The sequence below is a fragment of the Rattus norvegicus genome, chromosome 10 (genome assembly GCF_036323735.1).
Source record: "Rattus norvegicus strain BN/NHsdMcwi chromosome 10, GRCr8, whole genome shotgun sequence".
NCBI classification, from domain to species: domain Eukaryota; kingdom Metazoa; phylum Chordata; class Mammalia; order Rodentia; family Muridae; genus Rattus; species Rattus norvegicus.
In genome coordinates, this window is record NC_086028.1 from 89,083,165 (window position 1) to 89,187,500 (window position 104,336).

Consider the following 104,336-nt stretch of genomic DNA (forward strand, 5'->3'; position numbering starts at 1 on the left):
GTGCTAGTCAGTTTCCTGAATTCTCTCCAGCCTGCTTGACACATTTTTTTTTCCATCTTGCGGCCCATGCCTTTCCCCCTCTACTTTTCCCACTGCTGCTCTTGAGGTCCCTTGAGCATGTGGGCCATAGCATAAGTAGCCATGAACTTTCATGGCTTCTAGGTATGAGCACAGCAGCTTTGCTGAGCATTGAGCTCTAAACCTGAATGGACTGGGCTGGGGCGCCTCCTGCAGGCTACTGACATGATAGCGTGCGACCGCATGTCTGCCTACTATGTGCTGATGACCTCTCTGAAGTAAGGAACAATTATCATTCCCCATCCAGCAGACACAGTGTGCCCCGATGCCCAGTAGGCAGGGAACATGGAGCCCTGAGTCAGGTGGGCGTGGGAGAAGGGCTGGCCTCTCACCCTACAGTACTTCACACCCAGGAGACAGAGTGCCATCCGCCAGTGATAACCACCACTGGCCAAGGAGCATTTTTAGGACCTTCCTACTGGTCCGATATAGTAGAACCAATGGGTAAAAAAGAGTTAAGTCCATGGGGGGCAGCTAGTCTTGGACTGGTATTCCTGTCCACAGCTGAGGTCATACCTGCACATGATATCGTCTGGGCAATGCACAATCACAATGCCCCCTTTGCAACTGCACTGATAGACTAGTGTCAAAGTAAAATGCCTTTGCGTGGGGGGCTGTGGTGTAAACCCAGCAGCTACATCATGTGGATGAGATGGGGAGGTTTGCTGCAATGTGCGCTCTGCTGCATTGGAGGGGGCAAGGCACTGACCCCTCAGACCTCTTCCCATCCTGTTTCCTCCTCCTCTTGTGGGCCATGTGAGGTGAAAGAGCACAGAAGGAGTGCCTCTGAGAAATGTTCTCCATGTCTGTTTGTAGCATGCAGAAGTGCTGAAGGGAGGGCTGGAGTCCTGAAAACGGCTGGGGTTTCCTTGGTCATTGTTTACCACACTTCTAGAATTCTAAAGTAGCCCAGAGCCACTGCACTGCCAAGAAACTTACGCCTAAAGGGAACCAGCATCAAGCAAGGGCCTCTGAGGACCAGCAGTGAGTGGAGATATGTTGCCCCCTAGTGGCAAGGTGTGGGCATGGTACCATCTAGCACCTGGAGCCATCTGTGCAGCCTGGTATGACATTCAGGGGCTCCCTGTTGCCTGCTCCTGGCAGAGCATCTTCAGGGATGGAAAAGGCAGGTTGGTAGGGCTGGGTCTCCAGCCACAGAAGGAGCCAGCTTCTCTGGAAAGCCACTGTGACCCAGCTTACTGTCTGCACTGCAGGCACGTCACCCATCTAACTCAAAGGGCTGGGGGACTCTCAGGAAGCTGGCAGTACAACGGGTCTGGTCTTGACCTGAGGACAAGTTGACACCCCATCCTATTCAGCCAGCAACATGTTGCTCTGCCGTTGTGGGGGACTCCCAGAATTACATCCACAAGGCTTTAAGACCTGTGCTCAAGTCTCCCTGATATGACACGCCTCTCTGCCTTCGTGTTTACAGTCCTGACTTTGTGTTTATCTATTTCCTTTTATGTGTATGGTGTTCTGCCTGTGTGTATTTCTGTGCACATCCTGTGTCCTTTGGTCCTTATGTCAGAAGAGGCTGTTTAATTAATATGGCTGTGAGCCAGCATGTGGTGCTGGGGATCAAACCCAGGCTCCTTGGGAGAGCAGCCAGTGCTCTAACTACTGAGCCCTCACCCCAGGCCCTACTTCCTTGTTTCTATTATGGGACCCGCACTGCTGATGGAACACAGTGCAATGTGAATGCCAGGCTAGTACTCTGACACCAAGTGACAGACCCAGCCCCTAGTTGTTTCTAAGTCCTCAACCCTCCTGGAATGAGGCAGGCTACACTAAAACTTCATTTCAAACTTGCCAGGTATTGCTCTTTGCACGCCTGTGCAGAGCTGGTTCCGGGCTCTTTGTCTAGGAGGTAGCAGCTGCAACAAACACACAGCAGATTACCTGGGAACCTCAAGAACTGTTCTGAATCAGGCCTGGGATGACCCAAGAGCCTACACTTTCATTCTCCAGCTGCTTCTGAGACAGTTAGCTACCTAGCCTGTAGCTCTCAAACAGTGTACGTGAATGCTTCTAGCCTAGAAGCAAAGGGGCAGTCATAACAAAGAATGCCAAGTTCTTCTTTAAGGTTTTCTAAATAAACCTCAACTTTATTCAGCTGACATGTTCTGAAAGCAAGGGGTGAAAATATTGCCAATCAAAGCTATTTAAACTCAACAGGGCAAGCTGGCTTTTGAGAAAAAGCCTGAAACGAAACCTGTAACACCTACTGTTTACTTGGTCCTTAGATTTAGCATTCCTTCAAGTGGCCGTACATGAAATATACATCTATCTACTTGGAGTCCTTCTGGCACCCTACCTGCTTCAAACCCTTTCACTTATCTACCTGCTAGGCTGCAGTTTCTGACAAGCTCCAAGTAAGTACACAGCCCTCTCCACTAGAGGGCACTCCAATCAGGCTAGGTGCCCTTCCCTCTGGAGATGTAAGGACAGTTGTACCCAATCAGATCAGAGTGATCTCACAAGGCACTGAATGGAAATTCGAGGGAGAGCAACCTAGGCAACCAGCTCAATGCCCCTTGGAGTCCAGATCCTCCACTTCCGCTCCCTGCCCCCAGGCTGGAATGCTGACCACCTCACCACAACTTCATTCCAAAGGGAGACCTGGCTGTGAGGGTGGGACATCAAGTTCACTGAAGCCAAGGATTGCTACAAAGGCAATACACCATTATGTACTACAAAACACTGCCCCACAGTCAATGAAGGGCAGGGGCTGGGGCCTTTGCTGCCCACATTTCGAGTTCCAATGGCTCCGTTACGGCTTGTACATCGTCCAAAGCATGCTGCCTGGTGGGGTCACCAGGTGCCAGGGGGCACAGCAGTCAGGTCTGTGCAGTATGAACTCCATGGCCAGCAAGGAGCCTATGCCCATCTGCACCCCCAAAGTGATCTGGTGGAGATGCTGTAGGCTCCTGTCTCTTCTAGGGCCACTGTTTCCACTCTGCATGACTATCAGTTCTTACTAAAGGGGTCACATTCCGCCTTTCTGGCCAGCTATGGCCCATTTAGCCAAAAGGGAAGGAGCGACACATTGTGTCTGACCAGAAATGAAGCTAGTACCCAGGAAACTCAGGTTTAAAATGTGTTCAATTGAGACAGTTCCCAAAAGGATGCCACAGATGTGGACAGGATGCCACAGACGTATGGGAGAGAGGAGTACTGCAACTCAGTAGGAGGGTGAGACATAGTGCACTGTGAGGAGGGAAAAGCACAGGACTTAAGCAAACACAGGAAGTAGGTGGGGCAATCAGAGGAAGGATTAATACTGACCAGTTTCCAGTTCTTAGGAATCCTGGCATCTGTTTTTCCCACCAGGAGGCTACTAAATTTAGAACTGTTTGGGTGGGCAGGGCTCGTTACTGATGAACAAATAAACTCACTGGACCGTTCTAGTACTTGCGAAGATTAATCACAATAGGTGTGCTTGAGATACATTAACTTTCAAACAAATTCTGCAATACACCAGGTACTGACATAGCCTTAATCACGTCTGGGACAAGTGAGAATGACCTGGTCCCTGAAACAGTCTCACAAAAACATTCTTACCAGGGACACCTCCAGGGTGGCCTACGAGGGCTGGGGAAAATGGAGGCTTAGCTGATTGATATATTGCTAATGTATTTCAAGGGAGAGATAGTCAAAGGATCTGAGATGGCAGAATTAGATGAATCTGTAACTGACAAGTCACCCTTTGCTCATGGCTCCTTTTAAAGGCCCAAGATCAGAGCCTGGGTGGAGGTGCTGAGCCACTGTCTCCGAACTGCAAGAGCCAATTGCTGTATCAAGTCCTGGTGACTCAGGACTTCAGGGTCCAGACTAAACACTCCCTGGGAACACTGCTAGCCTCACTTCAGGAAGGACAAACACCCAGCAACCGTGGCACGGAAACGCTTACATTATCAGCAGCAGCACTGATGTCTCTGCTTCCCTGGAGTAGCTGCTTCCAGGAAAGGGTGCTGGTGTTCGTGGTTAGTCACCTACATGTCCTGTTTTCTTAGGGGCTGGGGCCGAGTAGTGGCTAGAAGCAAGGATGTGAGAACTGATCCATCCCAGATGGTGTAAGGAAAGACCTCTTTCCTCATCTCACTGTGCTCCAGCCCACCTCTCAGGAGCCACAAAAGCTGGTGATGACCAGAAGTGAACAGAGTGGACAGTCCTGTGTGCAGGCCTCATAATGCACACTTTCCTCTGCATCAGCTGTGTGGACAAACCACAAAACCTAGCCATCCCTCCCCACCCCACCCCACCCCCGTGAAAGCCAGAGAACAGGGTCTTGAACCACCTCCTAAGTACCACACATCTTGGTGACCCTAGGTCCTACTCCCCAGATGTCACAGAAAACAAAGCAGGTTTGATACTAAGCCACGATTAGTCCTGGAGGGAGAGGTGTCTTCACAGTTAAGGCATACATTTCAAAAGGGCCTCCCAGCCCACTTCTTGCTTGCACATGCGCACACAATGGGAAGGCTGTCCAGTGCTGGGTACAGCTGGCTCATGTCAGGTACTGCACCACGAGAAACATAACTGCACAAGTGAGCAGCATCCCACCGATCATGAAGTACTTGTCCTGGAAGGCCCGCTTCTCAATCAGCCTCATCACGGTGTTGGACAAGCCGAGCATGTTGGCAATGTCGAGGATCTTTTTCTGAGTCCCCTGGAGAGATGAGAAAAGGAAGAAAAACAGAGATTAGCCTCATTGCCAAGGGTGGTTAAAGTCACCACAAACCAGGGTTTTACTAAGAGACACTGTTTCTTGGTCATGCTCAGAGAAGACGAAAGCAACATTCACCAGAAATATTCATTCTGCCATGGCCAACTAGTGTATGATCAAAGGGTAAGACACCTGTTATACAAACGGTGCTGGAACTGGCTACATGGCATACACATGCATCCTACATGTACATAAGTACAGTTTATGTATCAGTAAAAAAGTGAACCTTGATTCACAGTGCATATAAAGATTGGGGCTGGGAGACAGATGGCTCAGTGGTAAGTATTCTTGCTGTACAGTTAGAAAGCCCTGAGTCTGCATCCCCAGAATCCATGTAAAACACCAGGAGCCTCACTGCTGTACGGTACTGAGACAGAAAGACTGCTGGGCCTTGCTGGCCACCAGTCTAGTTCCAGATTCAGTGATGGGCAGTGTCAGAGAGTGATGGAGGATACCTGTGCATACACTCATAGATTATGGTATAGATGCATGTCTCGACAATAAAAAGGACCTAATTAGCATACGTAACCAAACATGTCGTAACAGGAATGAACCTTTAAAACACAGGAAGAAGCCACACACAATGGTATATATACGAATGTGAAGTTCAGTAGCTGGTACAGCAACAGAATTTTCTCCAAGCTTTTAAACTACTTTCCTATACCTAAGGCAATTGTGGACAAGTGTATGCATGTGTGTACCAGCAGACAAATCCCTCTGCTGGTCACACAGATTACACACGAGTGTCTTTTCTGGAGCTCATTAAATTTTTAGAGCAAAGTGGCTCAAATGGGAACAAGTGTTCCCACACAGTCTGCCACATCTGTCTTTTAATATTAATTTTGCTTGTTTTCAAGATAGGGTCTCCCTAAATACTCCAGGCTGGTCTGGAACTCATGGTTCTCCTCCCTTACCCTCCCCAGTGCTAGGATTCTAGGCATGTGCTACATACCCAACCTTTCCCGGCCTTCAAATATACAAGTGTATACCATGTGCATCCAAATTAAAACTCCTACAACGTGGGTTGGGGATTTAGCTCAGTGGTAGAGCGCTTACCTAGCAAGCGCAAGGCCCTGGGTTCGGTCCCCAGCTCCGGAAAAAAAAAAAAAAAAAAAAAAGAACTTAAAAAAAAAAAAACTCCTACAACGTTAAATGGAGAGCTACCGTGCACTGGAGCTACCGTGAGTAGAAGGGCCTCTGGCAGAGGTGTAAGGTGAGCAGAGGGCAGACCCCCGGCAGACCAGACGATTCAAGTCTTGCTAGGGTTGGGTCATTCATGCTTCATGTTCTGTTCTGTTCCGTATCTGCTTGCTCCACTGTTGAGTAAGTCAGTCAAAGGCTCGACTAGTCGAAGCATGCTGAACTACACTTCATTGTGTCTTACTCATTTCTGAAAGTAAATACAACTAATTTCTCCATACAATTTAAATGTATATTTATTTATATGTATGTGTGTGCACCACATGCATACAAGAGCCTGCAGAGGTCAGAAGAGGCATTGGAAACCTTGGAACTGAAGTTGTAGATGGTTAGCCACGATGTGGGCAGTGAGATCACACCTGGGTCCCCAGAGCAGCAGCTCTAATCTGCTGAGGTCTGCCCTATGTTCTATTACTGCCAAGATGAACCAACCGTAAAGCAGCTGATCCTGGGGCCAAGGATGGCTACTGCTGTGGGCACAGGACTGACAGATGAGATGCTGGACAGTGGTGATAAGGACCAGCTAATACTCATAGGTCTTCTCCAGAAAGGCTTTCACACAGCCCGAGGCTCCACTGGCACACCAGCGCGAAGCAGGAACTGACACTCTAGAGCCCTTCAGTGGCGAGCAGCAGCTCTGTGGACCGCAGCTCCCGGGCAGCTCCGCTGCAGTCTGCGGTCAGGGTTCGGCTGCTCTCACTCACACAGTATAATCACGTGGGGCAGAGTCGTTTTGGGCAGCGCCCTTGCCTTGTGAGCTGTGCTGGTATCCAGCCATGAGCCAGCTGGAGCAGTGCTGCTGTCAAGGGCCCAAGTACCTGAAATGCTCCTCACTACCACTTTCCTGAAAATCTCGGCAACGGCTGACACACTAACAGCACCAACTGGGTTCATGTTCAACCATCTTCCTGTGAACACTCGGAAAATATTTTATATATTCTTAAGAGCTATGTGAAAACCTTTCTCAGCTCCCTAGCCCTAGCAATCTTTGATAATGACCTGTCACTTTGTAGAGTGACTCTTTAGGGCTTCTACTGAGTGAGTGAAAGTCAGTATTCACAAGGGAGCTTGAAGTGGGAAAGGAAGCAAAGACAGAAATATGGCAAAGGCTAGGCATGGTGGTATAAATACTTAACCCTAGCAATTGGGAGGCAGAAGCAGGCAGATCTCTCTATGAGTTCCAAGGCTATTCAGAGATAGAGAGATCCTGTCTCAAAAAAAGAAAAGAAAAAAAAAAAGAAAAAGGAAGGAAGGAAGGAAGGAAGGAAGGAAGAAAAAACAGCAAAAGAACAGAAAAAGCTTCTTCTATAAACACATAAACACTGCCACGCATCATAATCAAGGGTCTAAACCACATGGCCTGCTCTCTCTCATTGCTTTTTAATTTTTAAGTGTATATTCAGTTTCTTATGAAGTAAGAAAACTAAGTACAGAGTCAACACACATGGTACCCACTATGCTTAGAGAGATGGTCTAGCCTTCAGCCCCACATTCATTTCTAAAAGGCACAGCCATTAATAAGCTACTGAGAGTAGACGCCAGGTTAAGACACAAACTAACATGGACAGGAATTCAGAGCCCATGGTCTACCCAGACAAGGCTCAGCATATCAACAAGCCTCATCAGGAAGAATTCTGAGCAGGAATAGTAGTGCACACCTTTAATCTCAATGTCTAGGATGCAGAAGCAGGCAGATCCCTGTGAGTTTAAGGCCAGTCTGGTCTATATAGCAAGTTCCAGGCCAGCCAATGCTATGTAATGAGACACTGTCTCAAAACCCAAAGAAAGGAATATTGGGCCGGGGATGTGGTCCACTGGTAGAGTAACTGGTTAGCAAGTGTAAGGCCTTACATTTGATTCTCTATACTGCAAATAAAATTAAAGTGGAGGTCTCAAGTCAAATCTGTCTGCTGTCAGAGGAAACTAGCTAAAGATCCCGCCTTAGGATGAAAGTACAGACTGCCCTGTGGTTATGCCTTCCAAATCACCTGAAAGTGACCATTCATTTCAAAAAGTGCCTATTTCCAACCATAAAATCAAAGTGACTATACCAGTTCTCTCATATTCCCCTATTCCTCTCAAACAGTTTAGGAAGAAAATTCCCTGGCCCAGGTAGGAAGAGATCAGGAGGCAAAACAGGCAGGAGAGATACAGAGAAAAGAAAATCAGAAATCACAAGGTTCAAGATCCACCGTGTGAACAGGCTTCCTGGCAAGCCACCCGTGCTAGCAGCACATGGATTCCTCAGTGACAACAGCAGCTTCAGGAGGAACCTCGCACTCCACCGATAACCTCAAGCGTGCTCGTCTGCATCCACGCCGTACGGATGCCGTTTACTTGTCCTGACCTTCCCTGAGCTGCAGTTCTCACCAAAATCAAAAAAGGCGGGTGGCCAACTGTAGAGATCTGTACAGACTTTCGCTGGCTATTCTGAGGGGGGGCCATTGGGAAACTGTGAGTGCCAGCAGGAGGTGAGCATCGACCAGCCTATCTGTCCTCTCCCCGGTAAAGATGGTGGGAACTGCTCAGAAACACAGTAGAGTCCCACAGTAGACAACTCTACATGCTCCAATAAAAACCAAGATAATGGTCACACTTACAAGTGACTATTTCTCACAGCCCAGTGGCTGGCAGCGCTTTATTCCAGGGATCACACCCTGATAACAAAGAAAGCCCACACCCCCAGAGCCATCAGGGCTGACAGGGGAAGGCAGGCTGAAGTGCCATGACTGACAGCGATCTATGTAATGTTTCTGTAAACCCCGCCCAGGGGCCATGCTCAGCAGTACAAACAAGGCAGGCTTCTTGGAATACCTGTGGCTAAAGAAGAGATGCATGGGGGCCTCCCTGTGCACTCCACAGCTGAAATCCCGAAGAAAACCACCTTACAAGACTGCCTGCCTTCGTTCACAAAAGAGCAAATCTAAAGATGCATTTTTCAGCCTGTCATTGGTCCCCTTTATGACAACCTCTATTTCATGCAGAGTCAGTAGAAGGGCAAAGCCCTAGCTATCAAAAACTGCCACTGTGTTCATTACAAGCACTGGCAAACTTGCAAGTTCAAGGGCTTGGGCTTTACTGTCACATAGAAGCTAGGGACACAGAAACAATACAAGCACAGAGCTAAACTACAGGACAAGGATAAAATAAGACTCCTTCTCTCTATTCTCTAGCAGGGTCCCCACCTTCAAGGTCAGTCTCTGGGCCCTCAGTCCCTCCAGAATACTGTGCCCGCCTCCAATGAGGTCATCCATGCCGTGGTGAATGTTCTGGAGGGAGGAGTTAAACTGCAGTGATTCATCCATGGGAATGGTGGTGTCAGAGTCCTGTGGAAGAAATGCAGGCACTTGATTACCTTTGCTTCCAGTCAGCTCCTGGGGTCTGGCCAAATCGTACTACTCTGCCTTTTTGGCCAAGGTCAAGCCAGAAGAGTTAGAGGGAAGAATGCAATAATCAGAGTCCAACAGGGAAGAAAAAGCAAAACAAAGGTGTGTGTAAGGGCAGGGTCTGCTCACACAGCAGCAGCAGACGTGGCAGACTCAGCACTGTCCAGGTGAGTCCTGCTGTAGTGTTGGTTTGTCCATCTGTCACATCCCCAGAGGAAACCTGGCTATTCCTTCCAGACTTCACTCGTTTCTCCTAAAGGTTTCTCTGGCTCCTCCCAAGACAGCTTCTCAGACGTCCCTTTACAGGGTCCTCGCTCGTGTGCTACTCCATGTTTGCTTTTGTTCTTTGGCTATTTTATCTCCAGCTTATCCCTCCGATTACACTGAGACTACAGATGAGAGGGGCGGTGCTCTCTCCTGAAGGCTGAAGGGTGCTCAGGATAGGAACACCGTTCTGAGGAGGCAGGAGAAGGTGCTAAAGAAAGAAAGAGCAGTGGAAAAGAAAGAGGACTACAGACTGAGCCCAGGTTATCTGAACAGCTTGGAAAGAAGTGCCTCAGATCTCAGGACTTTGCAGACTTTGCAGGAATGGATTTACCCACTGAGCGGCCCTTTGGATTCTGGACTTTCTGACTGCAGATGCCCCATCAGTACAGACCAAGTCCTTTCACTTCACAGGTGCACTTCTCTAAACTCGCTCAGCTTGCTGGGAGTTATTCCTGCTCTCCCCATTTTTAGATGAAGAAGGTGAAGCCCAGAGAGATGGAATAACTTGTCCAAATGGGAAGGATCTCAGGGCTAGGTGCACAGCAACTCTCAATTTCAACTACACTGAGACAGAAGCACTTGAGAGCGAGTCTGGTGGCTCTAACGGCACACAGACTGGGCTGGGGAGAGCACCAAGTCATCACAAGCAGTAAGTGCTCTCCTTCCTGCTATCTGTTCAGCACAACCTCCTGCCAGGCAGCGCCCCTCCACCATGAAAATCCCAATTCCCACTGGCAGGTGATTAACCATTGTTTCTGCTGCTCAAGTTCAGAAGCAGCCTCAGGTGGACATTTTGAATCTCTCAGCTAACATGGAAGCTCCCCAGAGGAAGGAGCCATGCTTAATAATCTCCTCAAATGTTTTCCGTGGTACCTTGGTGGTAACTCTAGTGTCTAGGAGAACCAATGACTCCTCCTCTCCGACAAGCACTTACTGAATGACTTTAGACAGAAGCCTAGCTTGCCTTCCCATCTGAAAAGTGCTTAGTCTGCTCTTTTTCAGGACGGATAAAGTGACTTGAAGGTTTCCTTTGGTGAGTCACTGTTGATGAACAGCCTGGTGAGTGTGGTGCCACATGTCAACAAAATCATCCAGAGAGGTCATGTCCAGCCTAAAACTGCCTGAGTGTGATCTACCACGTCGTATTTGACCTCATTCAGTCGCTTACAGCATCTGTGAGTTGCTAATCACCAGTCTGCCTGCCCGCCTGCTCAAGAAAAAAAAAAAACCTGTAAAGCCGTGACCTGAAGCACTGGGAGAAACACACTGTGGTAGAGCACAGGGCAATGGTTTAATCACCTGCCAGTGGGAACTGGGGCTTCCATGGTGGAGGGGCGCTGCCTGGCAGGAGGTTGTGCCAACACTCACTGCTGGTGATAACTTGGTCCTCTCCCCAGCCCAATCTGTGTACAGCTAGAGCCACCAGGTTCACTTGCAGTATTGTTGTCTACAGTATGGCTTTACACACATGTTAAGCCAGGAATTCTACTGGCAGATTTAGAAAGTGACAAAATATGAAGCCCAAACCCACCTCATTTGGTAGAACACACTACTTAAGTCCCTGAAAAGGGTCAGTAGGTTGCACTTGTAGAGAATGAGCCTACTGAGGCTAGAGGACAGGGCAGGGCTTCTAAGAGATCAAACATGCAAACCAACAGGCTAGTCCAAAAGACTGAAGCCAAGCAATTCATCTAACACTAAATATCTGTTAACAAAGTCCTCCAAACTACCATTTAAACCAGAGGCTGAAACGTTTTACTGCACCAGAGGCTGGGACGGATGGACACACACACACACACACACACACACACACACACACACACACACACACACACACAGCACCATGGCAAGTGCCTGAGGCAGCTAGCTCTCTGGTGCTATTGTCTCCCCAGATGGGTTAAGTTCCAATCATCTGTCTCTATCTGATCACAAAACATCTCGACCATGTTAACTTCCAACTCTGTCGTGAACTAGTCACACCAGGTAATTTTCGTTTCTGCTCACTGCTTCCGTTTACTGCTTCCTCCTCAGCTTTCTGTGTTTGGAGAAATCCCCCACCCAGGCACAGTCTTAGTGGCAATGCACAAAGTCCTAGCATTTCCACCTGGTCTCCTCCTGAGTCTGCTTCAGGCACCCGTAAGAGGTGATGCCTGTTACCTGCACTCAGTCCTGACCTGTCAGGCACTTGCCAACCCCCAGTGTCTGGCTTACGTTAGTGGTGAAGGTGCGAGACAGAAGCTCATCTCGCTGTCTCTCCTGCTGCTCCTTGGCTTGGCGCCGGTGCTGAAAGTTCCTGAGGGCAGTCTGCAAGTGCTGGACGTCGTACTTTAGCTGGTCGACACGACTGGAGTAAATGGAGACAGAGATTAAAATCCTAGAGGCTGAGGCTGGCACACTTGAGGCAGCCTGGCTTTACCCTCGCTTCTCCCCACGGGGCCCACCGCGCCTAACGAAGATGCAGAGTCAAACAGCGGCCTGGGGCTGTGGTGGGTGTAACTGACACGATTCCAGAAGCTGCTCTTAAATGTCTGCTGGACTCTGACTTTTCGGGGAACAGGTGACAGGAAGCAGGCTCAATGACCCCTTCCTGACCTTCCGAGGGCTGTACTGTACTCCTGGAAGAAGCCCAAAGGGCAGCTCTAAGGTAGAACAGCCATGAAGTTTCGTGAAGGTTTTGGGAGTAGGAGTTGGAGTGGTGGTGAGGGTAGTTTTCCTTTGAATTTCACGGTGGAGTATCAAAGATTCGATCAGTACTTCATTATAAGCAGACTGATTGAAGCGATTAGGGGTACAAATGCATTTCAGCCCAACAGACGCCAGTGGGAACCAAACAGCAGAGCCAAACTCCTCAGCAGCACTAAGCTTCCAGTGACCAGGGATCTGGTCAGAAAACGCACATTTTCAAAATTACCTCAAAGGACAGTGGGTTATAATCACCTCAATGAAACAAGGGGCCACGATCACAGGTTAACTTGGGGGTCTATTGTTTACACAGAACTGTGTATTTTAGGGAGACTTTCTCTTCGCACAGACTTCATTTCTTTAGCATGTACCCAGATTTTTCAGAATATTCTAAAACTTCCAATGGGAGAAAGGCCTGCCTTAGGGGCCCGTGGTAGCCAAGCCTGTCAGGGACCAACACTCACAGTTTGGCGTTCTGCCTTCTATTGGGGGGCTCCTTGCTTGACAGAATCTCCAGACGCTCCAGGTGGCTGAATATCTGGTCTATGCTTGCTTGGATTTCATTTTCCACTACTGCACAAAAGAGAGGGGAGAGAAAGAATAACTGCTAGAAAAAAGATAATAACGTAAATTAAGAGTGATGGATCGTGCCAGGCCATGTTGGCATACACCTTTAACCCAGCACTTGGGAGGCAGAGGCAGGTAGATCTCTGAGTTCTAGGCCAGCCTGGTCTACAGAGCAAGTTCCAGGACAGCCAGGGCCACAGTCACAAACAAAACAAAAACAAACAAAAAACCCCAAAACAACAAAGTAAAAATGATAAGCTATAACACAAACTAAAGCATATGTATTCCCAAAGGAGCACAATGTACACAAATATTATTATATTCATTAGAAAATAAAATGAATATTTAATGGTTGCCCATAAAACTCTGTTAAGTTAAATTTTCTGATGTAGGTCTATTTGAGACTGGTCTCAGATATGGACTATAAACCGCTAGGAGAAGTGTTGCCAACTGAATTCCTTATAGTAATAAGGCTAAAAGAGCAATAAAAGGTATAAAGGAAAGGGAAGACCAGTATAGAAATACCCAGAGGCTTTCTGAAAGAATGGTAGGCTGAGATGTGTTAGGGCCCTCAAAATAGACCACATATCAATCGGAAAGACCCAGGAAAGCACAGGCAGAGGTAGAAAATATGATAGTCATTTTCCTTATCCCCTTTGATAAAGCTGTCAAAATGACCTCTTTCCACTTCTAATCAGGCGACAGTGAGATTGCTGGAAAGGCAAACAAAGGCCAGTAGGCAGAAACTAAAGTGCACAGAGCACGCACCCAGGCGGCTGCCGCACCCAGGAGAAATGACAACCCCAGTACCACCCTCTTGCTAGGTCTTCGCACCTGCAGCAAACACAGACAATTTAGATTAGGGCACTATAGGGTGCAGAGTCAAGGGAAGGACCACCCTGGGGAGCCAGGGAAAAAGAGGAAACAGGAAACAGAAGAGGCCTGGCCAGAGCTGGGCTGTAGGGTGACAAGAGCTTCCAAGGGAGGTCTATAGGGCTGGCTCAGTAAGGGGCCTTTGCTTGGAACAAAACCAAAAAACTCCAAACCACAACCCACATGCTACACACACACACACACACACACACACACACACACACAAACCTGTGGTATGGGAACTAAACTAATTAATATTGCTAGCTGTCTGAATAATCCTACTAAGAAGCCAGAGTCTCAGCTTGGAAGAGATGGCCAGTTCCAGGTCAACATGTCTGAATTTTCAGACTAGGTAATTAGATTAAGACAGATGGAAGGAGAACTTCCATTCCCATAGGGCCGTCAGGTTGAGTGGAAGGGTAATGGGGGATAAAACTGGTGGGACTCCAAGGGGCACAATCGGGGAAATCTATTGGCCATAGGGTTTTTCTGTCCATTCTAACAACAACTCATTCCATGCTGAGTCATTAAGCCCCTAAGGCAGAATGCAGTCAGGAAACCCAGCCCATTAGCCCCATGCCATCAGGGAAAGGACTCTGCTCTCCCTGGTTAATTACTCACAGTGCACAGACTGCTTGTCTGCCGTCTCCAGGCGTCCCATGTGAGACTGGATCTCGTGGACCTGCCTATCAAAGGAAGAGGAAATGAGTGAGACAGGGGTGGTCACCAGCACCTCGGTCAGGAAAGACAACTTCTCTTAATGCTGCCTTACAGCTGATTTAAGGTGACGGTGCTACTCAACTGTAAAATCTGTATGTGGCACTTCAGGCTTCATTTCAAACCTCATGCTAAGAACAACGCTGATAGCATTTAGAGAGAGCTTACTGTATCTGAGACACTGCTAAGTCAGTAACCCCAGAGGAAAGCATCATCACTGCTCTCAGTTTATAAATAAAAACTGAAACCAGAAAGGTCAAGTAAGTTGCTCAAGGCCACACAGCAGGCGATAAACCTCAACCAGTATCCAGCCAATCCCACTCTCTGTTCTGCGACCTAATGTGCTGAGCACTGGTCTGCCTACCAAGAGCCAAAGGGCAAGGAAGATATAATCCTCGCCCCTGAGAAACAACATAATTAGGAACTGACAGGCTGAACAGACATGAGAAACCCCTGAGAAGATTTAAGAAACCCCAACACACACAGGCGGAAACAAAGTTGAGGGAGTTGTGTACAGTGCAGCCAAGGAGGCGGGAAGGCTGGGTTAACAAAGTGTAAACTGGGGTTTCGTAGCTGGAAGGAGTTGTGGTTGCTGAGTTTTCTCATTTACACAGCCCAGGCTTGCCTTGAACTTGTGATCCTCCTGCCTTCGCCTACACAGTGCTAGGATTACAGGCGTGCACACAAGCACGTAGGCTTGAATGCAGATCTGAGCATCACTTTTAAGAAGGTAAAATGAGGTTTAGTGAAGACAGGTTGCAAGATGATGATCTGCAGAAGGGCATGCAAGGCATTTCACATGGGGCAAAAGCAAAATGGAGTGCTTGAAAAACAGTCAGAGAGAGAAAGAACAGAGGGGACCAGGCAGTGGAAGGAACACTTAAGGGAATGGCCCTGAGAGATAGGTATCTCCTGTTTTGTAAACATCTTTCCCTGACAACAGGAGGAGGACTGCCATCTCATCTAGAAATGCAACATGTCCCAGACATTAGGCCTGGAGAAGTTCCAGGCCAAAGTCACCACCTTCCAAACCCTTCCTAGTGGTTCCCCATCACTTGACAGTCCTTGGAATGTTGTCTATGTTAGCCCCAATGGCCTCCTGTGCTTATAAAAGAAAGGCTTTCTACATAGGACCTGTCTGAAGAAGGCCTATCTCCAGCCCTTAAGGGAAAGCTCAACAATCTTTCTCTACTGTGCACACTATATATAGCGCTCAGTACCAACTACAAAGCCATAATAAATAACCATATGACAGCAGTACAAGGATATAGACAATCTTACCCTGGACCCAAGAGCAAAGACCAGGGCCCAGAAGCAGTCACATACTTGGAGACTGGAGACATAAGTCAATGGGGAAAAAATTAATTTAAATAAATTCTGACAGTTCAATTTATCATCTGAATAGAGAACACACTTCATGGAATCCTCCCAACCAAAAAAAAAAAAAAAAAAAAAAAAGGCTCTTTGTGTTCGAGCTATCTTTCCTGGATAAGAGTAGCTACCACACCCCATCAAAGAAGTCACTCTTTACAGCAAGTGGAAAGCACCACAGAAAACTACAACTGGACACAATGCAGAGATCAACAGATCATCCCCAACAGATACATCAACCTCACAGCCCCTGCATGCACAGCTCAGGGATCATCAAGGGAACTGGTAGCAAGTAGAAAGATTATAGGAGATGGAATAGCAGGAACAGAAACAGTCTCTCCTAAAACTGGTGGCATAAGCAATGCCAGAACAATGGCCGTATCAATGGACCCCGTTAACACGGAGGGGGATTCTGTGCCGGGTCCCGCCCCTAGACAAAGAACTCCGAACAACTAATGACTGCTGGAAGAAAGAGTTAGACTCTTCCAGAGACGAGCCCCTCATTGACTGCCCAATGCACAGTGATCACCCTTGAAACCACAGACACACAAAAAACAAAAACAGACCCCACAGGTTGTATTCACAGATATTTGTGCATATGCATACAAACGTACATTTGTATTTAATAATAATAACCAAAAAAAGGGCATCACTTTGAAAGTGGGCCAGCATGGGAGGGGTTCATGGGAAGATAGCTAGGTGGGGCTGAAGGGAGGAAAGCAAAGGGAAAAAATGATGTAATTCTATTTCAATTAAAAATCATACAAAATGGGGTTGGGGATTTGGCTCAGTGGTAGAGCGCTTGCGTAGCAAGCGCAAGGCCCTGGGTTCGGTCCCCAGCTCCGAAAAAAAAGAAAAGAAAAAAAAAATCATACAAAATAATAAGATAATTTTAAAGGATGTACATAAATAATGTTGAGTTAAAGAACCCTCACCCATGGTCAAACCCCAAAGAAAAGGACAAATGAATGTGGCTGTAATATGTAAAACAAACTGTATATACTAAAAGCACCCATCAACAAATAAGCAAATACACCTGCAGCAGGTATCAGGCTGACGTCCAGAATACATACGTAAAGACACCTGCAAACCAAGAGGAAAGTTTAACAAAGCAAATTTAAAAATGGCCAAAGGGCAAATGACAAAAAAGGAAACACTGAGTAAATAAATACATGAAAAACTGATCAACGTCAATGGTGACTCAGAAAAACACATGTTAAAACCAATGAGATCACACTCTCCAATCAGGAACCTGGGATAGACACAGTAGGGAAAGCATACATGACAGTCTCGGACCTCAATGCTAAGATTACACATTGGTGAAATACTTCAAGAGCTCTCTGACAATACCTGGTAACATCACTGCACACACTGTGTGACCCAGCATGACAGTTTTAGCAGTCAGTCTTACAGAGATTCTGGTTAATATCAAAGACTTGTAATCGATGTTCATCAAAGCATTTCTGTACAAGTCTATAACCCGAGCTGCATGTCTATAAAACCTTGTGTGCAGCAAACCAAGTATGTGACGGACACTGATCAGACTTAATGCTATGGTCTTTGTTTATTCCACAAAGTCTGACATTTTATTGCCTCTGTCATGTGTTGTGTGTTGCTCTTATATTAAAAATGTTACATGACAAAAGACACATGCAAAATATATATACATAACTTTTGGAGACAAGGTCTCTCTATTATGTACCTCTGGCTGCCCTAGAACTTTCTATATAGACCAGGCTATCCTCAAACTCACAGAGATTCACCTGCCTCTCTGCCTCCCTAACGCTAGGATTAAAGGCATACATCACCCTGCTCTTGCAACATAATTCTTTCTGAAAAAATCTAAAAAAAAATTCTTCAAAGTTCCTTGAGTTTCAGGGTTTCAAATAAAGCACAGTGGATCTATTCAGTGAGAGACATATGCAAATAATACTATGTTGATAATATAATAACCACTGAAGTGTTCATCAAGAAAGAATTCAGTAATTCAGCATATTAAATAAAAGCTAGTAGGGTCAGCAAGCGAGCTCAGTGGGTTACAGGGCACACTGCCAAGCCTGGCAACCTGAGCTTGAGCACCAGAACTTACAGTGGAAGGAAATAACCAATCCTGCAAGTCGTCCTCTGATCTCCACACTTTGGCTCAACTACACCTACACACACACACACACACACACACACACACACACACACTCTCTCTCTCTCTCTCTCTCTCTCTCTCTACATTAAAATGTTAATAAAAGCTTGATCTAGTCATTTAAGTATATACATTAAGTTTTTAAGAAAAGATATTAAGGGGTTGGGGATTTAGCTCAGTGGTAGAGCGCTTGCCTAGGAAGCGCAAGGCCCTGGGTTCGGTCCCCAGCTCCGAAAAAAAGAACAAAAAAAAAAAGAAAGAAAAAAGAAAAGATATTAAATAGAAAAAGAAAAACCTGGTACATTAAGTATCTGATTTGGGTAAATTAAACCCACATAAACAAGTAGCATCTACTGAAAACCGCTGACAAGGAGGGTGACTAGGTCTAGGGGTGAGAACAGATACAGGTGCTTTTGATTCCGTTTGCTTATAAATCAATAATCTGAAGCACATATATTAATATGAATCTTAATATTAGATGAAATTACTCATTATAGGTTTGATTATTTCATAAATAGAATAATAATAATCGATTTTTTGCCAGATGGTTATGTAATGGTTAAGTAATGAAGCTCATTACTTAAGTTATTCACTCATCCACACAGTCAACAAACAAATGGGCTACATAATCACAACAGTCCATGGGAAAGCAAGAATGAAACCTCAGGTCATTCTTTCAGTGGGAAAGAACACAATGCACATTATAATTGTAAATCTTAGCTGGATTAAAAGGTGTTGGTTTCTTCCACGGTATCTATGATAAATGGAGCCTGAAGACAGTAGAGATTGAGATCTGTGACAGGTTAAACAAGACACCACAGGATGCTCTTCAAATATCTGGAGTAGACATAGGAAGTAGAAAAGGGTTTGCCTCCTACTTCTGCTTAAGGGAGTTCCCAAAGCAAAAGGCACATGTTCCAAGATACTACATTTCAGCTTTACATAGAAAACAAAGTACATGTCACACAATTACGAGCTATCTTCAGAGGAGGAGGAGGAGGGGGAGGAAGAAGAGAAGGAGAAGGGGGTGGGGGGGACTCCCTACAAGTACAACACCAGGTCCATGGACTGCCTGAACCTTAGAAAGGTTTTAATGAGCAAAGACAGAATTGCAATGAATGCTCCCATCAGTCCTTTTCAAGTCTGAGATTCTCAAGGACAGGAGAAACAATAATAATGCCCTAAGCTAAAAAGGATAACTTTAAGAAATTACAGAAAGCCATCTCCCTTGACCTCTGACCCACCAGCCACCCTTGAGCTGGTCCCACTGGGTCGGGAAGCGGCACCTGTCCCCGTAAAGTGGAGCGGCCGCCATGGCCAAGTACCTGACCCAGATCATTGTGATGGGTGTGCAGGTGGTGGGCAGAGACTTTGCCAAGGCCCTGAGGCAGGAGTTTGCAGCAAGCCAGGCAGCCGCTGATGCTCGAGGCCATGCTGGGCACCAGTCTGCAGCTGCATCCAATCTCTCTGGCCTCAGCCTCCAGGAAGCCCAGCAGATTCTCAACATCTCTAAGCTGAGCCCTGAGGAGGTGCAGAATTATGAACACCTGTTTAAGGTGAATGATAAGTCCGTGGGTGACTCTTTCTACCTGCAGTCAAAGGTTGTCCGTGCAAAGGAACGCCTAGATGAGGAACTCCAAATACAAGCCCAGGAAGACAGAGAGAAAGGGCAGATGCCCAAAACGTGACTGCTGGGCTCTCCACACCCACCCATTGCCTCATAATTTATAGCCTAGTAATAAATGTCTTTTCGTGTTTAAAAAAAATTACAGAAAAACATTACTGGCTTTCCCCCAACTGATTTATATGTGGAAGTCCTGTTTGACTGTAAATGAATTAGAAAGGACATAAGCCCAACCTCTACACCTGCAAACAACATGGCGGGTGTGAAAGGCATGGAGGAGGCTACTCATCCAGCTCTTGGAGAATCTGTTTCCATTCAACTAGGAAACAGACAACACCTACACAGCCAAGTGATAGGTGATCCCCAAATACGACTTGATGGTGAAGGCATGAGAGAAAAAGAAGTTTCAGACTTGTCTAGCATGGGGTCCGTCATGAACGTGGGTGACAATATAGCCAAGCAGAGAGCTAGTACACGTTAAGCAAGAGACACTGCTGTTGTTTTTAAAGCTTTTCCATATGTAACAAGAATATTAGAGGAAACTGCTCTTTAAAGAAGCCAGTGAGTCTGCTGGGCCCAGTGGTGGTGCCCTCTATAACCCCAGCAGGGTATCTTGAATTTGAGAACAGCCTAGCCAACGCACAAGTGGAGAAGGTCATGAACCTACCCGCCACCTCCGCCACAGTCAGTGGGTGTGCTCGCTCCCTCTGTCCACCATGAACAAGAAACAGGGTTTGGGAGTTAAAGGATCTCAACTACGAAAAGCTGACAGATACATAGCAAGTCGTTTCATTCCTTGGTGCCTCCTTGTCTCAACTCTCCAACTGAGCTGCTAGGGTAGCAATTATTTGAGAGATTACAGAACCCAGTGCGCTATGAAGATGCTATGTAACTGAAACAGCAACGAGTTAAACTGCTGCTGCTCTTACAGTGGGGAGAGCAGTGGTATTATGTCTTTAATCCCAGCAACTCGGGAGACAGAGGCCGCTGATCTCTATGAGTTCCAGGTCAGCTAGGCCTACACAGTGAAACCCTATCTCAAACAAACAAACAAACAACAAAGAATGAATGAAAGGAAGGAAGGAAGGAAGGAAGGAAGGAAGGAAGGAAGGAAGATGAGGAAGGGGAGGAAGGAAGTAGTGGGTATAGTGATGCTCACCTGTCGTAGCACATGGGACAAAGAAGCAAGTGGACTGTAAGTTCAAGGGCAGCCTAAGCCACACAAGTTATAGTCTAACCTCAGCTATGTAGTAAAATCCTGTCTTGAATATATACACACATGCTCACATGCACACATGTATACACACACACACACCACGCCCGTGATTTTCACATGCACTTGGTGATTTCCACATCTTCCACTCTACCTCTGTAGCTAGTCTTTACCTCATAAGGCAAGCTGACAAACTGATTTGAGATAATAGTTCTTTAAACTAACTACTGATTTAAGCCACCAGAAAAGCCTATTCGCTATGGTGTTATTTGTATCCGAGACCTACTTAACCCAAACTATCTAGAGATGAGACCCAGGATGGCAGGCTAGGTAACACAAGGGACAAATGTATCTTTAGGGACATGAGTATACCCAAAATGGAAGCCTACTGGCTTCTCTTTAAAGCTCATCCAAGTAGGCTCAGCAAGTAGGCTACGGCTAACGTAAAATGTCCTGTTTTTTCATCTTTTTTCATTCATTCAGTGCTCAGTACTTTTCCAGTTATAGGTCTTTAAATAACTGATTTAATGTCAATGTACCTTCCCAGTAGGAGATAATCACAGATTTGGTTCAAAGTTCTAGTGAGATGAGTTCTGATGCTTTATCAATTTAGCATCTAGCAGATTAACCTCAGTGCACTGCTAGGTTCATGGGTCTTACTATACAGAGGACCTGTTCTTAGTAAAGGAGGTCAATTTTCTGCTTTATTCCTTTTCCACATGACTCACAGCACAGTTTTTTTTTTTAAATCTTCCTACACTTTTTATATAATATGAAAATTGCCACTACAATATAGCTTATTCCCCCCCCCATCCAAATCAAACATTTTGCTGAAGTAAAAAGAGAATAACCACCAACTTATTTCCATTCTTTTTGTTGTGAATTTACCGGGGAGGCGGGATGACTAGTTTATATCATTTTTCAGGCTCAAGGAGTAAGATTTTTTTCAATGCTGTCATAACATCAACAGAAAGTTCTTAACCTAGCATAGGTATGGCCCCTCACCGTGTCCAGTTACACAACACAGCAAGTTCCCAAAACACAGGACGATATAAGACACCTCAAGGAAATTTAAGTTATGAGAAGCTAATCTAGGACTCAATTTCAATTCCCTAAGGCTAACTTGTAATCAGACATGACTAACGATAATAGTCAATATTACCTGCATGTCTTTGTATGACAAAAATATATTCTTTAATATCCAATTAAGTACGCAAAACACTTTTCGGATGACCCCTGACACTCCCACTAAGCCATGAATTCATGGACACAAGCCTCGTCAACAGTTTCTCTGTTCTCTAAGCTCTACCAACCCGGAGGACTAAGCAGGCAGATGCTGGACAGAGTACTATAACTTGGGGGTGCTACTTTTCCTTTCCAACAGGCAGTCACGGCCTGCGGCAGAAGCTACCCGGCCCCGGCCGGATCCCTCAAGGGTAAGAGAGCATCCCCCTAGGGGATAAGAAGTACAGAGTAGTCCAAACGCAAACACTCGGTCTCCACAACGGCAGTCCCCAGAGTCCCGAGCCCCAGGGGCCGCAGCCCGGGCCGAGCCCAGCCCGCTCCCCGACGTAGCCCTCACTTGTGCGTTTGTTGGTATAGTGGCTCCATGATGCCGGCCTAGCCGGCCTGCGGCTTCCTCCGAACACGTCCTCACAGCCCCACTTCCGGCTTCCGGTCTCAGGACCCGCCCTTCTGAGTAGGGCGCCCGCGAGTGTGCCTGTCCCGTGGTGGTTGTGAGGTCGGAGAAGGGGTTGCGAGAAAGGAAAGCAGGACGCGAGGGATGGGTGTGGCTCCAGGTTTGGCCTCGCGGCGAGCTGCTGTGGAGGTTTTTGCTGAAGTTCAGCTTCAGGATTGAATCAGGTATCGGAGAGGACGGTCGCAAGGTACTGACGTCAGAGCCTCAGCAAGAAGTCGCCTGCGACTCTCTACGTCGCTCTTCGCCTAGTGTTTCTGCTTAGCTCCTTCTGAAAGTGTGTAATTACAGGTCTGGGGATTCCGCTCTTCACGGCGGTTGTTCTTCCTCTCTTGAACTTGTCCGCCCACTAGTATCCCCATCTCCTGTTCATTTCCAGTAAACCCACAGTGAGTGAGTGGTTAGCATGTGTCCTGTGTGACGTGGAACAACCAAATATTTTTCTTGTTCTTCAAGAGGTTGGACTAGAAAAGGAAAAACGATCTGTATAGAAATAAACATTCCAAAAGATAGAAAATCCAAATAATTGCAAAGATAATGAATTGGTCTGGGGTTGTCGTCAATAGGAAATTTTTTAAAGACATAAAGGGCGGGTGACGTTTGGATTAGGACTTGGAAAGGTTCAAACACTTGTCTTCACCTAGGCCCATCACATTTCCATCCATCTAGGTTCTTATCTACAGTTCCTCCCAAGGGAGGAGTCGTTCCTCTTCCGTTGGTGAGTTGAAGCTTGGATTTTCCTGTATCCTGCATCCCTCCCAGTTTTGTGTTCCAAGAGACTACCCGCCCATATCCATTCTTTCCCTAACATTCAATTTCCCAGTTCCTCTCACGTTTATTGAACATCTACTTTGCACCATGCATAAGAACTCAAGTAAAACACTTTCCTGATGTTTCTCTTCTCACTGTCTATTGAGAAGGTTCATAATTTGAAGCTGAATTACCAATCAGCATTTAAGCTATGACTGTTATAAGAACCGTTTCTCTGGAGATGAGCAATAGCGGTTCATGGATCAAGAGAGCATGCGTATAGGGCCTTCAAGATCAATAAAGGGTTTGTGGGAAGGGTGCAGTTCAGCTATGGTTGAATGGTCAATGTAGATGGGCGGGATAGATAAAAGGCTACTTTATTAGTTTTACTAGTACTTTGTTGGTGAGGGATGCACAGGAAAGTGTGTGTGTGTGTATGTGTGTGTGTATGTATATATGTGTGTGTGTGTGTGTGTGTGTGTGTGTGTGTGTGTGTGTGTATAAGGCCCTAGATCAAATCTTTGTGGGCCTTGCTGTATAGGAATTTTGATTTTAAATTGTATTACAGAGGGGTTGGGGATTTAGCTCAGTGGTAGAGCGCTTGCCTAGCAAGCGCAAGGCCCTGGGTTCGGTCCCCAGCTCCGGAAAAAAAAATTGTATTACAGAACATATGAGGAACAGGAAGAATAAACAATAGGAAAAGAATGCCAGTCTCATTTTCTGCTCTGCTGAGGTGCAGTGAGTAGCTGCTTGACACTGTGGCTTTGCTGCCAGGGTGGATGGTACTCATTTTTGTAATAAATACAGCAAAGATTCCTTACACTATCTGCCCACCATGAGTCTCTGCACCCAGTAACTACACCTGTTCTTTTCCTCTATTTTTGAATGTACTATTTCTGACTAAGAGAGAACAAAGCTGTTATTCTTTGTATTACCATGGCTCCTCGGGACCTGAATGCATTGCTCTTGGGAGCTCTTCCTGCCTTTCCAGTGCCGTGTGCTATTTGCTAGTGCTGACTGCGTTGGTACCCAAAATGCTGTGCATCCTTCCTTCTGCTGGTGATTACTGACTCAGTTCGAAACTGCTCTGCTAGTGAAGGTGGGCGTTGCAGGCATCACCTGTTTTACGCACGCTGTCCATCAGTTGGTTCTCTCCTCACTGTGACTCACGCCCGAGAAGAAGCTACTTAGGAGAGGAAGAGTTTATATCGCCCCACAGTGGAAGTGCCAGCCACCCTGGCAGCAGAGTCATGGTGGTAGGCAGCTTAATGGTGCTGGCACTGTAGGCAGCTACTCACTCCATCCTATCAGAGAAAAACAAAGGATAAGGCTGGCACTCTGTTAGCTTCCTCTTTTGTGTCTTATTTAGTCAGGGACGTAACCCATGGGGCAATGACACCCATATTCACGGTGAGAATTCTCCCTTTAGTCAGCCCTTTCTGGAAATACCCTCTCAGACCCAACCAAAGGTGCATTCTCAGTGTTTCCTTTTCCTTATGTGTGCATGTGTGCATCTTGAGGGCAGATGGAGTTCCTGATACAGGTGCTGGGAACTGAACTCCGGTCCCCTGGAAGAGCAGCGAGTGACATTAACTGCTGAGACATCTCTCCAGCCCTCCTGGGTGTTTGTTAACACAACCGAGTTGATGATCTAAATTTGACCACAACAAAATATTCACAAGAACATGAGAGAAATCGAGTTAGGAATTTTCTAGGCTTGTTGTACAGCAATGTAGCATCTAGAATGTGTTCCTAGAATGTGACTTTTTTCAATGTTTACTGCACCCTGGCTCCCACACACCGAAACTAGTTGATAGAGGCAGGGGGAGGATTGGGTAGGGTGGCTCTGGAATAGAAGTCCTGTTCATGAAAGGAACGTCTGGCTCTCAGCTGACAGCTTGAGACTGACCTGGTAGCTCATGAAATCATCTCATCGATCATAGCTAACAAAGGAGATTGACTGTGAAAGCCAGTTGACCTTAGAAAGTAATAATTTCAAATGGAGATAGTCATGCCCACTGCTGGAGGACTGCCGGCACGAGGTGTAAAGCTGTCCCAAGTCCCTGTCCCATGACACTAAGGGATGCAGTGGAAGGGTTGTTTAAGCTGCTGAATCTTTTTTAAGTGGGGTAGGAGGTGCATTAAGACAGTGTCACAGTGCCCAAGATAGCCTCAAACTTGCTATCTTCCTGCCTCAGTCTCCAACATGCTGGGATTAAAGATCTGAGTCACCCCATCTGGCCTAAGACACTAGACTTTTGAGTGTTTTGTTATGGAGTAAAATAGATACTTGGCCTGAAAGAGCTAATCTGGTCTGAGTGACAAGGATCAGGGCTTATGAAAAACTAACAACACATGATAGTGTATAAATCTGCCATGGGGGAAAGGTCGAGGAGGCAGCTCAGTGGCAGAGCACCAGCCTAGCGTGCATAGGCCTGAGTTAGACTCAACACCCAGGACCACAAAGGGAGAGGTGGTGAGAGACGCTGGTAAGGAAGAGATGGCCTCAAACCAGGAGGCTTTCCAGATGGGATTTCAGCAGGACCTTAAAGTGCGTGGGCGACGTGTGATGAGGCAGGCCAGGGCATTTCAGCACCTGGAGAAGAGAGGCAGGGAAGGCCTGCTCGGGTGACAGTCTGTGAGATTCCCTTTGGCTAGAGCAGAGGGTTTCTGAAGCAGAGAAGGCCGAGGCTGCTAGGGGGAGGGGGGATGTTGGTGAAGCTACAGACAGGAGAAGTGTCCACCTTGTGACCTGGAGACTTCTGGGGGACGTTGGGCCTCAGACAGAATGGTGTGGTCTCCATGCTTTCAGAATCTCTACTGTTCGGATCTGTGAAAGCTCACAGCTCTCCACACACCACTCTCAAACACCACTCCACACTTGGCCCATTTGTTCTCATTTGGGAGTTGGCAAACTTGGAGCAGAGCTACTAAAAGTGATTAGGTATGGTTATACACGCCTGCAGTACCCACAGGTTAGGAGGCAACAGCAGAAGCAGATTGAACTGTACAGGGAGTTCCTTTTTTTGAAGAAACAAAATAAGAATTCTGGCCAGGTATGCAGGCATACACCTGTAATCCCAGTACACATTCAGGGGGCAGAGGCAGGCAGATCTCTATGAGTTTAAGGTTAGCCATGGCTACACAGTGAGATCTTGTCTCAAAAAAATCAGTCAATCAATCTGGTCTGCCCTACTTGTTCATTTTACCTCTGAAACCACTTGAGTTTATACATCTAGCTGTCTCTGTCAGACCACATGGGATGATTCTGTTATCCCTTCAAACCAACAGCATCTTTCCCCTCCGTTTTCCATAAATCTCATGTTTCGCAGAAAGGCCCTTTAAAACCCAGTTGCAGTGTCACACTTTTGATAGCTCCCTTTTGATAGCTCCCTGATCACTCCAGGCCACAGGACTACTACATCTACCTCCTGTCATGCAGGAGCCCACCTCGTTAGTCCATCTCTGGCCATGCTTCCCTGCCAACTGTGGTCATCGCAGCTCTCCCCACAAGGGCCTCTGTGTCCTCTGGCCTATGTATCTACTATTCCCTGTGCCTCTAACACCGTTCCCTCTGCCGCAGGCCTGGTCAATTCTCACTTACGCTTCGAGCTCCAGCTGTGACTTCACCTCCCTGGGGAGCACCTTTGAAGCCCAGGCTGGGGATCTTCACCAACCCTGTTGTTTCCCATGGGACCCTGTGCTCCCTCTTGGCACTCAGAACAGATGTCTCAATTCTCTGTCCACCATCCTCAAGGGAGATGCATCTTTTGTCACTGCCATCTGTCCCCCAGCACAGGGTTATAGCACAGTGGTAGAACATTTGCCTAGAGTACTTAGTATCACAAAAATCGTCACCACGAATGGATTTTGTGTAATAACTCATTCTCCCAATAGTTTTCATGGCTCTGTATTCCAGAAACTGAATTATCTGAAAATTGACTTTCAGATGATTTTTTTTTCTTCTTTTTTCTTTTTTTCGGAGCTGGGGACCGAACCCAGGGCCTTGCGCTCGCTAGGCAAGCGCTCTACCGCTGAGCTAAATCCCCAACCCCGACTTTCAGATGATTTAAAACTGCCCATATCACAAGGCTCCGGGCTCTGTCCTGGCACTGCAAAAGAATAAAACAGAATCAACAACAACGAAAATCAGCCCACAGCAGGAAAGCCATCTCCTGTGAAAAGTCAAAACTTAAGATGGGTGTAGTACTAGGCAAAATGAGTCCTCTGACTTTAAATGTGTCCTCTCTCCCTTCTCATTGTGTGTTCTCATCCCCTGCTGGAAGGCCAGACCAACATCGGACCAACATCACGACCTGCTTGTCTACCCAGAGACAACTGATCTGCAGAGAGCTTAACCTGTCCCAAACTGACTGAAGACAGAAGAGGACCAGACTATGGTCACATGCCACCCTCCAGGCAGCTGCTGGATCATTGTCCTGCCTTATTGACTCAAAGAGCTTGTCACAGATAAACAGGTCACCTCTGAATCAGGTCCGCTTTAGACAATAGCTTTCATCAGCCCCCTCCTAAGACTGAGAGACATGGCCTGGCCACCTCTGGGTTTAATCGGACCCATTGGATTAAAGCTGAGCAGACAGTGAGGTTGACAGATCTGAATTCAGGGGCTGCAATGAGCTCAGAAAATCATGCATTCTCTCTCCAACTTAGGACCCACCAGGTGGAGGGGATGTTGCCCCAGGTGCTATAAAGGTGGGACTTGGTCTCCAAGGAAGATACCTTCTATGGAGAGTCTTTCCCAGATTGTCTCACGTAGCCATAACAGCCAGAAGCAAGGCAAAGAGAGAAGGGACCTGTCTGAGAAAATCCAGTGTATTGTAAACAGGGTAAAAGGCACTGGGAAACCCTACTTACCTCAAGTGAATGTGGCCCCAGGTCATCTGAAAGTTGAATGGCCTACTAGGAGCCCTGGATGAGGGAGAAAAAAATTCCTGATCAACCTGCTCACCTGTATACAGGGCCAGGGCAAAGGTCTTGCTTCTTATTTTGCTAAACGATTCCCATAGCCCTTTGGCATTCAGAGGGACCACAATATAGCTTCTAGGAAGAGCCCTCCCCTGACCAGAAAAATGGATTTTGGTGTCTCCTGGTTCAGGCAGCTGTCTATATCGCATTCTTAGAAGGAATACAAGTCTGAGGGAAGAAGACTTAGATGCAAGGGACTGAATGAAAAATGCTAATCAGAGAGCTTAAGAACAATGACCTGGGCCTGGAGAGTGTGGCTTAATGGTAGAATACCAGAGCGCACAAGGCACTGAGGTTGATCTTCAGCATGGGGGAAAGCACCACCAATGCACTACAGATCTTTATTGTTAGTGTATATGTATCTCAAGAAAGAAGGAAACTGGTTCAGAGGGACTGAGCAAGGTGTTTAAAATCGATGATCTCATGACCTAAGGAATATTGCCAAGTATTCCAGCTAATAGCCACAGGACGCTACTGAGCACCTAACCTGTGCCTGGCACACGTCGCAGAATGGATGTGTTGTTCTCCTTCCTCCTCACCCCACCTCCAATGCTAACACAAAGCCTCCTCCTTAGTGAGCCTAGGATCTACTACTGAGCTCTACCACAGCCCTTGCTCGTTCTAATTCTCTTTTCTTTCTTTTTTACATCTCTTTGAAATTTCAGGACACAGCCAACATTTGCAGCTCCCACAGCTTTCTGTCCATCGGTGCTGGCTTGGAGCACACTTTTTTTTTCTCTTAAGATTTATTTTTATTTTATGTGCGTGTTTTGCCTGCGTGTATGTCTGTGCACCATGTGCGTGCCTGGTGCCCACGGAGGCCAGAAGAGGGCATTAGGTCCCCTGGACCTGAAGTTACCGGTGGTTGTCAGCCACCGTGCTGACACTGAGAACAGAACCCTTGTCTTCTGCACAAACAGCAGTTTCTCTTAAAATGCCCAAGCCAACTCTCCAGCCCCACCTTTGGCTCTTTGAAAGCATAATGCTATCTCTCTTCCTCCTGTGCTGCTCCCTCCTCCCCAGACTCACTGAGTCACAAGCTGCCCTCAGTCCTTCAGACCCTGAAATCTCTGAAGTAGGCTCCTCTGAGATCAGGGTGGGGTGTGTGGACAATCACAAAAGGTTTCCTGTTGAACATGAATAAGGCTTCAGGACAAGATCCAGCGGAAGACACCCAAAGGCATAAAAGTTACGAGTGATTTCCACTGGGGTGACCCAGGTGGCATGAGCATAGGGGCCCCTCCTCCCTCTCCCCGATGCTTCTCTCCTTGGGTTTCAACAGGGTGTTTTCAGTGGCTACCCCACGACTGCAGAACTTCAGAACTAAACCAGCAGTCCCAGGGTGCTCTAACACCCCTGCTTCTGTGGCAACGCTCATTCAACATCCGCAGAGGCAGCCTGTGACCCCCAACACCCAACTCCAAATAAGGCAACTGCAAGCCCTGGTTGAGAAAGGAGCAAAGTCCTCTTTCTCCCTTGCCCCATGCTCAACTAGCTGCCCCTCCGGGAGACAAGCTCCAGTAATGTCGGTAATCTTGCAGCTTTGAAGGAAGTACCCAGGACCCCTGAGGCATGAGGCCCGAAAGAAGCCCTCTGAGGAGAGGGCCAGACGACAGCCATCCCTCAGAGGCCTCCTTCTCGCTGCAGGCCATGGGGCCAACATGTCCCAACACTGCCAGGCTTCCTTGCACAAGGCAGACCTCACAGAGTGAGGGGGACATGAAGCTCGACAGGAGGATCGGGACTCATCCATCATGAACCGTCAAACAGCAGGGCCATAGCCTGCCTGAACACTTGCCTAGTTAAATGAACTTCTGTGCTTCACCTACCCCCAGCACCTCAGCCTCCTAGAAACAAGCACATTCCACTAAGGGGGGGATTAGAGGGTCAGCAACCTAGACTGGCCCCCAGCCTGCTCTCCCACAGCGCTAGGACGGAATATCCTTATACCCCCACCCTTAAATGGAGCTGTAGCTAGGAAGCCCAAGGCAAAATAGAAATTGATGGGGCCTTTCTGTCTGTCCCTGTTTTAAAGAAAATAGCATACTTTGAAAGGTAATCTTTATTACCATTGTTGTTGTTAAAGTCAGGAAAGCTGAATTCTACCGAGGGTCTCCAAACCTTGTTTATGCCAAGAGCTGGGGGCTGGAGAACAGGGAGATTGTCTTACATAGGAATAGACAACAGAGGACCAGCTGGGGTGTCCTTCCCTCCCATTCCGGCACCTGGACCTGCTGCTCCTCCTGAGTTGTAAGAAGCCAGCCACTGAGGCACGGATCTAGTCCTGTTTTATATACCATTTCCTCTGCCCTGACTTCAGCTATGTATGTACAGCCACGGCCACAAAATATTAAATGGAAGATTCCAGAGATAATCCATGCTTTAGTTCCCCTGTATTATAGTCTACTATTATTGTTCTACTCTATGTTTAGTTATTTTTGTTCCTATCTTAGTAGGCTAATCTTATAAATTAAACTTCACTCGGTCTCAGCCAAAAGGCAGTTGTAAGATAAACTTTACAATGTGTAACTTCATAACATACAGCATACACAGGTTTCAGTACTATCTGTTTCAGACATCCATGGAGGACCCTTCCTGCCAGGTAAGACAGGAGCAGCCTTAATTAGGAATATGCCACCTTTAGAGCAGTGGGGTCCCATGCCTGGCACCTGCTCATAGTCATCAGAAGGCTCTTAGGTTCAAATCCTGGCTCGGCCTGCTGCTGCCTGTTGACCTTGACAGGCTATTTGGGTTATCTTGACCACCCTCAAGCCAGCAAGTGCTTCTAGTACATTCCTATATAGGAAAAAGCCACCTGCCTTGCCACCAGAGAGATCTGAGTTGAACCAGTGGCTCTTGGGACATCCTTAAGTAAGTTTTATGACTACTCTTAAAGATATATTTTTATTTTGTATATGTATTACGGGCAGGTGCCCATTGAGACCAGAAGAGGGTTTAGATCCCCTAGAGCTGGAGTTTCAGGGGGTTGTAAGCCATCCAACACGGGTGCTGAGAAGGGAACTTAGGTCCTCTGGAAGAGCAGCAATTGCTAGTAACTGTCATCTTAAGTCCTTAGATGACTACTCTTGAAGGGGTTCTTTCTTTGTGCTCTCTCTCTCTCTCTCTCTCTCTCTCTCTCTCTCTCTCTCTCTGTGTGTGTGTGTGTGTGTGTGTGTGTGTGTGTGAGTGTGTGTGTGTGTGCGTGTGTCCTGAATGAAAATAAGTGTTGGACACTACTTATCTTATTACAAGATTGATGAGACCGAGATAGAGCTCATTCCTCTGTCTCCTGCCTCCCTCCTCCACCGCTCCATTTCTCTTGGAAGTTTCCCAGCAATAGCATCAACGATTCTCAATGCAAATGTAGCTGGGACATAGTTACAGGTTCATCTCCCAAATAGTGGACCCCATGATAGCTTGGCACATCCACTCCACTCAAGACCTGCCTTGGGAGGTGAGGCTGCATAGTCACCTATAGCATTGATGCCATCTCCACCTCCAAACCCGCACCTTTCCACTTCCTCAGACAGGCTGCCTAACCTCTGCGTGTGAGTCTCAACATCCTTGTCTGTATCCGGGACTTGACAATTGCACCTTCATGGAAGGACTGCCAGGAGGTTTACAGTCACCCGTATACGGTAATGACAGACACCAGAGGTGTTCATTATCCTGGCAGGCTTTTTGTCTACCCTTTCCTGTTAGGGAAGAGAAGTCTCTGCTTCTGTGTCTGTGTTCTTATGGAGGAGGCCATACTCCAGAAGGAGCTGGTCTGAAGAAGGTCAGTGTCTGAGCCTGGTCTCCTATCCCACCCATTAGCTCTGGTCCCACGCCAGGCCTGGACTGGCTTCTCAGGAGTGGGGGCTGGGCTGGGCAAAAGGCACTGTTCAGGAAGGGAACGACAGGCAGGGAAGGGTTTGCAAACGCCCAGTGGCAGCACAAAGGTGGTGCAGGAGGAGCTTCCTCTGCAGGAGGAAGGGAGAAGGTCAGGACCCACATCCGGCCCTGCCCGTTCCTCCCTGAATCTGTGGAAAGATGGCCTGGCTGCTCCAGTCACTGCTGGGCGGGCCTTTCCTTCACACTGGGGCCAGTCCCTTTGGAAGACCCTCGTGGACAGGCTGAGGCATATGCTCACGAGCTTAAATCCTGTCCTCCCTCTTGCTAGCACGCACATGTAGACACATGCACACAGCACAGGGGCTGCAGGATGAAGCAACTGGTTAATGACTTGTCTGACCTAGGCTGCAGCGCTCGCCTATCTGGAGGTACAGAGGGCGGATGGAATGGTGCTTAGTTGCCAGTGCTTACCGTCCTAAAGTCAAGGGCCAGGCTCGTTCTCTCTTTCTGTTTAACATGTGCAAAGTCACCCTGCAGGACAATGCTGTGGCTTCTAGGTGTTGTCGACCCCTAGCTGGAGTCAAATATCCAAGCACTGTCTTCACAGGGGACCTCCAGATTCTGTGACACAGGCCAGCTAGGAAGCCCATTCCATTTCAGGCCAGCGAAATATCCCATGTGGAAACAGGCTTTGGGACACTGTCCAACTATTCCGAGACTCCAGATCTAGATCTTTTTATGGTGGGGCTGGGCAGCATCTGTTTGGTGTGTCAAGAAGTGAAGGTTTAGGGAGAGGGTCTTCAAGGTGATGGGGATCTCATCGCCAAGGGAGAGGCAGAGTTCTACAGGAGACCCAGGGCAAGGTGCTCTCTGTGAGATCTTTGCTGGGACCTTGTTTTTCCTATCATAACCAAGGGAGAGGGCAAAAACCCTATGTTCCTGGGAAAGCTTCTGGCATTGAGTTTGGAACTAAATAACCTCCAGTATACTCTGGCTTTTATCAGGGACATAATGAGAACCTGAAAAGCAGACAATAAGGCTGAGTTGCTATGTGAACAAGTGAGTTCATTCACCCATCTACCCCCCCACCCCCTCCAGCAACCTACCATCCACCCCATTCATCAATCTATTCACCCACTCATACATCCACCTTCCCCCCCACATCCATCCATCTATTTATCCATCCATCCACCCATCTATCCCATCCACCCATCCATCCATCCATCCATCCACCCATCCATCCATCTACCCACATTCATCATCCATCATTCATCTATCCATGTGGCCATCCATCTGTCCATCTACCTACTCGCCCACCTACCCATCCATCCATCCATCCATCCATCCATCCACTAACTCACCTACCCACCCACCCATCCATTCACCACCCACTCACCCATGCATCCACACACCCATCCACCCACCCATTCACCCATTCATCTATCCATCTAACCTGGTTTGTTGTTGAGGGCAGGAGACCCAGAGAGAAGAAACCTATAGTCCTTAGTTCCCAGTGGTTTCCCAGGGATAGAAAGTATTTCTTAAGATGCAACATCTGAGATGGCTTAAAAATAAACATCCTTCCATCTTTTTGCCTTTAAGTACCTGCCAGGTTATGTCATGGTGTCAAGGCAGCTGTCACAACATTCGGAAACTGTATGCCAGTGCTATAAATGACCAAAGCATCAGAGATAGTTTCTCCTTCGAAGAAGAGTCTTTCTCACAGTCCCTGAAAGTCCTCCACTAGCTCTCTTTGGCTAGCGTGCTCCATCTCCCCATTCTCAAACCCATCTCCTTGAAAGAAAGAGGGATGGCCATCTGACTTGCGTGAGTGGTTAAGTATGTGGTCAAACCCACGATTCTTTTTTATCAAGATTGGGAGTCAACTGTTGAGTGGGCTACTCACAGTGTCTGCTGGCATCCAGAGACAAGATTGATGTGTTTTGTGTTTCTTCCCTGCCCCAGGAGCAGCATAGCTAACACATCCCTCACTTTTCTGGGCCCGCACTCTTGATGTTTGTTTTTTTCCTGGAAGGTCTGCTTGGCCACAAACTGCCAAGTGTTTGTTGTTAAAACTTGGCCAAGTGAAAACTTCCTGCTATGGCATTTTGTCACTCACACACACACACACACACACACACACACACACACACACACACACACACCTCCCTCACCCACATTTCCACTCCATCACTTCGAAGCCTGCATTTTCTGGGAAAGTAAGTTCTGTTGCATAGGCCCCTCCCACCACAGATCTCCAAATCCCCACCATGTTTGTCAGAACCCGTGCTTGAGAATCTTTCTCTTCGAAGATAAACTACAACCAAGACCAAATTTGACCTCAGCTCAGGCAAATGGCACCCAAGCTCCCGTGCTCCTGTCCTAACTAGACAGCATAGAGCCAAAGGACTTACGGGAAGGGGTTCTATTTCATGTGGGTGTCTCTGCATACAAAGCTACCACTACTAGTCACGCTCTTGGGATTCAGCAGAGGTTTCTCCCTTGTAAGCTACCCAGGAACACCCCATTCTGCTGGCTGCACCAGAGCCAAAGTTAAGTCCTCAGTGTAGAGCTGCTGGCTCTGTGTAAGAAGCCTGTCGCACACTGTTCGCTTCCCCAGTTGCTCCAGTCGCACTGCCTGCTTGCTGTGGTTTAAGTAGGCTGACCTTAATCTCCAGATCCTTCTCCTTCACCCCTTCCTCCTGCCTTATCTCAGAAGTCAGTTTGTTCTGTAAAACCTTCTCTGAGGTCTAGAAGGCCTCCTTCCTTCTTTATTTGATGTCTTTTCATTTCATTGTACACTTCAAAACTCCATTCCTGTTAGCGACCCTTCATTCCTTCCTCCCCAAGTTCTGGGCAGACGCTTCTCTATTTTCTGTCCTTAAGGGCAATGTGGATGCTGGTGAGTTGATGGCATTAATGAGTGTCCCTATGGTGTCATTGACTGGCACAGGAGCTGAATGTGGGAGGGAGGAGGAGGCTGAATTGTCTCTGGGCTCCTGAGATGAATCTCGAGTTTTCCTGGGTCTGCTGTTAGCTCAGCTCTGTTGCTTCTTCTTTGAAGTTCTTTGTCTGGGGGCCGTCTCCCCTCTAGACCAAGCAGCTGTAGGTGCTGTGCCGTCTCCTCAGGAACTTCTCTGGGAGCCTCTCTGGAGCATTTTACTTGAAGCTGGGAAGCCAAGTGAGGCCAAGAGCTTGGGTCCAGGACATCCCTAGCAAAGGGCCCTGCCCTTAGCCAATTCCTAAGCCACGTAGGATGTGATAGGGGTAGTCAGGCCAATGCTATGCATGTGTCTTCCCACACACTCCCAAATGGGCCCTGGATTCTAGAAAGAATCAGGACCAGGGCTGCCTTGGACAGGGCTGGCCAGGGCTGCCTTGCAGTGGGATGGATGTCAGACAGCATCACGAAGTCTGAGGGTGGGGAATCTGGCAGAACAGGTACTCAGACAGCAAACTGTCTGGCTTTTCTGCATCCGCACAATTAATAAGGTGTAGTGGAGACCTGCTTGTTGGATCCCCCACTCCTGACCTTCAGGCTTCAAGCCCTGCCCTGTTCCCCATCCTCTTCCCCAGGCACCTGAGGCTTCTAAAACGACAAGCGTCGGGTCGGGGAGGAACGTCGAGCACCATCTGTGTCATGTATTAGAGGCTCCTGTGCCAGATGGGAACACCGAGACCTGCTCACTGCATCGGTTCATTAGTAAGAGAATAGGATCTGCAGCCAGCAAGGTGGCTCTGCCGGTAAAAGTCGTGGAAGCCTGGTGACCTGACCTGATTCAATACGCAGAACCCACCTAAAGGGAGAGAGAACCAGCTCCATGAAGTTGTCCTCTGACCTATATAACACATATTCTCTCTCTCTCTCTCTCTCTCTCTCTCTCTCTCTCTCTCTCTCTCACACACACACACACACACACACACACACACACACACACACACACACACACACACACGGGGAGGGGGGACAAAGGAACAATTCAAATGCTCCTAAGGATTAAGGATGACAGTGCATTCTTTCAGTCCCATCACTTGGGCAGCAGAGCCAGACAGAACTTTGAGTTCAGGCCAGCCTGGTCTACATAGCGAGTTCCAGACTAGCCAGGACTACATAGCGAGAGCCTGTCTAACAATATCTAGGAAAATCACACCCTTCATGAGTATCTGAAGTACAAATACAGAAGTCTACCGAGGGTGTTAAGTGCACCACCCAAGATCGGAACCAAGAGTGTAGGTCCTTACTCCAGCCTGCAAGGCAGGCACCACAGAAGCCATCCCCACCTCATGGCTGAAGAAGCCATGGTGCAGAGAGGTTCCATTTCTCGTAATACCCTATTTGCTTGAGGTCAGTCCATCTCAGCAGCCTGCACTGGCAGATCCCTGAGCTGCACCTAGTGCCTGGCTGAATTCCTTGGCAGCACTTTGCGAAGGACAGGCTGTGTGTAGAAGTTAGTTATTATAAGTCGTTGATGGGGTGGGGAGCAGGGTATCCCAGTCAGCAGCCTTTGCATTGACCGATGGCTGAACCCAGTCTGGGCGCCCTGCCCTGGGAGCAGGGCGGTGCCTGGAGATGGATGGCCCCATGTCCTCTTGGCCTGGTCCTGGGGAAGCCTAAGGCCACCTTCCAGTGGGCCCGACTAGGGTGCAGGCAGGAGTTGCTACAAAGGAGGTGAGATCCAGCAGGTCCAGGCAGGTCTACTGTGCTGAGGCCCAGTGCTACTGGTGGCTGGGACGACCCAGAGAAGGCAGGCGAGCACTTCCCGAGCCTGGGCTCCCGCCCGGGAGGCCCTGCTAATGACCCTGTGCATTCCGGCCTGCATGGCCCGGGAATTGGCTAAGGGCAGAGCCATTAGCTGGAATCCTCCCAATGCTCACACATCTGAGTAGAGGGGGGGAAAGGGAAAAGTTGAAAAAGAGCTAATTATCGCTTTTATCAGAGCGGTGGGTTGATGGGTCCTGCCCGAGGGCAGCTGGAGCTGCATTAAAGATTAAACGCCAGGTGAGGGGGGGAGTGGGGCTGTCATTCCACAGGAGGGAGGCCAGTAGGCTGCCCCATGGAGACCTGGTGGCTTTCGGCAGCCTTAGATCTGTCAGCCGAGCCCTCTGTCCCAGCGCCCACCACCTCCACATTCCATCAGAGGACCCCCACGGCGCTCAGTGCTTCCGCCACTGTGAGAAGGGCAGCTGAAGTCCACGTCTGCTCCCTCAAGGGATGCAGGGTCGGGGCAAGCCTAATTACCCAATTGGTAGGTTTCCTGGCACTTGTCTTGGGGGACTTAATGACTCCTGCACATCATCTAGTGACCTTGTCGGTCAAACCTACATCGGAACTGTATGGGGCCTGAAAGGGACCTGAGGACAGGTGGTCTGACCTTCCTTGTTAATACAGAGGGCTGTGGTCCAGAGAAAGAATGGTCCCTCGGTCCCCAGCTCTGAAAAAAAGAAAAAAAAAAAAAAAAGAATGGTCCCGAGAGGTTCTCGGTCACTTAAGGATAGGGCTGCATCTTCGTTCAGCACTTCTGCGAACTGAGGTGATAGAATTAGAGTAGTCACGGCCAGGGGACCTCTTTATACCATTACAACCCAGCAGTGTTTGTGGATATCAGGCATTCGGTCACTGCTTGTTGGTTGTGTGGGTGATCTTGACGGTGAAGAAAGCAGAGCAAATATTTGCCACATAATGAGGACTTACTGGCCATGAAAAATGATAAAGAGACAGGTGTGTGAGGCTCTCCCTTAGTCCCAGCGTTCAGGAAGCAGGGGCAGGAGGATCTCTGTGAGTGTGATGCTAGCCTGGTCTACACAGTGAGTTTCAGGCTAGCCAAAGCTACACAGTGCGACCCTGTTTCTTTCTTTCTTTTTCTTTTTATGAGGGTGAGTATCATAATTTTAAACTATCAGGGTGCAAGTGGACACTGGGCTGACCTTGGGCTGACCACAGCAGAGTGGCATCAGCCTGGTGGCTGTGATAACCCACTTGAGCTAGTCTTCATTGTGTGCTCAATGAAGATGCCCACCCAGGGCTGGGGATGTAGCTCAGATGGTAGAGGCTTTACCTAGCATGACAATGCTCTAGACTTGATCCTCAGTGTCACATAAAACCAGGAGCAGTGCTGCATGTTTATAACCACAGCCTTTGGGAGGTGGGTATCGGAGACTAAGAAGTCCAAGGTCATCCTTGATAAATAGAGTTCGAGGCCAGCGCGAGATGTGAGAGGCAGACACACAGAGAGACAGACAGATTTCTACATCTACAAGGACGCTTAACACTGGCCCTACTGGGGACCCAAGCCCTGCCTGGCTAACCCAGGCAATCCTTCGGAAGGATCTGCTGTAGCCCAGAAGGACAGATGAGACCCCTCTTCTTGCCTTGCCCAACCTCTCTAGAAGCCTCTGGAAGAAGCCTGGATTTGTATCCCTGATAATCTGGGACTTCCAACCACAGTCCTGAACTTAAGAAAAAATTTAACTTATTCTTTGAGAATTATATACATATATCTATCCCCTATCATCTCCCTCTAGCTACTCTGGGGGTTTTTTCTCCATCCACTCCTCTCCTAGCTTCACATTCTCTTTTTTAACAAAATCAAACAAACAAACAAACACACAAACAAACAAACCTACCACTAATCAATACTGCACATAAGTGGGATCGTCCACTGGAACAGGAAAAACCTACTGGCGTCCACACCCTCAACTAAGAAGGATTCTCCCTTCCTAAGGACCTATTGGTTACCAAGAGCTCCTCAGAAAGGGGTGGGGCTTTGCAAGCTCCTCCCCATCTATGCTGCAGTTTCAGCAGGCTTGATCTTGTGCAGACCTTGTGCAGACAGCCAAGCTGCTGGGAGTGCTTGAGTATAGTAGCATGTCGTTAGCATTTCTCAGCATTCCTTCTCATCTTCTGGCTCTGACATTCTTTCTACCGCCTCTTCCACAATGTTCCCTGAGGGGAGGAGGGGACAATGATGTCACATTTGAGGCCACCCAGTCATGTGTTTCTGCTCTGACTGTGGCAAACTGAAAAAACAAGCCTCTCACCAAGGTTGAGGGTAGCGCAACTCTAGGGGTGTAAACATAAATATCTAGAAGGCAGTTTGATAACATGCACCAGTCAGAACTTGATGGATTTTCACCCCTCCCCATGGTGAGATTGCACTGAGGACTTGTAGATGAATACCTGCCTAGGACAAGAGCATCCTGGCCTTCCCAACTTCATTATATATACTGTCCCATAGGCAGATACTTGCAGCCCATGCTGATCTGACCTCACCCGGAAAAGGCCTGTGAAATCTTAATGAGTAAGGAGCGATTTTTAAAAGGGGCTGAGGTACTAGCCACATGATGGTCAGGGAAGTCAGTCAGCAAGACGTAGAAGTCTTGGAAAGCCTTGCTTTCTCATGAGCATTTGTGTGAGTCCTGGGCTGCAGACTTTAGCCCCTGTGGTCTCCACAGAGCCTTCACCGCTCAGGTAACTAGCCTTTTAATTGCACATAGGAGGACTTGATTATTCTCTAACTAGACTATAAGCACCAACAAGAGTTTTGCTTACCCACCCATCCCTGGCATATTGAGGGACAGAATAAATATTGATTGTAGATAAAAAAGAAAGGATAGAAGAAGAGAGGAAAGAAGAAAAGAAGGAAGGGAGCAGCTGTTGAGGAACTGAGGCTGTTGTAAGGCAATATTGTGGGAGAGAGGAATGGACAGTCAACAGGCACAACTGGGACAATGGGCAGTGTAGGCACAAGGGGGAAATGGCTATAGTGATGGAATCTTAGATGAGGATCTCCGTCTCTCTGGGGGACAGATGGGTCGTTCTCTGTGACTGGATACAAGAGGTTTATCAGGAAGAATCAAGTGGAAAAGGGAGGACTTCGTTTTCAGCAGGACTGACATAGGGAAGGCACAGAAATGTTGGAGACACAGGCTTGGAATACTGGCAGGGCAGGCAGGGCAGGTAGAGAAGAGACAAGGTTCTGGGGACAAATGATGACCAGCAAGAGTGTGATGTGTCCAGCTACCAAGAGTACAGGGGGTCTTTGAAACTCTGAGACCTGGCATAAATGTCAGTAGAAACAGGTACTATTTGATTTGGAGTCAAACTCTGCACTCTCTGAAGTTCCTGAAGAGAGTAGTCCTCCAGCCGACATGCTCAGGGCACAGAGAAAGTCTACCACTGGCGGGAGGGTTACATTCTGCCCTGAGGAAGACATCTCTGGCCATCAGATTGGGTGGCAGGGGACACATCTCAAGGCAAGCAATTTCTTGGTTCTCTGTGCACCGAAACTGTCAGTCTCTCAACTGAATGGATGACTTTAGGTGGGAGAGATTTGAGGGACCTAGGTGGTGTACCCACTTCCTGCTCTCCAGTTTGTGACTTTAGGCAGGGCATAGCATTTTTCCATGTTACATTTCCTAACCTGTGAAATGGTGATAGGCAGATAGTTCACCTCAGAGAGCTAGAGAAAGGATTCAACAAGGAGAGATGCACTGGCATACATACAGGTAAAGCACTCATGCACATACATTTTCAAAAGATATCTTTTTAAAAGAGGAGGTTCATATAGTCCTTGATGCACTGGTGGGCCTATAGGATAGTGGACCACTGGGTTTGTTTGTTACAACGATAGCTTGTCTCCCTCACATCTGATGCCTTTATTCTTCCTCTTCCTGTGAGCTTTGCCCAAGGTTACTTAGGAAAACTAAGGCCGGCAAGATTGTGTGTTTCTACACATGTTCATGTATACGTGTGGGTGTATAAATGTGCCTAGTATGTATGTGGAGGCTAGAACGAGACCTCTTACATCTCTCAAGAACCATGTATCTGTTTATCTGATCACTTGTTTTTTTGGGAAAGAATCTCCTTCTGGTTAATTAAACTAGATGGGTGACCAGTAAGTCCTAGGACCCTCCTGTGTCTGCCTCCCCAACACTGGGATTTCAAGTTTATGCTGCTGCGTCTGGCTTTTCATGTGGGTTCTGGGGATTGGACTCAGATCCTTACACTTTAAGCACATTGCCAGCTGGTCTATGTTCCCCAGATCCCATGACAATGTTTTCGAAGCTTGGGTCAGAGGAAGTCAGGCTTTAACTGAATCTGTAAGGACTCACCATGGACAACGTGTCCTAAAGTGATGTCACATCTGGGTCTTCAAGCAGCAGCCTCAGCTCAGGGACAGGGCCCTATGGTTTTACTACAAGTCTCTCCACAGCAGAATTCTACAACCTGGGACTCCTTTCAGACTGAGTGTCCCAAACACGGTCCCCAGTGGGCTATCCAGGGACTCTGGGCTAAGTCTACCTACAGCAATGCCCGTAGGATGCTGTGATCCCCAGGGCTCTCGCTCCTTGTTCTCAGCTTCGGCTGCTGTTGGTCTTCTGTGGAGGATCTTTTCCCATCCTATCCCAGGACAGCCCCTGCTTTCCATGGGAATCTCACTAGGGCAACGGTTCTCAACGTATGGGTCATGACACCTTTAGCAAACCTCTTGTCTTCAAAACTATTTGCATTATGATTCATAACAGTAGCAAAATTACAGTTACGCAGTAGCAACAAAAGTAATTTTACGGCCGGGGTCACCACAACATAAGGAACTGTATTAAAGGGTCTCGGCATTAGGAAGGTTGAGAGCCACTGCACTCCGGGAACTCATAGATCTGCATTCTTCCACTCAAAATCACCCTCCAGCTGGGCAGCCCCTGCCCCTCGTGGAGCTCTTTAAGCAAAGATAGGAAACCACAAAAATGTTAAGCCGAGATGAAGGAACGTAATGGGCTCTAATCTGAACTGACAGCGGCGTTATTAGCCAGCGAAGGGTTGCAGGAGCAGCAGGGATAGGCAGGGAGGGAAGGGGAGAGAGGTGGAGGAGGGACGGGGCACAAAGAGACACAGCAGACTTGAGGATGAGGCAATGCCTGGAGGGGGCGGGGTGGTGCAGGGTTGTGGCTACTGCATCTGCCCAGCGGAAGATGCAAATAACAGCTAAGGAGCTCGGTTAGAGAGGACCATGTGTCTGGCACTGTTTGAAGCCATTGTACCAGCAGATGCAATTTGCATGCTGTAGGTGTTTGTATTCATTCCTGTGTTTTATAAATGACAGAGAAATCAAGATAGACGGACCAAACGATAAAGAATGATGATTCTGGTATCAAGGCTATGGGCTGGCTGCTCGTCAAAAACAAAGGTTCCTCTCGGGACTCAAGGAAATGCACAATGTGTGTGTGTGCGTGTGTGTGTGTGTGTGTGTGTGTGTGTGTGTGTGTGTGTGTGTGTGTGGAGAGAGAGAGAGAGAGAGAAAGAGAGAGAGAGAGAAAGAGAGAGAAAGAGAGAGAGAGAGACCAGGAGTCAATGTCAATATCTTTCTCTTCAATCTCTTTCCACCTTATTTTTGACAGTCTCTCTCACTGAACTTGGAGCTCATCTCTTCAGCTAAAATTGACTAGATGGTCACTTCCTGGGGTCCATCTCTCCCCTCTGCCCAGCACTGGGGGTACAAATGCACACCCCATTCAGATCTCACCTGGGTAGTGTGGGACAGGACTCAGAACTCAGGCCTTCTTTCTTGCGTAGCGAGTGTTTTCCTCAGCCCCACATAGTGTGCTTATTCAGAACCAAGGTATAAGAAGGAGGGGCTAGGTGAAGCCCCTGTCTCAGGTTGTAGAAGGGGGGAAAAAGATGTCCTTCCTAGCTGCAGCTAAGTATAGCTCCTGGGGTCAGGAACATAGGGGTCAGAAGGCTCAATTAACCTCTTGGAAGACAGAGGTCAGAGGTCGCGTTTAGTCTTTTAGGGATCAGAATTCCATTTAACCACCAGAATCTAGAGGCCATGGTTACCAATAGCTGACTGATACCTACAAGGCAAGAATGGAATTCTGGGTTAAGACACGGCATTCATTTGATTCCAAGAAGAAAGGGGGTGGTGCGCATGTCTATCAGCCCTTCTTCTGTGCAAAGGTAGTCACAGCCTAGAGGTTGTCAGTCGAGAGGGGAAGGGACCCTGCTTGGTAAGGAGTAGCACTCTGTCACCCACCACACTTCTGGACGTCAACACCTCCTGACCATCTGGCTGGCTTCCGGCTGACGTCTCAAAGCTGAGGGGCTCTAAGTCCTGGGCCCTGATTACGTCTTGTGGTGCTTAGGTCTCTGCTGGTACAACAGGGAATGCCTCTCTGCTTCTGCTGGGAGGACCACTCCACAAGGGATCTGTTTAGGAGCTGGGAAAGCCAAAGCCTGACAGTGTGACCTCACGATGATCCCTTTACTTGCGTGTGCCTCAGTTTCCTCATCTGTAAAATGGGAGTAGTCACTGTACTATGGGGCTCCTGGTAGGTGATTGAAAGGCTACAGAACCTGTCCGCGGAAAGCATTTTTGTCCAGCAGCACCAGGGCCTCTCCTGCACTCAGGAATTGATTTTCATGGCTACTTGTCAGGCCCACAACAGGGTGGTTCTGCCCCTTCCCAGCATAGACTCAATGAACAATCACATGACTGAGGGTTTGGTCCCACGTTTGATGGAACACTGCTTCTAGAAGGACCAGGAGCTCTCCTGACTAGGAGGATATCCTGACCTCCTCTCTGCCTTCCTGTGCCAAGGGGTACATGTGTGGAAACTGTCCATGCTCCACAGGGATACACACACCAGGAATGTGTCAGTGGAATTAACATTGGGTCCTTCCCAGCTGCCTCAGCCACTGCCAATGGCAGAAACCATAAACGGGGAGGATTGACAGCACTTTGGCCACCATACATACAGTGCATCTTTTGCGCCAGACACTTTGTGAGAACACTGTTTAATCCCCTAGTGACCCTGCCCGGTTGGTTTTATCATTCAGTGCTATAGTCTTCCACTTCCTCCTGCCACCCCCGCCCTCCCAGCTCCCTACCTAGCCAGTCCTTCCTACAGCTTCAGGCAGTGACTGGATCCTTGAACCTCTGGGAACCCACTTTGACTTCTCCAGGCCAGCTCTGCACACCACTGTCCCACCAGTGTTCCCATAAGCCCTTCTTTCCTCTCTTTGTTGAAAGTCTTCGTATACGCCAATAATCCCAGAACTCAGGAGGCTGGAGGAGAAAGACCATGAGTTCAAGGGCCAAAGTGAAAGGAAAATCTCATCCGCCTTTTTAAAAGTTTATTTTATTTTATAGTATGTAATATAATCACATGGTTTTGTGATTTCAGTGCAATGACAGGGGACCCGGTGGAAGCTGAGGCTCTGCCAGCCTCTTCCCCAGCCAGAGTTCTGTGGCCCCAGGTGCCAGCCAGGCTGTCACTTTGATTACACTGGTGAGCCTTGATTTGTTTATCTGTCTCCGTTCCTCAAGAGGAGGAATTGTGCTTGTCCCATTAACTGCTTCATCCCTCATACCCAGCAGATAATAAGCACACCACATATGCCATCTGTCCATCCGTCCGTTTATTCATCTACCCATCTGATAGACCCATAGAGGGAGAGACTGAGGCTTGGGGATCATAAGGCATCCCTACGCTGCCAGCCTCAGCTATAAAACAGATTCAAGGCTGTGTGAGATGTGAAGAGGGATTTTTTGTTTTTTTGGTTTTTTTTTTTTTTGTTTTTTTGTTTTTTGTTTTTTTCTAATGAATGAGGCTCTGAGAAAGTAACTTACCTGTTTCACTCTAACTCCCAAGTCTATGCTCACTGGGGCTGTTTGACTATTAAACCTATCCCAGCTGGGTGTGGGGGTGCACATCTTAAGTCCCAGTGCTTGGGAGGCAGAGGCAGGCAGATCCCGGAGTTCAAGGTCAGTGTGATCTACTGAGTGAGTTCCAGGACAGTCAGGGCTATACAGAGGAACCCTGTCTCAAAAAACCAAACAGCAACAGAAGATTTGGTCATCCCTGAGACCCAGACTCTGATTTCACTCTTCAATTGTGACTTTTAAATTGGTAACAGCCACAGTACCCTTCATTAATTACTGCAATGGGGCCACTTTAACACATCCTATGTCAACAGCAGCACCACAGCACAGTCCTAAAGATGCCCTGCTGCGGCCAAGCAAATTCAGGGCCTCTCTCTCCCGTTCTCTAGTGCCCTGTGGATCTGTGAGGTCTTCTCTAGCTTAACCCCTTCTTGGAAAGATCTGTGTGCAAGAGACGCAGTTGTGGAAGCTCTGGATTAACACTAAGGCTTAACCAATAACGCCGGGAGTCGAGGGGATGAAGGCAGCCACTTTTATAGCCTCCAGACTAGCTCTGTACCAAACATTAAGGCCGCTTTCCCATGGGTCCTCTGAAGGACTGGCTGAAGGGGCAAAAAAGAAGGCGACAATTCCTATGAAGTCAAGAAAGGCCAAGAAGCAGACAACATGAATGGGGTCCCTCTCGGCCTGCGTGTCAGCCAGGGGCCCAGCTGTTTTCTATAGCACCACTCCTACCCCAGTGTGGGAGATCCAGGCTGAAGCTTGAGCCTGGCCTTGCTCCTGGTGCTGGAAAGGGAGGCAGGAGGGAGCAAAGGAAAGGAAACAGGGGAGGGACAAGGGCAGGGAACATGGGCAGTGAGGAACCAGCTACAATAGGATGCCTGGCTTGCCTGGATGCTCCCAAGGGTTAGTGTGGGTAGGAAGACAGTATGGAGAAGAGTCACCCAAGTGTATCTATGTGGTGGCCTTTTTAGCTATTCACGCTTTACAAATGAGAAAGCCAGTGTGGAGAGACAACTGCTGACTGAGACATGTGCAAAAATGCTAAGAAAATAGAAAAGAGAGAGTGGCAAAAAAGATAGACTGCGGCTCTGGGGGACAGAGACAGCAGCACTCCTGAGCTCACTGGACAGCCACTTCAGCAGAAGCAAAGAAACCCCGGTCCAGGAAGAGACCCTGCCTCAAAAAATGAGGTTTGGGCGTCCACGTGCAAGTGGATACCTGTGCATGCTCATACGCACATGTGCCCCCCCCCAACGCACACACGTGAAAATGGGAAAATAAGACAGAGGACAATTGAAGAAGACATGTAATATCGACCTCTGACCGTCACATGTACGGGCACACACATATATTTACATAAAACATGTACACACATACACGTGCAAAAAAAACCCAAATGATAATAATAATTATTTTAAAATTCTTATAAATGGTAATATTTAAAAATATTAGAAAGGGGCTGCAGTAATGGGGACGGTCATGGAAGTAGGCACATTTCACTGGAGAGGCTTAAACCAAGACCGACATCGAATACCGAAGCAGGTTCTCCCTAGGGCGCCTCTAGTGGCCAATTGTTGCCATCACTGGTTTGAACCCTACCTAGCCTTGTCACACAGTCTTGTTGTGTGACCTCAGGTGAGCGATCAGATCCCCAGTTTTCCCAGCTCTGAGGTGGGGATGATTCCAACTTGATGGTTTACCACAACTCGCAAACGGATCGGCGAGGTACCTGGCAAGGTGCTTGGCATCTGTACAGAGCATGCTCAGAGTCATGTCTTGTTGCTACTGTCAGCAGCAGTAGCCACAGCAGCCACCTCACCTGCAGAACTGCAGGCCTCTAGCCCTCCAGCTGGAGAGGAGCCTAGGCCGGTCCCCAGCGTCCCCCATCCCTGGCCCCCCAACCCTTGAAGAAACATGAGAAGCCGTGCTTGAGGATCTTGTGTATGCCCCCCACTTAATCCTTCCTGAACTTGGAGTGGGGGTGGGGTGGGGGCGGCACCACAACCACACCTGCCCCGCTCTGACAGTCCCGCCTCTGGGCAGAGAAAGCAATTTCAGAAATGACATGTTGCCAACAAGCAGAAATCAGTTTGTGAATTAAAATGTGTCGGCGTCAGGTGACCTCAGGCTCAGAGGGCTGGCTGGATGAAGACAGCTGGGATTAGAAGCTGTCAGCCATGGGAGGGGCTGCCAAGGAAGGGTGGTGAGACCCGGGGCTACCGTTACTCTCCAGAGCCCTTGGCTGCCCTGGACTTGTTCAGACAGCAAGGCAGGAGGAATCTGGACACTGGGCCAGGTCTGCCATGCATCTGACTAGCCCCTCTTTCTCAACTAGTCACTCTAAGTGGGGACTGAGGGGGCACCGGTCTGGCTTGGATCCCTAGTGCCAGCTCCAGTATAAACACACTAATGGGCCTGAGAGCTGGGGCGGAGCTTGGGCTCCACAGCCCCCGGGGGCATTTAGGAGGGATGCATGGGGGAGAGACAGAATGTAGCCAGCTTGAGCTCTGCAGGTATGCAGAACAGAGAGAAGAGCCCTGCGAGGGTGGAGGGAGGTGCTACCTTGAGTGTTTGCAGCTCCCTGATTCCCTTTCTGGTGCTCTGAGCCTTGACTGGGCCATCTCTGCATTCCAAGTCTCAGCCCTGTTCTTCATTGTGGGACCTCGCAAAAGGCAGGGAAGTTTTCTAAAACTCCAAATTCAGTCTCTTAGCAGTCGTGTCCAATCTGCTGGCTGCACACACCCCAGAATGACTATCAATATCCCTCCCCCCGACCCCCGACTGGAGATGAAGCATGTAGGGAGATTGCTCTGTGTATCTTCGGGATGCCGGAAGGTACAAGAGTTGACTTTGGGATTTAAGGTCACCATGGTGATGGGCGCCAGCATGGAGTCTCTCTGGTGGGAGCCGAGCTGATGGAGGGCAAGCCTGGCTCATAGGGAGCTGTATCCTTAGCACAGCGTTCCAGCAGTTCCCCCGGTCTTCTGTGCCTGCTACTGAAAATCCTTCGGGAATTCTCCTTGCTCTGTCCAGGACAAAGTCATCTAAGGAGCACGGAAGATTCCAGAGGAATGGGTTCAACTTCAGGCATGAGAAAGGACCGAATCTTGGCCCTAGCAACTCGGTCAACAAATACTTCAGGTTCTCTGGACCTCAGTTTTCTACATTCATAAAATGGGAATGGTCTTTTTTTTACCCCACGAGGTGACTGTGATGTGGAAGAAGAATGTCACACAAGAAGGGGAGAATGGAAAGCTCTCCCTTCACTATGAAAGGTCAGCTAAGGGCGGGGGTGGGGGGGTGGCTCTGTCAGCAAAGTGCTTGCCTTGCAGACCCGAAGACCTGAGTTCAATCCTCAGAACCCACATTTAAACTGCCAGAAGCAGTGGTGTGTGCCTTGTCTTCCTGGAGCTGGAAAATCTCTGTGACTTGGTGACTAGCCAGCCTGGCCTACTTGGTGAGACCATCTCATAAAACAAAGTGAATGTCTCCTGAAGAATGACATTTGAGGATGTCCTCTGGCCTAAAGGCATATGCATTGGCATACTTGTGCACATTGGGTTAAAATGTTATTAGAGCTGGCAACAGATCTCAGTGGGTAAAGGCACTTCCTCTCAGATCCGATGACTTGAGTTTGATTCCTGAGATCCACATGGTGGAGGGAAAGAACTCCTGCAAACAGTACTCTGTCCTCCACATATACCCACTGCATTACGCACATACAAATAAATAAAATATATTTTTTTTTCTGAGATGGGGTTTCTTTGTATAGACCTGGCTATCCTGGAACTTACTCTATAGACCAGGCTGGCCTTGAACTCAGAGATCTGCCTGCCCTGCCTCTGCCTACCAAGTGCTGGGATTAAAGGCACGGCCTACCATGCAACTAATAAATGTAATTTTAATAATTTATTTTTATTTATGTGTTTGTGTGCCTGCTTGTCTGTATGTACATCATGTGCACACAAGCACCTTCAGAAGCCAGAAGACAGGTTGGACCCCTGGAGCTGGAGTTAATAGGCTGTTGTGAACATCCCTGTATGGGTCCTGGGAACCAAACCCAGGTCCTCTGTAAAAAGCAAGTGCTCGTAACCACTGAGCTCTCTCTCCATCCACAATAATGTAATTTTTGAAAAATGTTACCAGACAACCCAATAGTCCCACAGTCTTGAGCTACTTCCCCCACCCCGGGAATTGTGAACTTCAAAGGGGAAAAAAATGGTGGCTTCTCATGGGAAGCTTCAGCAGAAGCCACATAGTCAAGTGACCAGAGTATCACCAACCAGGAGCAAAGCATCTGCCGGTAGCTCCTGACAACGTGGACGGGGAAGGGCACGTGCCACCCACGCAGCTTCGTGGAGGAAGTTAGCCTGAACCGTGGATTAGGTGACAATCACACCTCAGCCGGGAGATGAGACAAGCCACTTTCGGGTTGGTATGTAGAAGGAGGAATGGTCAGGGGCACCAGGAACACGCAGGCAGGGAGTGCACTCTAGAGGGCAAGGCTGTGGAAACTCTACATGGAGTCTTGAGTGCATGCATGCACAGGAAAGCTGTGCTCTAAATGACATTTGAGGGGGCTGGAGAGATGGCTCAGTGGTTAAGAGCACTGATTGCTCTTCCAGACGTCCCGAGTTCAAATCCCAGCAACCACATGGTGGCTCACAACCATCTGTAACGGATTCTGGTGTATCTGAAGACAACTACAGTGTACTCATATACATTAAGTAAATAAAATATTTTTTAAAAAATGACATTTGAGGTCCATCTGAAGAAGTGTGAGGACAGATGGCACTCTAGATGACATCACAGCTCTCAGATGTGATGATGGTCCTGAACTCTGTTGGTCCTGGGAGAGCTGAGTATTGGAGTATCTTGATGGCTGTGAATTTGCAAATGAGTTGGCAAAATAAACACACCACACACACACACACACACACACACACACACACACACACACACGGTGGGAGGAGGAATGTTTGTATATCTATTTTATTTTGGTGTGTCTGTGTGAGGGGGTGTGTCTTAGTCAGGGTTTCTATTCCTGCACAAACATCATAACCAAGGAGCAAGTTGGGGAGGAAAGGATTTATTCAACTTACACTTCCACATTGCTGTTCATCACCAAAGGAAGTCAGGACTGGAATTCAAGCAGGTCAGGAAGCAGAGGCCATGGAGGGATGTTACTTACTGGCTTGCTTTGGGGATTACAGTTAAATGATTGGATGAATCTCAGAAGAGACTTTGAACTCTGGACTTTTAACACTGTTGAGACTGCTATAGACTTTGGGGACTCTGGCAGTTGGACTAAATGTACTTTTTATTATGCTATGTTTAGGTATGGCCCCTAGAGACTCATATGTTTGAACAAGCCTTTGGGGGTCAGGGGATGGAATGGTGATGGTTGTATATGCTTGGGCCAGGGAGTGGCACTGTCAGGAGGTGTGGCCTTGTTGGAGTAGGTGTGTCTCTGTGGGCGTGGGCTTTAAGACTCATCCTAGCTACCTGGAATCCAATATTCTGCTAGCAGCCTTCAGATGAAGATGCAGGTCTCTCAGATCTGCTGCACCAGGCCTGCCTGGACTCTGCCATGCTCCCACCTTGATGATAATGAACTGAACATCTGACCTGTAAACCAGCCCCAGTTAAATGTGGTCCTTTATAAGACTTGCATTGGTCATGGTGTCTGTTCACAGCAGTAAAACCCTAAGACAGGATACATGTGCACATTGAAAGAGTCCAGAGGGGGACATTGGCTGTCTTCCTCTATCACTCTTTGCTTGTTGTCTTAAGATGGGGTCTTTCACTGAATCAGAATCACCATGTCAGCTAAGCTAGTTGGACAGAGAACCCCATGATGTGCCCATCTCCACCCCTCCCCCAATACTGGGGTTTTAGACACATGGCGCTATGTCCAACTTTTAAGTGGATACTGGGGATTAGAACCCAGGTCTTCAGTCTTGCACAACATATGCTCTTACTCAATGAGCCATCTCCTCCACCAAGACTAAGAGTTCTGTTTTGTTTTTTAAAGGGAGGACGTCCTAGGCAGGAATTCTTCTAGTGATTTGCTCAACAAGCCCTGGTCCCCTAGTTCCATAGAAAAAATGGCAGCTTTGGATTCAAGGGGCTGAAAATGGAGAGCCCACCTAGGTCGGTTTTGGACCCTGTCTGAAGTAGGAGCAGGAAAGTCTCAAGTGGGATGAGGAGGCAGAAGGCAGCATGGGGCAGAAAGGACAGAGGAGACAATGAGACTTGAGTCACCCTGTTGGCAGAAGGAACAGACCTTTATGAACCGGTCAACCATTCCAGCCTCACTTCCCCTGGCTGTGAAAGGGGATGAGGCCATGCACCAGGTGGGGCTCAAGCGAAACAGATGATAAAGCCCTGTACAAACCAAAGCCTGCTACTGTGTGTGGAACCTTCTGTCGTTAGCTCAGAACCAGCTGGAATCCATGCCTAAGAGCACAGGGCCTCAAACATGTTAGGACGGGATACAGGGGAAAACATGGGTACCCTCAGGGCTGCCTCCATCCCGGAGGACCCCCGGTAAGTCAATGTGACCTTCAGTGGGACTGAAGAGCCGCTGGGTCAGGGCACAGGGCGGGTCTGAGCTAAGAGATAAGAACTCTCTGCTGGCTTGCCTTCCCTACTCGTGCTTCCACCTCCCTTGTACCAGATCCCCAGGATGCAATGGCTTTCCAGCCCAGGCTGGGAAAGCACCACAGCTGAAGTTGGGACTCTGGAGCTGAAACATTTTTCTTGTTTCTCCTTTCAGGTCCTAAATTCCCGAAGGCTCCCGCTTTGGTTTCGACTGCTCGCCTCCTCCCCGAGTTGTAGGCTGCAGAGTGGGGCCTCTGCGCATATGGGCGGCCCGGTCTGATTTGATGGACAGCCTGGGTTACCCAGAATTCATAGCAAGGGGTGCATTCCTGCCCTACCTAGCCCAGAGGAAAGGTGGAAACGAGAGGAGGCTGGCAGATCTGGGTTCAGTTTGCTGTGCTGCCTGCCGGTGGCCCTGAGGAGCTTTCCTATCTCACAACCTTTACTCCTCAGCAGGGGCAGGTGGCAGCCTCTACTGGCTGAAATATTGCCACAAACCAAGACAAGAGAGGACAAATAAGACTGGGGGATGGCTCCACCAGTAAAGTGGCTATCATGCAAATATAGAACCTGAGTTCAACTCCCTGAGCCACATGAAAAAGCCCAGCATGGGGATGGTATACACTGCTAATTCCAGCATGGAGAGGGCAGCTAACCTGGCCTACATGCTGATCCCCAGGACTTTCACAAAGCAAAACACGATGGGGGACATCTTCTAAAAACCTGCGCGTGCGCGCGCACACACACGCCCACAGCCGCGTAGCATGCGCACACATGAGCTCACTCATAACCAAACCACTGCGACGAAAACAGAAGCACAAATGACCAGTGCATAGTTTAATGGTTTGGTAGCTTGCTCCTCGGCGGCTTGTCAGCTCCATGAGGCTGGAACTTGCTCTTAAGCACTGCTGTGCCCTAGCACCCAGAGCGTCCCCCTGGCATGATCAGGAGCTCCCTAAATAATCACTGGGAGGTGAGATGGCTGTTTCAGCACTCAGCAAAGAAGAGCTCCACTGGGGTTCTCCTGGGTGCTCAGACAGGAAGCATGGAAGTTCGTGGGTTGCTGAGGGGGGGAAAGAAAGACAGACTCGGTGTAGTAATCTGTCTACCAGACAAACGGAGGGTGCCAGAATAGCTGGTGTTCTCTAGACCAGGGGACAGGTTCTGCATGCTCATGAAAGCCAGCCAAATGGGAGAGCTTGTATGACTCCAAGAAGGGCTGGGGACACTGGGCCAATTGGAGATCCCCATGTATTCTGTTTGGTGTAGCTCCCTATGCTGGCAGCCAGGTCAGGATGAAGGTCCCATTTGCCAGTGTGACTGATTTTCAAAGAAAAAAATTAATAATCCAATAGGAAACAAGTCACTTTTAAAAGAAAACACAAAAGAGAAGAAACAAAAGTCACCCACGAGCTGCGAGGAGCTGCGAGGGCCTGGTCATGGAGGTCAATGTGGGCTGCAGGACACTCTCTCTAAGAATGGTCTCCATGGAGTCCTTGTCAGTCCAGGTTTCTCAGGAAGTCCAAGTTTTGGGGACATGAAACTCAGCTTGCTTGAGAAACTAACATTGCAACCGTGGGGGAAGACCGGTGTCACATGCAGCAAGGACCTTTCCTTAGCTTCCAGGTTCACACTGAAAGTGGCTGGCTTTGACTCTGAGGTTCAGGGTAGGGCAGTTCCTGGGGCATGCTCAAGTCAATATTCATTCACTGTTCTCTTCTGTGTGACTTTGAGCACAGGCCCCCATCTCTGGGCCAAATCTGGAAAGCGGTAACTGTAAGGTGGCCTCACCTATCCTAACCTCATAAGGAACCGGGGGAAACCAAGGGAGAGAAGAGAGAGAAGTGTTTCTGAAGATGGAAAGTGCTTTACAAATCCAGATGTACTCATCCTTTTTGTCCTTTATGGGTGAAATCCTTTGGCCAGAGCAGAAAGGCCTCTGGGACCAGAGGCAGAGAATCCACAGACTTCACAGGGACAATCCTGCTCAGTGTCACGGGGCTCATCTCAGGGGGGATGTGTGCTCCCGAACTCCAAGACAGAGTAAGACACAGGACCTGTGACCTCTCTCAGCTATGTGGCATCCAGCTCTGCGAGGCCAGAGGCAGACCCAGCTGTGTTTCCCCAGAGGCTTCTGGGTAAGAGAAGCTATATAAATATCATAAATACTTTCCCATATCTCTTAGCTACATAAATTATTTTCTAATAATTATATGTATGAGGTAGGTGAAAACACCCTGTAATATCTCCCTTAAAGTTCTGGTCTGAGGGGCCCCAGCATGGCTGTGGTGGGATTTTAGGGGGAGCAGGGCCTTGGAGAAAGAAAGGAGAAGGGAGGGAGAGGACTGACTGAGGGTGCCTTAGGGCATCGGCCTTAATGGTCGGTCAGCCTCAGCCTCAACTTCAAGTTCATCTTTGACCCTCCTTCACCCCTGGCCCTCCTGGCCATCGAGTCAGGGTACAGGTCATAGATCTGGGTGTTCGAGTTCCCAAGTTCTCCCAGGCTCCCTTCTTGCCTTGTACCCTCGAAGCAGAACAGGATTAGAGGTCCTAGAGGAGAGGGACGCCTTGGGTTGCCAAGGAACACATCTTCCTTCAGTGGGAAGCAGTTCTCAATCTGTTTTTGCCTCCTGACGAGCTGAGGATGGGTTTCTTTAGTCAACAAAGTCATTCCAGAGAAGGGTCTCGGGTCACTGTGGTTCCTCCTTGGACCTTCTGTCATCAAAGATCTTCCCAGCATCCTCATGCTACCCTGAGGCACAGAAGAGAGCGTGGCCCCTTCTGACCTGTGGAAATCTCCACCACAGAGCCTCTTTCCTGGAGCCGGCAGGGCCGATGGCGCTGAGCACTGATTCTGAAGCTTCCTGTTCCCTTAGAGGGGTGGTAACCTCGACATACTTCAGGGTTGGAAGGAAGCTCACAGAAGGGTGCAGCACAGCCAGCCAAGTGGCTAAAGGCTTCCCAAAGGAGGTCACTTCCTCCTGGTTGGCCTTGGGCCCTGACCTGGGGTAGCACACAGCCTCCAGCAGCGACCTCAGTGAGGTCTTTGCTCTGGGCTGGAAAGATGCCACACTGCTCCTTGGAATGTCTGTGCCTGGCAGGTGTGTGTGTGTGTGTGTGTGTGTGTGTGTGTGTGTGTGTGTGTGTGTGCGTGTGTGCGCATGTGTGCACATGTGTGAGCCTATACTTGTATACTACTTCCTCTCCTTTCACAGAGGGCCTTGGTAGGAGGCATTAAAAATGGCCGAAGGGCTCACCAGCAGTCATTCTGGTCCTCCTGATGGGAGCCCAAGTGCCTGGCCATTAGTAAATGAGTAGGACCATTGAGGAGGCAGGCTTGGCAAGGACTTAGGCCAGGGCAAAAAAGCCTGCAAAAGCATCTTTGAGAGCAGGGCATGTAAGTGGACTTGTGCCCCATGAACCACTCATTCTTATGTGTTACTAACATGTATGGGGGCCCTGCAGCTCTAGGGGACCCTGGTCACAGGAATTGGTAGGGCACACTCCAGGGTGGGGTCTCAATACAGAGCCTGTCATATCTCTCCCAGGCATGTGGGCAGCACCTCTCTGTCCTCTGGGCTGTGATCAAAGTTTCCTTGGGCCACCAAGGAAAAGAGAAACGGTCACCATCTCCTCACTCAACCCTAGTTGCATATATCTGAGTCTTACCAAGGAGACTGGCTCCTGAACCCTTCTTAGATGCATCAGGGGTCTCGTTGAGCAGAGCTCAGGGGCTTTGTGGGGGCCTCTCAGGACAAGGAGACAAGGAGGCAGCCCTGAGTGCTAGGACATAAGACTTCAGGGCATGGGCTCTGTGATTCAACCCACCCAAGCCTAAAAGGTTTCCCTTGCTTCCAAAAAACCATTCCAAACAGTCTCCAGTGCACAAAGCCACAAGAGCAGGGCAGGTGTGTAGCACCCGGAGCTCTCTGCCATCAGAGTGGGACCACAACAGATCAGCCATGCCCAAATGGATGCCCTGACCTCACACTCCAGCTGACTCCACCCCCCTCTTCCACATCCTCCCAGTTTTTGTTGGCCTTGAGATAAGAGGTTGCTTCTCTCTTCCCACACAGCATCATTCCTGCCCTACCCTGGTCCTCAAAGATCCCCTTCTGTCTGTTCTCCAGCCCCAAGTCCTCAACCAGGTTGGTGATCCTGGGACCAGAAGGCAGGACTTTTCTTTCTCCCTGCTGAGTGCTGGGGAAGGCAGAAGGCTGGCTGACCATCTGTTGTGGGGAGAGAGATGAGTCGCCCGTTCTTGTGCACAGCATGTGCATCGGCAGGTGCGTGCTTCCACACTGCTCCTCGGAGTCCCGGCAGTGTCCAGGTCTCGCCTGCCTGGTCGAGGCCTAGCGTTTGCAGGTATACACAAGCTCCTGCTGTGCGCACTGCTGGCACTCCACGTAGCAGCACCACTGTACCTGGCAGTGGCAGGAGAAAGCCACCATGCGGCTCTGGGTGTCGTAGCCTCGCCCGCAGCACAGGCTGCTGCAGCTTGTGTCCCGAGAACACACCCTGCCTGCTGTGCCCGGAGAGTACTTGCTGGGCCGGCAGAAGCTGGGAGAATCTTCCATGTAGACCAGGTCCACAGGCCGAGGTGCTAGCCCTTTGGCAGGTCCACCAGGTTTTGCAGGTACCCACAGCTCCAGACGGCCCAAGGCCTCATTGGTAGCACTGGACACTTTGACAGCCGTGTCATAGCGTAGCTTCAGCACTTGGCCAGTCTCACGAAATGGGGAGAGCTGCTTCCAGCAGGTCCGCACAGCACAGGAGCCTGACACGCCATGACACTTGCAGGTTGTTCTCAGGCCGCTCTTCACAGCCTGCAGAGAGAGCCAGGGTAGAGGCCTGTCAGGGGTCTAAGCCTGTCTCTGCCAATTCTGCCAAGAAGTCAACAGGAGAAAGAGGTTGGGAGGCCCATGTGAGGGTGACAGAGCCAGGGTCACGATGACCTAAGACCCTCAAAGGACCTTTTGCGTAAAGTCGGGGACGTTTTCTCTTCCTCTAAGCAGTGCACACCTGGGCAAGGGCAGTGTGGGCCAGATCTCAACCAACAGCTCTCCCCCTTGGCCCAGAGTCCTTCTGGAGTATTCAGCCTGCACGACTGAACACAGCGGCACCCCAGTTTCCTAAAAGAATTGGAGCTTCGACCAACCCCCCCCCCCCGCCCTCTCACTCCACAGACCTAGAGACTCGTTATCTCTCATGGCTGCGTAACCTCAGCTAAGCCCCTCTCCTTCTCTGGACCTCCTCTCCTCACAAAATGGAGGAAGCCTGATGGCTGTCATATCAAAGCTGTCAAATGATCCTGGCTGTGTCCTTGGAATGAGGGCTCCTTTCCAAACACAATCCTGTCTTATCGAGGCACGATGCCAAGCCTGGCTCAACCGTGATGATACCCAGGATTCTGTGCCCCTGGTGCCCAGGACTACACAGAGAAGGTTCACTGGAGGGGGTCTGAAATTCATCTGTGTGCTGAGTGCATCCCGAGGATCTTGATCCCTGCCTGGCACGGTCCTCTGGGCAGTAGGGAGGGTATTCTCTCACCTTGATGCCCACATGGGTGTTGTGGGCGTCAGCTCTCGCCCTCAGATCCTTGCTTCCTCTCTTCGGCCCCAGGAAGTTGCTGAGGAACTTGGTGCTGTACTTCAGGTTGTCACCACACACGCCCCACTGCCAGGCCTGCCGGCTCTCCAGGCCTGGGGAGTCATCGCAGGTGCAACGCTCCATGCGCCCAGCACTGCAGGCCCTGGCCAGCGCATGTGTGAGGGCAGCTGCAGACACCGCGTACAGGAAGGCTGTCTCCTTGAAGCCTGTGCAGGAGGAAAAGCAGCTCAGAGGCCCTCTGAAGGTGGGAGTTTTGCGGTATTTATAGCAGATAAGTTGACGCAGTGTGAGAATTACAGCTGTGTAATGCTTCGCCCTATTACCTATCCCTCAGAGCCAAGCTGAAAGCTGCCCCCTAGATGGCCTCCAATTTACACTGAAGCACATTCTCGGCTCTCAGAGGGCAGCATGACAGAGCTGCTAATCTCAATGATTTATGCAAAAAAATCAACCTTGGCACCTGGGACGGGACCAGGCTGAGGCTGAACAACCATCGTAACTTCAAATGCTTTTGTGACAAGTTAGACAACCTGTCTCTGTGGACTTCTAAGCTGTCTAGTGCCTCTCAAATGCCCTCTGCCACCATCTGTAGATGACCCAAAGACAGAATGGTCTTGGAGGTATTGCCTGACATCTATCTACCCAGTGCTGGGACCACCACTGTGCTCACACTGTTGGAAGATGCCCCAAACATGTTTCCCTCAGCCTTCTGCCCTCAGAGGATCTAGGGCACTGAAAAGCAGACAGCTGAAAAGAGAGGGGAGCAGGCTGCTGGCTCTCCCTCAGAACCCCCTGCAGAGGAGAGAAGCTGGCCTAGAGGGAGGCTGGCCACCCCTGCTTACATCACTGCGTTTCTATAAACGCTTCCACTGTAGCTTCAAGCATGGCGGTTGGCTCACACCTATAACTCCAGCACTCAGGAAATAGGACAAATCGCTGAGCATTCGAAGCAAGTTATATAGTGAGTTTCAGGCCAGCCTGGGCTACAGGAACCTAGTCCCCCCTCCCCCAAAACAAAGAACAGTAGCAGTAATGAAGAACACCACCTGACCATGGAGTCACGCTGTGACCCATTTTCTTTTTCCAGAGGATGCACTTTCCAAGGGCAACCGGCTTGCGCTCAGCCTGTGCCTCCAGCCTGGCTGTGTGAGCCTGGCTCATTGTGGACCTCTGCAGATGCTTAGCAGATGGATGGGCAGGGGTGGGGAAGGATGAGGAAGGAGGGGGAGTCAGGTGGGAAGGAGGGGATGACACATCAACAGATGTGATGAGCAGTGACAGAGGAGTGTGTGGACAAAGGAATCCGCCTGGCTTGCACATTTGGACCACTTAGTAGGTGGCTGGGGCCACCCACCTCCTCTGTCATCTCTTCCGGGAACGATGTGTCCTTTCCTCTCTTGTGTTTCCTTTGCTCCTCTGTCCTCCCAAACTGCCACCTTCAACAGACGCCTACTAACTCCCCGGGTCTCTCCTCAGACTGTGCCCCAGCAAAACAAGGCCTGGGCATAACCATCTCAAGCCCACGACCTCCCACCAATCCTCTTCCTCCCTCCAAGTCCTCTCTGCCCTCCTCCCTACCTCTCTGGAGCAGGCCGGTCCTCCCCTCCAGGCTGCAGTTCCAGCGCTCCTGCCTGAACTGGAACTGGCATTCCAGCAGCCCCAGGTGTGCAGCATCCCGCAGGGTCTCGGCCAAGCCAGGCTCCCTCCTGCAGAGCTGCTTCTGCCACCTGGATAGCTTCAGGAGGTCACACTGCTTCAGGTGGGCACCAGCCTGTGCCGGAGCTGCCGCTGTGCCCGGACCTGGGAAGGGCGTCAGGACCTCACGACCGGTCAGGCTGGAGAGGGTGAGAAGGAAGATGAGCCTTAGGGTTCCTGCCCGTGGAGGACCCAAAAGCTGACCATCCTGCAGGGGTGGAAATTGGCTGTCTTCATTTTTGTCCCCTTGGGTGGCAGGCCAGTCCCATGGGGGTTATGTACCCATCTTTAAGAGTAGAAGACCAAGGAATGGTACAGACCCTCAAGGCCAAGTTCTCCAGATTCTGCTCTGCCTTGCTTATCTACCCTCCTTCGCTGGCTTGCCCAACTGAAAAAGTCATCCCGAGGGCTTAGCGGACGTGCAGTCAGGCTGGGTGTGGGTGCACATGCCTGCAATCCCTGTGCTTGGAGGGTCCAAAGCAAGAGAATGCTATGGGTACAGGGCCAGCCTGGGCTACACAGCAAAATCTGTTTCAGATAAACAGATTTCCAAGTCCTGCACCTGAGTGTTTCCATAGGTTGGGATCAGGGCCTAGAGATGTGTATTTTGCCCCATCTCCTGGGCAGCTTTTCTGTTGTGCACACATGTGAGATGTTACAGGTAGGATGAGTTGCTTCCCGGAGGGGAGTGCCACCTTGCTACTGGGGTTAAGCACAGGGGGTGCAGACAGAGTAAACACCCAGCCAAGCAAGGTCTCTGTATCTCTCTGTCCCTTGTGTTCTATAGCTGCTCAAGTGAGCCCATGCTGGTCTAGCTTTTTCCCGGGTCCCAGGCAGATCATCAACCACCTGGCCATGTAGTAGTGCTTGGTATAAAGAGAAATTTGGGAAAGGGAAGAATGAGAAGGGGAGGGAGGAAAGGAGGGAAGGAGAAAGAGAGGGAGGGAGAGAGGGAGGGAAGGACGGAGGGAGTGAGTCTGGGATCAGACTTCATGTTCTATATCCAAAGTCATCAATTCCAGAGTCAGGCTGCCAAATTCTAAGCCCAATCCTGTCATGTTCTAATGGCATCCTTGAAGCCTTAGCTTCCTCCTTGGCGTCCATGACCCTTGATCCCCCAGAGGTGCTGTAGGGATTGCATAGAAAGCATAAAGTCAAGCCAGCCAAACTCCTTCTGGCTAGAGTTTTCTTCCCTTCAAGATACCTTACACTCTAAGTAGGCAGTGTCTCCCTTCATCTTGACAGGTATTGGAGGCTTTGTGTGGAGGTGATCACTGGCTCGGATGGTAGGCACAACTGGTTAGCGACAAGGTGTGGTCCAGAAATGAGGGCTGTCCGTTCTCCCAGAACCTCTCTGTGACAGTGCTTGGTGTTTGCTGTCCCCCCCCCCACCCTGCGGCACCCTGTGTGGGTTGCATCATCACCAGACCCAAGGTAGAGAAAACAACTTCTCTCTGGGAAAGTTGTCTCTCAGCCAGGGTAGAAGAGCCCAAGTGGGACCAGACGGGGGTTGTCAACATTTCCACTTGGAAGCGGAACTTGTCACTTTTGTTCCTGTGCCACTGACTAAGGGTAAGTGCCCTGGCCAAGCCCTCGAGTAGCCAGAGAGGTCCTTATCCCAGAGTTCAGGGCATGGCTCTGCTGCTGGAGTCACCTGCCCAAGCCGGGACATTTGGCTAGATGCCACAGCCTCTCTGTCTGCCCGAGAAGTAGGAAGCTTCACTGGAAGGTGGAGGTTCTGGCAAGGCCCCAGGTGCCCCTGTAGATTCCAAGTCTATCAGGTGCGCCCAACCCGGCGTGGAGCCTATCTCCGAAACACTGAGCACAGACAGATGCTATCGGCTCCCCCAAGCCCAGCCTGGACCAGGCTCCCCTCCCAGACACAGTGAGCACAGCCGCCCGTTAAACATTAATCAGGGGGCAAATGGGTAAGTTTCCAGTCCACCAGGCCTAGACCCAGACTCCTCCCTGCAGCTTGGCAGGAAACCCTCAGAGCTTGACCCTGGGCAGGCAAGGAGCACAGCCTGAGGTCAGCTCTACTGGTGAGGCCCCACCTTGAATGGTTTCCAGTGTGGAGGGCAACTCCAGGATTGCTGGGAACACAGGTCAACGGTCATGGAACCTCCAAAAGACTCTCTCCTCCATACCAGAGGCTGGTGTGAAGGATAACTTTGGTTCTGTCCCCCACTACACACATACACACACACACACACACACACACATAGAGAGAAAGAGAGAGAGAGAGAGAGAGAGAGAGAGAGAGAGAGAGAGAGAGAAGGAGGTCTGGGAATGTACCCAGTTGATAGGGTGCTTGTCTGGGCCCAACCATCAGTACTACAGAAACGGCTTTAATGTGGCCATGGTCCACAGTCATTCTGAGCTACACAGCAAGTTGTAAAACTGATGTGTAACTCAGGTCAGTGGCAAACTGCTTACCTAGCGTTAGCTAGGATTTACTTTCAATATTCTAAAAAAAAAAAAAAAAAAAAAAAAAAAAAAAAAAACAAAACAAAAAAAAAAAAAAAAAACCAAAGGGATAGCTATTGTTGTTTTATCGTTATGATATTTTATGCTATAACAATGTATTAAAACACTGCATTCATTATATTGTTGTGACATACACACACACACACACACACACACACACACACACACAACATACATGCCACTTTTTGAGTGCCTATTACTGGGGGCTTCAAAGTGTTACGGACACGTGATTGGACCTTTGGCCACTGGTTCCTGCTGTGCGCCGTGGTTGCTGCATGGTCCTCGTCCATAACTGTGTCTCACGTGACCCTGATGCTCTGGTCTCCTGGTTAGATCAGCACTGAACTGGTAATCCAAGCTGCCTTTTCCCTGGGAGCTTGGCATTTGGATAAGGGCACACTCTTGCTGTCTCTTCCTTTCTCTCCTTGCAAGACTGGGCCTGAGACCCAGAACAGAAACAGAGGAGATTGAGCCAAGAAGGGAGAAGGAGGAACCAAATTCTTTGAGCTTGGCAGAGGTGAGAGTGCAGGGAACACTTCCGGCCCTGGTCCCAGAGTCTCCCCAAGGGTCACCCTCGTCTTGCTTGACACACTTACACTGTGAATTCATGGCTGATAGTTGCTTGGTCTCCCTAAGATTGTTGTCCTTTGTTATAGCATGCTGTGGCTGGCTACGGAGTAACAGAATTCCACAGGCTGCACTTGTGGCTCTGTAAATGCTCTCCCACTCATCAACGGGCTCCTGCTTTTTTAATTTCATGTAATAGGCCCCGAGATTGATGGCTCCAGAAGCTCAGTATAAAGTCCGTTAATTTTATTAGCGGTAATGACACTTAGTAGCGATTAATGGTCAGGAAAGGGCAGCCAAGCACACAGAGGCCTCCGGCCCTGTTGAGCCCCAGTCAACCCAGAGATACTCTCAGAAGAGGCTCCCCAGTATTTTCATGGGGTTCCCAAAAGGGCCTAGGAGGGCTCCTAGAACTCAGTGTCACTTTGATGTGGTTACTACGTTACAGTTTGGGAAATAGTACCTTTGAAGAAACAGTACCACCTCAGTGAATGGAGAATGGCTTGGCTATTTCCTTACCGGAGCCAGTTAAGGTCCCTTCTGCTCACCTGTCCCATTGTACCCAATGTGGAAGGTTCTTCCTGACCCCACAAGAATCCTGGGCATTGCAGATTACAGTGTGCAGTAGCCAGTTGCTACAGTATCTGGCACTAAGTTCAAGGCTTCCACCTTCTGACCAAACACACATTAGTTGAGACATTTGGGAATGAAACCGACAACTGAAGAAACTAAGACCACAGGGTGTTTGTAAGGACGGCGCTGTTCTGTACGCATCAGAAACACACAGGGATCAATCTCACCTGTGACCAGGATGGGACATAACAGAGGGGGTGGAGCTTATAAGCTTTCTAAGTAGCCTTTGGGACAGTAGCAACAGCAGCTTCTAGGACCTCTGCCAGACAGACTCCCGTGCCCCTGAGCCACTGGGGTGGTAACCCCGTCAGGCTGCCTTTGCTCTGGCCCAGCTGGGCTCCCACTCCTGTCTCCTGTCTCCACCGGACACCTGCCCTCTCCTTTTCCTTACTAAACAACAGTCCATGTGACCAGTGTCCTTCCACTTATCACTAGTGTGCTGAGTCCCTCGGATCACAGCGTGGGGCCACGGTTCCTAGCACTCTCTCGCTGGTGAGAGATGAGAAGCCTCCTCTGGCTTTGACTTTTAGGACATTCTCTGTCCACTCCAGGCCCTTTCGGTCCCTCCTCCTTTCACTCTTCCCATCCACAGGTTTGGTTAAAGCTGCCCCATCACAATGGCCCTTAGAGAAGCAGCAGAAAACTTCCAATAGACCCCAGGGGCCCCTCAAAACCCTCCGAAAGAAATAGAGCGCTCACCAGCATGGAGAATCCCAGAGCCTCATGTCTCCCAAAACACTCTGCCCTGAGTAGTCTGGTCCTGGGCTTTCCTCTCATTCAGAGGCGACCTCAGGGATGCCATCTCTGGACTCATTCCATTCCATAGGCAAGCATACACGCTGGCAAGGCCCCTGTGCCTCTGGGCACCTGGTCCGTGAGAGGAAGACAGCAGCAATCTCTGCCTCTCGGGGCCGTTGATAAGATCATGTCAACTAATGCCTGGGAAGTCCCTAGAACGGTCTCTGGCACACATAAACACAAGATAAGGTTTTATTATTAAGCACCAACTATGTACATAGTGCTAGATAAAAGGGCATGGTCCTGCCTCCCCAAAACTCACAACCTGTAAGGAACTTGGTTGGACCCAAGAATCGTGAAAACTCTCTAACAGTCCAGTGAACCAGAGAGAGCAGTTTTGAATCATCCTGGCTGCTCAAGGCACAAAAATGTAGCTGAACTCTCCGTTGACAACCTGACCTTGCCCAGGTCCATCTCACCAGCTGCAGAGGGAGGCGGGGCACTCTAAGCTAGGGAAGACAGCTGTTCCTCTAGCTGTTTCTGCTCCAGGTGATCTATGGGCTCCAACTGAGGCTGTCCCAGGATGTGGGTGGCTAAGTTGGATGGGGAGAAGCAGGTGGTGCCCATGGTACAAGATTAATGCCAGGATATCTAGTTTGAGGGGTAAGGAGCTGAGCCTGGTACCAGAGTCCATGCCAACTGCAGGCTGTTCGCTGCCTTAGAATCAGGAAAGTCTGGGCAGCCCGGGGCCTTGGCCTCAGCCCTGCGGAGCCCCATTAGATGCTCCTGATAACAGCTTCCGCTGTGGGGCCGTTTGCATGGTCAACACTCCCTTTGTGCTTTCATGTTGGGGGGGGCAATGCTGGCCCTGTCTGAGCCTTGGCACACTCCCACACCCCTGGGCACACCCCCCAGACCTGCACACACACACTACCCCCCCTTCTTTCTCCTCTTCCCAGCCAGAAGCAGCTCCATGGGGACAGCACCTGCCTGGACACTGGTTAGTCTTTCTTAAGAGAAGGAATCTAACAGCCACCTCAGGCTTCTTGCCTCTATTTTTTTTTTCATGCCCTTCTGGGCAGCAGCACCCCTCTTTGTCTTTGGATCCTTCTCCTGAGGCTCCTGGGATTCCTTGCAATTCCCTCATGAAGATATCTGTTTCGAAGCCTAGTTGATTGGTGGGAACTCCTCCAGCCTCTCCTACAGTCTTTCTGGCCTTAACTCCTGTGCTGTCTCATTCTGTCATTCACCAAGCATCCTTCAGGGTGGAACAGCCACAGGCACAGGACTCCACCCCCTGTAGTCTCCACAATGTTAACCTGCCTAACTGAGGGAATGGAGCTGGCACAACCTCCTACCTGGATCTCATGCTGATCCGGGTGCCTCCTCAGAGAGAAGAGAGCCTGGCCCAGCTATGGGCTTTGTCTCTACACTTCCTGACTCCCAGGCTGTGAGCTGAGGATGGCATCTGGGAGCCGCTGTCAGGGCTGAGTGGGTAGTGGCAGCCAGCCATACAGAGAGCATTTTACATCTCTCACTGTCCTGATTTAGAGCCGCTGGTTCAACATCTGCAGAGGAAACACTCCCACAGCCCGCCCCCTCCCTCTGCACAGACAGAAGCCATTGTTCCTGGCATGCATCGCTCAGGTGACATAGTGACCATAGAGGGTCCCCAAAGCGAGTCCTGAGCTTGGGGTCATTAGTCTCTGAAAATCTGGAATCACGAGCATTTCTCAGGGCTTCTGCTGGGTACAGTCTGACATCCTTGAGACTGTGACATAGGAGGTCAGAAGAGCCTTCTCCTCTGCCCCAAATGTTTTGCCCTGGTGACTTCTGGGGGTGACAGAGGCTGTAAGAGAAGGAAGGTCTGGTGCCATTGAAATTCATATAGGATTTGTCATCCCAGGTGTCCGTGGCAAAGATGGGATGTGCCACAGATTTCTTGGAAGTTTCTGACTGAACACAAAAGTTTCTAGGAGGCAAAGCTAGCCGCTGTTGCAGCCAGTACCTGAAGTGCTGAGGACACAAAACCCAACATACTGGGTGTTTGAGAAGAAGGCCTCTCAGTGCTTGCCCTGGGCCTCCTGGATAGACGGGAAGATTAGGAAATGGGATCTCGATTAGGGAGAGGAAACCCCCCATTTAAAAGGCTACTTTCCTGGTCTGAAATTGAGTCTCGTCAGCTGCAAGACAGAAACAAGTCTTAGAGCCCAGCAGGGGTGGCTCACGCCTTTGATCCCAGCACTATCGAGGCAGAGGCAGGCCGATCTCCATGAGTTCCAGGACAGCCAGTGCTCCACAGTGAAATCCCGTCTATAAACAACAACAACAACAACAACAACAAAAAGAACAAAAAGAAGGCTTAGCAGACGTGGCCTGTGCATCCATATTAAAGTGAAAGAGTGAGTGTTAATGCATAAGAACTACATTTTATAGGAGATGGGGGAAGAGGAAGAGAGGGAGGGAGGCAGGAAGGGGAGGAGGGAGGGGGAGAGTGAGACAGACACACAGGAAGGAAGGAAGGAAGGAAGGAAGGAAGGAAGGACGAGAATGAGAATAAATTCAGTCTTTAGCCTAGCTCTAAAGACAAGCTTTCATAACTTTATGGGTTCACAGGCTCTGGGAAGAACAGCATCAGGGAATACGAGGTGGACGCTATGGGGGAGGGGCAAGGTTACAGCCCCCCCTCCCCCGGCTCCATCCTAACTGTGGGATCCTAGCTCCCAGGATGAGTGGCTCAGCTAGAGCATCCTGACCAGCTCACCAGCTTGGCAGGCTCCTGAGTGTTGCCCGACTCTGGCTGGCACCCTCTTCCCACGGGCAGAGGCTCAGGCTGGGAAGATCCACGCCTGCGAATGCTTGCTCCGGATAAACGACAGCCTTCTCTGGTGGCAAGGGCTCGGGCATAGGTGTCGCTTTCCTCTGTGGGCCCCAGGGATGTCTACGGTTATGACTGTCTTCTCTAAACAGAGGCGGGGCACCCACACCTGGCCAGATAGCCACCTAAAGAAGCCCTGGGCAGCCTGGAGAGGGAGAGAGTCTAAGATGCTCCCTTGGCAATGGAGCTTCCCAGGGCTGAAGCAGAGGGCCACTCCCCTCCCCTCGGGCCCTGATAGGCTCTCCCATCCTCCTGTCAGGCCTGCATCAGTCTTGCTTCCACACTCATCTTCAGGCTGTCACTCCTGCCTGCAAAGCCCTGTGTCCCCTAGGAACCTTTCTGGCCACTGCCTTTGAAAGCACTTGACTCCATGAGGTTGGAAGTGGGAAAGGCGACTCCTGGGCACTGAGTGTCTCCCAGGAAGTCCTGGTTGGCAGTCCTCTCTCCATCGTCCTCTTCTCTCGAATTCACGTATGCAGTACCTTCACTTCTACATGGTTGGTTCGCCAAGTTGTAGGTGAGCTCCTTAGTGGGGGCTAGCATGGCTTCTGGAACCTTAGTGGCTATCCCCAGCTAGCCTCTCCCTCAGCTCAGATGTTTTTCAGACTCCTGCTGGCTGCATTAGCTCCTGTTGTTCAGTCTGTGCTTACCCGTTAGGCTCCCCAGGACTCATCCTAATGGCTTCCCCCACAGCCTGGCTCACAGGCTGCGGGACCACCACCTCTGAACATGCAAACCTTTAGGAAAGACATTGGGCAAGAGCAGGGCTCTTCAGGAGCCTGCCTGCGGTCATACCCACCACCCCTGCCTTCATCATGGTTACTCTGCATTCTCTGGTCAGCAGCAGACTTCAGGGCCTTCCGGCTCCAGTCACTCAGACCTCAAGTGCAGCCCCTGGGAGGTCCCCAGGAGCTGGGCCAGATCCCTCTGAACTTCAGATCTTGAGATGGATATGTACCTGAGTTTCCTTGGAAACCTGCTGAGGACTAGTCAAGAAGCTGACCCATCTCTTTCTTTAAAGCCGCGTGCGCAGCCTCGCACGGTGACGTGGTGAACCATAGGTTCACAAACCTCTATCGGTAACCCAAACTCTGGAAAGCCCAAAGTGGCTGACCCCAGAAGCCTGAGGCTTGCCCTCTACTCCTCCTCACATCCCATGCTGACAGAGAGAGCTTAGGGAGCAAACAGTACAGGCCTTAGTGAGGTACAAGTATCTGTAAATGAGCAGTTGTAATGGGCATAGAGGGGGGCACAAGAGAACAGGGGCCAGCAAGAGGCAATGAGTACTTTCCACCTAGACTGTCACTGCTGTACAGGGCTGACATCAAAGGCCTAAGACCTAAGGCCCTAAGACCTCTGGCCACAGGGTTCTCTGGGAAGACTTGGATAGCAAGAGCAGAAAGGTGCAGCACATGTGAGAGTGAAGGAAGGGCACAGTGGAGGAGTGGGAGGCCCCAGCTGCCGGGTCCAGACAAGCCTACCGAGCGGGAAGAACAAGACAGAGGCAAAGAAGTCACCCAGCATTCCCGCAGACTAGATGGACTTCAATCTTGCCCAGCTAGCCACGCGCTGTGTGACTTTAGCAGAGCACTTGGTCTCTGTAAGCTCTCTCCACTGGGCTGTATAAGGTGATAACCGGCCCAGCAACTCCCTCCTGGAACATCACAAAGCCAACATGACATCATGTGGGGAGACATCATGTGAGGAGCATGGGAAGAAACTCAGCTTGCTCCCAGGTGGAGGACAGTTGGGAGAAAGAGGTAGAGAGAAAGGAACAGAAGTTGCCAAAAGCATCGCTTAACATGGGATGCTGTAAGGCAGGCGGTTAGACTTCTTGCCTGCTTTCTGTAGGGTGTGAGATACAGGTAACGTTTCACAGTACTTTATATGCTCTTGTGAAGGCAGGCACTGCCAGGGAATGAAACCCATGGGCTTGACAAGGGCTCTACCAACGTGGGCAGTGGTAGGACAGCCCTGTGTGCAGTAATTAACCCCCCACGACAGCCTTGAGAGAGAAAAACTAGCCCATTTCCTACCCTGAAGTGAAAATGTCCGGCACCATCTAGTAAGTCTCCTTGGGGGATATGAATGCTGCCTAGCCTGGAGTCTGGTAACCCTGGCTGGTCTGGAACTCACTATCCTGACCAGATTGGCCTCGAGTCCACAGAGATCTTCCTGATTCTGCCTCCCAGGTGCTGGGAGCAAAGCTGCACACCGTCACATCCAGCTAGCCCAGTACCCTTACCCTAGAGCAATGGCTCTCAACCTTCCTACAGCTGTGACCCTTTAATGCAGTTCTCTTTGTTGTGGTGAGCCCCAACCGTTAACTTACGTTCGTTGCTATTTCATAACTGTGCTTTTGCCACTGTTATGAATCATAATATAAATATTTGTGCTTTTTGATGGTCTTGGGCCACCCTGTGAAAGGGTCCTTTGACATCTAGCATAGGTTGAGAACTGCTGCACCAGAGCCCAGCCTTGACCACTCTTGTCTTGCTTAGGTTGGTACCGACTCTAGCTGGTGATATGGACCATTTCCTGAGACCAGCCCTGCTTTAGTACACAGTCTCTAAGGCACTAATATCTCATGCTCAGATGAAGGTCTTCCAGCGGAGGATCCCTTTTTGCTTCTCCCCCTCCCCTGCCCCTGCCCACTTCTCCCTCATTCACTGAGGTGGCTGGTTTGACCCAGAGCCCAAATCTAAAGCACTTGGGATCACAGCTCAACCAGGAGGAGCAGCTGACCTCAAGTCCTTCCCTTAGACACCACGATATTTACCAGGAGGACTGGTCTTTTCCTTTATCTGTTTTCCTCTTGCCCTGTTTTACTTAGGACTCAATCCCACTTCTAAAAGTTCGGGAGGGGGATGGAATAAAAATGACACTCTTTAAGCATGAAAACCACTTTAAAGAACGTATCTGTAAGACCTAAGCCAGGTGTGGTGGTGCTGCTCTGCTCTCCAAGCACTTGTGGAGTTGGGGGATGAGGCAGGGGGGATCAGAATTTTAATGACAGACTTAGGGATGCAGGGAGTTTGAAGGCAGCCTAGGCTACCCGAGACCCTATCTCGACCCCCCCCCCCCGCATTCCCGTTCCCCACATAAGAGAACACTGCAAGAGAAATACACACTGGGAACTACAAAATACTGCTGAAGGCAACTTACAAAGCCACGTGCAGATGGACAGGGTTGTTGGGGAAACGGCCTACTTGGTCCTTCCTGAATTGATTTCTAGATTCAGGACAGTCACGATCAACATCCGAGCCGGCTTTTGCGCAGTTGTTGACAAGCTGGTGATAAACTGTGCGTGTGAAAACACGAAGAACCCAGATAGCTGGAGCGACTTTTGAAAAGAAGGACGAAGTTAAGGACTTTGCGGTACTCTGCCTCTGACTGACTAAAAACATCCACGTGGGAAGTAGTGTGCCTGGGTCTGCCCCTTACACTGAGCACCCTAATTCAAAGGCTTGCGTGTTAAGGGGGAGTTTGTGGAGCATCTAAAAGGGGACGTACGGATCAAAGGCATACATACAAGAAAAAGCCGACGGTATACTGGACTCGGAAGAACACTTAGACTCGATTGATAGAAAGACAAACCAATTTAAAAAAAAAAAAAACAGGTATTCTAATGATCGCATGAAAAACCATCCAACACGCCATTCACCAATGGGACAACACAAATGAAAACCACAGTTAGACACTAGTACACACGCTACAAAATAGTATCAGTTAAGACTGATGAGGGCTGGCAATACAGAGCAACTGGAAGGCTTACACAGTCCCGTGTGCATGGCACAGTCATGTTGGAAACTGCTCCCCCACCCCCTACAGATTAAAAATATTCCTACTAGGTGATCCAACAATCCAGTCCCCACCCACCCAACCCCCGGTAGTTACCAAAGAGAAATGGAAACATTATGTCCACAAAAGGGGTGTCCATAGATGCTGACACCAGCCATGTTGGGAATAACTAAAAACTAGAGCTAAAACACCCATCAGATGTGGAATCAGTAAAAAAAATTGTGGCGTGCCCATATAATAGAATACAACTCAGGAATAAAGGGCAAAGAGCTATTGGTATGTGCAACATTACCGGTGGATCTCAATAAACACGACCTACAAATATATTCTAATTGTGGTCACCTCAAAGTGATTATAAAGTGTAACGATTTTAAAGACCTATGACAGCATTCTTTAAATGAATATTATATGTAACGGGAACTTGGGAGAAAATAAAGGTGATGTTTTGTTTCTTCCATGGACCCACAAGGACAACACCTGACCGACCAGCCCAGCAGAAAAACAGTCTTTACACTGGCCCACTGCTGATCAGTTAGGCTATCCCAGGGTGCTGTGACAACAGGGGAAAGACAGAGCTCAGAGGCCAAGTTAGTCTTGGCCCTAAGACATCCATTGTGTAGTTTTGATCAAGTCTCTTGTCTACAGAGTCCTTAGCACCTAGAGATCCCAAGTCTCCCCAACCTGACAGACCTGGAAGCTCAGGTTTTCCTCATGGTGTTGTGCCTTAGCCTGGATTGACAGACAAGCATAGTGCTTACCTACTGGGCTCTACACATCTAGGTCCTGTCACCCAACTCTGTCCTAAGTCATCCCAGGATCTTTGTCACTAGAAACTGCTCCTGTATGCACATTTTCAGAGGCCAGAGGGACAACTATGGGTGCCATCCTTAAGAACGCTCTTCCTCTTTGAGACGTGGTCTTTCATTGGGCTACAGTTCACCAATGAGGCTAGACTAGCTGCTCAGTGAGACCGGAAGCCTCCTGTCTCAGCCTGTCCCACACTGAGGCACACCACCACACCACACGTAGCCTTTTCACATGAGTGCTGGGGATCTGAGCCTGCAAGGCAAGGACTTTACTGAAGAGTCATCTAGTTGACTTCAGTTGTCCCTCGCAGGCACACAGCCTCTGCTCTGGCTGAGTTCCTCTCTTCTCTAGGGTCAGATCAGAAAAGGCTGTGAAAGCAGGAGTCTCAGGTCTGAATCCTAGCTTTGCCTGCTGCTGGCTGTGTGACTCTAGGCTGAGGTTTTTCATCTCGCTGGCATCAGTGATTAAGGACATCGGGACCTTGTCACTGGCAGTAAGACCAGGTGTGCAGGATGAGCAATGAGTGGTCCCACCGGGAGCCTATGACATACCAAGTGCTCAGCGTAACCTTGTTCTTGGCGTTCCAGCCACCCCCTGTCCTATCGCTGTCCTTTAAGAGCCCACCTGATGGACTAGAAGGTGATGGAATCCTGCCTGTCTCACTGTTGAATGTGTGGCCTCTCTCACTGTGGCCAAGAGGGTCTGAGAGAATCCATTGATTGGGAATAGGAGGCCACTCTCCAACCCCTAGCCCCTGCAGCAGCTGCCTCCCTCAGACATCACACGAGGATACCTTAGAAGGCTGTTCCCTATACAGAACAAACATTAGGCTTGGCCTCTATCCTGCCCTCCCCACCAATTTGCCGTGTGACACCTCTGGATCTTTCTGGTTGTTTTTTACCCACTCCAGAAATTGCTTTGAGGGGCCTCTGAGAGAAGGGGCTTTGTGCAAGAGGGATTTATAGGCCCTGCTACATCATCACTGCCACCCACTGAATCAGGCTGTGGGCAGCAAAAGCCACTGCTTGCTCCCCGTGGCTTGGGAGGGGGACATGCGATCTGAAAAATGGGGGTAAGATGTGACCTTTTTTGAAGCAGGGGGTTGGTCATTCCTCACTCTGAAGTCTTTGACTGCAAAGATCCCAAAAAGATTGGTACCAAAATTGCTGTCACCTGCTCTCCTGATCGCTGAATTTCCTTTCATCAGGAAATAAAAGAAAGTATTTCATGTTATACTTAGAAATGAGATTTCAAAGGCAAGTGACCTAAGGAGGGATAAGTACATTGCTTCACAGTCTCACTGAGGTGTGGATGACGGGGAGCAACCGCTCGCTCATGCTAAGCTAGGAAACCCGGGCCAACTAAGTCACAGGAGAGTTTGCCCCTGATGTGTCCTTCCCCGTTCTCTGGGCCCAAACACTTAACAGCATGAGGCTTGTGTGTACCTTTTCAGATCTTTCGAGGAAGGATTCCAAAACTCGACCCCTCACTCTCGCTCTGGACATAAATAACCATCTTTCCTCTTACTTACAAAACTGTCCCTTGCTCCCCAGCCCCCAAATCTGTTCCCTTTCAGTATACCAGCCAGGGTGGTCCAGGTCTCCTGGGACCTCTCTCTTCTCACATCATCAGACCTTCACTCCTGCCTCCAACCATAAACCCAAAGAAAGAAAAGAATCATGGAAACAGTCTGGGGTCAGTTGTTCCTCTATTCCAGCTCACAGAGACTCCTGGGATACCCAGAACCCTCTTGGTTTCCTCTGCCGGCATCCTCAGTAGCATTACCTGAGTGTTTACTGTATGTAGTGCTAGCCTCTGTTCTAAGAGCTTTCTATGCGCTAACCTCAGACACTCTAGCCACATTCTGCAGGCCAGACACTCAAAGCAGAGTATTTGAGTGAAGCAGTCAAAGCATGAAAGTGACAGGCTCAGAGCCTGTGTCCTCTCCCTCCAGTCATGCCCACTGGGGCAAGTTCTTAGGGATGAACATGTCTGCTGTTCTGGGGGTGTGTCAAAAGGAGACACTGAGTTCCCAGGAACTGAACGGTCTTCCCAGCTCTTCATCAACAGGGATCCGCACTAGGACGGAGACGGACGAGCCCTTCCCCATATATTTCAGGGAGGTTGCTGCCTATAACCCAGGTGCATTTTAGCCAGAGGTCACGACCTGGAAATTAGCCTATATCCCTCATTCCAGCCTGTGAGGTGGCCCCCTAGACCCTGGCACACTGCTGTGATTTCCTGAGAGTAGCTTCTGCTTGCTTGGACTGTGAGCCTTGCTTGACTAAGCTGGAAGGAAAAGGCAACGTTTAAAGTTAAGCATTTGGAGCCTGCTTTGGGTTGAGGTGATTTTAAAATCCACGACCCCTGCCATCCACCCCCAACCCTCACCAAGTATCTTCCATTCGGGGTCAGAAAAGACATTTGCAGACAAATACCATTTTGCTTCCCTTCCAACCATTTCCCTTGAGGTTCCTGTCCTATTCTCCAGGTATCACCACAAGCTGTTATCGTTTTTCTAACCGTGGACACCCCCAAATAGGCCTCTCTCCGTCTCTTTGCCATAAACCCTATCCATATCAGCTCGGGAGCTTAATTTGGTCGCACTCCCTCACAGTACAGCTCTTTATGCCTCCAACTAGTGTGCCCTGCGGTCCCGGGATCTCCCATGTCCTTGGATCAGCCAAACTCTCAGCCTCCTCCCCGCCCCTACCCACCAAATCCCTCCACCCAGGCAGGTGTCCAGGTCCCAGCTCTGCAGGGAGAAAGCGAAGGATACAGGAATCGTAAGCAAAGAGTGTAGCTGGACGGAGCCCAGGATGGGGACAGAGAGGGTACCGAGAAAGGATATGAAAAAGACATGGGAGGCCGGGACCGACGCTTGAACTGGCACAGACAAGGGCGTACCAGGGGTGTGTCAGGCCAGGATCCCCTGCGCAAGCCGAGCTCCGGGCTTTGGCTGTAGTCTGACAGCCGCCCGGCAGAAGAACCGGGAGGGACAAGGGACCTAGACTTGGTAGACTCGAGAAAGGGAGATTAAGTCTGAGCTCAGAGAACGAGGGACGGAGATTGGGGAGCGAAATGCGCCCGCAAGGCGATCGGGGTCCCGCCTGAGCAAAGGGACCCGAGCCGGGGACCGGACGTGCGGAGCGCGGGGACGCGACGGGCACTGACCCGAAGTAGGCGGCGGCGGCGACGACGGCAGGCAGCGCCAGCAGGCAGAGCGCGGCCAGGGCCAGCGCGGGCGCGGGGCGCATGTTGCCGGCAGCGGGTGCACTCTTGCATCTCCTCGCGCCACTCGGCGCTCCTAGCACCGCCACCAGCCGCCCGCGGGGCTTTAAACCCCGGGTGGGGCGGAGCGCGAGCTGCCAGGGGAGGGAGCCTCGCAACCGGCGAGCCCCTCGCCCCATAGGCTTCGTGGAGCTCTGCCCGCCCCGTTGTGGGATGGGCCAGTGCTAGGCCCCGCCCCTCCCCAGGTGAGTGCTCACCTGGAGCCGCGCCCACTCCCGCACAGAGGGCGAAACGTGCGGGACCCTGGCCCTGGAAAGTGATGGGGTTCTGGGAACCTAGGAGGTGTTGCCTCAGAGATGGTGCCTCTCCAGGGAGGGATGCACCGGTGTGCGATCTTCTCCGACCTGGGTAGTGAGAAAAGGGGCGATTTGTAAAGCAAAAGTTATGATCTTGTGGGGAGAGTTCAGCTTTCTTTCCTCAGGGATTCTGAAGGCTGTGAGAGGTCCCGGTGCAGAGTCCCTCTCCAACAGCGGGAGAAATTTATGTTCATTGACTAGGAGGACTCTTGGCTACAGGACAGCATACAGAAGTTGATGGCCATCGACCAAGGTGTCAAGGGCTCATGGGACAATGCTACTACTGGCCAAAAATTCAGACTGTCTGGGGAGTGAGGTAGAGCCACAGGAGGAGGAACCAGACTTCCTAGATGTGAAGAAGCCAGATGTCTATCAGATAAAACACGAATCTCCTTAGTGTTGGGCCTCAACGCTCCCTGTTGCTTTTAAAAAAAAAGTTTGACTCCAATTCTTCTAACAAAGAAGGGGGTGACATCAGTCTAGGAAGGAGACATAGATCCAAATGAGCTTTCGGGCCTCTTTGGGCGTCTTGAACATCGAGCCAAATCAAGCAAAAAAAAAAAAAAAATCTAGCTGTAATGAATGTCAAATCTTGGTTCAAAATGTCAAAGAAAGGAAGGAAGGAAGCAAAAGAAACTAGACATGGAGTTAGAACATTGGGGGACAGTGACCTTGGCTTTGTGGTGGATATCAGCATGACAGGGCCTGGAATGAGGAAAATTTATGCCGGTTCTGTCATCAAGCTGTTGCAACAGAGGAAATTTGGCTATGGTGGCGAGCTGCTTTGACCTGTTTCACTGTGGAGTAGCCCAGTAGCCAGATGACCCTTTGCTACCACCACAGCTCTGTGGTCCTACCTAATCTGGTGGTCCTATTTACTGAAGCTGCAAGGCCCAGCATGGGCTTCAAGGACCTGGAATTCAACCACGTGAACTATGAATTCCAGATGTGAACCAGGGAGGATGACAAAGAACTGACAAGATTCTCCGTGTAGATGAGATGTCAAACAGAGAGGAGGGAGCGAGGTGTGGGTTGTTATGCCTGCAGGCAGGAGCTCAGCCCTTGTGCTGATGTTTACTCTGCTGGGGGGTGGGGGGTGAGGGAATTGCTGTGTGACAATTGCTGTGTGACTTGTAGATGCCTTGATCTCTGGGCTGTTGGATGGACATGCCCCCTCCAAGGCTGATCTTAAGCCATGGCCATGTTCACTGGTCATGACTGCATGGGGAGATGTGCACGGTCATCTCAGAGAGCTGGTGGGATCTGGCTCTGGTTCCCCTAGTGTAAGAGTGTGAACGGGGGGGGGGGTGAGGGCTCCAGGAGGCTCAGAGGCAAAGGGAGCTCGGTGGGATCTGTGTGAGTCCAAGAAGAGAGCTCCATGGACTAAGGTAACAGGGAGAAGATACCAGCAACTCTAAGCCATACCCACCAGGGCACCCTGCTGTTGGGAATTCACCTTGGGCTGCTCCAGCTGCCCCTCCTGCCCCAAAGCCCACAAGCACACATAGGCATAGAGAAGGCAAGATAGTTGGAAGAGGGAAGAAGCGACATGGCTACCTGTTGCTGTCTGATGGGAGGCTCAACTTGAAGGAGGTTGGAGGAAACTTAAAGATTCAGTGCAGACCTCAGTGGTTAGGGAATGAGCCACAAAAAGAGCCCATTCCCTGATCCCGAGCCCCCAATAGCCAGGACAGTGGGGATCATGACAGGGCTTTGCCTCCTAGGCAGTTCCCAGCAGCTCCCAGAGACCTCTCAATGCTGCTTCTGCTTTGTGGCGCCCATGGCTCCACACAACACCCAGGACAGCTTCTCATTGCTAGCAATAGGAATTCCTACAGCAGTTCCCCTCCCTGTGTGTACATGGGCTTCCCCGGGTGTTTGACCTCCACAGCCCTAGCCATGGTCTCACAGGAGTCTCACATCTCCTGGGAAGCAGGGGTAGTTCCTCAATGCATAAACAAGGATAGCAAAGTGAGACAGCCAGGGCAGGTAGCCTCAGTTAAAGGCTGGAGGCAGGGATGGAGTCCAGCTGTGGGTCAGGATGGTTGCGTGTGGCTTAGGGATACAGATGTATTCTGATTCTTGGCAGCCTTTGAGTGACACATGCTTCCAGAGTACAGCGAGGGTCCTAGGAGCTCCCCCTCAAGGGATGCAAGCATGGTCCAGAGGCAGAGATGGGTGGGGACGCAGATAGCAGTGTTGAGAAAGAACCTTGGGATACGCAGCACTGTGCTGTGAGTGGCTCATTCCTCTGCTCCCACCTGCAGCCCTGCCTTGCAAACTCAAGGGCAAGGATGAACTTTAATCCTCTCTCCAGCGTCCTCAGAGCTGGGCACAGGATCTAGAAAATAACAGGTGCATAGGGTGCCATTGCCAGCTCATAACCTTGGTCCGTTGGTCTGTGGCTTTTTTAGGAAGCTACAGAGATATAGAGTAATATGTTAATGTGACACATGCTCACAAGCATTTCCTCCTATGCCGACACATGTTCCAATGAGCATGTCATAAACATATACACACATGTGTACACATATATACACATGTGTACACATACATACACACATGTGTAACACATATACACACGTGTACACGCACACACACACACAGCACAGCACAAGTGCAGGCATTCGGCGATATAGACCCCTTTCTCTTACATTCATTCCACAGACGTCTAAATTCCTAGGCAGACCTACAACTGTTCTGGGTTCCACACGTTCACACAAGAATGCAAGAGAGGAATTCTTAGCCATCCACAAGCAGCTACCTGTTTCTATGATCCAGCCCAAGGCAGCCACCGCTTGGATGGAGTATCCCCCTCCCATTGAAAACACACACACACACACACACACACACACACACACACAAAACAACAACAACAACAACAACAACAACAGCAACAACAATACCACCCTGGAGGTGACAAGCATACAGCAAAATCTTTGCCACTCTACATTAAACTGAGCTGGAGGGGAGGGGGGCTGTTCCATTTGTCTTCCTCCTTGTCCCACCCATTTCCAGGCAGACTACCTTCCTGAAACAGAGCCTCAGGAACCACCCGTGCCTGGCTCCAGTTCTCCACACCTCCAAACTGTAGCAAGAGCTCACCTAGAAGACCCTCTGAGCCCCCACAGGTCCTACGTAAGCAGAAATACAACGTCCCCAGGTTGCCTGCTCTCTGCAGCCTCCCTCCCAGCTGCTCTGGAAATGAACTCTGGATCCACAGTCATGTCCAGAGGTGTGAGGGAAAGTACCAGAGCACGACTCTGCTGCTAAGGAGGCTGTCCCAGGAGGCTCAGACAGGCCTAAGGTGCCCTGTGGCCTGGTCCCTCTCCATGTCTTTCCCCACCCTCCCTGTACCCCAGCCTGCTCTGCTGTGACCAGTTTTGTTTTGACCATCCCCATCAGTCCTGATCCCACAAATCTGAACTGCATGGGCAATGTCCTTGTGACTCCTCACTTGCGTGTGACTCTGGATCATTGCGAGGTGACCCGTGTGTCATCGCATCCCCGTTATACGGATGGAGACAGAAGGCCGGAGAGGTAACTTCCTCAAGGTCACAGAACTAACTCACTGCTGTTTCCAGAATGCCTGCCTGAAAGAAGACCAAGGCTAAGTGGGAACAAGGGTGTCAGAACCCCCATGCAGGACACCCACACTTAATCATGGAAACGTATTCCCCAAAAGGAGAAAGGGCAGAGAAAAAGACCAAAATGTTAACAATGGGTGTGTTAGAAGTTGGGGTGTGGATAAAGATATTTTTATTTCCCTTGTGTTCTGTGAGTGTTTTACTGCAAGTATGGCTGGCATTTGTATTAAAACCAAAGTCGTTTAAAAGGAGGAGGTGGGTTGGGGGTGAGGCTCAGTTGGTAGAGTGCTTTGCCTAGCATGCAGGATGCCCTGGGTCTGATCTCCAGCACTGCATAAACCAGGCGTGGTGGTGGCACACACCTGGAGTCCCGGCACTTAGGAGACGGAGACAAGTGAATCAGAAGATTCAAGAGTGCCTTCAGCTACAGCTACTCAGAAGCTCAAAGCTCAAAGTCTGGGCTGCATGGGGCCAGAGAGAGAGAGAGAGAGAGAGAGAGAGAGAGAGAGAGAGAGAGAGAGAGAGAGAGAGGCAGAGAGAAAGAGAGAGAGAGAGAGAGAAAGAGACAGAGACAGAGACAGGCAGAGACAGAGAGAGACAGAGACAGACAGAGACAGACAGAGACAGAGACAGAGACAGACAGAGACAGAGAGAGAGAAGGAGGAGAAGGAGGAGAAGGAAGAGGAGAAGGAGGAGGAGGAGGAGGAGGAGGAGGAGGAGGAGGAGGAGGAGGAGGAGGAGGAGTTGGGAGAGGATCAAAAGCAATCGCCGGCAGTAGAACCTTTAAGCACTGGCGAGAAAGTATTTGGGAAGGGGCAGTGCCACGGTATCCATTCATCACCCTTCGAAGAGTCTAGTCCTGTCTTGAGGCGCTCAGCCCAGAGTCCTGCACCTAGCAGTTCTAACCGGAGGTCTTACATACTTCTCTTCCAACTTGTTCCGTCTGGATCATTATTCTGTGTGTGTGTGTGTGTGTGTGTGTGTATGTGTGTGTGTGTGTGTGTGTGTATAGAATGCCATAAAGTGACATGATAGGCCCTCTCTTGCCTGCTTGAGACATGGCTATATCTTTACCCTTACACAGGGAAGGCTAGAGTGGAGGGGTGTCCCTAAACACCCCAATACTGTTTACTTCCATTGCCAGAGCTTCCTCCTGGAAGCCTCGACCAACTCTTGTTTGACTCGCTCGTCACTTTGACTCAAGAAACTTTATTAACACATTATATCAGTGACCACCCATGCATGGTACACCGTGCCCTTGAGTTCAGGAGATTGTGGTATTCTCACTAAGCTGAGAGCCCGTGCCTTGCTGCTTTTTCCTTCCTTCCTTCCTTCCTTCCTTCCTTCCTTCCTTCCTTCCTTCCTCCTCTCTCTCTCTCTCTCTCTCTCTCTCTCTCTCTCTCTCTCTCTCTCTCTCTTCCTTTCTTTCATCAAACCCAGGGCCTCGCATACACCAGACAACACCCTACCACCAAGCCACACCTTCAGGTTCCTCCTATTTCTTTCGCACCCACAGCTCCTGTCAAGGACATGCACTTTGGCTCCAAGTTAAGAGATCTTTAAGTATTAGAACAGTGGTTCTCATGCTGTGGGTTGGGACCCGTTGGGGGAGTCACATATCAGATATTTACATTATGACTCATAGCAATAGCAAAATTACAGATATGAAGAAGTCATGAAATACTTTTTTGGTCACCAAAACATGAGAAACTGTATTAAAGGGTTGCCGCGTTAGGAACCACTGTGATAAAATGAATTAATGAATAAGCGACCCTGAGAGGTCAAATTTGACTTCTTAAGGGTTAGAAATTCTGCCCTAGCCAGGCATAATGGTGCTGGCCTATAATCCCAGAACTCAGGAGGCAGAGGCAGGCAGATCTCAGTGAGTTTGCAGCCAACCTAGTTTGCATAGGGAGTTCCAAGCAAAAACAGAGCTATATACAGTGAGACCCAGTGAGAGAGAGAGAGAGAGAGAGAGAGAGAGAGAGAGAGAGAGAGAGAGATCCTGCCGAGGTCTTCTGACACAGTGAGAGCAGAGGAGGGAACATTCTCAGCAGGGTTAGTTCTGTCCTCAGGGATACACATGGCGGTGAGGAGTGACCCGGAGGTAAAATCCCAGAATCTGGTCCATGGCTGCCAGTGGACTCATACATGGCAAGTGATATATATGTTTGGTCTCTGCCTGTCTACTATGCTCCTTCTGAATGAATGCTGCACCCCATCCCTGGTGGCAAATTTCAGAAGTGTCAGAGCATAGTAGGCTGCCTGGGTGGGCAGCATGGCACAGCAGGCCTCTGTCCTTCAGAGATTCCTCATGCAGGGCACTGTCGCCAACTCTACCCACAGAAGCAAAAAAAAACTGAAGGGGAGACAAGGAGGAGAGAGACAAGGGCACCAACCACCCCAGAAACAGAAGTGAAGAGTGGGGCCGGAATGTATCAGGAACAACACCAGAAACATGCAACTCTGCACACAGGCATCCTCGGCAGCTTTGGTCACTTACCCTCCTCTCTGCAAAGGACAGATGAGAGGAAGGGGTCCCACACTGATGCTCAGAAAGTCCCTGGAGCAATGTGCTTCCTTCCTGCTTGCCATCAAGACCATTTCTTCTAGGTCACACAATCACATCATTGTAACTGCAGGTACATTTGCAAGGAGTGCTGTCAATCATCCCGCTTGGTAGACAGCTCAGTGCATCTTCCTACACTCAGAATTGGGACATCAAGGGGATAGCTAGGCTTCTTTCTTTCCACTGGGGGTAAGCTAAGACCGGGTAACAGTACACCTGGAACACACATTCACACACACGCGCAGGTCAGGTGGGTCTATTCACACCTGTAATCCCAGCACTTGGGAGGCAGAGGCAGGCTGATCTCTGTGAGTTTGAGGCCAGCCAGTGCTACATAGAGAGAACCTGTCTGAAAAAAATTAACATTTCTGGAAATTTTATATGATGCATAATTTTGAATATTGTATATATAAATTTGTAATTTTATGTGATTGTATATAATTTGTAACATTTACAATGGTATGGTGTGACCATCATATAAATAGTTGTTATACTGTATTGTTTAAGAAGGAATGACAAGGGTTGGAGAGATGGCCCAGTGGTTAAGAGCACTGACTGCTCTTCCCAAAGTCCTGAGTTCAAATCCCAGCAACCACATGGTGGCTCACAACCATCTGTATTAAGATCTGATGCCCTCTTCTGGTGTGTCTGAAGACAGCTATGTTGTACTTATAGGTAATAAATAGATCTTTCTAAAAAAAAGAAAAAGAAAAACAGGAAGCCTACGTATTAAGCATAGATGTTTTAATATTTCCTTACTCAAAATCTCCTGCTAAACATCGAGTCAGCTAAGGGTAAGCCCAGGATTGTCTTCTACGGACTACAGTCAGTTGAGAAGTTTAATTAATTAATTAACAATACTTAATGGCAGCTGGCATTTCCATACAAGGGTAAACTAATTTCTATTTAAGGGTAAATGTGCTAGACATAGTAACTCATTTGTTTGTTTGTTTGTTTGTTTGTTTATTATTTTGGGTTTTTGAGACAGGGTTTCTCTGTGTAGCCCTGGCTGTCCTGGAACTCTCTATGTAGACCAGGCTGGCCTCGAACCCAGAGATCTGCCTGCCTCTGCCTCCTGAGTATTGGGATGAAAGGGGTGCACACCACTGCCCAGCTGGAATTAACCCATTTAATCCTCACATTTTACACCCAAGAAACTGAGGCTCAGGCTGGCCTAGACCTGTTTAGTGGCCTAGACCCAGAAACCTAGAACCCACGGAGCTCGTGTCAGAGAACACGTGTTTAACTACCTGCCACAGTAAAGAGACGAAAGTACTAAATAAGACAAGACAGGTAGAAGGACCATTGACCCAGGGAGGTTGTATAGGGAGATACTGAGATGCTGCTGTGTTTTGACCTGGATTTTGCAGTTCTTCTTCTGGTCCTTCTTTTCCTTGCTTTACCCACAGGGACAAGCGCTTTGCCACAGAAGTGCTTGAAACACAAAGAGAAGGTCTGGACTACTGATAACCCACCTACCAGTGTCCACTGGCATTGCTGTAATCCCACACGTCTCCAATAGGGGTCGCTAACTCCAACGGGAAGGATCCTGGATTACACCGAGAGAAACTGGCACAGTAACTTCACCAATGGATCCTTCTGGGATCTCAGTTTCCTCACTCGTGAAATAGGTTAATATTCTCAGCTCGCCACCCCTAGGAAAGAGGGGTGAGATATTTAAGGACTAATATAATCGTTTCCCAGTGTGAACAGTTTACTTCCACTGTTTTGAGTATCACTCACTGTGCTAAATGCCACGCACAACTCAGAAATCATTTCCACCTTTGCATAAAAGAACTTTGAATAACCATATAGACCCGTTGGTGCTCTGACAGTGTCTACAGGCTCTGGCTCGTCCTTGTGGGAAGAGAAGCTGCTGCTTTTGCCCTGGTAACGAAAACGGCTATGAAGCAGCAACATCGCTACCTCCTCTCTGGGTGGAAGTCTTTCACTCATACTTAACTGGGTGCTTGGGGAAACTGAGGCACAGAGAAGCAAAATGACTTCCCCAAGGACCTAGATCCAGTAATTTCCCAGCAAGCTAATTCAAAAATGCGCAATAGAAAGGGCCAGCGTGAGAAGAAAAGTGGCCAGAGTGGACTAAGAGGGACTAGGAGTGTGTGGGAACACCTTTTGATAATCTTGCGAGGAGCTGAGACCAACAGTTGCCTAGGGCAAGGGTGGTCAGCCTTCTGCAGGAGCGCCCCCTGCTGGTCAGCGGAGCCCGCGGCTGATTGTGTGGAGGTAGATTCAGAAACACCCTTAAGGGCGGAGGTGGAGGGGTGGACTTAACGTCTTCATTTGCACGGGGCAAAGACAAAGCTTTAGGGGAAGTGATCCACTTAAGGGAAAGCCTTGGTCCCTCTTCCACCCGCAGAATGCTTGTCTCACACTGTAAAGCATCCCCTCCCTGTTCCCCTGTCCAACCTCATAGTCTTTTCTGCTAACAGATACCGTTCCTGTAAGCCATTTAGGTTCACCAAGACCCCCTTTAAAATGCTGTCTTCAGCAGGAGTCATGGGATGGGAGGGTAAAGGCATGAAGTCTCTTACCTAACGAAGAAGGTGTCATTTAGGAGAGGGAGCGGGCCAGAGAAGACAGTCCCCGCTCTGCAGGCTGGCTTGTTCCCGCCTCTATAGGGCATCCTCCTCTTTGTTAGATGTGAGTCTTCCTGCCACAATTGTACCAACCCCCTGGCTCCCACTGAAGGCAGCATTCAGGAGGGGGTCATGGTTACCAGGGCAGGACCACAAGAAAGGAAGGGGCTATTAGCAGAAAGGGCTACAGGGGGGTAATAATGTCCCTGCGAACACAGCTTTCGGGTTTCAGAGTTTGGCTCTCCGATTTGAGCCAGTGCACCCCAATACATATGGCTAAAAGGAAAAGGGATCTCACGAGTGTCGTTTGGACCTGTCAGACGCTGTTGGGCAGCCGAACACTGGCTTTGGAAGGGTCACCTGTTCACGCCCGCTGCAGGGGACTGTGGTCATGGGGACAGGATTAAGTGCTGAGAAGCATGCCCACAGACATCTTTATCTAACAAAATAACTAATATTTGAAATCCATGAAAATCTATTTGAAATTCTTTAGAAAAGGACATCACCTCGTATGGACGGTAAGTAATCCCCCCTTTCCCAGGCTTCTCTGCCAACTTGTCAGGGTCAGACACAAAACCCTGAGTTCAATCCCTAGCACCATGTAAACCAGGCATGGTGGCATACACCTTTAACCCCAGCCTTGTGGAGACAGAGGCAGAAGCAGCCAAAATTCAAGGCCAGTTTCTGCTGTATAGAATGTCTGAGGCCTGGGCCAGGTAGCCTATCTAGAAATAAATAATGGCTGGGGAGATGGACCAATCAGTAAAGTGCGTGCTACACAAGCATTGGATCTCCAGCACCCACATAAAAAGTCGGGTGCAGCAGCATGTCCATATACCCCCAGAGCTGCTGGGGTGTGGACATGAGGATCCTTGGGTTGTTCTAACTATGAATTGGTGAGTGCCAAGTTCTGAGAGAGCCTGCCTCACAAAATAAGGCAAGGAACAGCCAAGGAAGGAACCCAATGTTAGCCTGTAGCTTTTACACACATCTGCACACCCACGTGAACACACACACACACACACACATGCACGCATGCATGCACACACTCAAGATGGGACTAATCTCCCACTGCAAACCTGATGGATTGGAAGAGGGGCTATTTTCCTTCCCATAGCGATCTCTGAAATAGAAGGAGTTTTCTGGGGTTGGTTTGTTTGTTTGAAATAGATTTTCAGCCTCCTGGGTATAGGATTACAAGTAGGCACCACTAGGCCAGATTTCTGCTTGTTTCTGTTTTTGTTTTTAAGATTTGTTTTCAATGATGGCTGTGTGTGGTATGTGCATGTGGGTGCACTGCCCATGGGGGCCAGTAGAGGGCATCAGATCTCCCCCCAGAGTTGGTGTCCTAAGTCCTTGGTTGTAGATGCTGGCAGTTGAATGAACTCTGCAAGAGCAGTATATGCTCTTCGTCCCTGAGCCATCTCTCCTGCCCTACTTACATCATTTCTTTTTTAATGTAGTCCCTTGTGGTCTCTCCATTCACTCCCTGGTTCTTACCTCCTCTCTCTTATCTTACTTTCAATCACCAGGCCAGCCTGAATCTTTACCAGATTACCTCTGAGAAAACAGGCAAGGGCAGTGAATAGGGCACCTGTGTTCCTATTGTTTCTGTGATGGGTTCGGTGGGGTTTTGTTTGTTCGTTGGGTTGCCTGGTTGGCTTGTTGGGTGTGTTTTGTTTCTAGAGATTTATTTCTATTTTATGTATGTAAGTGTTTGCCTGTGTGGATGTGTGTGTACCATGTGCATGCCTGGGGCCCAGAGAGCCAGAAGAGGCCACTGGATCCCTTGGAACTGGAGTTACAAATAGTTGTGAGCTGCCATGTGAATGCTGGGTCATCTACAAGAGCAGAAGGTGCTCTTAACTGATAAGCTATCTTTCCAGCTGCACATCCTCCCACCTCTTTCTTTTGTTTATTTTGTATTTTTTAGATTTTCTTGTTTATTATATTTTATGTATACGAGTGTTCTGCCTGTGTGTACATAGGTGCACCACCTGTGTGTCTGGGGCCTGCAGAAGCCAGAGAAGTGTTCGAATCCCTTGGAACTGTAGTTACAAATGGTTGTGAACCACCACGTGGATGCTGGGAACTAAATCCAGGTCCTCTGTAAGAGCAACGAGTGCTCTTAAGCACCAAGCCATCTTTCTAGCCCTGTTTTTGAAATAGGTTTCATATCGCCCAGGCTGGCTTCAAACTTACTATGCAGTCAAAGATAGCCTTGGATTTCTGATCATCCTGCCTCTACATTCAGAGGTGCTGTGATTACCGCCCTATGCCACTGTGCCTGGATTGTTCAGTGCTAGAGATTGGAGTCAAGCTTCATGTACGGTAAGTGAGGATGTTATCAAGTGAGCTACCCCCTCAGCCTCTGCCGATGACTTCTGAAACATCGGGGAGGGCTCAGAAAATGAGAACCTTTTTTTTCTATCTTCACGCCAGCACAGGGAGCTGGAGCTGTGACTCTGTGCTCTCTCTCTCTCTCTCTCTCTCTCTCTCTCTCTCTCTCTTAAAGATTTATTCATTTATCATATATAAGTACACTGTAGCTATCTTCAGTCACACCAGAAGAGGGCATCAGATCCCATTACAGATGGTTGTGAGCCACCATGTGGTTGCTGGGAATTGAACTCAGGACCTCTGGAAGAGCAGTCAGTGTTCTTAACCACTGAGCCATCTCTCTAGCCCGTGTGCTCACTCTCTTGGATGGAGGCAGATGTGCTGTGTTCACGCAGACGAGGTTGGCATGACACTGTCCTCCACATAGCCCCTCGGAGTGATTCACGAGCGCGTTTCCCCAGTGCCCACTCCATTTCCAATTGATAGATGGTGTCATTACAAAAATGCACATGGTGCTCACAGATTCTCCTCTGTAGGGCACCTTCAGTGCTGCTCAGTGTGCAGGGCTCTACATGTCTACTCTAAAGGCACACACCAGCCCTGTCCTCTTCGAGGTGGACAGATTGTTTGCTGTTTCTATGCACATGCCCAGAAGAAGATGTCAACGCCTCCCCGGAAAGCCAGGTTCGGCCCTTTGGAATGACAACCCCAGCTTTGAAGGTCTAAATTCACATCTCAGCTCCTAAACATACTACCTGGCTTTGACCAGCCCTCCAGACTCCCTGGGCCATACATAGGTCCCTCATTTGTGAAACATGGATATCGCCAACCAGCTCCTATTTAGGGCTCTAGCATGGATTATTGGGAAACAACAACAACAAAAATATATGGAGAGATCAGAGCCTGCTGCTCACTGAGCCCCTCATCACATCCCTCCAAGATATTTCTCCCACGATGACCCCATGCCCCATCTGAGGGATATCAGCAACCAGCACTCAGGCATCATACCAGGGTTGGTTGATTCTATATCAGAACGGAGGATATGGGGAACGGAAGTGCTGTGACACACTGGCCAACGTCTTTTATGCTAAGACCTCCTGAAAGCAGAGGGTTCTTTCATGAACTTTGCCACAAATGTGTGTGTAGATGAGAGAGACCGCTCTTTAACATGTACAGATCGATCTCTTCAACCACACCTCTAGTTTTTAAATCATCCCCGCCGGCGACAAGCTGCCCACCTAGGTGTCTGGGGTAAAGGCCATCAGCACATCGCCCTGTGGTCTAGACCAACTCGCCTCCAGCCTGGCGCACGGGAGGAGGCCGGCCACTCTCCCCAAAGGCTTGTGTGTGCCAGCACTTTGAATATGTCAGGTGTCAGACGCAGCGCTCTGTTTGTCCCTCCTGTTTCCTTAGCGGGTGATAGTTTTAATCATTGATGTCTGTTATGTGACGGGATTGAACTCTGCCCTCCTTTTATCGGGGCAATAAAACACAAAGGCATACAAAGCGCGTGCCAGATGTGTGTTTGTCCTTTGCCCTCAAAACCTACCAGACACACAGAATATACAAAGAACTAGGCCCTACTTCTGGGGACATGACCAAGCAATGCGGGTCCTGAAACTCTCTTTTGTGACTGAAATCCAAACACAAGCAACAGTGCAAAGGACGGCTTTGGACCCTGCCTTTCCCTGGACTCCTATGCACCCCCCTGAGGCTATCCCTAGGGGAGGGAAGGGGGGCCCTCCAGTCTCTCGCTGCTATTCATGTATTCTCCAGCAGGTGTCACTCTCATCCTTACCATCCACCCAGACCTCGGGTCCTAGGTCTTTCAGGGTACAATTCCCAGGAGGCCTATGGTGGCCTAGAGCTCTTGCCACTTCACTGTCTCCCAAGATCACTTCAGGGAAGGGCTATGGTTCAGAGAAGGTGATTCAAGCTCACCATCTCAGATGGAGAGTAGAGTGGACAAGGACCTGGACACACTCCCTTCCTGCCATCCTAGGTGGGTCTCTCCATCCCGTATGGAGGCGCCTGTTACTTCACTCATGTGACTTCTAGCCCTGAGCTTTTGGAAACAAACCTTGGTGACTTATCTGGGTCACTCTGGGTTGGTAAGTCACTAAACTGAGATAGATTTGAAAGGCATAGAGAGAGTGGCTGAAGTCAGGGAGGTTCCTAGGGGGAGACTTCCATCTCAAGAAATAAAGCCATGAACCCAGACCCACCTAAGACCCAGAAGAGAGATAGGGGTGTGTGGCTGTACTACAGCCCTTGTCTAGCATAGATGAGGCCATGGGTTTAATTTCCAGAACATGGAAGAGAGAGAGAGAGAGAGAGAGAGAGAGAGAGAGAGAGAGAGAGAGAGACAGTCAGACACAGAGACAGAGAGACAGAGAGAGACAGGAGAGAGTGAGAAGAGCACACAATGTCTGATTTTTTTTTTCAGTACTTCTCCCTGCCATACTTTTCCTGACTCTTCCCCCACAGAGCAATACCTGGGAATAGCCAGAGAAATTTGGCAGGGGGAGGAGGCTGTGCACACAGGAATGTCTGCTCATGGCAGCCTCCAACCAGCCAGCTGTGCCCCCAATGACTAAACAGATGTCAGCAGTTCAGCCCGAGAACCGAGAAGACAGCTGTTCATCTCCTGCCAACACCGGTTCTGAGTCTCAGGGGATTGGTGATGAGGCCAGAAGGGGATTTGGTCTCAGCAGCCTTGGCCCAGGGGACTTCTGCTCTCACAGGAACCTGGAAGGGCTCAGCCCAGCTTCCACGGCCCCATGAGGCCCACGAGCCACAGCACCTGTCCCAGCCCGCTCAGGTAATGCATCTCCCACGAACGGCCAGGGGTCTGGATCCTTGAGTCCTTACTTTCACCACAGTTCTTGTCAGCATAGCCCCCTGGTTACGTGGTGGACCCCATCTGGCCACAGACCTGGCCACCAGTAGCTACAGGTACATTCTCCAAGTGTTAAGACCCAGCCCCAGGTGACTCGTTTTCTCCATGAACGAGAATGCCAGCTCCAAGACTTGGCTCCTGAGCGTCCCTTCTGAGTTTTCCGTTGAGAAGCCCTGGATTTCACACACTCCCTCCCAAACCCCAATGAACCCCCAGTCACCCAAAACCAACAGAAATGTCTTTCCTTGGAGAAACCATGACACACCCCTTGTCTCGATATCCTGTCAACACTGCTGGCTTCCTGGGGCCCTGGCTGGTATGTGTCACCTCAGAAGTGTCTGGGGCATTTCAGCAGCTAGGACCACCGGCTCCTGAATCTTTTTTTTTTTCCAGAGACTCTGTGGGCCAGCCCCGTTCATCTGTAACCTCCAGGAGGGGGAGGGCTAGGGGCACAAGAGGCTCTTGCGGCAGTGGGGGGGGGCAGGGGCTCCCCTAACTGCAGAGGCTAGCTTTACACCCCAGCAACACATGTCCCCCTTTATGGCCCGGGTTTTCTCTCGGTGCTTAAAGGCAACTGAGAAAAGAGCAGGGCTGATTCTGGCTGCCTGGCCGTCTCCTGGCAACGGGCCTGGCAGGAGGTCTTTCTTTCTCCCCCCCCAACCTCCCTTCTTTTCTCCACCCACCCCCCCTTTTCCTTTCCCCCCTGTGTCTTGTGTTGTGTATCATTAAAACTTCCCTCCCAGCCACTTGGCTGCCAGCAACCAGGCCCTTCTGGGGCCAGTTCCCTCCGGGCAGATCAGCTGGCCCCAGGGGTGCAGGATTGGAGGGGTCAAGCCCCCAGAGTGGCAGCTTTGTGTGATGGAACGAGGCTTAAACTCCAGTTGGCAACCTTCAGTACATTCATGGGGGCAGCCACCACTGTGTGCACACAAGCGCGTGTGCATGCTGCACCTTCTATGTCTCTTCTCCCCTCCCTTCCGGGACCCCGGTATCTCCCCAGACTGCTTGGAGCATGCCAAGAGGGCCGGTGGACACTGCCCCAGCCCTGAGAGTAGTGTACCTCCTGGGGCTAGATGCCACCCTCACCTATACCAAGTGTCATGGAAGGTTGAGGTAGCCACTTCCAGGGACCCACAGCTAAAGCTCCTGTTTGGTGTCCTGGTCTGTCCTGTGAGACAAGGACATCAAGGATAGTGACCATTAGTAATGGTGGAGAAATAGAATGCCCAGTCATTAGCTGTCGCAACCAAAAGGACTCTTAATTAGGTCACACCAATCTACAGGAATGGTCATAGTCAAAGAGGGTCAGTACAGTGCCTATGACCACGAAGCCCAACAACAGAAAACTTGGCTGGGGGCCCTGTGGCTCCCCACCCCCTCACATTCTGATTGAGGACAGCAGGTTGAGCTTCTCTGGGCCCTGACCTGTCTACCTTTACAACAGTGTCTGAAGTAGGTATCTGAACAGCTTTCTTCCTCTCCTTGTCCTCCCACTCCTGAGGAGAGACTCTCATGGACCAAAAGGGTGAACCAAAGCATTGCCCAGATCCCCTGGACAGCAGAGAGGCCATCAAACTTCCTGCCCTACTGGGAATATCTGGGCCACAGAGGACTCACTACTGACTCATACGGTCACCCTACTAACTGGTCAGGCTGGAGTATTGTCCCCAAGTATGTCCAATACTTTGAGCACCAGATGCTATTGTAGGGGAGGAACTCAATGCTACCTACCTTTGGCTGCAAGGAGTGGGATTAGGAAAATATATCATCTTGAGTCACACACACACACACACACACACACACACACACACACACACACACACAAAATCCAAGATGGGATTCTGAGGGCAGTTAATGCCTTGAGAGACTCAGTTTCTTCCACCCTGGTCTAAAGTCTCTACTTCAGTCTCAGTCAGGTATTCTTATAGCATCCCACCAAGATATAATAATGTCCCAACGAGGGGTAACTGGATAGCAGTGCCCCAAAGCAGGAGACTGCTCTCTCCATCTCGTTTTCAAAGTTCCCCTAAATACTTTCTAGAAATCTCAAGTCCTCCAGCCGACCCCCACCCTTCCTGTCTCCTTTGGGCCCTTGCAAATTGGCCAGACTGGTCACCATTTATCTCTGAGCCAGGTGGGAGAGAACAAACTTGGCTTCCTGTTCCTAAATAAAGCCTCTGCCTCTGTGTGTGTGTGTGTGTGTGTGTGTGTGTGTGTGTGTGTGTGTGTGTGTGTGTGATTTTGGTTAGGGTTTCTATTACTGCACAAAACACCATGAACAAGAAGCAAGCTGGGGAGGAAAGGGTTTATTCAGCTTACACTTCCACATTGCTGTCCATCACCAAAGGAAGTCAGGACTGGAACTCACATAGAGCAGGAACCAGGAGGCAGGAGCTGACGCACAGGCCACGGAGGAATGCTGCTTACTGGATTGCTTCCCCTGGCTTGCTCAGCTTGCTTTCTTATAGAAGCCAGGACGATCAGCCCAGAGATGGCCCCCACAATGGGCCCTCCCACCCTTGATGACTTATTGAGAAAATGCATTACAGCCAGATCTCATGGAGGCATTTCCTCAAGGGAGGCTCCTTTCTCTGTAATGACTCCAGCTTGTGTCAAGTGGACACACAAAAGCAGCCAGTCCATTTATTTACATAGACTGATGGTTTGCAACCTTAAGTAACTACAGTTCCGGGGATCCTGACCTTCCTGGCATCGAGCATGTAGACGGTACACACACACACACACACACACACACACACACACACACACACACAGGCAAAACACTCATATGCATACAATAAAATAAATCTAAAAATAGTTAAGAATAACGAAGAGTAACTCAAAGGAACCTCACTCAGCTCAGCTGCTGCCAGGCGCCATGTCAGACACAGCAGGTATCACCACTGTCGGCGAGGGAACGACAGGCTGGGAGAGTATAGGAAACACACGCCCAGGGCTGCACAGTATGAGGTGGGGCTGAGCTCTGAGACAACCACTCAGTGTCTCCCTGGACAGACAACAATCCAATACAGGCAGACTCTGAGAGGCCAGAAATGCCAAGCAGGGTTTGCCCAAGGACCATCCCCTCCATATACCTGTGACAGCTACAAACACCTTTTCCAGGATCCTTGCTGGTGAGGCACTGAGGGCCCCCCCGTGACTGTCCACTGAACCATTTACTTGTGTTCAGGCTCTCAGCACCTAGAGCTCATTTCTGGTGCAGCCTCAGTTTCTCACAGTAACTGCTGTTGGCCATATTGGTCTGGGAAGAGATGGTTGGTCGACTGAGATCTGGAGGGTGCAAAACCAGGGCATGATGGGAATTGTCTGCCCATGGGCAATAAGAGGCTTGTTCAATCCCATTTTTTTTTTTTAACAGTACTCCTACCAAAGTCTTCTCCCAAGAGTCTTTCTGGCCCTTAATTTTGCTGTTTAGAAACATGTGATCCTCTGAGGCATGACTCTCCCAGCAGAAGGCAAGCCTCTTATACTCAAATCCTTGGGGCTCAGGCATGCTTACCTGAGGGCTGCCCATATATAGTCCTTCTCAGTGAACACCTACACAGAGGACCTCACAGAACACCTGAGACCTTTGTAGACACACACACACAAACACACACACACACACACACACACACACACACACACACACACAGAGACAGAGACAGAGACAGAGACAGAGAGAGAGCTCACCAGTTTGCCAATTACAACCCTGTGCACAGAGCCCAGGTGAAGGGGTGAAGCTCAAGCTGGCTAAAACCAAAGATGGCTCCCATCCACCTTGGGTTGCAACTGCCTGCAAAACAAGCGAGCCAAAGAAAAAGGCTCTCACATCCAAGCCAAGAAAGACCACAGTAGACTTACACAATTAGCCACAGAGGAGTGGCTGTGTTCCCCAGAACAGGTTCAGGATGAAGCCAGGAATGGACCTTGGCTGTGCCCAGAGCCTTGGTCAGCTGGGGCCTACAGACCTGAGGTTTAGGGTTCTAGGTGAAAGGCAGGAAAAGTAGATAAAAAGAAAGGAAAGAGACAGGAAAAGAAGAGAGAAAGAGATAGTACATTGTAGCTGGAGGGGGCCTTCTAGTCTCAGATGCCTCAGGTGGCAGTGACTTCTGGCCAGGTTGCCAAATCCTCCTCTTAAGCCATCAGGAAAGATGGGTGCTGCCTTGAGGAAAACTGGACCCAAACCCCAGCATGGTAGCTGGGGTGGATAGATCTCCAGGGAGCATTCATTAAGTGCCTTGAAGTACCACAAGGGACATAAACCTAGGGCCCTCTCATCTGAGATCTCAGTACCCTCTCTTGGTCTGTCACCAGCATTTACACAGGGCTACCTGAGCCCATTCGGTGCCGGAGTTCTCCTGGGTTCAGTGTAATAAATAGCGACACATAGCAGTCAGGCTGCGTGGGTGCCATGTTTAACTCCATGCAATGTTAGCGGCTTCTTGGAAAAAGAAAGTTGCTGGCCAGAGCCATAGGGTAGGGGTTGGCCACTAATGGGGTGGGGAAACTCTTAAGAAATGCTGAGGTGGGCGTGCTGTTGAACAAGTCCTACAAGAGAGGGGGCTCTGGCCATGGATACTAGGACAGGTTAGAGGGAGAGGAGCACCCCTTGTCATAGGAAAAAAAAAAAAAGGAAGCCATTTTTTTTCACCATCCAAGTCAGCTTCCCGTGGCATTAACATCTAATGATAAGGCCTCCCTGTGAGACATTTAAGTTTCATTCTCACATCACATCTGAGGGTGCACTCATTTCTTCTTCTAAAGGACTCAGGCTCCGTGACCTCTTCCAAATTACCCTGGGGTCCTGGGGCTGCTGTTGGAGGGTCACTGGGATAAGGGGACATCTGACATCTTCAGGTCCTAGGCCTAGAAAGGACACCAGTCCTGGTGTGGAAGGCACTGGGGTATCACAGGGTCCACACCCAGAAATGTCAACCATATATGCCAGTCTGCCAACTGTCTCTAGTCAAATCCTCCCAGGTGACTCTAGGGTGCGGCAGAGCGGGGACCTTAAGCCCCAAAGCAGGGCACACTTGATCCCCGGGTAAGCTCCGGAATGTGCACAGTAGATTAAGGGAATTCACTCACAAGGATGCCTCCTTAACCGAGATCCCCCAAAGATCGACTTCTGCCTTCCTCCCAGCACCTCCCCTCTGGGCAACATAGAAGGCAGGCAGGACAGGGACGACTCTGGGCTCTGGGACAGACATCTGCATGCCTTTGGGTGCTTCGGTCCCCCTACTCTGTAGCCTTTCTGCAGGTCACAGGTTTCCATTTCTGACTCTTCACCTCGGAGGATGGGCCTACCTGCACGAATGGAATCTTGTCTAATTAATTTTTGTCTCTGTCAGCCACGCCATGATCCTTTTTCCAAGGTCACCCTCTGCTGTCTGGGATCCTAGTTGCCTCCAGGAAACTCATCCGAAATCGTTCGGGCACCTCCTAGAGTTGTTAAGAGACCCCTAAAAGCTCTTTTCTCCTGGTCTTGGCCTTGGAGTCTCCCATTCCCTCTGGGGTTCTCCTGAGAATCTCTGCTTCAGGTCCCTTGCCCTTCCCACTCGATGCCTCCCTGCCTGCCCACAGTGGTTTCCCCTCTCCTCCATCCCCACATTAGGCCGGACTGGTTCTGAGCCCCCAACCCCATCCCGCAGTTCCCAGGGGAACAGTACCAGCAAGAAGAAATGGGACTCAGTGCCTGGGTGGGAGATTTCCTCCTCCCTCCTCACGACAGACTGGCAGCCGCGTGAGGGCGGGCGGGGGCCTGGCGGCCAAATTCTTTGTCTTCGAGGTTCCTCGGCAGGGGTCCGGTGGAGCAGCGCAGAATACACACAGCGGCTGACCGAGAGCTCCTGGAGAGAGTGCACTTCAAAAGGAACCTCCGGGCAGCTACTGAGGTGGGGGTGGGGGTCCCCATCTCAGGTCTGAAGTCCCTGTCAGTCACACACAGCACGCAGGCGTCCCACGTGCCACATCTTTTGCTGCAGGTCCTGGGCCCCAGATGCCTGCCCCTCCCTCAGCCAAGGAGACCACCCTTCCTGTCCAGGACCGAGCTTCGTGTCCATCCTTACTTGCTGGTTTCCGAGTAAAAATAACCCTTTCCCGCCATGTGCAACCTACCCTGAGGTTGGGTGTCTATCAAGAGAGAAGATGTTTCTAGGGAGATACTCGTAGCAAGGGGGCTCTCTCACTGCCTGGGCAGGGTCCATTCCTGCGTTGCCACCCGCAGGCAAGAGGAAGAAAATTAAGCCTGTGTTGAAGGAAGGACACCTGGCAAGAGAGACGAAAGGACTCCGGAATCCCCTCCTCTGGGGAACTTTCAAGTGTGGGGGGGGAAATCCCCACGCAGGCTTCTACTCTCTGCAGCGGCAACCTGCGCGGCGACTCCCCACTTCTGGTCCCCTCCTCCTTCTTGTACCTTCGCCTGTTTGTTTCCTACCCGCTGAACAGCAAGCACCTGGGGCTGCCTCGGGCTCTAGGATGCATGTAAGAGGCACCTGCATACACACAGCCCTTCAAGGACCGACCAGTTTTAGCCACACCAGGACGGCTAGCTTCTCACGCATCTCTCAGGCAACCAACATCTCACCCAAAGCCACCAAGAGCCTTTGTCCCCACCTTTTAGGGTTGGCACCTGTAGAATCCTCAGGCTCTAAATGACCCCAAGAAGCCCTCTAGATTAGCTCTTGCCTCCACGTCACAGCGGTCTGTTGGAGCCGGGAAGGCAATGTCTCTGTTTTCAGAAACACTAGTTTTGAACTGTCCACCACCCCGCCCCCCAAGCTATATGCAGGACTTGAGAGATTTAACTCTCATAGATGTTCTGCCGCCTATGGGGAGCTCCCATGGGAAAAGCAGCAATCAAGTTCGCAGCTAAAGGGTACCTAGTAATACAAAAACGGATGGAAGTTCCTTGACTGAAGCCTTGGCCCTCGGGCTTTGCATTCCCAGAGAGTGGCCAGCCCCCCCCCACTTCCCTCCCAGGTGAATCAGAAACGGGGCCTCAGAACCAGCCGTGCCCCTTGGGGGGAATCTTTTGGGGATGCCCGGTCCCCAGGGGGGCATTTCTAGGGGGTGCTTATCGCAGTACCATCTACCAGCTCCGCTAGTCTTCAGCAAGTGGGGGATTGCCTGCTGTTCCTTAGCCCTCCCCACTTCTCCCTTTCCCCTCTCTCCCCCACCTCTTCCTCTGTCTGGGAGCTCACCCCGCCCCCGCCCCTGTTTTCCGTCTCAGTGTCTCTATCCACTTGTCTCTCTCTATCTCCCCTTCCTCCTCTCTTTCATCTCTCCCTCTACCCCCTCCAGCCGTGCATCGGGCTAGGAACTCTCAGAAGCTGTGACAAGCCCGGGCGGCTCTCTCGACCCTTGGTGCCCCCAGGGGCCAGTTCCTTAACTCCCCTTACGCCAGCAGAAGCCATGTGCCGAGAACAGACCAGCAGGGGCAGTGGATCCGAGCTGTGGGCACCAGCCTCCCGGATCAAAGGCTAGGAATGTCTGCTCCCCTGTAGGACTTCCCTCAATCCCGTCCTCCACTAACAGCGGGAGAGCCCGTCATTCCTGGCTAGGCAGGTTTGGGTGGGCTCCTTCTCTGCCCTCTCTACACAGTTCCGGGAGCAGGTCCCACCACGGCTTCTCCTCGGGCTTGCTTTCTTGGTCCCAAGCCAGGAGCATTTTAAGGGCTGAATGTCTTCCGTGGCAGGGGAGAGAGGCTGAGGGCAGGCACTAAGGTGAGGGGACTGAATTCTAACAATCTTGGCGTGATCGGGGCTCAGACCTAGCTCCTAGGCTCTGGAGAATTGGGAAGAAGAGTACCCCTTGGAGGCCTGAACACTTCTCCCTGTATGTGAGCTACTGTAGGTCGTAGGGTGAATCTCGTGTCTGCACTGGACAACGCTTGAACACCAAACACCAGGTTTTAGTTTCTCATCCGTAGAAGGGTCGAGAATATAGGTCAGAGACCCGGGCATAGGGGAGGGAGGATGTTCCTGGAGACCCCTCGGCCCCAACCACTACCGGCCAGAGCTATACCATGTTTCACTAGTCCCAAATGGTTCCACCCCAAGATCCAAGAGACTGCAGGTACTACTGAGGTCCGGCCAGCACGCCCGCAGGAGAAAGTGACCGAATCCTCCCGCAGGAAACGCAAACGGCGGCTGGTGTCAGTTGCAGGAAATGCAAAGGCTGCAGGAGGTCGCGATACCAATCTGACTCTTGACAAAAGACTCAAATGACACTAGATCTGTCCCCCGGCGCCGCCGGCTGGCAGACCTTCAGAGCCTCCGCGGACTCTCCCGCGCGCCCCTCGGACACCCTGGGAGCGACCTGCGGCCGGGTGGCGGGGGCCGCCAGCTCGCGAGCCCGAAAAGACAGGAGGCTGGGAGGGGTTGCATGGCCCAAGCCCCTGATCCCAGTCGCACGATCTGGAAACAACCCCCTTGCTTTCTAGTCTCGATCCCTTACGGGCCCGAGTGTCAAGGGATCACTGTTCCCCGACAGAAAAGGGAGCCACCCATCAATGCCCAAGCCGCCCCCTTCACCACGTGAATGCCAGGTCAAAGCTCCAGCTCCCTAAACCTGGCTTGCGTGGACTGGGGAATGGATGTCCCAGGCCAGCAGAGAATCCAGCGTGCCGGGTCCTCCCGAGGCCTCCGTGCGCCCGGGGCGCAGGCTTTGCCCAAGTTTGCCGGGAGATGCCCTTCCCAGAGCCGGAGTTGTGGGCCGGGCGGGAGGGGCCCGTGATTGACAGGCTGAACTACAGACTCATCTCTTACCTTAGGCCGCGGGCGCTGATTGGCTGCTCGCTGACATCCTCAAACCCGGCTGCTCGGCGCTGGGCTCCGGAGGGGGGCGGCTGCGGGTGGAGGTGCGCCTCTGACAAGCCCGAAAGTCATTTCCAACCTCAAGTGGACTTTGTTCCAACTATTGGGGGCGTCGCTCCCCCTCTTCATGATCGCCGGCAAACTTCCTCCTCGGCGCTGCTTCTAATGGAGCCCCACCTGCTCGGGCTGCTACTCGGCCTCCTGCTCAGTGGCACCAGGGTCCTCGCCGGCTACCCAATTTGGTGGTAAGACTTGCCTCTTGTCTGCCTGCGGCCCCGATCTCTCGGCCGCGCCCGGGGACGGTGGGGGGCGCTGGCCCGGTCTGGGCTGCAGCAGGCCTGGGGCTCCTTTTTTCTTGCTTCCCGCTAGCCCCCCAGCCGTCCACCCCTACTGGATCTTCTGCTGGTGTCGCCTTCCGAATCCAACTCCTGGCTTCTCGGATAATCACCATTTTCCCTGCTACCCGCCGCAGAGGCGGGAGGTCTCTCCCTACCCCTGAAGGTCTCTCGTTCTTAGTCTTCACCCTCTCCCACTCCAATTTTGAGGTCCCGAAGACCCTTCGTTTGCTTACAGTTGCATTTCTGTGCTGTCCCTGGGGCCCGGCCACTCCTCTTCTCCATTTTAGGGTCTCCATGGGTAAAATTATCCTGTCCTTTTTCGCCACCGCACCTCTTCGGTGTCTCGGTCAAGAGATTTCCCCCACAATACTCGCGTTTGCCTTCCTATTTCAGACCCTAAGGGCTTTGGGGATCCCAAGCAGGGGACTTGGGGGTTATTTCAGCAGATTCTCCCCACTCTGTTCTAGATTAATTTTAAGCCTCTGGAGTGAATATAGAATTTGCTGATCCAAGATGCCATTGCTGCTCCGGGTGTATTCGTTCCTTGCTTGTCCATCCCGGAGAAAAGGGAGGTGGGGGGCTCTTTGAAAATGTACTTGTTTGGGGAGGGGTAGGCTTGTTGTTTTTTTAAGCGAAAACCCAGTTCTCCATGTCAAATTCGTTGCTTTTGGAAGACGGAGAAGCTAGAAGAAAGGGTGGGGGAAAGGGGAATTCTGTCCCTGAGAAATACGGATACAAAAGGCATTTTATAGTAAATAACACTAGGCGAGCAGGCGGAGTACTTGGAACTGGTGGGTGTGTGAGGGGATTCACTGGAAGATAAACCGCCTTTTGGAAGCCCCAGCTCCAGGGACTCCCCTGTTTTCCAAGCCTCGTTGCTACTCCCCCTCTGTAGGTCCTACAGGGGAAGACACTAAAACCAGTTTTCTAAATTACACCCCAGCTCTTCTCAGTCTCCAGCCCCCTGCATTCCGGAAAACTTTAATAAAAGAAGCCTCCTCTCCTGGACAGCGGCTAGCGGCCTGGGGGTGGGAGGTGAGGAGGAGGAATTTGGGACCTCTGAGTAAGAGGGAGAGTGGCCCCTGGGGTGAAAGTTAGAGAGAAGAGCTACCAGGGTAAGGTGCTGCCTGTGTGCCCCACTCCCTGCCTGCTACCTGCAAGCCTGCCTGCAATATGAGGCTCAGAGCCTACAAGATACTGGGCCACACCCCAAGCCTTTTCCCATATGCTTTGGGGTGTCTGAAGGCCAGGGGAGGTGGCAGTCATGAATCCAAGCACCCAAGTCATGGCCTGGCCAAGGGTCTGTTTAGAGGGTCCAGGAGTTGTTCCTTAGGTTGATAGCTACCCCAAGGACAACCTTTTTCTCCCGTGGACTTGGGCTCCTGTGTGGAATATACAGAGTCTGTACTTGCCGGGGGGGGGGGGGGAGCAGCCAGAGATTCCAGGGTGAGGTTCTGCCGGTTGGTGAGAGGTTGCCTCGGGACTTTATTTCTCCCCCAGCCAAGGCCATGCTCTGCCTTCTCGGGGAGCTTGGGGTGCATAGGAAGAGATGCTTGGAGCCCCAGGGATGACATAGATGAAAGAGAAGAGTGGGCTTGCTAGTTCTGGGAACTGGAAGACAGAGGCAGGCGATAACGTGATGCTCCACACATGGCCTGTTTGGGGGTCACGGGGGACCAGGTGGCTGCTTTTGTCTGATCCATAGGGTATGTGTGTATGGGTATTTTTGAGATGGTGGTTTGTCAGTGGCTGTGGCTACTACCTCTCTGCGTGGAGTATAGAGTGTGTTCTGGGTCTATGACCCTAAGAAGTGTGTCTGTGCACCAGTGTGTCTCTGGGTAGAAGTTGTTAGTGCCTGAAACCCGGGCAACTGTTTGTGCGAAACCTTGCAGTGTGTGCCTAGGGGATCCGTGGCCCTCGGCAGGGTAGGCTATATCTGGCATACAAGTATCAGCAAGTGGCTGGTTCTGGGATGTGAGACAGAAGTCTAGAAGTATTGTTGCTCATGTAAAGGGGACCGCCTTTTGCCTATATGCTGGACACGGCAGTATTTGTGTTTGGACCCGTGTGTTGCCTGTGCATGTGTATGCCCTTCCACACGCGCTCCACACGCGCAGGCCTTCTTGACAGCGTAAGGGGGAAGGCCCAACAAATGTCTTTGTGCATGTTATCAGTGTTCGTGGCATGACCAGCTTGTGGTTGGAAGTATGAGAGTGGGCCTTGTCGATACCTGGGTGAGGGCTGTGTCTAGGCCTGCTTCTGATCTTGTCCCCAAATGCCAGTGACATAGTTTTGTGCCAGTGGTTATGTGTCTGTGGCCATGTTTGCTGACACCTGACATGTGGGCATGAAGGACACCTGAGGGGGTGGTTGGTGGACATCCCATGACCCTGAGGGGAAGGACAGGCAGGAAGTGGAGGTTTCAGAAGGTGGCCGAGGACATAATCCCAGTTGGGTGGGGGCAGGGCCTTCCTTGGCACTAGTATGCCTTGTCTGCTTGAGGGCTGTGGCCACAGGCCTTCCCTCCTCCGAGGTCGTTTCCCTTCGGTCTTAGAGCTGGGGTTGGGACATGAATCACCTTCTCAGGGCTGGAACTAGAGAGTAGGTAGGCCTCAAATTCTTGATCCCCCCTCTGCCCCGAGGCAGGCAGATTCCAGTCCTTTTAGCATTTGCGTCCATAACTGCCTGCCCTCCTTGGCCCACCCAACTCTCACATTCCCCAAGAGGGATTTACAGTGGAAATGGCTTAGCTGGGATTTCTGTCCACATCACCCCCAGGAAGACCCCCTACTCCAGTACCTTGTACATGTTCTTCCTTGCTTGGGCCCCAACTCTGAGGGAAGGTGATGAGGAAGGGGCTTGGAGGGCCTCTTACTCTAAAAGGAAGCCCAATGCTTTAGAGCCTCCCAGCCTGGCAGCCTTGGAGCAGGAGTAGTGACAACAAGCCTGATTTCTGGAACTCTCCTCGTTAGTACTAGTTAGCTCCTGGTAAAGAAACCTGTCTCTCTCTCTTGAGGAATACGATCTTCCTAGGACCTTGTCCTGTGCCATGTGTTCCACAGGAGATGCCCTGATAACAGGGGCCTGGTTGGCTGGGTATTATTAGACAGCTCACTTCACACTGTATGGCTGAGGACCAGTGACTCCTCCCCCCTTTTGGGGGTCACTTTCCTCATGTTTCACCCCAACCACCAGTCAGCCCAACCACCTTGCAGTGTAGGAGGAAATGTTTTGCTGAGGACTCCAAGCCTGTCAGGGCACCTGGGTTCTCATTGCACTATTCCAGAGCCCATCCTCCACCCGAGTGCCTATCTTTAGCCCTGCCTCAGTTTCTCCATGTATCACATCCTCTCCCCTGCTCAACGCCCACCCAACAGCCTTCTCTCTGAGGCTTGGGAACGTGTTCAGTCAAACCCCAGTGGGGGTCAGTAGGCTGGGCCCAGAGAGGCACCTGGAGACTGCGGGGGAGGAAGGCCCCAGGCCAGGTGTTAACACTTATAACAGGCAGGAATTACAGCTGGCTGGGGCTCGGGCTGCAGAGGAGTTGAGCTGGAGGCTGTTGATCCCACAGACAGACAGACAGACAGACCCACAGACAGACAGACAGACCCACAGACAGACAGATGGGAGATACCAGCTCGGATGGCCAAGTTTTAGCAGGGTGGCCATCGGCCCTTCCAGAAAAGATCTTGCCGTGGGGGAAATGAAGGTCAGGGCCCCTTGAAAATGAATTCACAGCTCACCCCCTATGGTGGGTGGGGCCTCGAGCTACAGAGGGAGCTCCATTGGTGGTAGATCTGTTGGTATCCTAATGGCACCACACATTACTAAACAAATAAACAAACAAGAAAACTGGTCAAACATTAGCTAGTACCAGGAGCTGTGTCCTTCAGAACGTACAGGAATATATAGGAAGGAAGGCACGGAGTGGAGGGAGGGGTAGGGGTTGGGGGGGGCACAGCTGTCAGAGGAAAGTTCCCCCCAAATCTCCAAGTGTCTTATTACCAGCTTTGCAACCAAGAGGTAAATGCTGGGTGTGGCCCGCTTCTCAACACAGATTCTGCGGTCTTGGGGTCTTGGGTCTGTAACCTGCATTGAGTCCTGATATCAGAAGGGGTAACCTAGGAGTCTAGGCCTTTTGGGTACCTGCTGCGGTTACTCACTGTAAACTCAGCTAGAGTTCTCCAGGGTCCATGGTCTCTCACTGTTGGGCCTCTGCTCCAACCTCCATTTAAGAGGCAACCAGAGGGCCCCAGCTAAGAGTCCCTAAGGGACAGGCTGGTCCAAGGAAGTTTTTCCCCATCTGCTACTACAGAACTCAGTGTTTGCAGGAAGATGTGGTGGGCTGGGAGGGGAGAGCTATATCCAGTGGCCTCCTACCAAAGCAACTGAAAAGAAGGGCCTACCCTTCCTTTACCCAGCACCCCCCTTTTTTGTTTTGTCTTGTTTTGATTTTCAAGACAGGGTTTCTTCATGTAGTCCTGGCTGTCCTAGAACTTATTCTGTAGACCAGGCTGGCCTTGAACTCAGAGATCCTTTTTCCTACCTCTACTCCTGAGTGCTGGGGTCAAAGCCTTATGCCACCACCGCCCGGTCAGCATCCCTCTTGAAGACTGGGTCACCACATATTCTATTTCTATTCCCTCTGGGGAGATGAAGTGTTTCAGCCAGGAAGTGGAGAGCCACATCTGAGTTCTGAGCTTACCATCCATTGGCTGTGTGACCTAGGGTGACTCTCCGTCATACTCTGGGCTTCAGGTCCCTGCCTCTCTCTTGACTATACTGAGAGGTGTCCATTCATCTTCTCAGAGTCTCAGGGATACAATGGGGACCTGCCTGAGACCTGAGGCCTGTAGCTTGGTATGCCTGCCCTAACTCCATCCCCTACCCAATACTGCCATGCCTTCTTAATGCACTTCCAAACCTCACCTAAGGGCTCTCCATTCCTGTGTCTCCAGGCTGCTGGCAGAATGACTTTTCCCAGTCTCAGTTTCCTCATATGAAAATAAAGTTATGGCCTCTACCCCGTGAACATCGGTGATAAATCCCCAGAATGCTGCCTGTGTGGTGCTGGAAGTTCAGTGTTTGAACCTCTGTCTGCTCCTGAATCCTGACTTGCCTCTTCAAAAGAACCCTCTGGAATTGGCTCTCATACTCTTATTTCTCCTCGTTCCGTATGCTTGGCATTCGTGCCTACAGGCTTGTATCTTTCTTCAAAAGCAGAAGTTCGGTTTCTTACATTGTTTTTATTTTATGTACGTTGGTGTTTTGCCTACATGTATGCCGTGCAAGGGAGTCGGATCCCTTTGGAATGAAAGTTACCGGCAGTTGTGAGCTGCCGTGTGTGAGATGTGTGAACTGGGAATCGAACCACAGAACTCTGACCTCTCAGAGTTGGCCAGTGCTCTTAACCACTGAGCCATCTCTCCAGTCCCCCCCCCCCCCGAAAGTTCAGCTCTTTTGCTGCCTGGTGCAGGAAGAGTAAGGTGGACAGAGGTGATCTGGGGTCTCCCCTAATTCTCCTGATACCCCACAGTCTTCTGAAGCCTGTGTCATTTCCAGTGGGGACATAAAGCACATGGGCCTGGTGAGGAGGGGTAGGCTTGGGGCACCGGCTGCTGGAGCAGCCCCAGCATGAGGTGAAGTTGCTTCTGGAGCTGGGGGATGACTCAGAAGGTGATTTATAGACGGAAAACAGAAAGCTTGGCTCCTGGCAGAAGCCTGCTACTTAATTACATTCTTTGGGGGGTGGAGGTATGTGGGGCGACAGTAAGGAGAGACTTCTACCTCGTCCCCTCCGGGCCTGGTACCTGTAATGTCCTAGCTCCAAATAGGGATCTTCTTAGAGTGAATCCCCTGTACTGAGTGAGTGCTAGGCCCCCGAGAGGAGGAAGAGGAGGTGGGAAGGAATGGGGGTGCGGTGAGGGGGGCAGTTCCCATTGGGGACAGGCTGAGGAGCTCACTGGAAGAGTGGGATGCTGGGAAGGATCACTGAGCCTCCACCCTGCTTCTGCAGAATAGCTAAGCCACCTGGGCCTCCGCATAGCCACTCTCCACTTTCCCTTAGTGTAGTTGCCTGTGAAGACCCTCAAGTTGGCTTCTTGTCCTGTGGCTTGGGTCCTGGGGGCCCATGGGGGCAAGAGACCAGGCGTTGTGCTCAGAGGCTAAACTCGATGTCTTCAAGTTAGATGATCCGTTGCATGGAAGTGCGATTACTGCTGTAGGACTGCAGAAGTAGCATCGGCCTTGTACCAGAGGGTGGGAGCCCCACAGCTTGCCTGGGCCGCCTGGTGACAAGCTCTCGAGAGGGACTTCTGTCTGCCGGTGCTGACCAGTGGGGCGACTCTAACACAGTCAGCCTCAGATACTCAATTTCTGGGTCAGGGGCCCCAAAAGGGATGGGACAGGCAGGGGTACAGGTGGCAAGGCCTGCAGCACCTGGCTGCCTGTTTAAGCTTGGCAGGAGTTGGCAGGGGTCAGGATGGGGACAGCAGACGGCTCTCCGGTTCCCCCTGAGGCAGGCCTTCTCAAAATGGCCTCATTAATGCATGTGGAGTGAATTCCACAAGCTCACACATCTAAAGGAAGGATTGGGGACCCAGAAATGTGCTGTGCTTGGAGACAAGAGGAGTGAGAGAAAGTTTCAAGGTTGGGGATGCAGGGCACATAGTCTTCCTATTCCAAAGTGGTGGTCTCTGCACAGGGCCAAGGGACGTTTGAGTTTTCTGTGCCTAGTGGGAGACTGTGAACTGATTCCAGGGGCAGGGTAGAGACCATCAACTTTATACATGAGCAGCTTGGAGGTGCAGGCTGAGTTGCCAACCTTCCCAGACCTCAGTTTTCTCATCTGTCAAATGGGCAATAACATACCTTCCCTGCCTGTGGGACTAGTGAGAGCTCAGGATATCTGTCCTCCCAGAGTCAGCAACTACCACTGCTAGAAAGTTGACCAAGAGCCCTACCCCCTACCCAGAGGAGGTACAAGAGTATCTGTAGTGAACCCCTAATC

At 50.2% G+C, this 104,336-nt stretch overlaps 3 protein-coding genes, 1 long non-coding RNA gene and 1 pseudogene across 6 annotated transcripts in view; 3 read left to right on the forward strand and 2 right to left on the reverse strand.

The window, feature by feature from the left end:
* Positions 1 to 2,158: 2,158 nt before the first annotated feature.
* Gosr2 (golgi SNAP receptor complex member 2) lies at positions 2,159 to 22,501 on the reverse strand. 2 transcript variants are annotated; one of them, NM_031685.2, is made up of 6 exons: positions 22,427 to 22,468; positions 14,404 to 14,468; positions 12,807 to 12,915; positions 11,872 to 12,004; positions 9,193 to 9,333; positions 3,166 to 4,750 (listed from the first exon to the last, which is right to left on the reverse strand). In NM_031685.2, exons 1-6 carry the CDS (start codon positions 22,453 to 22,455, stop codon positions 4,589 to 4,591), a joined length of 639 nt encoding a protein of 212 aa, NP_113873.1. In that variant the 5' UTR covers positions 22,456 to 22,468; the 3' UTR covers positions 3,166 to 4,588. The 2 variants fall into 2 exon arrangements, with proteins under 2 accessions (XP_017453009.1, NP_113873.1); XM_017597520.2 differs by lacking the exon at positions 9,193 to 9,333 and having other exon boundaries at positions 2,159 to 4,750; positions 22,427 to 22,501.
* Magmas-ps1 (mitochondria-associated protein involved in granulocyte-macrophage colony-stimulating factor signal transduction, pseudogene 1) lies at positions 19,247 to 19,767 on the forward strand (annotated as a pseudogene).
* A 78-nt stretch (positions 22,502 to 22,579) lies between the features above and the next one.
* LOC120095298 (uncharacterized) lies at positions 22,580 to 30,650 on the forward strand. Its single transcript, XR_005490784.1, has 2 exons — positions 22,580 to 22,707; positions 27,577 to 30,650. It is a non-coding gene; the product is annotated as an uncharacterized LOC120095298 (long non-coding RNA).
* Positions 30,651 to 52,197: 21,547 nt separating this feature from the next.
* On the reverse strand, positions 52,198 to 73,901 carry Wnt9b (Wnt family member 9B). Of its 2 annotated transcripts, XM_006247530.5 has the most exons (6): positions 67,465 to 67,635; positions 64,464 to 65,418; positions 63,067 to 63,329; positions 58,564 to 58,820; positions 56,926 to 57,191; positions 52,198 to 56,201 (listed from the first exon to the last, which is right to left on the reverse strand). In XM_006247530.5, the coding sequence occupies exons 3-6, from the start codon at positions 63,090 to 63,092 to the stop codon at positions 55,728 to 55,730; spliced, it is 1,023 nt and encodes a 340-aa protein (XP_006247592.1). In that variant the 5' UTR covers positions 63,093 to 63,329; positions 64,464 to 65,418; positions 67,465 to 67,635; the 3' UTR covers positions 52,198 to 55,727.
* Positions 73,902 to 97,059: 23,158 nt separating this feature from the next.
* The window catches only part of Wnt3 (Wnt family member 3), a 43,972-nt gene continuing 36,695 nt past the window's right edge, over positions 97,060 to 104,336 (forward strand). The window contains exon 1 of the mRNA NM_001105715.2: positions 97,060 to 97,234. Coding sequence (NP_001099185.1) covers positions 97,155 to 97,234 — 80 coding nt within the window. The 5' untranslated portion in view covers positions 97,060 to 97,154. The remainder of the gene's footprint in view (positions 97,235 to 104,336) is intronic.

What these genes read in the sequence shown, in the direction of transcription:
- Gosr2 (NM_031685.2), bottom strand. Translation starts at nt 22,455, where the DNA reads ATGGAGCCACTATACCAACAAACGCACAA. An exon ending in CTATACCAACAAACGCACAA is followed by an intron (nt 14,469 to 22,426) that starts GTGAGGGCTACG and finishes TTCCTTTGATAG; the next exon opens with GCAGGTCCACGAGATCCAGT. An exon ending in CTCGCACCTTCACCACTAAC is followed by an intron (nt 9,334 to 11,871) that starts GTAAGCCAGACA and finishes TTTCTTCCACAG; the next exon opens with GACTCTGACACCACCATTCC.
- Wnt9b (XM_006247530.5), bottom strand. Translation starts at nt 63,092, where the DNA reads ATGAGGCTCTGGGATTCTCCATGCTG. An exon ending in CTCTGGGATTCTCCATGCTG is followed by an intron (nt 58,821 to 63,066) that starts GTGAGCGCTCTA and finishes CACCCTCTCCAG; the next exon opens with CCTGACCGGTCGTGAGGTCC. An exon ending in GACCGGCCTGCTCCAGAGAG is followed by an intron (nt 57,192 to 58,563) that starts GTAGGGAGGAGG and finishes CCTCCTGCACAG; the next exon opens with GCTTCAAGGAGACAGCCTTC.